The following is a 144179-nucleotide window of genomic DNA, read 5'->3' as shown; positions in this document are numbered from 1 at the left end:
TAAATGTATGAGGTATTATGGGTGAATTTGATACCTTTTTTGTGAGCCTTTTGTGAATTTTGATGGAATTATTCATGTGGTTACATTTTGATTTAGGGGCAACTCTGGGTTACCCTATTTTGTTTATTCTAACCTGTCTTGTGTTTCCATGGCATTGTTTTCTCTTGATTTCATCCTGCTGCTCTAACCCTTTGTCGAGTTTTGTGAGGGCTCACATGGCTTTCGCAGAGACACTCGCGTGGTTTCCCACTTTATTTGTGGGATACCCCCTGGAGTTTTATTCTGATTATTCGTGTTGACTGATTTCCTTTGACGGTCCAGCTGGAGACATTTCAGGGTTTCTTGCCCCTTTAACTGCTATAGCTTCAGATCTTTATCCGTGTGGTAATTTTTTCCCTTTCTCATACTTTATCGCTTTCTTAGTTGGAAGACCTCGATAGGAGGCAATGTTTGAGCCCCTGGGTGGCATTTTACTTTGAGATACATGTTTTGTGTTTTGTATTCATATCCCCACATGTAGCGCGGTTCCTTCGTCAAGGACTGCCTGTTTGCCCTCGAGCATCCCAAACCCTAAAACCCAAAGCAACACGTTTACTCCTTCTACTACAGGCGAGTAAGTCTCCGAAGGTCGAGCATCCGGTATATTGCGTAGTGACGTCGTTCGTCCAAAACCCAATCCATAACCCCGTAGTTAGCCGAACTACGGCTTGCTCTGATTCTCATTCCAGATGAGATACGTAGGCATAAGACGCGATGTCTTAGCGAGCACACATCCCCTTAACCCATAGGTCAGCCGAGCTACGAAGACTCTGATTCTCATATTCAGATGAGATACGTATGCAGTGGATGCGACATCCGCGCGAGTCATTTCTCTTAACCTTTTTAGTAAATAAACACATTAGGTAAACCCGCACCCTTTAGAAAAAAAACTACAAAAGTGGATCCCGTAGAGTACTATGGATGCGTAGGGGTGCTAATACCTTCCCTTCGCATAACCAACTCCCGAACCCAAGATTTGGTTGCGAGACCCCGTCTTGTCCTTTCCTTTTTTCAGGTTTACTTCGAGCGTTTTCTTTCCCTCCTTTGGGATGAATAACGCACGGTGGCGACTCTCCTGTCATTCTCTTTCGCCGGTTGTTTTTTTCGCGCACTGTATTTTTCAGGTTGCGACAGCTGGCGACTCTGCTGGGGAACCTAAGAAGTTGACCTCTTGCTGGTCCATCTTCCCTAAGCGAGTCCCTCCTAGCTTTTGTAGTTTGTTTGTGTATTGGGTGTTCATGCTTTTGTACAGTTATTTATTTACCTGGTTTACCTTATTACATTGTGTACATATCATTGTTGTATCTGTTGGTTGGCTATGGCTGCTTGGTGATCTTTGTGAGATGAGTTCTATACCCGAACTCGAGTGCACTTAAGATAGGAGAATGGCATAGTCCTGTCAACTTGTGTGGAGTATTCCTTAGCGAGTTGACTTGCAAGCCCATTCACTTGGTGGAGGTCATGTTGAGATCAATAATGTCACATAAGTAAGTTGTGGTTAGACATTACTTGTTCCAATATAGACCTAAGAAGCTAAGGACCTTAGTTTACCTAACCCATCTTGGCCTATTCGTAGGACGTAGTGCGAAAGTCGTTCAAGTGTAAGATTTGATACGATTGTTACGCGATACTACACTCATAAGAGTCTCTCTTGAGAATATTGTTGGAATACGAGTAGTCATTCCTCTAATAATATCCGAAAGATGGGATTATGACTATGGGAACCTTTTGTAGAACATGTTTGGCAGGTTTAAACCTTAGTACACTCCTTTTGGGTGGTTCTTAACCTAAACTCCATGCTCGTGACTTGCGACAAACCCTTGATTCATGGTTGATCCGATCAGGTATCCTTAATATCAATGAAACTCGGGTGTTGATAAGGTGTAAACCATAATCCGCCGAAATGGGTGGTTGATATTAAGGATAACATGATCCATCCCATGACCTTTGTTTGGTGTGCTCTTGATTTCTCTCCAGACAGTGCAACCTGACAGATGTTCAAGCAGATACAGCAATCCTGATTGACATGCCACTACATTGCATTCACATCATCACATCATTTGCATTCATATCATTTAACACATGTTTATCCTTTTCAAGGAGGTTTAAATCTTCTTCTTGATTCTAGTCGGGGTTTTCTTCTTACACTGTTTATCAAATGTGAGACTGGAATCAAGGGGGTAGAATACTTTTGGAATTGATAAACATGTCATTGCATTTGCATATTCATTAGCATGTCTTGCATAACACGTACTGCCGCAGGGGTGACCATTCCAGCTGCAGCACCACTACAACAACAACAATCACAACGTCAACCAGCTCAGTATCAACAGCAGCAACAACCGGGTAACAAACCCGCTTATCAACAGAGGCAAAGGATGATGGACCGGCGTTTCGACACCCTTCCAATGTCGTACGCCCAGTTGCTTTCTAGTCTTCAACAACTACAACTTGTGCAATTGCGCACTCTGGCTCCTCCTGTTGGTAGACTTCCGGTGGGTTACGACGCCAACGCTAGGTGTAGCTTCCACTCTGGGGCACCTGGCCATGACATTGAGAACTGCAAAGCTTTTAAGCACGTAGTTCAGAACCTCATAGATTCAAAGGCCATCGACCTTGCACCAGCTCCGAATGTCGTCAACAATCCCATGCCCCAGCATGGTGGTGCGAACGTTAATTTGGTAGAGGGAGAAGCCAAGTCCATTAAGGATGTGTTGAAGCTGAAGACTCCATTGTCGGATGTTAAAGGATGCTTGCTGAAGGCCGACGTTTTCCCCGGTTGTGGGAAGGGTTGTTTGGATTGTGCCACTCAGAGTGGAGGTTGTTTGAAACTACATCAGGGTATTCAGGCCTTGCTCGACAAAGGTATCCTCCAGGTTGAGGGTCTGTCTGTCCAAGAGTCTGCGGAAGGGGTTGAGGAAGAAGGGTTTGAAGATGCTACTGATGAATTCGCAGATGTTGTTCCTACGGTTTCTGTAATCCATAATGATGTAATTGAACTTGATTCCGATGTTTCGGATGCTTGCATTTCAATGAATGAAATTTCTGAGTACGACTGTGATATTGCTACTATCACCATTTTCTACCCAACTAATCAGATCAGTGCGCCAGAAGCGCAACCCGTGCCACCAGTGCGACGATCTACTATGACCATCACAACCCCTGGTCCTTTACCTTTCACCAGTGAAAGGGCCATTCCGTGGCATTATGGGGGAAGCGTGTATACGCACGATCATAGGGTGGAACGGCCACTGAAAGTAGAAGAGGGTCAGAAGCCTGAACTTGAAGGTCCCGCAGTGGATAATGTCGGAGGAATCGGGCGATTCACTAGGAGTTGTAGACTGTTCTCACCACCGGTTACCCAAGCTGATAATGCTGATGCTGTGCTGAAAGCCAAGGGCAAACAAGCCGTGAATGAGGGTACCTCTGCACCCCAGGGAGGTTCTGAGCCCACTTTTGCAAAGGATGTGGACGAGCTTCTGAGAATCATAAAGAAAAGCGATTACAAGGTAGTCGATCAGTTGATTCAGACTCCGTCCAAGATATCCATTCTCTCGCTCCTATTGTGTTCGGAGGCACACAGGGAGGCACTTCTGAAGGTTCTTAATGCTGCTTATGTACCTCAAGAGATCTCGGTAAACCAACTAGAAGGGATCTTTGCCAATGTGCATACAAGCAACGGGTTAGGTTTTACTGATTCTGACTTAACACCAGCCGGACGCAATCATAACAAGGCTCTGCACATCTCGATGGAATGCAGAGACACCGTGCTATCGCATGTTCTGGTGGATACAGGCTCCTCTCTCAATGTGCTACCCAAGAGAGCCCTGTCGAAGTTAGAAGTAGAGGGTTTGGTCTTGAAACCTTCAGATCTTATTGTGAGAGCCTTCGATGGTTCTAAGAGATCGGTGTTTGGAGAGGTAGAATTGCCAATTCTGATTGGATCACAAACCTTCAACACTGTCTTCTACGTGATGGATATCAGTCCTTCCTACAGTTGCCTGCTGGGTCGTCCTTGGATCCATAATGCTGGGGCAGTCTCTTCAACTCTACACCAGAAGATTAAGTTTCCGGTCAACGGACGAATTATCACCGTCTGTGGTGAGGAAGACATCCTGGTCAGTAACCTGTCTACGTTCAAGTATGTAGAAGTAGAAGGTGAAATTCATGAGACTCTGTGTCAGGCTTTTGAATCAGTTCAAATCAAGGATGCAGCTCTGGTGGAAGAGGTTAAAGCGGGTGCCGCTATCTCATCCTTTAAGCAGGCACGGGCCGTGGTGGATTCAGGTGTTGCTCCCGGTTGGGGGCGTCTGTTGGAATTACCAGTGAAAGAAGATAAGTTCGGGATTGGGTATCAGCCAGTTTTGACTTCTACAACGCTTCAGGGGCCGATCACTTTCTCCAGTGCTGGCATCATTCAGTATGGTCAAGTCTCTGCAGTCAACGAAGAAGATGGGGATAGTGATTGTGACATTGACAACTGGGTGCGTCCGAGGATCCCGGGTGAAGTCATCAACAATTGGTCTTCTGAAGAGATTATCCAAGTCACTCTTCTTGAAGAGTAATTTTCTTTGTTTATTCATGCATGTCCAAGTCTTACGTTCCGCCCAGGGCGTAATGACTCATTGTAGGGCCCATCTATGTGACGCTTGCATTTTTTATCATAAATAAAGGACGTCTTTTTGCATTCAAATATTTCGTTCCCTGTCTTTCTATTTTTGCAGTTTTTCAAAATAAATAAAAAATAAAAAAATGGCAATGTTTCGTTTAGTTTTCACTTCTTGTTCACACTCATAAGCACATACCATCACTCATGCAGATGCACAACACCGGATCCTATTGATAACGGTTCTGCTATGGCTCGTTTTGACTTTGAAAATCCAATCTTTCAAGCTGAAGAAGAGGGTGATGAAGACTGTGAACTCCCTGAAGAACTTACCAGGTTATTAAAACAAGAGGAAAGGGTTATTCAACCGCATCAAGAGTCTGTTGAAGTGATTAATCTCGGCACCGAAGACGCCAAGAGAGAAATCAAAATAGGGGCTGCTTTGGAAGATAATGTGAAGAAAGGGCTGATTGAATTGCTGCAAGAATACGTTGACATCTTCGCCTGGTCTTATCAGAACATGCCTGGGCTGGACACAGACATCGTGGTACACCGCTTGCCTCTCAAAGAAGGTTGTCCTCCGGTCAAGCAGAAGCTCAGAAGAACAAGACCAGAGATGGCTGTCAAGATAAAGGAAGAAGTGCAAAAGCAGTTGGATGCAGGGTTTCTAGCAGTTACCAATTATCCGCCATGGGTTGCGAACATCGTCCCAGTACCTAAGAAGGACGGAAAGGTACGGATGTGTGTCGACTATCGGGATCTGAACAGAGCTAGCCCTAAAGATGATTTCCCATTACCTCACATCGACGTTTTAGTGGATAATACAGCTCAGTTCTCGGTATTCTCCTTCATGGATGGCTTTTCTGGCTATAACCAAATCAAGATGGCACCAGAGGACATGGAAAAGACAACTTTCATAACCCCATGGGGCACCTTCTGCTACAAGGTGATGCCGTTTGGTCTGAAAAATGCCGGAGCAACATATCAGCGAGCAATGGTGACTCTGTTCCATGATATGATTCATCATGAAATCGAGGTTTATGTGGACGATATGATTGCCAAATCTCAGACAGAAGAAGAACATTTGGTGAATCTGCAGAAATTGTTTGAACGTTTGAGGAAATTCAAACTGAGACTTAATCCGAACAAGTGCACTTTCGGGGTGAGATCGGGAAAATTGTTGGGTTTTATTGTTAGCGGAAAAGGGATTGAGGTGGATCCTGACAAAGTGAAAGCAATACAGGAAATGCCTGAGCCAAGAACAGAGAAGCAAGTCCGTAGTTTCTTAGGGAGGTTGAACTACATTGCAAGGTTCATCTCTCACCTAACAGCCACGTGTGAGCCAATTTTCAAATTGCTGAGGAAAGATCAGGCTATCAGGTGGAATGAAGATTGTCAAAGGGCTTTCGAGAAGATAAAAGAGTATCTACAGAAACCTCCAATCCTTATACCTCCAGTTCCTGGGAGACCTCTGATAATGTACCTGTCAGTGTCCGAGAACTCGATGGGGTGTGTATTGGGTCAGCATGACGAGTCTGGTCGAAAAGAGCATGCCATATACTACCTTAGCAAAAAGTTTACCGACTGTGAAATCAAATATTCGCAGCTTGAGAAAACTTGCTGTGCTTTGGCCTGGGCTGCTCGCCGACTGAGACAGTATATGTTGAACCATACTACCTTGTTGATTTCTAAGATGGATCCAGTGAAATACATATTCGAGAAGCCAGCTCTCACCGGAAGGTTCGCTCGTTGGCAAATGATTTTAACAGAGTATGATATTCAGTACACGTCAGAGAAGGCCATCAAAGAGAGTATTTTGTCAGACTACCTTGCCGAGCAACCGATTGATGATTATGAGCCAATGAAGTTTGAATTCCCTGATGAAGACATCATGTTCCTCAAGATAAAAGACTGTGAAGAGCCAGTTGTTGAGGAGGGACCTGATCCAAACGAAAAGTGGACTTTGTTGTTTGATGGGGCTGTCAATGCTAGAGGAAGTGGAATTGGCGCTGTCATTACTACTTCGAAGGGTGCCCACATGCCTTTCACCGCTCGTTTGACTTTTGAGTGCACAAATAACGAAGCTGAGTACGAGGCCTGTATCTTGGGTATTGAGCAAGCCATTGATCTGAGAATCAAGACTCTGGACATCTTCGGAGATTCAGCTCTGGTGATCAATCAAGTGAATGGTGATTGGAATACTCTCCAGCCCACTCTGGTCCCCTACAGAGATTACACGAGAAGACTTTTGACTTTCTTCACAACGGTAAAATTGTATCATATACCTCGTGATGAGAACCAGATGGCAGACGCACTTGCTACTCTATCCTCCATGATCAAGGTAATTCGTTGGAACCATGCTCCCAGGATCGATGTGATGCGCCTTGACAGGGCCGCGCATGTGTTTGCTGCTGAACTGGTAGTCGATGACAAGCCCTGGTATCACGATATCAAGTGCTTTCTGAAGAATCAAGAGTACCCTGCAGGGGCATCCAACAATGACAGAAAGACTTTGAGAAGATTGGCAGGCAGTTTCTTCTTGAACAAAGACGATGTGTTGTATAAGAGGAACTTCGACATGGTTTTGCTCAGATGTGTGGACAGACACGAGGCGGACATATTAATACAGGAAGTTCATGAAGGTTCCTTCGGTACTCATGCCGGCGGACATGCAATGGCTAAGAAATTGTTGAGAGCGGGTTATTATTGGATGACCATGGAATCAGATTGTTTCAAGTATGCTCGGAAGTGCCATAAATGCCAGATTTATGCTGATAAGGTGCATGTACCGCCGAATCCTCTGAATGTGATGTCTTCGCCGTGGCCGTTTGCCATGTGGGGCATTGACATGATTGGAAAGATTGAGCCGACTGCTTCCAATGGGCATCGCTTCATCCTTGTTGCCATCGACTATTTCACCAAGTGGGTTGAGGCAGCGTCGTTCGCGAATGTCACCAGACATGTGGTTGCCCGTTTTATCAAGAAAGAAATCATTTGTCGCTATGGGATTCCCGAAAGAATCATTACTGATAATGGTTCTAATCTCAACAACAAAATGATGAAGGAGTTGTGTCAGAACTTCAACATTCAGCATCACAACTCTTCCCCTTACCGCCCTAAGATGAACGGCGCTGTTGAGGCGGCAAATAAGAACATAAAGAAGATTGTGCAGAAGATGGTCGTCACGTACAGAGATTGGCATGAGATGCTACCCTTCGCCTTGCATGGGTACCGTACTTCAGTACGTACATCGACCGGGGCAACCCCTTACTCCCTGGTGTATGGTATGGAAGCAGTCCTACCTGTTGAAGTGGAGATTCCTTCTCTAAGAGTCCTGTTGGATGTCAAGTTAGATGAAGCTGAATGGATTCGGACAAGGTTCAATGAGTTGAGTCTTATCGAAGAGAAGCGAATGGCAGCCATTTGTCATGGGCAGTTGTATCAGAGTCGGATGAAGAGAGCTTTTGATCAGAAGGTGCGTCCTCGTTGTTTCCAAGTCGGAGATTTAGTGTTGAAAAGGATCCTTCCTCCTCAGACAGATCACAGGGGCAAGTGGACTCCTAACTATGATGGACCGTATATTGTCACCAAGGTTTTTGATGGTGGGGCCTTAATGCTTGCAACTATGGATGGTGAAAACTTCACTTCCCCTGTGAACTCAGACGCAGTTAAAAAATACTTCGCGTAAAATAGACCCGCTGGACAGTAAAAAAGAGTAGTCCAGGCAAAAATGGGCGTCCCGGCGAACCAAGAAAATGAAAAGGTTCGGGCAAAAATTAGGGACAAAAATAAAAAAAGGATTGTACACCCGGTAAGTTGAAAACCTGAAAAGGCAACTTAGGCAAAAATGGGTATCCCTGTGGATTGAAAACCCGAAAAGGGCGATCCAGGCAGAAGTTAGGGATTAAGCGAATGACTGCGTTCTGAGTAGTTCTGAATCTCATCTCGTGCCAATGACTGGAAATTTTTGAAGGATAGGAAACAGTCCAATCACTCTTTCAGAAAGATGATCATCTGGAGGATCTTGAAGACGGGCAAGTCATAGCAGAATTGGAACCCAATAGAAATCCATTTCACATTGCCATTAGATTAATTTCTGTTTTTATCTATTGTGCGATTACCTCTTTCCAGGGATTGCTTCTTAGTGTAAATGCCTATTCAGAGGCCATTCAATCAATAAAATCATGTTATTCAATATATCTCTGTTTTCATTTTCATTTTACTGTTTTGTTTGCAAAAATGACGTCCGAATTTTTGATAAACATTGCATCATGACACATAAGGGCTTTACAGGTACATGCTTAATAAACATTTAAAATTGCTGTAAATTTTAAGTGCTTTGGATCGTCTATTCAGAACAGATACCCTCGGGGCATTCCATTAAAATCCCCTGCGGACGATCGTGAATATCTTCCCCAGTGAAGTCGCCAACAGACGAATCTGGTGTCTTATCCCTGCAGAGCTGATCAGAGTGTTGGATTCTTCAATCCCCAGCAGGTTCTCACCACTGTACTTCCCCAAGCGTTTGTTTCAGGACATACACTCCCCAGTAGAGTTGACAGTGCCAGACTATATATCCCCAGCGGAGTTGACAGTGCCAGACTGTATCTTCCCAGCAGAAGTGGCTGCTCCTTAGAGTTCGATGCCAGATCGATAATCCCAATGCCAGATCCATGGTTTCTTTCCTTGAAGCAGAACCTCGGTACCGTATCAGTGTTTGCTCCCCCTGCTGAGTCATCTCTCGCAAATCATGGTTGCCAGAACCATTGTAGCTTTCCTCAGCAGCAGTCTTCCAATGCCATTCTTTCCCCGATCAGAGTCTCGGTATGGACAGAACACCGCATGGCTAGTCATCTCCCCACAGAGTTCTTTGCACTGTGCATCTCCAATAGCCTTGCCAGGTGTAGCACCTCAAATTTGCACCCTACCTTTTGTACATTCATTTCATATTAGGTCATTAACATAACATGGTCCATTGCATAGCATTGCATAGCCATTTGCCCAAGTGCAAGCCATTCAGAAGAATTAGGTCAAACTGGTCAGGAGATCAGTCAATCAAGCAAGCAAGTACAAATTCCATTGAGACAAGGCCCTAGGTTTGGTTCAACATGTTCACATGACTTAGGGGTCCTTTTGAAGTGTTTTGGTCAAGGTTTGAATGCTCAGAAGTCATCAGTCATGGCCCAGTTCACCAGAAACCCTAAAAAGTCAACTATTGGTCAACTGTGCATTTAATCAGTGATTGGATGGTGGGAATTGGTTTGAGAGGTCTCATTCATGTCCATATAAGCCTCATTTAACATGTCAAACATCATCATGGAAGAATTTGAAGCCAGACAAGAAATTTCCAAAAATAGAAAGTTGACCTGTAATTGGAATTTGCCAAAAATGGAAAGTCTTGATCCTCAAACTTACATCATGATACAAGCTTCAAATGAATTTTTGCCCAACATGAAAGTTGAAGATCTTGTTCTCCCATTTCCAAAAAGTCCAAGAACACTCAATTCCCATGTATGGTTGGCAAGTTATGATCAAATCATTCTCACAAATTTTTGAACTTCAAAGTGGCATATCTTCCAAACCATTTGGCCAAATTGGGTGGGGTTTTTTGCTACAAGTCACATTTGATGCCCTCTTTCCAAATATGTCATCACCATTTACCAAAAACTCACCAATCAAAATGGAACTTTTTGAAGTAGCATGAATTATTTAAGTGAGGTAGAAAAATGAACTTTTGAAATAATCATTTCCAATGTTTTTTACCACTTGGAATGGTTCAGAAATGATGTTTAGAGTTTGTCCAAAGCCCAAATTCGAGCATATTCATACACCCTATGTAAATTGGCATGGTTTTAGCAAAATGGTCCAAGCATGTCATTATGCAAATTATGTTTAACATTTCCATTAACCAACTAATACAAACACTAAACAGCAAATATATACTTCATTCTCACTCTGAAAAGCCCTAGCCACTATTAAAAAACAGATCAAAAAGTCTCATATTCTCTCAAACCCTCATTTTGCATTTTTGAACTTCTCTTGAAAAAACTCCAAAGAACACGAGCTGGTCTTGGTTGCTTCATCATTCACCACCATTTTTGAGTTCATGGCAAGCATTGTATCCCACCTGTAAAGCCATCTTCCACTACTGCTCTAAAGAAGCTTCATCCATGGCAGCCTCGAGTTGGAGCTGAATCGAGCAAGCCTGAGCCAAAGTTCTTCGACCATTCATCAATACCAGCCTTGTTGAACATCTGTTTCGAGTGCACATAGCCCAACAACATCAGAATCACAACTGTTCTTCAAATTTGGTACCTTTAGTTGCTTTTAGTTCCTTGTGAACTTTGCTTTGCTTTGCTTGAATAGCAATTTGCATTGAGGTATAATTTCTCATCTTCATGTAGTCTGGAAGACCTGGCCTGTTACTTGGCCAGGCAACTGTCTGAAGTCCTCCTTAAGAGGCAATGTTTGTGACTGTTTAAAATTGTCCTTGTACATATTCAAAGACCTCCTAAGGGAAGAGGCAATTGGCAGAACCCAAGGGATATGCAATCTATCCCCTGCTATTCTGTGTGTCATCTGCTTTGCTCACACCACTGTGTTGATGCATTGCAGATACAAACCCAAGATCTTGTACAATTGTACAGTTGAGTCAGTATCAAATGTGTAAAAGGGTTCCCCCTTTCTGAACCCACACATTCTTGTCTTAAGCTCTCCCAGGCCAGGGATAAGAGCTGTGAAGTCTCATCTTCACTCACCTTTCATCAGCTTCACCCTAACTCTCAATGTTAGGGTTAAGAGCTAACACTACCCAGTTACAGTGGTTCGTTTGTTGAGGTTGATATGACCCCTCGACTAAAACCTAACCTTGATTGAGCCCATTGCTTGCATATAGTGTGTGCTACTTGTGTTTGTGTGTTTGTTTGACTTGCTTCCTGTGCAAGTTAGGTTTAGTTTGACTTGCTTCCTGTGCAAGTCAGGTGTGGCTTGCTTCCTGTGCAAGTCATGATTAGGATAGGCTTGCTTCCTGTGCAAGTTAGCTAGGAACCTTAACTTAGGGATGAATTTGCATGATAACATCTAGGCTTGAGTCGTAGTCTCCCTAGTTGTGTCTCCCTCTGTTATCTGGTTAGGCTAGTCCTTTATCCCTGCGTAGGGGAACTACGTCGCCCTGATCCTCATACCAGATGAGGTACGTAGGCAGGAGATGAGCAGATCTCTCCGGGCGCCCTTTTTGTTTTGTTTGTGTGAGTTGTTTATCCTTTTCTGGTTGGAGTCCGCATAAGTCCAGCGATTGGCAGTTGGTTTCCTGTGTGTGTTTGTTGGTTCGGATGCTGATGTAAGCCCAGTGATTGGCATTCAGGCTCCATGTTTGCCTTTGCCTGTGTTTGTCTGTGTGCGTGTTAGTCGAGCTACGAATGCTCTGATTCTCCTTCGTCCCAGGAGATACGTATGCATAGGATGCGATATCCTAGCGAGCATGTGTCGTTTCCCGGGTCCAAACTACTTCGACTCTGATGTCTATGCCTGATAGACTAAGTAGGCTCAGGATGCGATATCCTGCCGAGTCAGTCTTGTCTGTTTTCTTGTGTCTCTTTCAGCCAGTGTGTGTGTGTGTGAGCAGTGTTTTTAGCAACCATTTTCCTTCCTATTGTGCGTGGATCCCGTCGAGTACGACGGATGCGTAGGGGTGCTAATACCTTCCCTTCGCATAACCGACTCCCGATCCCATTCTCTTTGGTCGCGAGACCACGTCTTTTCCAGGTTTACTCTGAGCGTTTCCTTTCCCTCTTTTGGGATAAATAATGCACGGTGGCGGCTCTGTTATTTTCGTTTCCTGCCGGTTTTTCGCGTAATGCGACAGCTGGCGACTCTGCTGGGGACATAGAGAAGTTGACCTCTTGCTGGTCCATCTTCCCTGAGCGAGTCTCTCCTAGCGCTCTCTAGGTTGGGGTTTTGGTTGCTTTGTGCTGTTATTTATTGCATTCATTGTATATATGTGCATTTATTGTTTGCATTTATCGTGTGCATTAATGTTTGCATTCATATTCATCTACTGTGTTGGCTGTGTTTCTCTGTTGGGGTGGGAGTCACTTGAGGTAAAAGGCCCAATACCCAGGCCATGAGTGAAATCTAGGATAATTAGGAATAGAGTGATTCATGGGAAGCGGGTGGTATTGCGCCACTTAGCGGAACATTGATATCACGAGCAGTTCAGACCCTGGTGGGATATTATCGGTGCATGCATCGGGTGTGCACAGGATGATATTTTGCGAAAGGTTATTTATGCTGCGTTTCTCTCGACCTTACCCTGGCCTAGACGACACCCGTGAGTGGGTAGGGAATGATCATTTTAACAGGTACTGATGGTGACCGGTCGGTGACTAGATGGTGACTCAGTTCTCCAGATATGGGTTCAGATGCCAGTTGATCAGATTGACTTTGGGTTTCAGATGTTTGTGATCAGAATTCAAGCCAAAGCTCCGATCCGGTGTTCTAAGATGCACAGCCTGCCAGTCTTGGCTCCATCATTTGCATCATAGCATGTTTAGTTTCCAAAAAATAATAATGCATGAAAAAAGTTAACTCCCATACGCATATCCTTTTCAGGATCATTCATGATAAAATAGCATCCGCATCATACGCATATCATGCACATGTGATCCTTGCATTACAGACATGTTTTGGGGACAAGACTTCTCATTCTGGTTCCTGTGTCAGGCAGGATAGCTGATCAAAGACCACACCGGTATTCTACCAGACTTAATCAACAAAGAAGCATGGATCAAGTTCAGACCGAGTTGGCTGAGATGAGGGCGAACATGGCCCAGTTCATAACGATGATGCAAGGGGTTGCTCAAGGTCAGGAAGAGCTCCGAGCCTTGGTTCAGAGACAAGAGACTGTACTTCAGACTTCCAACCGTGCTTCGCCTGTTGCTGCACCCGCTCATGAGACTATCAATGTTGCTGCTCCCACTAACGACTACGCCGTCGGGGAAGAGTTAAGAGGAATAAGAATCAATGGATAGCCTCTTGCTGCAGAGGTCAATGTCAGAGCTACCCGGGCTCCGATTCGTCATCCAGCTCCGTTTGTCGACCAACAAGAGGACATGTTCACGTTGCTGAGTGAGGATGATGAAGTGGTCAGAATTGAGGATAAGGATCGTAAGGTTGATGCCCTGGCTGAGAAGATCCGTGCGATGGAATGCCAGAACTCCCTCGGATTTGATGTTACAAATATGGGGCTGGTAGAGGGTTTGAGAATCCCGTACAAGTTCAAGGCACCCTCATTCGAAAAGTACAACGGTACCTCTTGTCCTCGCACCCATGTGCAAGCTTACTTCAGGAAAATCTCTGCTTATACTGATGACGAAAAGATGTGGATGTACTTTTTCCAAGATAGTCTATCTGGGGCGTCTTTGGACTGGTACATGGATATGAAGCAAGAATCAGTCAGAAGCTGGAAAGATCTGGGTGAAGCCTTTCTGAGGCAGTACAAGCACAACATGGACATGGCGCCAAGCCGAACCCAATTGCAGAACTTGTGTCAAAAATCCAAGGAAAGCTTCAAAGAGTATGCCCAGAGATGGCGTGAGCTAGCCGCTAGAGTGCAACCTCCTATGCTGGAGAGAGAGCTAACGGACATGTTCATTGGAACCCTGCAGGGTGTTTTCATGGACCGAATGGGGAGTTGCCCATTTGGAAGCTTTTCAGATGTCGTTGTCTATGGGGAGAGAACTGAGAGCCTTATCAAAGTAGGAAAGATTCAAGATCCTGGCTCTTCAAACTCTTCAAGTTCTAAGAAGCCATTCTCTGAGGCACCCAGAAGAGGAGAGAGTGAAACAAATGCTGTGCACCGTCGAAGGAATGCGAACAGAGGACCATATCGTCAGGTCGCTGCTGTGACTATCCCAGCAACTCAAACTCCACAGCGACAAAGAAGACCAACTCAGCAGTATCAACATCAGCAACATCGTCCACAACAGCAGGCTTACCAACCTCCCAATGATAATCAAGCCAATACGGGTAATGAGAGGAAGAGGATCATTTTTGACCCGATCCCTATATCGTACTCAGAGTTGTATCCCTCTTTGATAGAGCGGAACTTGATTACTCCTAGAGACCCGCCGGCTATACCCGACAACCCTCGGTGGTGGTATAGGCCTGAGCAGCATTGTGTGTATCATTCAGGAGCTCCTGGTCATGATGTGGATAGTTGCTTTCAGTTGAAGATGAAGGTTCAAGACCTCGTGAGGTCAGGTATTTTGAACTTTGAAGACTTGGGTCCCCGTGATAATCAAGCTTGAAGATAACAAGTCCTGGGCTGGCGCCGACTTTTTCTTCAGAAGGGTTGTTCAGAAAACAGAAGCTGCTGATGCAAGAGATACTGACAGTTGTCATCCCCGGTGGGATCTATCACAATTGGGTCACTGTGGGCTTTCCTACAGTTGTTCATAAGTCAGAGTAATAATCACTTTGTTTAAAAACCCTTCTCCCATGCCAAAAGGAGAAGTGATCACATTGTTGGCAATATTTTGTGCAATGATATTTTCATTCAAATAAATTCATGTTAAACATTTGTTTTTCCATTTGTTTTCCCTTTTCGCTTTTTGCATGAAACTGGTGATCACAAAAAACCCTAAAAACAAGAATAAAAGCAATCTTTTCATCTGCATAACGATTGTCTTGTTTGATTTTCAAAGTGCTTTTTATACTCAAAATCATTATGCAGGTTGTTTTTAAACCCATTGAACATAGTGATCAGACGTCATCTCCCAATTTTGAATTCCCTGTATTCGAAGCGGAAGAAGATGATGTTGAAGGAATTCCTGACAAGATTTCCCGACTTCTTGAGCAAGAAAAGAAGATCACTCAGCTGCATCTCGAGAATCAGCAGAACAGCCAACTGGGGCATTATCAAAAAAAAAAAGAGAAGGAAAAAAAAGAAAAAAGAAAAGAAGAAAAAGAGGGTGCAAAATCAAAAGAAATCAAAAGAAAGAAAAAGAAAGAAAAAAAAAACAAAAGAGAAATAGCACCCTCAAAGTCCCAAGTTGACTGATGCTGAATCCGGCTGAAAGAAGGAAGAGATCAACTGCCATGTGTCATGGTCAGTTATATCAGCAGAGAGTGAAAAAGCATTCGACAAGAAGGTCAAGCCTCGTGTGTTCCGAGAAGGTGACCTTGTGCTCAAGAAGGTCTTGTCTTTCGTGCTCGATTCCAGGGGCAAGTGAAGCCCCAAGCTATGGATGTCCATATGTTGTCAAGAGAGCCTTTTCAGGCAATGTTTGACACTTACAACAATGGATGGAGAAGTTCACTCGTCCTGTGAATTCCGATGCAGTCAAGAAATACTTCGCCTAAAACCAAAAAAAAAAAAAAACAAAAAACAGAATAGCTCGCTAAGTCGAACACCCCAAAGGGTGACTTAGGCAAAAAGGAGCGTCTCGGTGGATCGAAAACCCGAAAGGGCGATCCAGGCAAAAGTTAGAGACATTGAAAAAAGAGTCTGCATCCCGTTAGATTGAGCACCTCACACTAGGGCAATCTAGGCAAAAATTAGGGATTTGGCAAGTAACTGCATCTTGACAAGACTGTGCTCTATATCTGTCATCCGTCAGGGATTCTCGATTCGTCGTCGACCGAAGCTCCGAATACATCGAAAATTCGGAATGGTAGAGGAAAGGTCATTATGTTCAATGTAGCCCTCTCCAATATATATCACCGATTTCAAACTTGTACAGATCTATGGAGTCTTGCCCTTTGCAGACTACCATTCCATCACATCAATTTGAGCTTTTATCCAGTTATTTGCACTCTTCTTTGTTCCAACTCAACAAATGTTTTGCATGTTTTAATTGATAAAGTATCATTGTTTTCAAAATAAACAAATTTTTCAAAAAAATTGTTCTTAAACAAAGTGAACGTTCACAATGATGGAAGGATACTTAGGAGATCCGCAGTGCTCTTCCGAGGGTGGTATGATTACCAACAGGTAAGACATTTGTTCGTATCTCGAGCATAACTTTATCTTTCTCCTATCGAACCTCTTTTGGTTTCTCCTCAGCAAGGTTGCTCAGTGCAGTGTTGGTTGAAGTTACCCGGCAGTACAACATTCTTTCTCCAAGTCCCTGTTAGCCCTATTGTGGGGCATCTCCAGTATAGGTTTGTTTGAGCCCTACCGTGGGGCATTCCCAGCAAGGTTGCTTTTGAAATACTTTTGTGGGGCAGTTCCCCAAGTAGAGTGTTTACTGAAGACGTTAGCTTTCCTCTCTCCAGCAGAGCAGTCTTCTCCTCTCCCTGCAGGATGGTGTTGTTCCCTGATATCCCGGTTTCCAGCAGATAGCGTTTGCTCTCTGGTGTTTTTGGCCTTCCCTATGGAAGAAGAGTAGTACCGGGTGGTTGATCCCTGGACCTGTGTTTACATGTCTGTTTGTCAGCATTCATCATACATTCATCATGCATAATGCATACATGCATAATCATAGCATTCGGATACTCATGATGCAGCTGTTGCCGTGTATTTGTTGATGGTTGTCTCCTGCTATTTGTTGATACAGATCTCTCCAGTAGGTCCTCCCTAGCAGATATGGGTGTGTCTGATCTCTCCATGTAGAGCCAACCCCTTAAGCAGAAAGTGTCTATCCTTTCCTGCCATTTTCCCACTGAGATACATCCTCGTGGATGACGGTTGTTTCCGTTCCCTCCCCACACATAACGGGATGGGTGTTCCCTATTGAGTTCTTTCCTCATTAGGATGAGTCTTGATTCAGTTTGCCTTTTTGGATCAATCCTAAACTGGCTTCCTTGTAACTGTCTCTTGTGCCTCCCTGGGGCATAAATGAATAGTGACTCACTAACCGGCACTCATTCATCTTATCCTCAGCAGATTGTGTTGGCCTCTGCCTACAAACCAGCAGTTGTAAGTCCTATCTTGGTGGTTTTCTACCTACTAGCTGGTAGTTGTAAAATCCCACTTTCATCCCCTTGTTAGAGTTAACCCTTTGTGCTCATCCTATTGATGACTGGTTACTTTTCTGTGGTTTTCTGCCTACAAACCGGTAGATGTAATCCCCTCTTTGCAGTTATCAGTATCCGGTTTGCGGTATTGATATTCTTTCCCCTCTGGATACTTGCCCTAATCAAGCAGTATTGTCCCCAGTGGGTCTTCCCCTTCCTTTTGGGTATTTGCTCAGAGTTAGCAACTTTATCCTCTTTTGATTGGTCATCTTTTGCATACCTAGTCCTGGTACCCTGATGCCTTTCTTTTCGGTCGTTTATCCATTTAACAACCTGCAACCCGGTTATGGATAATCTTCCTTGCGAGTATGTTATCTACGTTTTGACGGCTATAGATAATATATCTCATGCGCTCTTGGGTCGAAGTCGTCCTCCCCAGTTGAGTAAGATTCGTATTCCTTTGTTCGGAATCGAATGTCCATCCTTTAACAAGTTTGCCTTTGCTCTCTTCAGGATGATGTCGGTTGATTTATCCATTTAACAACCTCCAACCCGGTTATGGATAATCTTCCTTGCGAGTGTATTATCTATGTTTTGACGGCTATAGATAATATGTATCATGCACTCTCTGGTCAGTCTTTTGATTGTTTTCTCCAGCAGAGTAAGATTCGTTATTCCTCGTGGAGTCGGATGTCCATCCTTTAACAAGTTTGCCTTTGCTCTCTTCAGGATGTTGTCGGTCGCTTATCCATTTAACAACCTGCAACCCGGTTATGGATAATCTTCCATGCGAGTGTATTATCTACGTTTTGACGGCTATAGATGATATGTCTCATGCGCTCTTGGGTCGAAGTCGTCCTCCCCAGCTGAGTAAGATTCGTATTCCCTATGGAATCGAATGTCCATCCTTTAACAAGTTTGCCTTTGCTCTCTTCAGGATGATGTCGGTTGATTTATCCATTTAACAACCTCCAACCCGGTTATGGATAATCTTCCTTGCGAGTGTATTATCTACGTTTTGACGGCTATAGATAATATGTCTCATGCACTCTCTGGTCAGTCTTTTGATTGTTTTCTCCAGCAGAGTAAGATTCGTTATTCCTCGTGGAATCGGATGTCCATCCTTTAACAAGTTTGCCTTTGCTCTCTTCAGGATGTTGTCGGTCGCTTATCCATTTAACAACCTGCAACCCGGTTATGGATAATCTTCCATGCGAGTGTATTATCTACGTTTTGACGGCTATAGATGATATGTCTCATGCGCTCTTGGGTCGAAGTCGTCCTCCCCAGCTGAGTAAGATTCGTATTCCCTATGGAATCGAATGTCCATCCTTTAACAAGTTTGCCTTTGCTCTCTTCAGGATGATGTCGGTTGATTTATCCATTTAACAACCTCCAACCCGGTTATGGATAATCTTCCTTGCGAGTGTATTATCTACGTTTTGACGGCTATAGATAATATGTCTCATGCACTCTCTGGTCAGTCTTTTGATTGTTTTCTCCAGCAGAGTAAGATTCGTTATTCCTCGTGGAATCGGATGTCCATCCTTTAACAAGTTTGCCTTTGCTCTCTTCAGGATGTTGTCGGTCGCTTATCCATTTAACAACCTGCAACCCGGTTATGGATAATCTTCCATGCGAGTGTATTATCTACGTTTTGACGGCTATAGATGATATGTCTCATGCGCTCTTGGGTCGAAGTCGTCCTCCCCAACTGAGTAAGATTCGTATTCCCTATGGAATCGAATGTCCATCCTCTAACAAGACTGCTTTGCTAGCCCTCTTCAGGATGTTGAGTGTTTTGGAACACAAACCAATTCACGCTTTGGCCAGTCACCCATTTCATACCTACAACCCGATATCCTTGGTGTTCAGACCGAGGCGGTATTCAGACCGAAGTGGCATTCAGGCCAATTTTCCGGTATTCAGACCGAAGAAGTTTCCGACGATCAGGTCGATGTACTTATGGCACTCAGGACAATTTTCCGGTGTTCAGACCGAAGTGGCGTTCAGGCCAATTTCCGATTTTTCAGATCGAAGAAGTTTCCGACGATCAGGTCGATGTACTTATGGCACTCATGCCAATTTTCCGGTGTTCAGACCGAAGTGGCGTTCAGGCCAATTTCCGATTTTCAGATCGACATCAAATCTCTCATATACCGATGCTCAGTATTCAGACTGACGAGCGGCGCTCAGGCCAGGGTTATCCCTGTGTTACCATTTATTTTGGTATCCAGGTCGACGTTTCTGTTTCGGTATTTAGGCCGATTTCTTTCCAGACGGATTTTTCTTTCAAGACTGTTTCTTTGCCGATCCTGACAGGCGTTGTTAATTATTTTTCCGGCAGAGTGCAAATTTCTACGGTTCTTAGTATTCAATCCCTGTTTACCCTGAAAGTCTGACAGCCGTTGCTCTCATCCATTCGGGTTCCCAGCTGATTGAATAGGGGCAGCTGTAGCACCTCAAATTTGCACCCTACCTTTTGTACATTCATTTCATATTAGGTCATTAACATAACATGGTCCATTGCATAGCCATTTGCCCAAATGCAAGCCATTCAGAAGAATTGGGTCAAACTGGTCAGGAGATCAGTCAGTCAAGCAAGCAAGTACAAATTCCATTGAGACAAGGCCCTAGGTTTGGTTCAACATGTTCACATGACTTAGGGGTCCTTTTGAAGTGTTTTGGTCAAGGTTTGAATGCTCAGAAGTCATCAGTCATGGCCCAGTTCACCAGAAACCCTAAAAAGTCAACTATTGGTCAACTGTGCATTTAATCAGTGATTGGATGGTGGGAATTGGTTTGAGAGGTCTCATTCATGTCCATATAAGCCTCATTTAACATGTCAAACATCATCATGGAAGAATTTGAAGCCAGACAAGAAATTTCCAAAAATAGAAAGTTGACCTGTAATTGGAATTTGCCAAAAATGGAAAGTCTTGATCCTCAAACTTACATCATGATACAAGCTTCAAATGAATTTTTTCCCAACATGAAAGTTGAAGATCTTGTTCTCCCATTTCCAAAAAGTCCAAGAACACTCAATTCCCATGTATGGTTGGCAAGTTATGATCAAATCATTCTCACAAATTTTTGAACTTCAAAGTGGCATATCTTCCAAACCATTTGGCCAAATTGGGTGGGGTTTTTTGCTACAAGTCACATTTGATGCCCTCTTTCCAAATATGTCATCACCATTTACCAAAAACTCACCAATCAAAATGGAACTTTTTGAAGTAGCATGAATTATTTAAGTGAGGTAGAAAAATGAACTTTTGAAATAATCATTTCCAATGTTTTTTACCACTTGGAATGGTTCAGAAATGATGTTTAGAGTTTGTCCAAAGCCCAAATTCGAGCATATTCATACACCCTATGTAAATTGGCATGGTTTTAGCAAAATGGTCCAAGCATGTCATTATGCAAATTATGTTTAACATTTCCATTAACCAACTAATACAAACACTAAACAGCAAATATATACTTCATTCTCACTCTGAAAAGCCCTAGCCACTATTAAAAAACAGATCAAAAAGTCTCATATTCTCTCAAACCCTCATTTTGCATTTTTGAACTTCTCTTGAAAAAACTCCAAAGAACACGAGCTGGTCTTGGTTGCTTCATCATTCACCACCATTTTTGAGTTCATGGCAAGCATTGTATCCCACCTGTAAAGCCATCTTCCACTACTGCTCTAAAGAAGCTTCATCCATGGCAGCCTCGAGTTGGAGCTGAATCGAGCAAGCCTGAGCCAAAGTTCTTCGACCATTCATCAATACCAGCCTTGTTGAACATCTGTTTCGAGTGCACATAGCCCAACAACATCAGAATCACAACTGTTCTTCAAATTTGGTACCTTTAGTTGCTTTTAGTTCCTTGTGAACTTTGCTTTGCTTTGCTTGAATAGCAATTTGCATTGAGGTATAATTTCTCATCTTCATGTAGTCTGGAAGACCTGGCCTGTTACTTGGCCAGGCAACTGTCTGAAGTCCTCCTTAAGAGGCAATGTTTGTGACTGTTTAAAATTGTCCTTGTACATATTCAAAGACCTCCTAAGGGAAGAGGCAATTGGCAGAACCCAAGGGATATGCAATCTATCCCCTGCTATTCTGTGTGTCATCTGCTTTGCTCACACCACTGTGTTGATGCATTGCAGATACAAACCCAAGATCTTGTACAATTGTATAGTTGAGTCAGTATCAAATGTGTAAAAGGGTTCCCCCTTTCTGAACCCACACATTCTTGTCTTAAGCTCTCCCAGGCCAGGGATAAGAGCTGTGAAGTCTCATCTTCACTCACCTTTCATCAGCTTCACCCTAACTCTCAATGTTAGGGTTAAGAGCTAACACTACCCAGTTACAGTGGTTCGTTTGTTGAGGTTGATATGACCCCTCGACTAAAACCTAACCTTGATTGAGCCCATTGCTTGCATATAGTGTGTGCTACTTGTGTTTGTGTGTTTGTTTGACTTGCTTCCTGTGCAAGTTAGGTTTAGTTTGACTTGCTTCCTGTGCAAGTCAGGTGTGGCTTGCTTCCTGTGCAAGTCATGATTAGGATAGGCTTGCTTCCTGTGCAAGTTAGCTAGGAACCTTAACTTAGGGATGAATTTGCATGATAACATCTAGGCTTGAGTCGTAGTCTCCCTAGTTGTGTCTCCCTCTGTTATCTGGTTAGGCTAGTCCTTTATCCCTGCGTAGGGGAACTACGTCGCCCTGATCCTCATACCAGATGAGGTACGTAGGCAGGAGATGAGCAGATCTCTCCGGGCGCCCTTTTTGTTTTGTTTGTGTGAGTTGTTTATCCTTTTCTGGTTGGAGTCCGCATAAGTCCAGCGATTGGCAGTTGGTTTCCTGTGTGTGTTTGTTGGTTCGGATGCTGATGTAAGCCCAGTGATTGGCATTCAGGCTCCATGTTTGCCTTTGCCTGTGTTTGTCTGTGTGCGTGTTAGCCGAGCTACGAATGCTCTGATTCTCCTTCGTCCCAGGAGATACGTATGCATAGGATGCGATATCCTAGCGAGCATGTGTCGTTTCCCGGGTCCGAACTACTTCGACTCTGATGTCTATGCCTGATAGACTAAGTAGGCTCAGGATGCGATATCCTGCCGAGTCAGTCTTGTCTGTTTTCTTGTGTCTCTTTCAGCCAGTGTGTGTGTGTGTGTGAGCAGTGTTTTTAGCAACCATTTTCCTTCCTATTGTGCGTGGATCCCGTCGAGTACGACGGATGCGTAGGGGTGCTAATACCTTCCCTTCGCATAACCGACTCCCGATCCCATTCTCTTTGGTCGCGAGACCACGTCTTTTCCAGGTTTACTCTGAGCGTTTCCTTTCCCTCTTTTGGGATAAATAATGCACGGTGGCGGCTCTGTTGTTTTCGTTTCCCGCCGGTTTTTCGCGTAATGCGACACCAGGGTCCAGAAGATGGTGATCATTTCCCCAGTAGATTCCCTTGGCTCAGCTTGGCATTCTACCCAGCATTTCGCATCCCTGCATGTAGAATCATATTGCATCCTTCCAAATCGCGTAGCATTTCCATTTTCATGGAGCATTACGCCATTGAAAAATTCAAACATACGCATGTAAGCATAAAACATTCTCGGTATCCCAAGTGATAAGCTAGAAGTTGTTTCCAGTACTCAGACTGAAGATTGTTCATGACTTACCTTTGTTATCCCCAGCAAGTGTCATTGGCCCATGCGCCGCCTCTATTATCATTCCCTATTTCTGCCAATGCTGACAGGCATGAAGTTTTCCGGTATCCAGACCGAAGTGGCATTCAGGCCAGTTTTCCGGTATCTAGACCGAAGTGGCATTCAGGCTAGTTTTCCGGTATCCAGACCGAAGTGGCATTCAGGCCAGTTTTCCGGTGTCCAGACCGAAGTGGCATTCAGGCCAATTTTCCGATGTTCAGATCGAAGAAGTTTCCGACGTTCAGGTCGATGCAACTTGTGGCATTCAGGCCAGTTTTCCGGTATCCAGACCGAAGTGGCATTCAGGCCAGTTTTCCGGTATCCAGACCGAAGTGGCATTCAGGCCAGTTTTCCGGTATCCAGACCGAAGTGGCATTCAGGCCAGTGTTTCGATGTTCAGATCGAAGAAGTTTCCGACGGTCAGGTCGATGCGACTTGTGGCGTTCAGGCCAGTTTTCCGACATATCGAAGTGGCATTCAGGCCAGTTTTCCGGTATCCAGACCGAAGTGGCATTCAGGCCAATTTTCCGATATTCAGATCGAAGTGGCATTCAGGCCAAGTCTTTCCGATGTTCAGATCGAAGAAGTTTTCGACGTTCAGGTCGATGCGACTTGTGGCATTCAGGCCAAGTTTCCGATGTTCAGATCGAAATCCTTTCCAGTATTCAGACTGATGAGCGGCATTCAGGCCATGGTTATTTCTGTGTTACCATTTATTTTGGTATCCAGTTTAACATTCTTTTTCGATATTCAGACTGACTCTCACCGTACCAGACGGATTCTTCTTTCAAGACCACCTCTTTGCCGATTCTGACAGACATTGTTACTTCACTTCACTTCAGTGCAAATTTTTGGGCTTTTATTGTATTCAATCCCTTGATACCTCGAAAGCACGAAAGCAACTTCCATCTTCTTTCCGGGTCTCCAGTTGATTGAATAGGGGCAGCTGTAATACCCCAAAATTTACCCTTCATTTTTCCTAAAAAAAAAAAAAAACGAAAAAAAAAAACGAAAAGAAAACGAAAAAAAAAAATATTTAATTAATTAATTAATTAATTAATTAAATAAATAAATAAAATAAATAAATAAAATATAACAAATTATTTTGGACTTGGGTCTCCCTCATTTGAGCCCATTACCCACGAAAATCAGTCTATAAATACTGAAGTTTCAGTAGAGGAAAAGACACTTGGAGTTACACTGGGAGATTCACTTGAGAAAAAGGGAGAGAAGCAAAATACTCTGAGGTTTCCTTGGAACAAAACCCCGAGGAAAAAGATAGTGAGAGAAGAACTAACAGAGTTCAGAGCAGCCTCCAAACCCTGAAGGGAAATCAACTTGTAAACCTCACGGGTGCAACTCAATTTCAATCAAGCTCTCCAATCAGGTTTGCCCTATATCCATCATCTTTATGCCTTTAATTTGAATGCTCTAAATGTATGAGGTATTATGGGTGAATTTGATACCTTTTTTGTGAGCCTTTTGTGAATTTTGATGGAATTATTCATGTGGTTACATTTTGATTTAGGGGCAACTCTGGGTTACCCTATTTTGTTTATTCTAACCTGTCTTGTGTTTCCATGACATTGTTTTCTCTTGATTTCATCCTGCTGCTCTAACCCTTTGTCGAGTTTTGTGAGGGCTCACATGGCTTTCACAGAGACACTCGCGTGGTTTCCCACTTTATTTGTGGGATACCCCCTGGAGTTTTATTCTGATTATTCGTGTTGACTGATTTCCTTTGACGGTCCAGCTGGAGACATTTCAGGGTTTCTTGCCCCTTTAACTGCTATAGCTTCGGATCTTTATCCGTGTGGTAATTTTTTCCCTTTCTCATACTTTATCGCTTTCTTAGTTGGAAGACCTCGATAGGAGGCAATGTTTGAGCCCCTGGGTGGCATTTTACTTTGAGATACATGTTTTGTGTTTTGTATTCATATCCCCACATGTAGCGCGGTTCCTTCGTCAAGGACTGCCTGTTTGCCCTCGAGCATCCCAAACCCTAAAACCCAAAGCAACACGTTTACTCCTTCTACTACAGGCGAGTAAGTCTCCGAAGGTCGAGCATCCGGTAGATTGCGTAGTGACGTCGTTCGTCCAAAACCCAATCCATAACCCCGTAGTTAGCCGAACTACGGCTTGCTCTGATTCTCATTCCAGATGAGATACGTAGGCATAAGACGCGATGTCTTAGCGAGCACACATCCCCTTAACCCATAGGTCAGCCGAGCTACGAAGACTCTGATTCTCATATTCAGATGAGATACGTATGCAGTGGATGCGACATCCGCGCGAGTCATTTCTCTTAACCTTTTTAGTAAATAAACACATTAGGTAAACCCGCACCCTTTAGACAAAAAACTACAAAAGTGGATCCCGTAGAGTACTATGGATGCGTAGGGGTGCTAATACCTTCCCTTCGCATAACCGACTCCCGAACCCAAGATTTGGTTGCGAGACCCCGTCTTGTCCTTTCCTTTTTTCAGGTTTACTTCGAGCGTTTCCTTTCCCTCCTTTGGGATGAATAACGCACGGTGGCGACTCTCCTGTCATTCTCTTTCGCCGGTTGTTTTTTTCGCGCACTGTATTTTTCAGGTTGCGACAGTCACTACTTGCAAGAGCCTCCTATTTTGATTCCACCTGTCCCGGGAAAGCCATTAATCATGTATATGACTGTGCTTGAAGGATCAATGGGATGCGTGCTGGGGCAACACGACGAAACTGGTCGGAAAGAACATGTTATTTACTATCTGAGTAAAAAGTTTACCGATTGTGAAAGTCGATATTCGCTTTCGGAGAAAACTTGTTGCGCGCTAGCATGGGCCGCTCGTCGTTTGAGGCAGTACATGATTTGCCATACTACTTTGTTGATCTCGAAGATGGATCTAATAAAGTATATCTTTGAGAAACCTGCCTTGACTGGAAGATTTGCCCGTTGGCAGATGCTTTTGTCAGAGTACGACATCCAGTACGTAACCCAGAAGGCAATCAAGGGAAGTGTGTTAGCAGAGTATCTTGCTCACCAACCAGTTGAAGACTATCAGCCATTGAAGTTTGATTTCCCCGATGAGGATATAATGGTGGTACAGGATTGTGAGATCCCAGGCCCAGATGAAGGACCAGAACCAGGATCTCGATGGAAGCTCGCGTTCGATGGTTCCTCCAATTACAGTGGTCATGGTGTGGGAGCTGTTTTGATGAATCCAAATGGTGGCTTTACCCCATTCACAGCAAGGTTGTGCTTTCATTGTACGAATAATGTCGCTGAATATGAAGCTTGTATCCTTGGTCTTGAAGCTGTAATTGATCTCCGAATCAAGATCCTTGAGGTGTATGGAGATTCAGCCTTAGTGATCTATCAAGTCAAAGGAGAATGGGAAACTCGCGATGCGAAGCTGATCCCGTATCGCGCTCATGTTGTGAAGATGATAGAATACTTCGACGATATCACTTTCCATCACATCCCAAGAGTAGAAAATCAAGTGGCTGACGCTTTGGCAACATTAGCGTCAATGTACCAAGTCAGATTCCATAATGAAGCTCCACTTATTCGAATCGAGCGAAGAGATGAGCCTGCCTACTGTCAGCTGATTGAAGAAGAAACTGATGGTAAACCATGGTTTCATGACATCAAGCGATATCTTCTAAGTCAAGAGTATCCAGAAGACGCTACGTTGTTGGATAAGAAAACTCTGAGGAGGTTATCATCCAAATTCTTTTTGAGCAATGATGTGCTTTACAAGAGAAACCATGACATGGTTCTGCTCAGATGCGTGGATAGACACGAAGCAGACATGTTAATCAAGGAGATTCATGAAGGATCCTTTGGGACCCATGCCAATGGACATGCCATGGCCAAAAAGATTTTGAGAGCTGGCTATTACTGGTTGACCATGGAGTCTGATTGTTTCAGCTATGCAAGGAAATGTCATAAATGCCAAATTTATGCTGATAAGGTGCATGTACCGCCAACACTACTGAATGTTTTGACATCACCTTGGCCTTTCTCAATGTGGGGCATCGACATGATTGGTGCTATAGAACCTAATGCTTCCAATGGTCACCGCTTCATCCTGGTTGCCATCGATTACTTTACTAAATGGGTAGAGGCTGCTTCCTACACCCATGTGACGAGACATGTGGTTGCTCGCTTTATCAAGAAGGAGATTATCTGCCGCTATGGAATCCCAAGCAAGATCATCACCGACAACGGTTCAAACTTGAACAATAAGATAATGACAGAATTATGTGAGAGTTTCAAGATTGACCACCATAATTCTTCTCCATACCGTCCAAAGATGAACGGTGCTGTTGAAGCTGCCAATAAAAATATCAAGAAGATCTTGAAAAAGATGGTGAAAACTTATAAGGATTGGCACGAGATGCTACCCTTTGCTTTGCATGGATACCGGACCTCAGTCCTCACTTCAACAGGGGCAACCCCATTCTCCTTAGTATATGGGATGGACGCAGTCCTCCCAATCGAAGTAGAGATACCTTCAACGAGAATATTGATGGAAGCCAAGCTGGACGAAGCTGAATGGATCCAGAACAATTATGATCAACTTAGTCTCATTGATGAGAAGCGTATGACTGCTCTGTGCCAAGGACAATTGTACCAGCAACGAATCAAGAAAGCTTTTGACAAAAAAGTCCGTCCTCGAGAGTTCAAGGAAGGAGATCTCGTGCTCAAGAAGATCTTGCCAGTACACAAAGATTCACGTGGGAAGTGGACTCCCAACTATGAAGGCCCATACGTTGTAAAGAGAGCCTACTCTGGAGGTGCTCTATTTCTCACAACTATGGACGGCGAAGAGCTCAGTCACCCTGTGAACTCTGATGCAGTCAAAAGATATTATGCCTGACAAATCCCGGTGGACTGAAAACCCGAAAGGGCGGTCTAGGCAAAAGTTAGGGATAAAAAAAAAGATGATAGCTCGCTAAGTTGAAAACCTGAAAGGGCGACTTAGGCAAAAAGGAGCGTCCCGGTGGATTGAAAACCCGAAAGGGCGATCCGGGCAAAAATTAGGGACAAAAGGCATAGACTGCATCGGTTCGTCACTGATCAACACAGAAGAGCTAAAAATGGAAGATCAATCTAGTTACTCCCTTCAGAAGCGAGGTCTCGTGGAGTCATTGTTATTAGGGATAGTAGTAGTCATTGTGATTCAATGTAAACCTTTCCCTATTGACATTTTCAAATTTGTAACATTCCATGGAGCTACGCCATTTGCGTGCTACCATTCTTGAATAAATACAAATTTGCCTATCAAATTCTATCACGTGCTACTTTTCTCTGGTTCTCTTTGTTATGCAAAATGTCATTTATTTGTTAATAATGAATTTTGAACTAAAAAAAGAATTTTTCAACATATTGAGAAACATAATTTTGCTTTGACATGTGGAAATATTAAAAGGAAATCTTTCGTCTTTCCCCGCAAGTTTCAAGTTGCAAGACTCCCCTTGGATGATCAATATCTATCTCTAGAGAGCACAAATTTATCATTCTCTAGAAGGATTATTGGGCCAGTTGTAACTGTTCAACTTGATAGATCCTCTTTTGATGCATTTACTCACTCCTTCGGTTGAGTTATTGGTGTTGAGGATTCAGTACCTCCATAAAGATTTCCCTAACTTCCAGTCTGTATATTGTCAGCATTTGCATTTCATGATCATTCATACATCATGCATATAAGCAAAATCCCAAATCATGCATAGCCCGAAGTGCTTCGCGCTCATTTGCATAATCTCAGGTCTCGTTGTTGATTGTATCCCTTGACCTTTGAGACCAGTTGTTACTGGCATCGTCTGTTAAGTCTGGTTGTCACCAGTGTCTTTGACCAAATCCAGTTGTAATTGGTGTCCCTTAAGGTCTGGTTGTAACCAACTTTTATTTTAAACCCAATTGTCGTTGGCATCACTGTCAGTCTGTTTGTAAATACATTTGTGATTAATATCTGAAGTTTGGTTGTCGCCAACATCATTTCAAGTCCAGTTGTTGCTGGCAAACTCCGTTGTAGTCCGGTAATTGTTTTTTTTACTTTCATCAAGTCCAATTGTTGTTGGCAAAATTCGTTAAAGAATCTGGTTGTAATCCATTGCTTACGGTCAATGTCCAATTGTTGTTGGCACATACAGAGAGTTTGAATACCTTGTCTTTCCTGATGGTTCCGTGAAAGTCATGTATGACTCACCATCTTGAGGAGTTCCCAAAAGCTTGGAGGTTTTTTGTGTTTGATTTCTCTGTAAAGAATCATCGTAGCCTTTTTGCGTGGATGATCTACTTATAAGAAGACTCCCGCTTATCTTTGTTTTGCATAAATTCCCTGTTAGGAATCTCCAAAATCTGTGATTGGATGAATTTCTTGTGAGAAATCTCCAGAACCATCAGATGTATTCCGAAGTGTCAGGTCATGTATGAACCTATAGTTGAAACTTGCTTTGTATGTTTTCCAATATTCTCAGGTCATGTATGAACCTATTGGTAAAACTCCCTTTGATTTTTTCCCAAGTGATGTCAGGTCATGTATGAACCTGTTGATATACTTTTTTTGAGTTTTTCTGAGTTTGTTAGGTCATGTCTGAACCTGCCGTCAGAAAATTCTTTGAATGTTCCAGCATTGTCAGGTCATGTATGAATCTGTTGCTGAACTTCTTTCCAATGTTGTCAAGTCATGTATGAACTTGTTGTGGAAATTTTCTCAAAAGGTTCAAGTTTGTCATCAGGTCATGTATGAACCTGTTGATATACCCTTTTGATTTTTCTGATGTTGTTAGGTCATGTCTGAACCTGCTGTCAGAACTTCTTGATATTCTCTAGCATTGTCAGGTCATGTATGAACCCATTGCTGTTGAGCCTTTATTCCAGTATTGCCAGGTCATGTATGAACCTGTGGCTGAACCTTTTATTCCAGAGTCGGCAAGTCATGTATGAACTTGTTGTGGAAATTTTCTCAAAGTATTCAAGTTTGTCATCAGGTCATGTATGAACCTGTTGATATACTCTTTTTGAATTTTTCTGAGTTTCTTAGGTCATGTCTGAACCTATTGTCAGAAATTCTTGATATTCCCCAACATTGTCAGGTCATGTATGAACCCGCTGCTGTTGAGTTTTTATTCCAGTATTACCAGGTCATGTATGAACCTGTTTTGAAGAATCTTTCTATATGTTTATTTCAGTGTTGTCAGGTCATGTATGAACTTGTTGATACACTCTTTTTGAATTTTTTCTGTTTGTTGTCAAGTCATGTTTGAACTTGCTGTCAGAACCGTTCTTGGTATTCCCCAACATTGTCAGGTCATGTATGAACCTGCTGTTGAGCTTTTATTCCAGTATTACCAGGTCATGTATGAACCTGTTTTGAAGAATCTTTCTCTATGTTTGCTTCAGTGTTATCAGGTCATGTATGAACTTGTTGTAGAAATTTTTCTTATTCGGGTTTAGTAGGTCATGTGTGAACTTACTGTCGAAATCTCTTGTATTCTAAGTGTCGTTCATCGAATTTCACTTTGAGTACTCCCCAGTGTGTGTCTGATTCTCCAGCAGGACTGTTTCCCCAGCAAGTTATTTCTTACCATTTGTCTGTCTTCCTGTGGACCATCAGCATTCCCCACAGCTTGGTCTGTCTAGTAGCATCTCCTGTCAAGGGTCCACCATATCCCTAGCAGGGAAGAAAATTAAAAAAAAGAAGAGAATCCTGCATTCATGCATATCATATCATATCACATCATGTCATAGGGATTCAGGATCAAAATCCGGGTCTTCTTAGTATTTAACCATCTCCCACTATGATCATATGAAGAGTGTCCTGCTTCATATTCTCTAGTTGAAGATACTTAAATAGGGGCAACTGTCATACCCCGATTTTGGTCCTGAATTTTTTCCATTTTTTTTATTTTTTATTTGGCACTTGGCCTAAAGTTCATTTGCATACGTTCATGACCAAAGGCAACCGTACGTTCCCAAATCCATATTTTGTGATAAACATTGGTTATTATTTAGCTTTTTGATCATGGTGCTTTGTGATTACAAAATGGATTTTAGTTATTTGATTTTAATTTTCAATTTTAATTTAATTTCAAAATAAATCTAATTCCAAATTTCAAGTTAATCTTAATTGTGTTTTACTAATGATTCAAACTCTAATTGATTTTAATTTCCAAATAAATGTTAGAGTTGATATCAAAGTAATTTTAACAAATTATAGATTAATTTGATTTTAATCGGTTTTATTTGGATTTTTTGATTTTAAATTGCCATTTTGATTAGTCTCAGATTATTTCTAAAATCCATATCCATTTTTTATAACCAAACATGATCCATTTTCCATCCATAGTTCATCTCAAATCAAAATAGCACATACACACATTTCATAACATTTAGCTTTCAAGCATTTTTTCATACATACATTTTCATTTAACATTTAAGTATAACAATGCATCACATCCATATCCTACAACTAACTCCTACGTTACAACCAATTCCCAAAATTCATCCAAAAATTACAACCAAGGTATAACCATAATTCACCTCAAATCCCAATTCCAATCCCATAAGAGTTCCCAAATAACCCACCACCCAAATCACAACAATAGCAACGTGCATCAAAATCAAATCAAAGAAACCAACAAAATTTCCTTCCTATACAGTGAACTCCCATCCGCCAAACCCCATGTTGGCATGTAGTCTTTGCGCCTGCCACCCCATGGCATTCTCCGCCACCTCCAACAATGCCGCAATCTTTCCGTTCCGGTTGGAATTTCACACCAAGCTCACTCCTTGAACCAATCTTCAACAGTCCAGAATTCTGGAAGAACCAGTAACAAGTTCAACCACTTTTCAGCCGCCGTCACCCAGGATGAAGTACTTGCAGTTACGGTATCACCTGAAACCAATAACGAAGGACAAGTTTAAATTTCAAAACTCACAACAAAAAAAAAAGCAAGTTGGCTTAAGCTGAAACCTGGTTCAAAGTCTATCAATGAACCTACAAAGAAATTTTCTGGATTTGACCGAGAACTATTGGAGAGTATGCATAATGACTTGGACCGTATGTAGCTGCCTAATACTATCCGGTGGCGTATCCAAGCTGCAATGCCGATGCTTTTTCCCTCGAAGCGGTCCTCTTTCTCCTGCCAAGCCCCACCTGTTCCAACCTTTGCTCTTGTTTCTCTTCAAGCCTGCAGCAATACAGTTCCTTGGCATTAGCTTAAGTAGTTCAGCTACCTCTCTTAGAAACCCGGTCCTATCCAGGGTTGCAGGTAATGCACCTGCAAAGTTAAAACAACAGGAAAGTGAAACAGAAATTGATCTTTGGACGCTTTTAGAAGACGGCGCTGGAACTTGCCCTTCTGCAAGTAATACTGCTAGCATAGGAGGCGGTGACCATGCTAATCTTCGAGTTGCGAGCTGGCTTAAAGGAGCTGTAAGGGTGAGAAGGATAGACCTTACGTATGTCGGGGCTGTAGATGATGGCAGCTGATTAACAGTATTTTTATTTTTTATTTTTTATTGGTTTTGGACCGGAACGTGCAAACCCTCGAGCAGGTGCGTTTTTTGATGGATGAAAAATGCTATTTTGTGCTCGCCCTTGCTGTATCAAAGGGAAGCTGAGAGGCACTGTTTTGAAAGATGGGTGAAGGGATGAGAGTTCTTTATTGAGAAGACAACATGCAATTTAAAATCATCTGGTTACAACTTGTAGCATAATCATAATCATTCAGTTTTCAATCAAGTGTCGGTCATGATGCTATTACGTTTTTCGACGGGTTGATGAATTTCCAAAGCTACTCCTCCTGTATAGACAAATAGCTCGACACAATTCAGCAGTCGCGAGTAACAGCCTTCATGCTGATTCTTTCCATGTACGCATAACCTGCCAAAACCTTTTCCAATTCATAAAAATCATTGCAAAAAATAAAGATATAGACGCTTTTATGACTACTGATTTCAAGCTCATTAACTATAATCCTCACCAAAAGATTGAGTTGAAGATGGCGGTTTAAATTAAGAGACCTTAGTCTCCATTTTAGATTGTTTCTACCGTCTGAAATAAGGCAACAACAATCTTGTCGGCTAGAAGCAGGTCTAAGCATGGGTGTTTTGGTTGGTGTAACTTTAATCCAACTGTTGGCAAGCATTCGCTATTGTCGTTCTCTCCGCCAAAGTTACCGCTTCCATCACAGAATCATACCTGCAATCAAATCAACGCATGCTTTAGGGTGTGATTTGAGGATTGTTATGTTAATCAACAAGGAAGGTTTAGAATTTCACCTTATCACAACATTCAACAGTAAAGCTCACATCCTGCAGCAACGAATCCAAGCAAAGCCAAGGCCACGTGAAAAGAACCGTGTTTGAGCTCCTCATGTTTTCATTTTTTTTACTGCAGTAACAAAACACAAAGCAATTGGCAAGTCAGTTGAAATTTCAGAAAAATCCCAATTTAGCATTAAGACAAAATTCAAAGAGAAAGCAGAAGTTCATATTACCGTTTCCGGATTGTAGCATCAAATAGGATAAACTCGTTTTTGAGCACAAAAAGCACTTCTGGAAATTTTCTCCATTGAACCTTTGGGTACCAAATCAAAACCCTAATCTGCAGAGGATAAATAGGGAGAAAGAGAATCAGTGAGGGAGGCAATTGGGAGGCGGAGAAAAAAGGTCAAAAACGAAACCCTAATAGAGAGGCGGACGAAATTGGAGAAACAAAAACCCGAACCCCACAATCAAAACAAACCTGGATTAGAGAGGCGAAAGAGTGAGGTTTAGGCTTCATCGTCACCGTCGTCACCACCGAAGGTGAGCCCTTTTTTGTTTTAGCCATGGATTCTTGCATGTTTCAGAGAGATTGGGTGAGATGTGAGCGATTGGGAACGGAATGGTGTGCGCTTGAGAAGGAGAGACGTGAGACCTGAGAGGCGTGTGAGTAAGATTGAGGCGAGCGTTTGAGAGGGAGAGGACGAGATTACGTGAGTGAAGACGATGAAGGACTTCTGGGTTTTGGTTTCCTGTTTTTCCCACTTTCTTTCCTTTTTATTTATTTAAAAAAAAAACAACAAACTTTTAAATCATTTAGAAAATTTAGTACGTTTAGTATTCCCTTATTTTTAATAGTGTATATTAAGTTTTGTTTTTTCCCAATTCATTAACTCTAGAACCCAACAGCCAGGCGGCTGGGTTTAATTTTCTGCTTTTTTTCTTGGTAGTCCAACAGACTGTTTTTTATCTTAGTTTTTATTTTTTAATTCTAATTTTTAATCTATCTTGGTTTATATATCTAAATTAGTATTAAGATAACAACTAATCATAAATGGCCTAGTGGAAAGAGGTTAGTTTCATAGTCTTTAGTGGAGTGGGTTCGATACCCATATGAAGCACTTTATTTCTTTTAGCATTCATTTTGTTCTTTATGTTTATGCTTTATTATACTCATAGTTTCATTATTGATTAATAGCACAAATTTGATTTTTTTTAATTTCATCATTCATTCAAAGCCGTTTTAAACTATTGAAAATCACACTTTTCTTGATTCAATATTGAGCCCATTTCCATACCCTTGTAAGTCAGTTGCTTTTAAGCATCGCCATCAACCTCACATAGCTTACTCTTGGGCTTTCTTACAATGAGCCGGTTCTCTTGCACTTACACTCATACTTTGCATTATTTGTTGTTTGGGTCCGATTTAATTATTTCATGATTTTGAATCCCCATTTGACAAAATGTACCCCACTCCCCCGATGTGTAATAATTTTGTACTATTTTATTTCTTTATTTGTTTGACTGTTTAGTTAGATACTAATACAAGAATAAAATCAACCATTTTCCAAAAAATACAAAAATATGACTCGATCCAACGTCGAGTATTTTCTCAATAAACAAATCAATTCATTTCTCCCCATTCTATTCCATTTCTTTCAAAAAACTTCATCAAATGCTTGATTCAACGTCAAGCCATTTTTCATAATAAAAACTCAAAAATATTAATTCATATTCAAGACCTTTTCAATAAGGATGGAAATGGAACGTGGTGTATACCGCGCACTCCTGAGACTAGGATTCGAGATGTATATCTCGCCAATCCTAGCCCTCGCCATCATCCAAATTTATCCACTTTGTTTTCTTTCAAACACTCATTCAAATTGCTTTTAAACGTCCATCAATACTTGATCTAGTGTCAAGTCTTTTTTTCACAACAAAATTCAAAATACCTAATTCTTATTTAACACTTTCTCAATAAAGTTGGAAATGGAACATGGTGTATACCATGCACTCCTGAGGTTAAGATTCGAGACGTATGCCTCGTCAATCTTAACTCTCGCCATCGTCTAAAACTGTCAATGCGGTTTCTTCAAACCCTTTCTCAATCAAATTCCAAAACACTTAATTCCTATCTTAACCTCTTTCAATAAAGATGGAAATGGAACATGGTGTATACCGTGCACTCCTGAGGCTAGGATTCGAGATGTATATCTCGCTCATCCAAGTTCTCGCCATCACTTAAAACACATCAAACCAATCAATTTCTTTTTCTCGCCGCCGTGCGATTGACTCTTAAACCTTTTCACAAACGAAAGGTACTTTGTTTCAAAACAATGCAAGACAATGTTTTTCCACCTGTTTTAGGTAGTCCAACAATGTTTTCATCGATTTGACACAAAGTAGCTTTCGCTAAAATCGACCAACAAACAAACATTTTTCTACCCAGAACTACGTAAGCCTTGATTTCTCTTTTGAGATACGTAGGAGCAGGATTTTTAAATCTTGTCAGGCCCACTAATAAAAAACTTAGGTTTAGTCCTTCGTCAAAAATCCAAAAACATTCTCTTCTCATCCTTTCTTTCTTTCCCACCTAATAATTCGAAAAGCCTAACATTTCAACTAACATTAACGCGCACAACTGACCTAATGGTTCCCGTTGAGTACAACGGACGTGAGGGGTGCTAATACCTTCCCCTTGCGTAATCGACTCCCGAACCCTGATTTGGTTGCGACGATCATAATCATTGCGTTTTGTTTCTTGGGTTTTATTGATATTTCCCCTTTCCTTTTTAGGAATAAATAAAGTTCGGTGGTGACTCTGTTCAGTCCATCATTACGAGCGTGCGATCGCGCTTCGCTTTGAAGTCGTATCCCCATTTTTCAAGGTGCGACACCTTTTAGCTAGAAGTTCTGGTACATAAGTTGGATAACTTCGTTATTTAGTCCATTGCAAATTGCGGGGGATCGGATCGTAGTCCGCCCTACCAAGTTCAGCACCAGAAACCGCTGAACCAACTCACAATGGATCGTTCATACAATGTTTTTGTAGGGTCCGCAACCTTTGGATTAAATGATCGGGTAAGGATCACCTAACTTAATTAGTGCATTACCTGATTTTTAATATATTGTTTTTGGGAATCATTCACTTATATTCATCGGCTCTCCACGTAGTTTGCTATTAAGATGGTGCCGACTTCTCGTATAAACTACTCGGGGTTACTATAAAACTAAAAGTTCAAGGAATTGGTATAATAGGTACTTAGCCCGATCTAACATGTTGAGGTTTTTAGAGTGTTGGGGCGGTAATAATTTTTGTCTTAATTTTACTCAAGTTTGATAAAATAAGCAACCTTTATACTTATTGAGTGTGTTGAATTTTTGTTATGGCTCGAGAAAATTGAGGGGAGTAGATAATAAAAATTTTCATACTAGGGACTCGACTTGAAATAAATATATTATTATTATTATTTATTTTTTATATAAAAGGGAAATAACAATGAAAGGGAAATAACATACTTGAAAGAGGAATGTTGAAAGTTCCCCCCCCCCCCCCCCCCCCCACACTTAAATGAAACATTGTCCCCAATGTTTCAAAGAAAACAAAAGAAAAGGAAAAGAAAGGGGAACCCAAGTCATCAAACTTGTTAAGCAAGTCAGTGAACCGCTGGTCGGTTATTGCATTCCTCGCTTCCTGTTGTTGTTGCATCTGGCGCATCAGTTGCATCACTTCGTTATTCTGCGCCTGCATGGCATCAAGCCGTTGGGCTTGATGTTCAATAGCATCCATGATGTCATCATTAGTTGCTGGCCTTCTTCGTCGACGACGTCGGGAGGATGGACCAGTTGCATTATCGGAAGGGTTAAGCGAGGCTGACTGTTGTTCAGGACCTTGATCACCTTGCTCTATTTCCTCAAACTCGTCCTGGAGCGGGTTTGCTTGTGTAGGGTCGGTAGCTTCGGGAGCATTCAGATCGTAGATGAATCGGTCGGGGTTGGTGACATCTGTGAGGGCAATGTTGGGCAAAACAACGCTTGGGACTTCTTGGTTATTCACCATAAGATAATACCTTCCGCCTACCCTATTTTTGATTAAGCGGCTGGAGCGACAATAGCTTATATCCATAAATAGGGGTGGCAGAGATTGCAAATTTTAAAGTCGGTCCCCTAGATTCAGACCAAGTGCTATGGTGGTTATTAATCCTCCAATCACAAAAGGTTGCCGGCCTCTAGCACATAGGGTGCGGATATGGTGAAATAAGAAAGAGGCGGCGTTTACCTTTGTATCCATTTCAAAGACGCAGTAGAGGAAGAATAATTCCTTCGCGTTGACTTTGCTGTTGTTGGGTCGACCAAAAATGGTGTTTTGCAGAATGCGGATAAAATACCGGATAGTAGGGTTATGTATGTGCGAAGCAAGTAGTGCATCCCAGTTATTGGTTTCCTCACCGGATATTTTTCTAAAGAGGTCGAAGGCGTTTATGTGCCACTGTGAGTTCGGAGGGATTCTTGGGTGGACTTGGCCTCCTACAGGAAAGTGTAGCATGGCACTCAACTGGTCCTGGGATAGTGAGTACTCGGTGTTGAACATGCGGAAAGTTGCGGTACCGGTTAAGTACTCGTCTTCACCGATTGGAGTGGTGTATGAATAAGAACTTAAAAATTCTAAGGTGAGTGATGGGTAGGTAGGGTGATTTTGTGTGCAAAGAAAGGTTAAATCAGAAAGCCTAAGTAGCCATTGCACACCTTGAAGTAATCCTAATTCTTGTAAACAATTTAAATCAGGATACCTGGTAGAGACGACACCTCGTTGTTGGAACCGATCGAACTGCTCTCGTTGATAGTTATCATCTTCAGATCGGAAGATGATATTTCCGAATTGTTGGTTCTCTGCCATAGTGATAGGTAGGTTGAAAGAAGGAAAGGGGATGAAAATGTATTTGTATAGAGTGGTTTGTTGGAATGATGTGGTGTAGGAAGAAAGGTGTTGTAGGTATTTATAGGGAAAGTTTTGGAATTGGGAAGGTGAGTGGGTGAGAGAAAAATAAATGTGGATGAATGTGAGTGGGATGGAGTAAAGGTGAGTTAAATGGAAAAATGAAAAGATGGGGAGCAACGGTCATGTCCCCAACGGTCACCAACGTTCACCTATTCTGAAGCTGTCACGCTCGTGACAGAAGGTGTTACGGGCGTCATGTGCATTTGCGTGACGACCGTGATGGCTTGTGTGACGCTCGTCACACCAGTTATCTTGCAACGGTCACTGGTGCTCGTGACTGCTGACGTGGGTGCTTCATAAATTATTTTTATTAATAATATTTTTTTTTGTTTTGTTTATTATATTTGCTATTGTTATATTTTTGAATTGCCATGTATGCTATTCTACTACACACCATAGTGTATATATATATTTTGCTCTAATAGGCTATGTAAGTAATAGCATATAGTGAATATCATTACTGGTAATTGTAGATATTGCATAAATCGAAATAAAATAAACCAATAATGCCAATAGCTTCAATAAATATAATGTAACATTTGAAGACAAAAGAAAACATGGAAAAGCAAATACTAAGATTAAAAGCAATGTTAAACGAAACTAATAAATTGCCTAAAACTAAAACTAATTAACTAAAAACTTCTAGCCACTTGTAGGATCTCTGGCCGGAGGAGCAAAGGAATTGACACGGTTTAGCAACTCGTGGAATTGATTTGTCATACTACTCATGTATCCCAGAAATTCATGTCTCATATTAGTTAACTCTTCTCTAATGGCATCTTGTTCTGACATCAAGGCTTGAATGGCGGTGTTATAATCAGTTCCGGACATATGATGTCTATGATCAGGTATTGCCGATTCTGCGGGCGGGATAGGATGAGGTGGAGAGGCAACATCATGGTAACCAGTTGGTGTCTGTGGATCAGACTCAACATAAGGAATCTGGTCGTCACAAATCTCATAGTCTTGGATGGATTTAACAGATCTAACAGGAGAAGGTATTCCATTCAGGTTGTAGAGCCAATTATTTCGGTTATGGACACTAGTCATCGGACTAGGCATGATGAATAGGTAAAAAGCTTGGTTATTAATTATTAGTTCAAACTCTTCAGGTCCAAGGTTTCCTATAAACATAGTGTTGAAGAGGAAAGGTATATTCATAGGCTCAATGCCACAAAAAGGGTTCAAGTCAAGCATGGGTTGGCGCAATCCAATAGAATTAGCAATCATAGTTATCAATCCTCCTATTAGGATCGGTGCACGGTCATCTTGAATAAGGCGGTCAAAACTCGCCAACATATAAGTGGCACCATTCACTGGACGGTTCTGGGAAGCACAAAATATTATGAAGAGTTCATCACGTGATACTGTGGTAATGTTTGATTTCTTCCCAAAAAGAGTGTGTGCTAGGATCTTGTGGAAATAACGAAAAGCCGAGTTATGTATGTTTCGAGAGAGAAACTCATGTTCCTCGGGGTCTTCATTACCCGTCAAACTTCCCCAAAAATGCTCAAGCTCTCTATATTCAAAAAGGTCTTCTTGGCTCATGGTGAATGTATCAAAAGAAGTAGGGAACCCTAAAAGGTTAGTAAATTCTTGAATGTTATACTGATACTCCATGTTGAACATCCTGAACTGAATGAAACCTCGGCTTATTCCTTTTCCATGGTTTGGTAGATACATCAGGGAGCTAAGGAATTCTAGAGTTAGCCTCCGGTAAGTGACAAATTGTCTTCGAATAGGAGTGGTTTCCCACCCTATTTGACTCAGCAGATACAAGACACTCTCTCTTAGTTCAAGGGCAGTCATTGCCCAATCATCAGCATAAAAACTTGGGTGCATCTCTCTCTCTGCTAGTTCTTCAAATTTTTGTCTCTGAGCTCTCCCTCTGAATTTGATACCCATACGATCAATATGTCCCATCAGGTTAATGTTAACTAAAGAAAAGAAAAACAAGAATTTAGTCAGGATTTGGCCAGATGCCGAAAGAAGAAAAGAAGAAAAGTTTTATAAAATAAAATAAATGAAGAATGGATACTGAATAAAATAAAAAAGAATAATCAAAGAAAAAATAAATAAAAGAAAAATAGAAAATAAAATAGAAAGTTTTGGGTTGTCTCCCACGAAGCGCTTTGTTTAATGTCGCAAGGTCGACATAAAAGTATTAAATGTTAATCTATAAATTTTTGAGACAATACGTCTAAGTGCATGACTTGCGAGTCTTCATTGTTTTCATCATAGTGATAATGTTTCAGACGCTGCCCGTTTACGATAAATGCTTCAATAGATTTTCCTTTAATTTCCACAGCCCCACTAGGAAAGCCATTAGTGACTTGGAAAGGGCCTGACCATCTAGAGCGTAGTTTTCCTGGGAATAACTTAAGTCTAGAGTTGAACAAAAGGACTACATCGCCTTGTTTGAAAGTTTTTCTTGATATACGTTTATCATGCCATTTTTTCATTCTTTCCTTGTAAATTCTGGCATTTTCGTATGCGTCTTGTCTAAGTTCCTCTAATTCGTTTATATCAAGAATTCGCTTTTCACCGGCGGCCTTATAGTTTAAATTTAAATTTTTAATAGCCCAATAGGCCTTATGTTCTAACTCTACCGGGAGGTGGCAAGATTTACCATAAATAAGCCTAAATGGGGTTGTTCCTATGGGAGTTTTGTAAGCGGTTCGATATGCCCATAAAGCTTCGGGTAATTTTGATGACCAGTCTTTCCTTGATGTAGCGACTGTTTTTTCCAATATCTGTTTAATTTCTCTGTTAGATACTTCCACTTGTCCACTAGTTTAAGGATGGTAAGGTGTTGCTACTCGATGTTTTACGCCATACTTAAACAATAATTTTTCGAGTATCTTAGATATGAAATGTGATCCACCATCACTGACGACTATTCTTGGGACACCAAATCTTGGAAAGATTATATTCTTAAAGAGTCTAGTTACTACTCGTGTGTCGTTTGTTGGAGAAGCTATAGCCTCAATCCATTTTGATACGTAGTCAACCGCTACGAGTACGTACTTGTTACCGAAAGAAGGTGGAAAAGGTCCCATGAAATCTATTCCCCACACTTCAAAAATTTCTACTTCCAAAATTCCCTTTTGTGGCATCTCGTCACGTCTAGATATGTTTCCTGTGCGTTGACACCTATCACATTTCTTGACAGCAGCATGCACATCCTTCCATATGTTTGGCCAATAAAGACTGGCTTGTAGGATTTTAGAGCAGGTCTTGGATGTACTTGCGTGTCCACCATAAGGAGCGGAATGACAATGTTGGATTATACTTTCTACCTCTTCTTCAGGTATACACCGACGGAAAATACCATCGGGGCCTCTTTTGAAAAGTAAAGGGTCGTCCCAGTAATAATGTTTTATGTCATGGAAGAATCATTTCTTTTGTTGGTAGGATAAATCAAGTGGAACCACTCCGGCGACTAAATAATTGACAAAATCAGCGTACCATGGTGTAACGCATACAGCCAAGGTGGTCTCTACCTGTTCATCAACTCTAGTTTCTTCCAAATTAGCTATAAGTTTATCGTACGAGAAATCATCATTGATCGATGTTCTTTCCGGTTCCAGGTTTTCAAGTCTAGAGAGGTGATCTGCTACTACGTTTTCAGTTCCTTTTTTATCTTTGATTTCTAAATCAAATTCTTGTAACAACAAGATCCACCTTAGGAGTCTAGGTTTAGTGTCCTTTTTTGTTAAGAGGTACCTAATGGCAGCGTGGTCAGTGTAAACGATTATTTTAGCTCCGACCAAGTAAGAACGAAATTTATCTAGTGCAAATACTACTGCTAAAAGTTCTTTCTCGGTCGTGGCGTAATTCATTTGTGCTTCATCTAGAGTTCTACTCGCATAATATATGACGTGAAGTTTGTTATCCTTTCGTTGTCCTAAAACAGCGCCTACGGCGTAGTCACTTGCGTCACACATTATTTCGAATGGTTCATTCCAATCCGGAGTCTGCATTATGGGTGCGGAGATCAATGCTTGTTTAAGTGTTTGAAATGCTTCTAAACATTTATTGTCGAAGATGAATTCAACATCTTTCATTAATAATTCGGTTAAAGATTTAGTTATTTTAGAGAAATCTTTAATGAATCGTCGGTAGAAACCGACATGTCCTAAGAAGCTTCGTACTTCTCTCACAGTTTTCGGAGGTTGAAGGTTTTCGATTACTTCTATTTTGGCTTTGTCTACTTCAATTCCTCTATTTGATATGATGTGTCATAAAACAATCCCTTCTTCTACCATAAAGTGACATTTTTCCCAATTAAGTACTAGGTTTACTTTTACACATCGTTCTAGAACTCTTTCTAGGTTTTCAAGACATTCTTCGAAACTTTGCCCGCATACGGAAAAGTCATCCATAAAGACTTCCATGATGTTTTCGAGAAAATCGGCGAATATGGCGATCATGCACCTTTGGAAGGTTGCAGGAGCATTGCATAAGCCAAACGACATTCGTCGATAAGCAAAGGTACCAAAAGGACATGTGAACGTTGTCTTTTCTTGGTCATCAGGATGAATTGGTATTTGAAAGAAGCCTGGGTAACCGTCTAGATAGAAGAAATGAGAATGCTTGGCTAGTCGTTCTAACATCTGGTCTATGAATGGTAAAGGAAAATGATCTTTTCGGGTTGCTTTGTTTAGCTTCCTATAGTCAATGCACATTCTCCATCCCGATTCGATTCGTTTGGTTATAGTTTCTCCTTTTTCATTTTCGATCACGGTTATACCCCCTTTCTTTGGTACTACGTGTACAGGGCTAACCCATTTGCTATCGGATATAGGATATATAATACCTGCCTCTAATAACTTCGTTACTTCCTTCTTCACTACCTCACTCAGGATCGGGTTTAGTCTCCTCTGATGTTCCCTAGAAGTTTTACAGTCTTCTTCTAGCATGATGCGGTGCATACAAATAGAAGGACTTATCCCTTTAAGATCGGTGATGTTGTATCCTAGTGCGGTTGGATATTTTCTTAAGATATGTAGGAGTTTTTCGGTTTCGAGTTTTTCTAGGTCTGCATTGACTATCACTGGTCGTTCAAGTTCTGAGTCTAGGAATTCATATCTCAGATTTTTGGGAAGTGTTTTTAGGTCGAGGGTTGGTTTCTTAAGGCATTGCGTAGGATCCGATGTTATTGCTAAACATTGGTTCAGTCTGTCTTCTACACGACAGTCAGACAATTCGTCATTTTCTAATTTTGTTTCTTTTATGCATTCATCGATGATATCCATGAAGTAACATGTGTCTTCTATTGCAGGTGCTTTCAAAAATTTGGAAAGAATGAACTCAATTTTCTCTTCTCCTACTTCGAAAGTGAGTCGTCCTCGTTTTACGTCTATGATGGCACCGGCGGTTGCTAAGAATGGTCTTCCCAATATAATGGGGGTAACTTCATCTTCTCTTATGTCCATAATTATAAAATCGGTTGGGATGTAGAATTGACCTATGCGCACGGGAACGTTTTCAAGAATTCCTACGGGATATCTAACGGAACGATCTGCTAATTGCACAGACATTTTAGTTGGTCTTAATTCTCCCATTTCAAGTCTCTTGCATATGGACAAGGGCATAACACTGATACCGGCTCCTAAATCGCATAGAGCTTTGTCTATGACAAATTTTCCGATGTGACAGGGTATAGAGAAACTACCAGGATCTTTAAGTTTAGGAGGCATATTTTGGATTATCGGGCTACACTCAGCAGTGAGTGTAACGGTTTCGCTATCTTCAAGTTTCCTTTTATTAGAAAGAATTTCTTTTAAGAACTTAGCATATGAGGGCATATGTGTAATAGCTTCTGTAAAAGGAATGGTGACGTTTAATTGTTTCAGTAGGTCAACAAATTTTTTAAATTGGCCCGCGTCTTTGGTTTTAATTTGCCTTTGAGGATAAGGGATAGGTGGTTTGTAAGGCGGTGGAGGTACATAAGGTTCTTTCTTTTCTATGGTTTCCTTGTTATACTCTTCCTTTTCCTTAGGTTTACCTTCTTCCTCAGTTGACTTTTTAGAGTTTTGGTTCTCAATCCTTGGGTCAGACGGTCCTTCTACCTCTGTTCCACTTCTTAATATAATTGCATGAGCGTGGCTTTTCGGGTTAGGTTGGGGATGTCCAGGAAATGTACCAGTTGGGGCAGCAGTAGGCGCTTGTTGTTGAGCTACTTATGAGATTTGTGTTTCCAGCATTTTGTTATGGGTAGCCAGGGCATCTACTTTACTTGCTAGTTGTTTAATATGTTCGTTAGTGTGTACATTCTGGTTTAAGAACTCTTTATTGGTTTGCTGTTGAGAAGCTATGAAGTTATCCATCATGATTTCCAAGTTGGATTTCCTAGGAACGTTATTGTTAGGTGTAGATGGGGTCGGCTTTTGATATCCAGGAGGTATAGCTGGGGCTTGACTGGGAGCTTGACCTGGTGCGTATAAAGCATTATTACTCTTATATGAAAAATTAGGATGGTTTTTCCAGTTCGAGTTATAGGTATGCGAGTAGGGATTTCCTTGAGCATAGTTCACTTGCTCTGCTTGGATTCCTGTTAGGAGTTGACAATCTGTAGGAGTGTGACCTTGAATTCCACATACTTTGCAATTTTGAGTTACGGCAACCACGGTGGCTGGAGGTGATACATTTAAACTTTCAATTTTTTGGGCAAGAGCATCCACTTTTGCATTAACATGATCAAGGCTACTTATCTCGTACATGCCTCCTTTTGTTTGAGGTTTTTCTACCATTGTTCGGTCGCTTCCCCGCTGATAATGATTTTGGGCCATGCTCTCGATAAGTTGATAAGCGTCAGCGTAGGGTTTATCCATAAGCGCACCACCTGCGACGGCGTCTATTGTTAACCTTGTGTTGTATAAGAGACCATTATAGAAGGTATGAATTACTAACCAGTCCTCTAAACCATGGTGTGGACAAAGTCTCATCACGTCTTTGTATCTTTCCCAAGCTTCGAAAAGAGACTCGTTATCTTTCTGTTTAAATCCATTTATCTGGGCTCTTAACATAGCTGTTTTGCTTGGAGGAAAATATCGGGCAAGAAAGACTTTCTTCAACTCATTCCATGTGGTGACTGAGTTGGAAGGAAGAGACTGAAGCCATCTTCTAGCTTTATCTCTTAACGAGAAAGGAAAGAGACGAATTTTTGAATTCTTTAATACTTGATGCTAAGTACCCAATGTTCCATGTTCAGAGCATGGTTATTAATTCCTTGAAGACTCATATGGATCTAATTCTTAATCATCAGCATGAAAGTTTTCGGACTCAGATAGTAGACCATTTCATCATAAACTGGTCACTTACATTCTGATCTTTGAAACTTCACAAGAGCTTCTGATGTTTGAACTTAACCATTATGACCTTTGAACTTAACCTTGCAAAATAGTTAACAAACTATTCTTTGAAGTAGTTGTTAGTAGAAAACGTTAAATAATGTTTGGGTTCTTATTAAGGAATATAGGTATGTCAAAATTAATTACGATTCTTACCCTTAGATATGTTTCTCCACCATTGTCATCAATCAAAAAGACATAGACAAAAGAAATAAGATAAAAATAAATGGAAAGAAACAAACATGATTTTCATTAAACATGCCAAAAGGCAAAAATGATACAATCAAACAAAAAAACACTTAAAGCAAAATAAAAAATTATAAAAATGCTAAGGGTTCTCAGGAGGAGGAGGAGGAGGAAGTTTGGATAGTATCAACTAAAACATTAGAGTGGAGCAGAGCATTATCAGCCTTAGGTTCCCGAACAACTTCTTTAATCTCCGGAGTAGGAAGACATAGTGGAACAATTCTTAACTTCTAGAGTTCCATTAAGGGAACAAACCTAGAACATAAGTTTATTTCAGATAAGTCATACCCAAAGTCCTTTATCTTGGATATTTTGGAGTTAATCCACCTTCTGTAGGCTTCCTAAGCAGAATCACTTTCAGCCGGATTAGCTGAAAAACGACTAGTAGTCATAGCTTCATGCAGACGGCTTCTTGAATCTAACTCAAACTTCTTCATAATCTTACCAATATTGGGACTAGGTTTAGGTGATTTTGGGATTCTGACAAAAAGATCTATTATGGGGAAAATGATCATAGGTGTTTCTGGATCAAATACTTCTGGTTCAGATTCAACATTGAACATGCCTTCAGGAGTATCCTCAGAGATTTGGTTTCCAGAATCTCTTGAGGGAGATGCTCTGGGGGTTGTTATTGATCGCGACTTTATGAGTCTATTGGGGTATTAACTGCAAGTGCACAGTCTAATCGCGTAGTTTTAAAAGATATCGATCCCACAGGGACTTAATGAATCGATATACCGTTTTTCTAAGGTTACTTCGTAAAGCTAATACGGATGATACTTTGTTGATTTAGGGGAAAAGTAAAACTAAAATCGGATCTAGATTAAATATCAAATACGCGGATATCGGTATGTAGTTCGTCGTAATTAGGGAATCAAATCTTTGTTGGTTTCTTAGTTTTAAAATAAGTCTTTTCAGTAGACACTATTGATTAAAAATCTTTTCTCAAACTCTCGCTCTGTTGAATCAGACTATGACTTTATATTAACGTACGCTCTCACTATTTAGTTAAGTCTAAAATCACTTTTTGAAAACAATAGAATCTATAGAAACTCTTTTTATTAAAATACTAACCATTTAAACACCCTCGTCTCAAACTCTCGCTCTGTTGACTTAGATTATATGATTAAACTTAAATGCTTAACTCTCGTCCTCACATTTAACCTTTAAAAATACTTTTTGAAAATGATTAGAATTTAATTAACTCTAAAAATTTCTTTCGCCCTGATTTAAAGTTAATGTCCAATTTACACTGTCCAGTTAAAAGCTCAAACCGTCGTTCTATTGATTTTAACTTCTTTATGTTTTTTTACTCTCGTACAAAAACTTTGGTATTAACTCTGTAAATTGAGACCATAAAAAGAGTGACTATATTTTTTTAAATAAATTTAAACCAACTTAGTTTTGATTCCTTTATTCCGCTTACTTTACATACCGATATCTAAGTTTATTTAGCCGGACATGCTAAACAAGCCTAAACAATAATTATGCTTAAATACAGCCATATCAGACAAACAGTATAGATAAACAGCAGTACAGAGCATATATAAATTAAAACAATAAATTAATGAACCTGAAAAATTAATAGAAATCTTGGTTGTTCCCTAGCTTCGATGCTTGAACACTCCACCACAAACCGGTTGGATTTGTTCTTCACAATCTTCGTTCGGACAGGAAAATAAAGGCGAAGGAATAAAATACTATGACCTAACGTAAGGTTAGATCCAGTAAAAACTACACAATAGTTTCTGGTGTAGAAACTAGTGTGAAAGAAAATAAATTCAATGCTTTGGAAATTAACTAGAAAAGAAAATAAAATAAAAATGCTAAGAAAGTAGAATGCTGTAAAATATATTGCTGTAAAAGCTTGCACGGCGGAAAAAAGGAGAGACCGACAGGGCACCACTTAAGATCTATTTATATTCATCCATCCTGTAACTGTTTCCCAAAAGTTCCTTCAGTAGGTTTCCTAGTGTGTCAACGAGTCAAGCGAAGAAAAAGGGAGAACGTGCTTCTGTTACGCGCGTCAAAGCAGAAAAATAGGAGTGAGGGTGTGATGTTCGTCACACCATGTGTTACGCTCGTAACACTGAGCAGAGGGGCGTGACGCTCGTCACGCCTTGTGTGGCGGTCGTCACAGCATCACAGCGCTTCTCCTTTGTAGTTGTGGGCTGGGCTTTAGTGGAATGCTTCTTTTTGCACCCCCTTTTCTTTCTTTTTCACATATGCTTCAAATAGTGTTACCTGAAAAAAATAGAAGGAAAATACCAAGTAATATCGAATAATATAAAATAAATCGGATCAAATAATAATATAATTTAATTAAATCAAGTCCAAAAATGTGATATTATTTCATGTTATCAGTTATCTTTGGATTTTCAAATTGGGGAGCTAAAACTGATGGAGGTGGAATGGGTGAAAAAAGTAACTATTAAGGAGGTGGTGTTGGTGGTACCTGTTGTTGTTGTAACTGAGTTTCAGAAACTTTAGGAGTTTCTATAATAGGTTATAAGATATGAGTTTTTGTGGGAGGTGGAAGTAAAATAGGTTCAGAGATTGTTTGGGAAGAAATTGTTTGAGAGATAGATGAAATTGGTTGAGAAGTGGAAGGTGGTGGAATTGGTAAAATCCTTTCAGAAATAGTAGAATAAAAAATAACAAGATTACTAGCTTCAGGAAACTTACCATAATTAGTAGTGTCAGAAGCTTTAGAATATTATTGGACAATATCAGACGTGTCCCTTAGAAGCATTGCTTTCTGGCGCTCACTGAGAGGCACCTCATCTTCATCCAGAAGGGTAACAACCTTCTTATTTTTATTCTAAGGTATTGAATATCCTTCTTATCTATAATCTTCCTTCCTCTTCCCATGCATATCTGGAAAAGTTTTTGGCAGGTTGAAAGGTTCAACTAGTGGATCAATTCCATCCTTAAGACAACTTTTGAGGTAATACTCTAAAACTTTCGGCGGATCAATCTTGGTAAAGATTGGAAAATTGTCATCTGGAATCCTCATTCCACAGATATCATCCTTTGAGGGAATGAAATATGGCCTTACTACCTTAGAGATGAGACCCATGCTCTTGATATTCTTCCCTCAGAAGATATTTCCAGCATTCTTTACTAACTCATCAGTTAAACCACTGATCAGAAGATCATCCACAAGACCGTTCTCAACCAGAATATTAGAAATTAGCCTTCCATTTGGAATGAACCTACTTTTTCTTTTCTTTAAAGAACTACCAGTTCTGAATTCTTTGATTGAATCCCTTCGAAATTTGAACAAAATAGAAGGGAGTGCCAACTTGAGACCCTTTTCCAGAAAGAATAACATAAACTTCTAACGAGTGTTGACATAGTCAGAACTATCGGTGTTAGGTCTATGGTGAATGCAACCCAGAATGATCTTGAACCAAACTCTTAGGTTGTTTGTAAAGTCTTTGGCACTATGACCTCTATCATCATCAAGATTAGTTCCAGCCTTGAATATGACATAAGCTATTCTTGCTTCTCTCTTAGAATTGATTTTGGCACTATGGATTCTTTTTCCTCTTCCACAGTGCAAAATTAAATCAGCAATGGAATTCTCAGTGATTACGATATTCCTGTTCATAACATAGGAAGTTATCGTTTCCTTTTCCGTAGTAGCATGCACCCAAAACTGCTTCACAAGCATTGGATAAACATGACCAGTTAACATTTCAAAGAAACCCTTACATCCTTGGAATTCCAACGTTTCAGAGAAATCGAAGCCATTATCCTTCAGATTTTTGAAGTCCACGATAGTCTCATAAAGTACCATTAACTCATCAATTGGAGTATTAAGAGTTAACTCAGGAATCCCTTCCATAACAGGATGATTTTCATCAGCCATGGAGCGACTGGGAGACTGTTGTTATTGAATTTGTTGTTGAGGGGCAACCATTGTTGAAGTTGAAGGAGAGGATGAACAGTTGCAGAGAGGTATTTTAGGTTTGAAAGAAGAAAGTGTGGGAATAATGTGAACGTAGTGTGAAAATGTGAGTGAAATGGGTTTATATAGAGAATTTTCTTAATGATGACAAGGTAAAGATTATGCAGTCATGAGGGGAAGCGTAAGAGATTTTAACCTAATTCCAAGAATTGTGAAAACCAATGTATCACGCTATTATCATGCATGCTCAGAAAGCGGGAAACTGTCACCACTTAGAACAACATGATATCAAACTATATGACAACCATTTAATGCAATGACTTTCCAGAATCAAGAAAATAAATTGATAAGATTGCTTCTGATAAGAACTTTACTGATTCATGAAACTTCCTTACTTCAGAAAGCTCATGTCTCAGAGTCAACAAATAAATTCTCATAATCTAATCTAGAGTTCTGAAGACTTAAACACTCTGAAATTCATCTTTTCATTCTGAACATAAATCCATAAATAAGTTTTTCAGAATGAAAACGAATTTATCTTTAGCAAGGGGTTTTGTAACGATATCAAGCCATTGATGGTCTGTATCAACAAATTTTAGGTAAAATATACCCTTCTGAACATAGTCACGTAAAAAATGATGTTTAATTTCAATATACTTAGCCTTAGAATGCAAGATAGGATTCTTAGATAAATAGATAGTATAAGTAGTATCACAAAGAATAGGAATAATACTCTCGAATATCTGATAATCTTCCAGCTGACTCTTCATCTAGAGTGTCTGAGTGTTGCATTCAGAAGTTGTGATATGCTTAGCTTCAGCTGTTGAGAGTGCAACTATTGACTGCATCTTGCTGGACTATGAGATCAGATTGTCTCTCATAAATTGACAACTTCCAGAAGTACTTTTCCTTTCTATTATGTCTCCAGCATAGTCAGTATCACAATAACCTACTAATTTATATTCACTTGATTTTCTATAAAACAAACCAAGGTTAGTAGTACCTTTCAGATACCTAAAGATTCTCTTAACAACATTTAAGTGAGTCTCCCTAAGATCTGATTGGAAGCGAACACATAAGAAAACACTGAATACAATATCAGGTATAAAAGCGGTTAGATAAAGGAGAGAGCCCATCATACCTCTGAATAACTTTTGATTTACCTAACTGCTTACCTCTTCTTTCTCTAGAATACATATATGATGCATTGGAGTCTTTGCTTGCTTGCATTTTGACAAGTTAAACTTATTCAAAAGTTCCCTTGTATATTTTCTCTGATGAATGTATGTTCCTTCTGAACGTTAATCAATCTAGACTCCCAAAAAGAAATTGATTTCTCCCATCAGACTCATTTCAAATTATGCTTGCATTGACTTAGCAAAATCCCTACACAACGAAGCATTAACAAGACCAAAAATAATATCATAAACATAAATGTGCACAACTAGAATATCATTCTTAAAGGTTTTGCAAAAGAGAGTTGTGTCCACTTTCGCGTCGGTAAAATTATTTTCCAAAAGGAAGTTACTTGGTTTATCATACCAAGCTCTGGGAGCTTGTTTCAGACCATATAACGACTTTTTCAGTTTAAAAACAAAGTCAGGATTTCGAGAGCTTTCAAAACTAGGAGGTTGGCACACATATACTTCTTCAGAAATATATCCATTTAAGAATGCACTCTTAACACCCATCTGATAAAGGATGATGTTATGATTGACTGCAAATGAAATTAAAAGACGAATAGACTTTAACCTGGCAACTAGAGCAAAGGTTTTTGTATAGTCCATACCTTCTTGCTAACTATAACCTTGTGTTACTAGTCGAGCCTTGTTTCTGACAACTTCTCCCTTCTCATTGAGCTTATCTCTGAAGACCTATATGGTTCCAATAACATGGAAGCTTTTTGGTTTCTGAACAAGATCTCATACGTCATTCCTGGTGAAATGATTCAGTTCTTATTGCATAGCCAGAATCCATTCATTATCCAAAAGATCTTCATCAATAGATGTGGGCTCTACCAGAGATACCAAACACAGAAGAGTCTCTTCAGAAGGTTTAAATGAATATCTAGCTCTGACTTGAGCGTATTTATCTCCTATAATCAATTCTTCAGAATGAGAAGTTCTTGGTCTACTCTTCTTCTGATGAGTTAGACCAACGACAACTTCTGGTTGAGTCGCTTCTGAGTCATTTGCTTCAGTTTCCTTAGTTTTTCCTTCTGAGTCTTTTTCTCCAGAATCATTATCCTTGGATTCTGAAAGATTGATCTTCAAATCTGCAAATTTCTCAACTAGCTTTGACTTTTCAGGGTCAAGCTTATCATTTAATCTAACATGAATTTGTTCTTCAACAATTTGTGTTTCAGTGTTAAAGATTTTGTAGTCTTTATAGCATTCAGAATATCCTAACAATAAATACTTTTGTGCTTTAGAATCAAACTTTCCAAGATTCTCTTTAGTGTTCAACATAAAACACTCACAACCAAAAGGGTGAAAGTAAGAAATCTTGGGCTTTCTGTTCTTCCATAATTCATAGGGAGTGTTACCCAAAATAGGTCTAATGGAGATCCTATTCTAAATATAATAAGTTGTGTTAACTGCTTCTGCCCATAAATGTTTAGCCATGTTAATTTCTTAGATCATGGTGCGAGTCATTTCTTACAAAGTCCTATTCTTCCTTTCTACAACCCCATTTTGCTATGGAGTTCTAGGACAGGAGAAATTATGGGAAATTCCATTTGCATCAAAAATATTTTCAAAATGTTTATTTTCAAATTCGCCACCTGTTACCACGAAAAATCTCTAAGGCATGCTGATAGCGTAATTAATGAAGGAGTCTTGTGAATGTGGGGGTTGTACCCCATCAAAGGATGAAGAGACGTTGGAAGCAAGCAAGAGTAGGAAAAACACAAATCAAAGGATTAAGCCGACAGGGGAAGTTGGCCTCGTCGACGAGCCATTCTGTCGACCAACATAAGGTTTGGGACTTAAAGAATTATAGTCAAATGTGCAGAAGACAGCATCGCCCTAACGTCTGGGCGGGAGAAATTTGAAATTAAAAATAAACAACAGTTTCAAAAGGAATAAGAGTGCCATAATGTGGAGCAGTTAGCAAGACATGGGTGCAGCGGTTGTGCAGATCGTGTGACATAACATTTGCTAGTTTTTAGGAGTTTAGCTTATGAGTAGTTCCTATAGTTTAGTATAAATAGAGTGTCCCACAAGGGGCTCAGGGTGTTCACTTTGTACTAAAAATCACTTGTAAGAAAACTCCTCATTCCCAGCGCGAGGAAGCAAGAGTTTTTTTGAGAGTGCTATTTACGTGAATCACCACATTTATTTCAATGCAACTTCCTTACTTTTCAATTTTTCCCGTTGAACATTTTATCTTAATTTCATTTACTTTTGAGTTATCCTTTTACGTTGTCGTTTACGCTGTCGTCATTGATTCTATTACGATAATAGAGTTTACGAAAAGCGTGTTCGTCGTATACCTCTTTTGAATGTTATAGCGCTGTCAGTCACGAGTCACCTATAGGCGATAACATTATCTAAACCGTTCGTGTGGAAAAAACCCCATGCTTGTTCGACGCTATGTCAGGAGTCGTTCCTTACAAAGTCATTCTGTCAAGTTGGACAAGCCTCACTTGCACTAGCACATGTCCTAGGATCAACTGGTCGATCCTGCAAGTAACCCTTTGTTTTAAAGCCTAGGGAGGACCAGCGGTTGTTTACCAATTTCCACAGTAAACAAAATGGCACGCCCAGTGGGACGGTGCTAGAGCAGTTGCGAAATTGCATGAAACTTAGAAGTGGCAAACTATATAGTAAGCCACAAAATAGTGTGAAAATGTCAGAAACTAACACAGATGAAGTTCCACGAGGAACTTTATCCACTACGGAAACAGTAGTCTCACAGGTTGCCACTTTGCCACCGATGACAAGCGCAACCTTAACCACGTCTACTACGGGTGTGGTTGGAACATCAATTCCTCAGCCTCCACCGGGGGGTTCAAGATCAATGATAACGACGTTTAGACCATATGTGCATCGCTTTGGAACCACATATCCGCTTTATGGAATGTCGTATTCCTTAATGCTAGGATACCAGTCGACATCCAGTGCATCACTGTTTTCAGATACAAATCCTCCCTTGCAAGGATCAACGCGAGGGGGCAACATGAGGAACACTACTCAGAACAGGACCATGCCGTTGTCGAACACTTCAGTAGCGGTGTTGAGACAACAAATGGACGACAGTAACCATGAATTGGTTAACATGTTGACCAACCAGATGGGCACAGTCTTTAATCCACTAATACAAGAATCTGTTGAAACAAATAGGCAAGTGGTGAACCAATTGACACGCTTGTGCAATTTTCTGGGGGCACCGACTCGACAGATGACGCCAATGATTTGACCGACTGTTCTTGTGCAGATAGAGATAGGGGCAGCAGAGGAGGAGACAGTCCACGAAGGACAAATCATTAGACCCCTTCAGAATCAAGGCGTCGAATCAGGAGTCGCGGGACGTAACCAGATGGTAATGGTTAACCGACACCAAGATACTGATCAAATTGTCGACCAACATCGACAAGAAGACCTGGTAGTGGAAAATAATTTGACAACTATTGTCGAAAGGATTATGGATAGAAATGGGATGGGTGCTACATTACAAAGGCCATTGTACGCCTCCCCGTTAGCTGAATTTATTCTCCAAGTCGAGGCGCCCAGGGGGATGAAAGTGCCTAAGTACACTAAATTTGGGGGAGAGTCATAATGAATGTTTGAGAGTAAAAAACTTCCCCTCCTCTCTGACCAAGACTTCTTTTACATGGTTTACTTCGTTGGCCCCAAGTTCAATCGATTCGTGGGCCAAACTAGAAAAGAAATTCCATGAACAGTTTTACGAAGGACACTCCAAAATTAGTTTGGCAGAACTGTCTAGTATCAAGAGAAGGTTTGCTGAGAGTATCGATGATTGTCTGAATCGTTTTAGGTCCTTAAAGGCTAGGTGCTCTACGCAAGTGCCAGAACATGAACTAGTTCAAATGGCCGCAGGAGGTTTAGATTATTCCATTAGGAAAAAGATAGATCCAACTTTTGTGAAAAGTATGTCACAACTGGCTGATAGAGTTCGACATCTAGAACGGCTAAGGTTAGAAAAAGTTAGGCACAATAAGTCTAAGAAAGAAAAAGTAGCGTTTGTCGAATACGACGCGAAAGATCCAATACGCGAGGCTGATTATGCTTCATCGACCGAATTAGAAATCGACGTGGCGGAACTAAAACCAGGGTCCGCCTATGAATGTCGATCATTGCTGCCTGCGCAAGGAAAAAATCCTATCGAAAACAATCCAAAATTCCCTTCGAAAACTTATACTTTCGACGTGTCAAAATGTGAGGAAATTTTTGACTTATTGGTCAAAGATTGGCAAATGATGGTGCCTCCTGGTACTAAAATACCACCGTTGGAACAAAGACAGAAAATAGGGTTTTGTAAATATCATAACTATCTTGGTCATAATACCTCTAATTGTTACCTTTTCAGGGATTTGGTTTAGAAAGTGATTCAAGAAGGCAGGCTGAAATTTGCTGGCCGCAGAATGAAGATCGACGCTGATCCGCTTCACCAAGAAGAAGCCATGTTCGTGGAGCCAGTCGAGATCAACATGGTCAAGATCACCGAATACGATGAGGCCAACATGCTGGAGCAAACTGGGGAAAGCCCAGATGTCGATATAACTGAAGTTTACCCAAGGGCTGATGAAGACTTGGTGGATTTTCTGTATCGCTGCAAGAACAAGGGTTCACAAGTGTGCATGTGCCCAAGGTGCAGTGCTGTCGCCGACAAAATAGCAGCGGAGAATTTCTAGAAGCTGCAGCTAGGTAAAAGCAAAAGGAATGTGCCAACTAGGGGTTACCAGAATGAAAGAGGCTCAAAAAAGGCTGTCATACGGTGAACTGGACTTTTTTGTGGTTTTAATCGCAATGTCGCGGTTAGCAAGAGTCGCCACCGACTTTTCTTTTATCCAATAAGGAAAGGTGGAAAAGAACAGGAAAAACCTTAATTTAGATTTTGGGTTCGGGAGGTACATTATACAAAGGGAAGGTGTTAGCACCCTTTGTATCCATGGTTATCCATGGGCTCTTAATTGCTCGATCACTTATATTATTTTTGTCTAAAAAAAAGTGTTTGTGAATTGTTTAGAAAAATTGTTTTGAAAAGAGAATTTAACTTTGTAATGATTCTTGTATGAATGTATACAAAGTGATTATCTCGTTTAGTTTTGAAAATTGTTTAGAAAAATATAACTCGGTAATGATTCTAGTATGAATGTATACCAAGTGGTGATTTTCTGAAGGTATTTTGAAAGGTGTGAGGTGTGAAAAAATGTTTTAGGTTGTGAGCCAGCAATTAAGAGTTATACCGACCCAAGGTCTTTACGGGCATTTCCTATCCTTATGAGGGTAAAACTGTCCTTATTATTGAGAAATAAGTAGTTTTATCCTTTGGATGTAAAAGGGTCATCGTAGGGTCATCGATTGGTCATTGAAGGCAACAGTTATGAGGATACCTTAGCATTCGAAGGGACTATCATCATTTAACCGTAGGCAACATCGGAGGGTCATCGAGGGACAAAGTTGTATATTCGAAGGCAACATCCGAGGGACTATAATTTATTTTATGATGATTTAACCGAAGGGTCTTTGCTAAGGGTATCCCCACGTTCGCGGGACATGACCGTAATATCGTAATCGTAAGGCAACAAAGAGAGGTCCAAGATCACTTATTCAAAGGCAAAGTTTTACAATTAATTATATAATTAGGATGAAACTCCACATTAAAATTATTAAAAATAATATATTAAAAAATTAATACATTAGAAATTAATACATTAAAAAATTAATTTAGGGTGAAACTCCACAAGGGTATCCCACAAATAAAGTGGAATACCTAGCCAATAACCTTTTCCTGGGATATGTGAACCTTTACGAAACTCAAAAAAAAGAAACATGTCAGAACACCAAATCAGGGTGCAATCGAAGATTACACCGGAGAAATATCACAACAATAAATAGGATAGGATGAATAATGCATGGCTATGATAAAAACATAAAAAAAAAACAGAATAGGCCACGGATTTTGAATTTGAAAACAGCCCCACGTTAGGAACTTTGAATTTTATGGCATTTTATCACAGGAATAACATGATCAAACATTCAGGGTATTCAGGCATATTTAGATTCCCATACGAAAGCAAATTATATATCAACATTTAATCATGATACATTATATATGTAGATATGGCCAATTGAAAGTATAAACAATAGAGATACGCAAACCTGTTTGCCAATTCAAGGTTGAAGGGATTGACCACTTGTAGTATCGGAATAAGTTAGGCAGCGGGAATTGGACGGCGATGGCTTCGGTGCAGATGGGCTGCCTTCAGGGTTTCTTTACTCTAAATTCTCCGGGTAGGCAGGGTTCCTATGCCAAAGTTTATATCCGTCCTTCTCTGTTCTCTCTCTTTCTTTTTCCTCAAGGTTTTGTTCCAAGGAAACCTCAGAGTGTTTTGCTTCTCTTCCTTCTTTCTCCAGTGAATCTCCCAGTGTAAACTCCAAGTCTCCAACTCCCCCCTACTGAAACTTCAGTATTTATAGACTAATTTCGTGGATAATGGGCTTGGAATGAGGGAGACCCAAGTCCAAAATAATTTGTTATATTTTATTTATTTATTTATTTTAATTATTTAATTAATTAATTAATTAATTAATTAATTAATTAAAAAAAAAATTCTCTTTTTTTTTTTTTTTTCGTTTTTTTTTCTTTTTTTTTTATTTTTTTTTATTTTTTTTTATTTTTTTTTTAGGAAAAATGATGGGTAATTTTTGGGGTATGACAGCTGCCCCTGTTCAATATTCTTGAACCGAGAGAGTTAGGATGGCGTGTATGCCATTCGTGGTCTGGAGGTGGAAGATTATTGAACACTAGAATGCCCCAAAAATTTGCACTTGAGAATCGACAGTTGGTCTTGATGGAGATGGGCTTAAAGATGCCATCCGGGAGGTTTGATGACGAAAGCTTCAGATCGCGCCGTATATTAGGCCAATTTGAAGACATGGGTGCCACACTGGGTCGTACGTTAGACCGTATAATGAGTCATCCATTAGGCTGCCGACTTCGCTGGGGAGTCGGAGTGTGTCATATGCTGTTGGGGATAAAGGATCAGAATGGACCATACGCTAGATCGTATCTGAGTTGCAGAATGAGTCGTACGTTAGGCTGAATCTGATGACGAAAGGGGTAGTCGTACGTTAGACTACACTTCAGAAATGTATCGTATGTTAGGTAGCATCTGTGGGGATGGACATCCGAACGGGTCGTACGTTAGACCGTCGCAGAATGAGTCGTCTGTTAGGCCGTATCTGATGATGAAAGCGGTAGTCGTACGCCAGACTACACTTCAGAAATGTACCGTACGTTAGGTAGCATCTGAGGGTTGTAAGATCCAAACGGGTCGTACGTTAGACCGCGTTGGGGTTGTTGAAGTTCAGAATGGATCGTACGTTAGATCGTATCCGAGTTGTAGAATGAGCCGTCCGTTAGGCTGCATCTGATGATGAAAGCGGTAGTCGTACGCCAGACTACACTTCAGAAATGTACCGTACGTTAGGTAGCATCTGAGGGTTGTAAGATCCAAACGGGTCGTACGTTAGACCGCGTTGGGGTTGTTGAAGTTCAGAATGGATCGTACGTTAGATCGTATCCGAGTTGTAGAATGAGCCGTCCGTTAGGCTGCATCTGAAAAAGAAAGTAGTCGTACGCTAGACTACACCCCTGAATGTACCGTACGCTAGGCAGCATCTGAGGATTTGAAGGTCCAAATGGGTCGTACGTTAGACCGCATTGGAGTTGCTGAAGAAGTCATATGTTGGGCTGAATCAGAATGAACCGTACGTTAGGCTGTATCTGATAACCTGTATATGTTGTACTTGCAATAAATGTCTGGGATGGGCTTAGAGATGCCATCGTTAGGAGGATATCGAAGTGTTGTCAGAATGAATGTTCCCATGAACTGTATTTGAAATATGTATCTGAATCTTGAATGTGATTGATAAAGGTGTCTGTCTGAATGAACCTTCTACTTTGACTATATCAGGAGGATAATTAACCTGCAAAGAAAAGTTAGCTTCATGCTATGTCATGATGTATGAGATGTTTCGTGTTATGCTAAAATAAATGCGAATGTTGTATGCATGCGTATGCTGTGAAATGATGTAATGAATGAGTTATGCGTATGAGAAGTTCTGCTTGGGGACTCTACTGGGGAAAATAAATCCCCATCTACTGATTGGAGATATTTGTAACGATGACCCTTTCTCGGCAGGGGGTTCTTGATTCCGTCTGATGGTGGAAATATTCAACAGAGCCTGGCTGGGGATGGATGAGATGATCAATCTGTCTGGTGACGCCGACCTCTGTTGGGGAGTAACTGGCTGTGCCTGGGGATACTGCCATTTTCTGAGGAAAAAAAAAACAGGCTTGCTGGGGAAGAGAATTGGTAGCGGATTCATTGGAAGCATGATTAGACCTTTTCCTTGATCCTGAAGTCGGGTAGTAATTGCTATTGCTATTCTATGCATGTATTTTTGGTAAACATCAGTCATATTCAAATGCACATATTAATTCAAATTAAATCAATGGACATTTACGCAACCAAAACAGAAAAGTAAAAACAAAAGCATCTTTTTTTTGAAAGAGGGTTGTATTGATTTTGAAAGGAGGCCTATAAACAGGCAATTTGTGTACAAGGAGACAGAAATCCTAGTAAGAGGAAATTGTCGAAAACAAAGAGAAAGCTATGTGGAAGAAGTCCTATTGATTTTAAGCCTACTACTGTCATTATGTCTTCGAGCATCTCATCCCTTGCTGTCGGATAGAAGTGATTGGCTTGGTCAGTCCCTCGAACTTGGATGAAAGTTGACTGAGAACGGGACATAGTCATACGCTTTAATCCCTAATTTTTGCCTGGACCGCCTTTTCAGGTTTTCAGTCCACCAGGATACCCTTTTTTGCCCAAGCCGCCTTTTCAGGTTTTCGACTTGCCGGGTGTACATTTTTTTTTATATATCCCTAATTTTTGCCCGAACCCTTTTGGTTCGCCGGGATGCCCTTACTTTTGCCTAGATACGTCGATCTAGCGGGTCTCTTTTATGCGTAGTATTTTTTAACTATGTCCGCGTTCACGGGATGTGGGAAGTCTTCACCATCCATAGTAGCGAGTATCATGGCTTCACCAGAGAATACCTTCTTAACCACAAATGGCCCTTCGTATGTGGGAGTCCATTTGCCTCTGGGATCACCTTGTGGTAGAATGATACGCTTGATCACCAAGTCGCCAAGTTGGTACACCTGTCTCTTAACTCTTTTGTTAAATGCCTGGGTCATGCATTTCTGATATATCTGCCCATGACAAACAGCCGCAAGTCTCTTCTCATCAATCAGATTTATCTGATCGAGTCGAGTCTGAATCCATTCATCTTCATCTAAGCCCGCCTCTTTCATGATTCTTAGAGAGGGAATCTGAACTTCCACTAGTAAGATGGCTTCCATTCCATAGACTAAAGAGAACGGAGTTGCCCCTGTCGTAGTGCGCACTGAAGTGCGATAACCGTAAAGAGTAAAGGGTAACATCTCATGCCAGTCTTTGTATGTTACTGTCATTTCTTGCATGACCTTCTTGATATTGTTAGCAGTCCCCACGGCGCCGTTCATCTTTGGCCGGTACGGAGAAGAGTTATGATGTTTTATTTTGAACTGCGTGCAGAGTTCAGTAATCATCTTGTTGTTCAAATTAGTACCATTGTCAGTGATAACTCTTTCAGGAGACAGCAGGTTTCTCAAATAGGTATTTGATAGAATCCATCTTAGAAGTCAATAAGGTGGTATGATTCAACATATACTGTCTTAGTCGGCGAGCAGCCCAGGCCAAAGCACAGCAAGCTTTCTCGGGCTGTGAGTATCTTGTTTCACAATCGGTACCTTTTGCTAAGGCAGTATATGGCATGCTCTTTTCGACCAGACTCGTCATGTTGCCCCAACACACCTCATTGAATTTTCTAACACGGTCAAATACGTAATTAAAGGTCTTCCTTCAACTGGTGGCATCGGAACTGGAGGTTCTTGGCGATATTTCCTGATTTTGTCATAAGCTTCTTGGCATTCATCATTCCATACCATCTCTTGATTTTGTCTCAGTAATTTGAAGATGGGTTTGCAGGTAGCAGTCAAGTGTGGAATGAATCGGGCAATGTAATTCGAGTGCCCCAAGAAACCCCAGATTTACAATTTCAATTGATTCCTCATGCGGCTGTATAGTCTTTTCTTCTTGCAGTAGTCGGGCAAGTTCTCCAGGGACTTCACAATCTTCCTCGCTTCCATCCTCGGCTTGGTAGATCGGATTTTCAAAGTCATAATGAACAGTAGCAGAGTCATTACCAACAGGATCCAGAGTGGATATGGATCGGCAAATTGTTACGTGAGTGTGTGCAAGAAACATAGCTTGTTTGAAAAATGACAGGAAAGATAAAGAGCGCAATATTTGAATGCAAAAAGTCCATTGATCTATTGAATATGAATATGCTTATGAAAATGACAAACCCCTAACAAATTAGCCATTGTGCCTCGGGCATAGACACAATGCTTTAAGAAGTTTGATTGTAAAAGAAAATTAAAATTTGCAATTCTAGAATAAATAATAACAATTACTCCTGACTAAAGGAAATCGGGATAATGTCTTCAGTCTTCCAATTGTTGAGTCCGTCACCAATTGTTGGGAAAATCCAGCTATCCAAGTCGCAATCACTATCAGCATCTTCCATAGCATTAATCTGATTTTTGACTATCTTTCCAGAGTTAAACCCCAGGCCAGCTTTATCAGACTTGTACGGTACATTGATCAGTTGACCCCAACCAGCACGATCACCATTTTCAATCGCGGCTTGAGCATCTTTCAGAGAGATCATGACAGGGGGAGCACGAACAACCTTGGGCACAAGGGGAGTTGGCTTAAGGACAGGACTGGGTGGAGGAACCACTTCAAATGACTGAGAAGGAGTCTCAAAGAATTCACCATCCATCTCGACGTATTTGAAGGCTTGCACACTACTGACAATATACTCTTCTTCTCCACATACAGTGACAACCATGCCTGCTATTGGATACTTCAGCTTTTGATGAAGCGACGAAGCTACCGCACCTGCCCCATGGATCCAAGGGCGCCCCAACAAGCAGGAGTAGGCGGGACGAATGTCCATCACGTGAAAGGTAGTGTTGAAGACTTGAGGTCCTATCTTGATAGGGAGAACCACTTCACCATAGACAACACTCTTCGCACCATCGTAAGCACGCACCACAACATCACTAGGTTTCAGTTCAATGCCTTTGTAGTCAAATTTATCGAGTACAGCTTTCGGGAGCACATTCAAGGAAGAGCCGTTGTCGATCAACACGTGAGCCAGGGTGATCCCCTCACACTCGATGGAGATATGCAGAGCTTTATTGTGATTCTTTCCTGCTGGCGTCAGGTCAGCATCGGAAAAGCCTAGGCCATTGTCAACAGTCAAATTAGCAACATAATGTTCGAATTGATCGACGGATGTTTCTTGAGGCACATGAGCGGTCTTCAAGAATTTCATCAATGCATTGGCATGGGATTCAGAGGATAATAACAAGGACAACATTGAGATTTTAGACGGAGTATGCCCCAATTGTTCCACTACATCAAAATCGCTCTTACGGATGATTTTCAGCATCTCTTCCATTTCCTGTTTGGCAACATCTTCAGAAGTAACTTCGACCGATGTCTCTGACTGAGGAGGATTGACTGGTCTTTTTCCTCGAATTTCGGGAGCGGGAGGTGAGATTTCTGGGGAGTAGATCCTTCCACTTCGAGTAACTTTACTAGTCCCCACAATATCATTAGGATTAGCAGAACTACCAACCTGCTTTATGCCATGGATGTAAACGTCGCCTCCATAGTTCCACGGAATAGCTTTGCTGGAGGAATATGGCACGGGGCCAGGTGCGGTAATAATCAGGGGAGCCACTTTGGGCTCAGCGGTAATCTTCACAGGCACTCTAGTAGCGGTAATTTTCACGGGAGCTTTGGACCTAGCAATCACAGATACCTCTTCAATAGAGTTGTCCACCTTAGGAACCCTTTCAAATAGAATTGTACGATCATCCATCAGCCGTTGAATGCCGTTCTTCAACTTCAAACAATCATTGGGTCGGAGTACACAGAGATCGCAATCTTCAGCACAACCTGGAAATAAACCAGCTTGCAATAAATTCTTTTTAACGATCAGGAGAGGAGATGCTAAATCAGCAACGTCAGTAACGTGAGAATTGTCGTCCACAACATTAACATTCTGGTCATGATTAGGCATATGTGCTGTGATGACATTGGGGGTCGCCGGAGGATCAAATTCAATTTCTCCAGCGTCGATCATATCCTGAATCTTGTTCTTCAACAACCAGCAATCATTCGTATCATGCCCGGGGCTATCGGAGTGATAGGCACACCTGGCGTTGGGATTATAACGAGGAGAAGTAGTGTTGGGATTTGCAGGAGGGCCTCTGAGGGTAATCAAATTGGCCTTTAACATACTCTGCAGTGCTTGGGTTAAAGTCATATTGATCTTGGTAAACTGTCTTCTCGACCTGTCTTGTCTGTGTTGGAAGTTCTGAGATGGCGGTGCGGCAATTGTAACTGCCCCAACAGTATGGTCACGATTCTTCTTGTTATGCTTCCTCTCACTGTACACAGCATTTGATTCACTCTTTCCCTGATAGGACTTTTTGGTGCTTGCAGAAGTAGCTGCCTGTATCTTTCCACTTCGAATGCCGCTTTCAACCCGTTCACCTGTCAAGATAAGTTCAGTGAAACCTGACGAGGAACTTCCCAGTAGATGGCTGTAGAATGGGCCAGTCAGTGTACCCATGAACATGTCCACTAACTCTCGATCAGTCATAGGGGGTTTGATTCTGCCAGCCAAATCTCTCCACTTTTGAGCATATTCTTTGAAACTTTCTTTAGAGCCCATAGTCATATTTTGTAGCTGTAGCCGAGTAGGCGCTAACTCAGAATTATACTGGTAGTGCTTGTAGAAAGCTGTTGCTAAATCAGTCCATGTGCGGATGTTAGAGCTCTCAAGCTGATAATACCACTCTAACTGTGTGCCAGACAGACTCTCTTGGAAGAAATGGATCCACAGTTTCTTATCAGTAGTGTGCGGCTGAATCTTTCTCACATAAGCCCTTAGATGCATCTGAGGACAAGAGGCACCATCATACTTAGTGAAAATGGGAACCTTGAATTTGCGGGGAATGACCACATTAGAGACCAGACCCAAGTTTTCGAAATCCAGACCGGGCACTTTCTGCCCCTCCATAGCTAGCATACGTTCTTCCAGCAACTTGTACTTATCATCCTTCGGAGAGTACTGTTCATGTTCATAATCTTCATCGTCGTCCTCAGAATTGACGAGATTAGGATTCTCATCTTCCGAATCATTCTCGGTCTCTTCTTCTGAATCCTTCGGAATTCTAATCTTGACTCCTGTAACCTGTCCCTTAAGCCTTCTCCCCGGGTTGATGTAACCCACAGGTTTCTGGTCCTTCTTCTTCTCCATCAAAAGAGCTTTCAGTTCTTCCTGCCCCTTAGATAAGCTCAGCATCATTTCCTGGAATTGAGCATTCTGGGCCTGGAGATCTTTGACAGTTTATTCGAGAGCCATTGTTCAATCTGTTTGAATCTGCTGGAATCTGTTTGATAGGAAAATCGTGAGAACACTGATCCTTTAGAATACCTGTTATGCGATGCAATGCAATGTATGAAATGTTTTCAAGGACTTTCGGGATTTAACTTTGCATAAACTAACAAAAAGAGCTTTTTTTTTTTTTTTCTCTTTTGTTTTTGCTTTTGTTTTTGTTTTTTTTTAGCAGAGTTAAATCCCTAAATCCTTGAAATGGTTAGTACAATGCCATGATGTTATGATGTTATGTTGTTATGATGTCATGTTGTTAGATAAATAACAAGCACAAGCAAGTCACACAACAATCATTCCTAGGTTTTAAGGCTTGCGTGAGTTCCATAGGTAAATACCCTCCCCACTGAAGTTTGGTTGGTTCAACCTGTCTTAGAATAGTAACCGGGTTCTAGAAGGATCTCAAATCATTGACCTTTCCTTAAGTCCACTTCAGTGCAACACCAAGTGGTTGACCGAAGCTTCCCTAAAGTCCAATCTCAAAGAGTGTAGTATCGAGTCTCAACCAACTCCAGTCGGAACCGAAGCCAGTTATCTCACTACTTTCTAATGGCCAGGATGAGTCAATTAGGGTTCTAAAGGTCTGGTTAATGCTTTTATGACACCACGCGAATGCCAAATATTTCCTCAACTAACATGAGGAACATCAGGACATCCAAAGTGCCACATTAACCGTAGCCATCATTTTGACCATTCCAGTATACGCCGGACAGTCGCGATGATCTCTTGCTACTTACCTAAGGTACACTAGATCCGGGTGTAGGATCTTTCACTCAAGCATAACATACCCAAGCAATCCCTTAAAAATAAATCAGACAAATTGAATAAGTGATCTTGTTTTTAAGGTAACCTCTCTTTTTAAGGTCCCCAGCAGAGTCGCCAGTTCTGTCATACGGTGAACTGGACTTTTTTGTGGTTTTAATCGCAATGTCGCGGTTAGCAAGAGTCGCCACCGACTTTTCTTTTATCCAATAAGGAAAGGTGGAAAAGAACAGGAAAAACCTTAATTTAGATTTTGGGTTCGGGAGGTACATTATACAAAGGGAAGGTGTTAGCACCCTTTGTATCCATGGTTATCCATGGGCTCTTAATTGCTCGATCACTTATATTATTTTTGTCTAAAAAAAAGTGTTTGTGAATTGTTTAGAAAAATTGTTTTGAAAAGAGAATTTAACTTTGTAATGATTCTTGTATGAATGTATACAAAGTGATTATCTCGTTTAGTTTTGAAAATTGTTTAGAAAAATATAACTCGGTAATGATTCTAGTATGAATGTATACCAAGTGGTGATTTTCTGAAGGTATTTTGAAAGGTGTGAGGTGTGAAAAAATGTTTTAGGTTGTGAGCCAGCAATTAAGAGTTATACCGACCCAAGGTCTTTACGGGCATTTCCTATCCTTATGAGGGTAAAACTGTCCTTATTATTGAGAAATAAGTAGTTTTATCCTTTGGATGTAAAATGGTCATCGTAGGGTCATCGATTGGTCATTGAAGGCAACAGTTATGAGGATACCTTAGCATTCGAAGGGACTATCATCATTTAACCGTAGGCAACATCGGAGGGTCATCGAGGGACAAAGTTGTATATTCGAAGGCAACATCCGAGGGACTATAATTTATTTTATGATGATTTAACCGAAGGGTCTTTGCTAAGGGTATCCCCACGTTCGCGGGACATGACCGTAATATCGTAATCGTAAGGCAACAAAGAGAGGTCCAAGATCACTTATTCAAAGGCAAAGTTTTACAATTAATTATATAATTAGGATGAAACTCCACATTAAAATTATTAAAAATAATATATTAAAAAATTAATACATTAGAAATTAATACATTAAAAAATTAATTTAGGGTGAAACTCCACAAGGGTATCCCACAAATAAAGTGGAATACCTAGCCAATAACCTTTTCCTGGGATATGTGAACCTTTACGAAACTCAAAAAAAAGAAACATGTCAGAACACCAAATCAGGGTGCAATCGAAGATTACACCGGAGAAATATCACAACAATAAATAGGATAGGATGAATAATGCATGGCTATGATAAAAACATAAAAAAAAAACAGAATAGGCCACGGATTTTGAATTTGAAAACAGCCCCACGTTAGGAACTTTGAATTTTATGGCATTTTATCACAGGAATAACATGATCAAACATTCAGGGTATTCAGGCATATTTAGATTCCCATACGAAAGCAAATTATATATCAACATTTAATCATGATACATTATATATGTAGATATGGCCAATTGAAAGTATAAACAATAGAGATACGCAAACCTGTTTGCCAATTCAAGGTTGAAGGGATTGACCACTTGTAGTATCGGAATAAGTTAGGCAGCGGGAATTGGACGGCGATGGCTTCGGTGCAGATGGGCTGCCTTCAGGGTTTCTTTACTCTAAATTCTCCGGGTAGGCAGGGTTCCTATGCCAAAGTTTCTATCCGTCCTTCTCTGTTCTCTCTCTTTCTTTTTCCTCAAGGTTTTGTTCCAAGGAAACCTCAGAGTGTTTTGCTTCTCTTCCTTCTTTCTCCAGTGAATCTCCCAGTGTAAACTCCAAGTCTCCAACTCCCCCTACTGAAACTTCAGTATTTATAGACTAATTTCGTGGGTAATGGGCTTGGAATGAGGGAGACCCAAGTCCAAAATAATTTGTTATATTTTATTTATTTATTTATTTTAATTATTTAATTAATTAATTAATTAATTAATTAATTAATTAAAAAAAAAATTCTCTTTTTTTTTCTTTTTTTTTTTCGTTTTTTTTTTTTTTTTTTTTTTTCTTAGGAAAAATGATGGGTAATTTTTGGGGTATGACAAAGGCTATGGGAAATAACCAAACAAGGCCTAAAAGCTTTGTGTCGTCGGCAAATGCTCCTACAGGTACTTGGATCAAGCCTCAAGAAAAACAAGACACCCCACAAGGTGTTGCTGCTGCTAGAGGAGGTCTAGCAATTAACTACAGGCGTGAATTTAAGTCTGAAAAGAGGACTCATATCTCTGAAAACTATTTGGGAAAGAACCCCATGTCGAGGACTCAATGGAGACGTTTTCAGAGGCGTAAACAGGCCGAAAGAGAAGCTGCAAGAGGCATGACCAGCGAGGCGAATTCTGGGAAGAAAATTGTTGTGAAAGTCGACACAACGGCGAAGGAACGGATAAGAGAGTACGTCCGTCGACCAACTGAAAAATGTTCTGATGAAGTGACTGATGATTTCAATTCAGAATCTGAAGCAAGTCTCGATATCTTGGTCAACGTGGTGTCAATCCTACCACAAGAATACAAGTGTGTGACTGAAGTCGAAGGGTCGGTGGACAATGCTGACGCTGAAGAAATGGCTTTGCACCAACCAAGATGCTATTTTGTGCTGAACGATGGCTCTGCTGAAAGCCAAGAGGCAGTGTTCGAAAGACCAACGATGAACATAAAAAACCATTTGAAACCACTAATGATAAGGGCAAAAATGGAAGGCGTAACTGTCAACAAAGTTTTGGTCGATTGTGGTGCCACGGTCAACATCATGCCACACCATATTCTGAGGAAGATTGGCAAATATGATACGGACATCAGGTCTAATAACGTGGTCTTGTCGGACTATGGAGGAAAGACGAAAAGCACCATGGGAGTGATTATGGTGAATATCACAGTGGGTTCAGTAACCAGGCCGACACTATTCATGGTGATAGACGCTAAGCCAAGTTACAAATTGCTATTTGGTAGGGAGTGGCTACATGGCGTCGGAGTTGTACCATCTTTAACACACCAAAGGCTGGTGATTTAGAGAGAGGATGGGGTGGCCGAAAATATCGAAGTCGACCAAGGATACTTTATGGTCGACGTGAATAATGTTGGCAAGAAGGAGTTTGAAAGAAAACTGGCCAACATCTCTCCTTGCTTCCCATCTGAGGATGTATATGCTAATCTAAGTGAAGCTTTCGTTTCTCTAACTCTACATGAGACTCACGGCTTCATTTGGGATGTGGAACGCCTAGATGATCCACCCTATACAGGTATCCGGCCGACAGGCTGGGGGGACGTCACTGATGATGTCTGAATTAGAAGCTCTAAGAAAGATTTCGGCATACGTTGCCGAGAACAAAATAAAATCGGCTCTAGAAGCTGAAGAAAACGTGGTTGCTGAAGCCTGTGCGTTACATAAAGAAGAACGTATGGATATTGGGCCAGAACCCCCAGATAAGCCAACTGTGGCAAAAAGGGACATTGACATGCAGCGTTTGGACTGCATTTATGACAATGAACCCTTAGGGTTTGAAAAAGACCCAAAGGCACCAGAGAAGATCCGACCAAAAGACCCCTTGGAAGAAGTCGACCTTGGCGAAAATGGCGAGAAAAGGCTAACATATATAAGCGCCAACATCGACAAAGATCTAAAGTCTGAGGTAATATCCATACTTAAAGAATTTAGGGACTGTTTTGCTTGGGATTATAACGAAATGCCTGGTTTAAGTAGAGATTTGGTCGAGTTAAAGCTGCCAATAAAAGCTGGAAGAAAGCCAGTGAAGCAGACGCCTAGGCGTTTCGCCCCAGAAATCATGGCAAAGATAAAAGAAGAAGTAGAAAGACTTCTGAAAAGCAAGTTTATTCAAACTGCAAGGTACGTCGAATGGTTGGTCAATATTGTGCCAGTCATAAAGAAAAATGGGTCTTTAAGAGTATGCATTGATTTTAGAGATCTAAATGCTGCCACCCCAAAAGATGAATATGCCATGCCCGTGGCTGAAATGTTGGTCGATTTGGCCATTGGTTTTGAATATTTAAGTATGTTAGATGGTTATGCTGGATATAACGAAATTTTTATTGCGGAAGAAGACGTGCCGAAGACGGCATTTCGATGTCCAGGAGCCTTAGGGACATATGAGTGGGTTGTCATGCCATTCGGTTTGAAAAATGCCGGAGCAACATACCAGAGGGTAATGAACTCAATGTTCCATGATTTCATTGAAGATTTCATGCAAGTCTACATTGATGACATTGTAATAAAATCCAATGGTCAACATACTCACATCGAACATCTTCGAAAAGCCTTTCTGAGGATGAGGAAACGTGGATTAAAAATGAATCCATTAAAGTGCGCTTTTTGTGTGCAGGCAGGCGATTTCCTTGGTTTTGTGGTGCATAAAAATGGTATTGAAGTAAACCAAAGCAAAACAAAAGCCATTATGGACGTGAAGCCTCCGTCGACCAAAAAGGAGCTGCAATCTTTTTTGGGAAAAATAAATTTTCTTAGAAGATTTATATCAAATCTAAGTGGCAAAACAAAAGCGTTATCCCCACTACTTCGACTGAAGAACGAGGATTTCAAGTGGTAGGATGAACACCAAGAGGCTTTCGACAAAATCAAAGAGTATTTGACTAGGCCTCCAGTATTGGCCCTTCATGTTAGGCATAGGCCAATGAGACTGTATATTGCAGCCTCATAATCAACTATAGGAAGTATGTTAGTCCAAGAGGATGAAAAATGTGTCGAAAGACCAGTGTATTACCTTAGTCGAATGCTTAATGATCCTAAAACTAGGTATAGTGATATAGAAAAACTATGTCTATGCCTGTATTTTTCCTGTATGAAACTAAAGCAATATATCAAGCCTGTTGATGTGTACGTATCTTCCCACTTTGATATTATCAAACACATGTTATCTAAACCAATTTTGCATAGTCGAATTGGGAAATGGGCTTTAGCGTTAACAGAATACTCCCTGATATACGTACCTTTGAAAGCAATGAAAGGGCAGGTAGTAGCGGATTTTCTTGTCGACCATTCAATGGTCGAAATGGCGCAGAATTACGTAGATTTAGCACCATGGAGGCTATACTTCAACGGGTCAAGACATAAGCATGGATCCGGGATAGGAGGAGTCATAATTTCTCCAGATGGAATTCCAGCAGAGTTCAAATACAGAATCGAAGGAGTATGCACCAATAATGAAGCAGAATATGAGTCATTGATTACCGGAGTTGAACTATTGCTAGAATTGGGGGCAAGGAATGTCGAAATTATGGGAGACTCGGAGTTAGTGATTAAACAAGCATCAAAGGAGTACAAGTGTGTTAAAGAAAATTTAATCATGTATTTTGTGGTCACTATCATATTACTCAAGAGGTTTGAGCAAGTCAATCTCCAACACATTCCAGGACAAGAAAACTAAAGAGAAAATGATTTGGCGCAGGAGGCCTCAGGGTATAAAACGTCGAGAGACCAGGATGAAGAGGTCCAAGTAAGAGAGAAAGTACGAGCAACAGTGTTGTCACTGTCAGATCTGGCGATCGTGAAGTTGGGAGCAGTGGATAAAAATCATTTTGAAATTCTGGCTGTCGACGGCGAGGGGGGTAGTGATTGGCATAAACCGCTAGTCGATTACTTACGTAATCCCGTGGGGTCGACAGATCGAAAGATAAAGTATAGGGCCATTAGCTACGTCTTGGTAAATGATGAATTATTCAAAAAGACAGTCGAAGGAGTTTTATTAAAATGCCTGGGAGAAAGTGAGGCATACGTGGCTGTGTCAAGCATACATAGCGGGGCGTGTGGGGCACATCAAGCAGGTTTGAAGATGAAATGGATCTTGATGCGCTCAGGAGTTTATTGGCCTTCAATGCTGAAAGATTGCATTGAATTTGCTAAGGGATGTCAAGAATGTCAATTGCATGGGGGCATACAGCATGTGCCTGCAAGCGAGCTGCATACAATTGTGAGGCCCTGGCCATTTCGAGGATGGGCGCTGGATGTTATAGGAGAAATAAAGCCAGCCTCATCGAAAAAACAAAGGTATGTGTTAGTCGGTATCGACTATTTCACAAAATGGGTCGAAGTCGTAACATTAACAAATGTGGACCAAGAAGCTGTGATAGACTTTGTCTAGAGTTACATCATCTGCAGATTTGGCATCCCAGAAACTATCACAACCGACCAGGGGTCAGTTTTTACTGGTCGAAAAGTGCAAGAATTTACGAAGGAGATGGGAATCAAATTGCTGACCTCTACCCCCTATTACGCACATGCGAATGGCCAAGTCGAAGCTGCTAATAAGGTGATCATCAACCTTATAAAGAAACACGTAGGAAAGAAGCCAAGAAATTGGCATAAGACGTTGGACCAAGCTTTGTGGGCATGTCGAACGTCACCAAAAGAAGCAATTGGGACAACCCTATTTCGACTGGCTTATGGGCATGACGCAGTATTGCCAGTAGAAATTCAGGTCCAGGCGGTCAGAACCCAAAGGCAGTATGAAATACCTTCTGAAGATTACTGGAGTATGATGACAGATGAATTAGTCAACGTAGATGAAGAAAGAATGTTGGCTTTAGACTCTCTACAAAGACAGTAAGAGAAAGTCGCTCGAGCCTACAATAAAAAGGTGAAAGGGAAAGTGTTTGTTGTCGATGATCTGGTTTGGAGAGTGATCCTGCCTATGGACAGAAATGATAGAGTTTTGGGTAAATGGTCCCCTAACTAGGAAGGATCGTTTAAGGTTTTGCAGGCTTTTTCCAACAACGCCTATGAGGTCGAAGAATTGACACCAGATAGGCGAATCCTAAGAGTAAATGGAAAATACTTGAAAAAATATAGGCCTCTCCTTCAAGAGGTCAAAATTTTGGCAGACTGAATAACTGTCGAAAGAATAAGGTTGGAGATAACTATGTTAGAAACCAGCTGCGAAGGCACAGAAAATAAATATACAGTGCTAAAGGTAAGAAAGATAACATTACTGTGGCAAGAAGCCATTGTTTAAACATTACAAAAAACTGATACAATCAATAGAAACGATCAAAGTTGGCCGAACTTGGCTTGGAAAGACTTAAGCTCAAAATTGTAATGCAAGGACGCAGGCTCCAAGGTGTCGGGGTGGGCTTTGAGCTCCTCAAGTTTCCCTTCGACGGCCAAAAGCTCTTCAGCAACCGCTAAGGCATCACTGGTGGTTTGCTCCACAGTGGCCTCGACAGGTTTCAGCACTTCGTCGACAAAACGTGATTCCTCTTGGGTAATTGACTCCAACTCACTGTCCAGAGTAGCAATCTGACGCCGAAGAGCATCAATTTGTTGACGTATTTCAGTGGCCCGCGTTTGTTTGGAGGTTAATTCTTTCTTCCGCTCCTCCATAGCCCCCAACATATTGGTGACCTCTACATGGGCATGTGTCACCAACTCCCATTTCTCCTTCACGGAGGCCTCAGTAGCAGCAATCTGGCGTTCAGTATCCCGAACGCTGTCGATATGGTGCAGCATGGGAACCAGAAAGTGTTCGAGAGCCGCCATTGCATTTTTGACATAATCAGAGAGCTGGAGACCCTTTAGTTAGGCAAGCACGCTCAGGATCTCTGGACCGACAGTAGGCTCATGCATTAGCACGAAAGGAAGGTCAGAATTCAAGGCGTGAACGCGAATTTTGTCCATGAGAGCCTTAGTCTTCGTCGCCTCAGGCCCCATTTTTCCAGAAAGGAGTTGCTCAGAGTCTGAAGAAGCATCACGCGATTTCACCAGATTGCGGAGCCTGGCAATTGCTTCTAAAGCAGAAGGCTTGAACGCCAGCCCCGGGAAAGTCGAAGGAGAGGCAGCCGACGGAGGAGTAACCTGAGGAGAAGGAGAAACAGTCGACAAAGGAGTAGTCTGAGAGGATTATTGTTTGTTGATGTCGACACCTACTGGCCCCCGTGGATCCTGCAAGGAAGCTGAAGAGAGACTCGAGTCAGAACTAGTCGAACTGGAGTCCGGATGCGTCGCATGACTAGTGACTGAGTCAGAGTCACTGTCACTAATCTGGAGAAGAAATTCAATGGACTCACCAGCGGTGTCGACAGATTGAAATGGGCGAGCTGGAGAAGAAACCGGCGATGCGGGAGTGTAGTCAGCAACAGGTTGAGTCAGCTCAGTAGAAGCATCAACTTGCAGAAAGAAAATGTGTGAGAGAAGCACAACAAAAATCCAAAGGAGTAAATAAGAAAATGGGTAAATACCTGTGGCGACGCAGGAGAGACTGCATCCTGATTTGCTTCCCCCAAGGATGCAGCAGGAGAGATGTCAGTCGACGGTGAAGCTCGCACGGCTGGAGCAGGGACCGTATCAAGGATGGAAGTGTCGACCACAAGGGTGTCGGAATCTTCAACAGGAGCCTCTGAAGGAGGCATTGTATGGTGCCTCTTCTTTTTGTTTTCGCCACTCTTGGAAGGAGAGTCATGTTTCTTACTCTTATGGCCATGGTGGCTTTTGGATTTGTGTTGGGAGGCGTGCTGGAGACACGAAGAGAGGTTATAAGATAGTCTAGCCAAAAGAGCGGACAAGCCGACAAGAAATACCTCAGAGCCTGCGGGAGCAGAGCGTTTGTGTTTTTTGGATTTTTTGGAGGCAGAAGAGACAGGAGGTTCTGTCGGACGTGCTTGACCCTGCACATAAGTGAGATATTAGAAACCACGTAGTATTTATTCTGGGAAGTCACAAGTCACTAGGAATGTTTCAGATAGGGGCATACAGAAGAACTGGGTTTCCTCAAGACCTGAGCAATGGGGCGCCCATCGTCGTCAGAAGATTCCTCAGGAGCAGCCTGCAAGAAGGAAAAATGTCATACCCCAAAATTTGTCTGTTAATTTTTATGATAAATTGATTCATGCATGGCATTCATTTCACATTTGTATTCATTCATTAGCATACATTCTCATATAAATTATTAATTTTAATTTATTTATTATGCGATACAGATATAAAAAATAATAATAATTTTGGTTATCTGTATGATATAAATAAATTTTATATATATAAATAAAATAGTTTTAATTTAATGATAAATAAAAATAGATTTGAATTTTAATTGTATAATTAAAATTTTAAATTAATTTTATTTGTTAAAGCTCATTAAATTATAATAACTATTTTTTTATAATTTAGTGACTCATGTTCCATTTCTTCATTATTTATAAATAGTATTTATTTAATAATTCACGTTTTTTACTTAATAAAATTTATTTATAAGAGTAACATTTTTTTAAGCCCATAAATTATAAAATAATTTTGGTTGATATAAGTAAGAATAATTTTGATTTTTTTTTAAATGATGAAAGTAAAAATAGAAATAGGTTTAAATTTTAATTCAATTATGTAACTAAAATTTAAATTAATTTTTATTTAAATTATTCATTATTTATAATAATATTTGTATTTAATAAATATTTAGCAAGGTTAAACCCTAACTCTCCTAAAGTATAGGAAGGGATCCAAATATTTAGCAAGGTTAAACCCTAACTCTCCTAAAGTATAGGAAGGGATCCAAATATTTAGTAAGGTTAAACCCTAATCCACACCATTATAAATACTTCATATGGCTGCAGCGAGGAAGAGGAAGAGGGGAAAAAGAGGAGAGATACAGCAGAAGAAGATACACAAGGCAAGGCAGAAGCAAGAAGATTCACGGGCAGGGAAAAGAGAAGCAACCATAAAGCACTCATAGCCTGAATAAGAACAACACACATACAGTGAGCAACCTAGAAGAATCAAATCCCCAGTAAGTGTTCATTATGGAATTTGCATCCAGCATGATTACCTTGCAATACTCCTTAATTCATGCATGAATAATATTGGTTTATATATATATATATATATATATATATATATATATATATATATATATATATATATATATATATATATATATATATATATATGTATATATATATATATATATATATATATATATATTGAGATGATGTATTCATGGTTTGGTGGATGTTGATATTGCTTTATTCAAGTATGCATCTGTTCTTGATATGTCATAGCATGTTGGAGAAATTCTGTTTGCATGATTAAAGAATTATATCTGCCATTTAATTATTATTATATGAGTGTTGTTTCTAGCATGATTATGTTTATTTCACATGCTGTTATTACATAATAATGATGATGATGATGATATAATGGTGATAATATAAATCCTTGGTTGTCTTTAACATGTATGTGTAAGGTTTATTTTATCATTATCACTTGCAGTAAAGAGAACTAATACATGAGTAAAATAATATAAGCTTCTTGATTTGTGCATGACTATTTTTATTATTGCATGATGATTACATATGATCTTATTTTATGTGTGTGGTTTGATATAAGATGAAGTTACAGGTTTGTTGTATTCACATGAAAGAAACAGCATGAGAAAAAATAAAGTAGCTTGCCGTAAGAGAGAAAACTGTAACATGCATGGTGGTGTTGTGTCAAAATGGAAAAATCCATGTAGAATTAATATATATTTTAATGAAGGTGAATAAATAATGAATGAACTAACATGGCTCGTTGGTAGTTTCTTTCTCAATGCAACGTAGAGGTCATGGGTTTGGTCCCCCAGGACCTATTTTTTAGCTTTTCAGTGTTTTTACTATGTTTACTCCCTTTCCACTATAATTAATTCACCACTATTTTTCTATTATTAAAATAAAACCCATTAATTAATTTTCTAATTAATATATTATATTAGTTATTTAAATTAGGATATAATTTAATCTAGTTTATTCTCGTTAATTAAGATTTAGATATTTTATAAAACCCATTAATTAATTTTCTAATTAATATATTATATTAGTTATTTAAACTAGGATATAATTTAATCTAGTTTATTCTCGTTAATTAAGATTTAGATATTTTATATCCCCTTTTAAATTATGTACCCCCCATCCCGAAGCCATGTAATAGCGTAGTCTTGTTTTCCGCACTTTAATTTTTCCATACTGTGAATATAACTGTCTAGATGTATGTTAATAGGATTGCATGAAAAGATAAATAATCGAACTTAGATAAATTAATTCAAGATAATATATCATTTCCACACTTGCACCTCTAGGGTAACCCTCTCTTTGTTGCCTTACGATGTCCCGCGAATGTGGGGATACCCTTAGCAAAGACCCTTTCGATTAAATCATCATCATCCCTAAACAGATAAGTCATAGTCCCTTCGATCAAAAGGTCAATGTCCCTACAAGATAAATCATAGTCCCTCGAACGTTGCCTTCGAACATATGACCTTGTCCCTCGAACGTTGCCTTCGAATATATGACTTTGTCCCTCGATGACCCCTCGTTGTAGCCTACGATTAAATGATGATCGTCTCTTCGAATGCTAAGATATCCTTACAAATGTTGCCTTCAATGACCAATCGACGACCCCACGACGTCCCTTTACATCCAAAGGATAAGACTACTTACTTCTCAATAGTAAGGATAGTTTTACCCTCCTAAGGATAGGAAATACCTATAAAGACCTTGGTTAGGTATAACTCTTAAATGCTTGCTCACAGCTTAAAATACTTTTCACACCTCATACTTTTCAAAACATCTTTTAGAAAATCACCACTTGGTATACATTCGCACCAGAATCATCGCCGAGTTATATTTTTCTAAACATCTTTCAAAATGAAACGAGATAAACACTTTGTATACATTCGTACAAGAATCATTACAAAGTTAAACTCTCCTTTCAAAATATTTTCTAAACACACAACATTTCTCAAACACTTTCTCAAACAAGGAAAACATAAGTGAGTTAAGCAATTAAGAGCCCATGGATAACCATGGATACAAAGGGTGCTAACTGTCGCATTACGCGAAAAACCGGCGGGAAACAAAAACAACAGAGCCGCCACCGTGCGTTATTTATCCCAAAAGAGGGAAAGGAAACGCTCGAAGTAAACCTGGAAAGGACATGGTCTCGCGACCAGAGAGAGATGGGATCGGGAGTCGGTTATGCGAAGGGAAGGTATTAGCACCCCTACGCATCCGTCGTACTCGACGGGATCCACGCACAAAAGGAAGGATAAAGGTTGCTAAACGCTGCTCAAACATCAAACACTGGCTGAAAGAGACACAGAAAACAAAAGAAACTAACTCGGCAGGATATCGCATCCTGGGCCTACGTAGTCTGTCAGGCACAGACATCAGAGTCGACGTAGTTCGGGACAGGGGAAAACGTGCTCGCTAGGATGTCGCATCCTATGCATACGTATCTTCTCTGACTGGAGAAGAATCAGAGCACTCGTAGCTCGGCTAACGCACGCCAAACAAAACCCACACAGGAAACCGACTGCCAATCGCTGGACTTATGTCAGACTCCAACACGCCAATAGGAAACCGACTGCCAATCGCTGGACTTACGTCAGACTCCAACAAAGAAACTGGAAACCGAATGCCAATCGCTGGACTTACATCAGACTCCAACCAGAAAAGGATAAACAACTCACACAAACAAAACAAAAGAGCGCCCGGAGAGATCAGCTCATCTCTTGCCTACGTACCTCATCTGGTATGAGGATCAGGGCGACGTAGTTCCCCTTAACAGGGAAAGAACTCTAGCCTAACCAGAGACAAAGGGAGACACAAACTACTAGGGAGACTACGACTCGAGCCTAGAAGTTGTCATGCATACGATCCCTATGTTAAGGTTTCTATCTAACTTGCACAGGGAGCAAGCTAAACCTAAGCAGCACAAGCAAAGCAAACAATCACATAGATAGCACACACTATACACAAACAAAGTGGGCTCACACAAGGTTAGGCTGTGAAACACAAGCCAACTGGAATCGGTTGATGTTAGCTCTTAACCCTAACATTGAGAGTTAGGGTGAAGCAGATGAAATGGGAAGTGAGGGGTGTGCCTCACAGCTCTTATCCCTGGCCTGGGAGAGCTTGACTCAAATAGAAGGTGTGGGAGTTCAGAAAGCAGGAACTCTTCTATCCACATGAGACTGACTCAACAATGATCTTGGGTTAATATCCACAATGCATCAACATGTAATGTGAGCAAAGGGATGACACACTGAATAGCAGGAGATGGATTGCACATCTCTTTTATCTGCCAATTGCCTCATAGAGGTCTTTTCCTGCTTGGCACAAAGATAAACAAACACAAGCATTGCCTCTTAAGGAGGACTTCAGACAGGTGCCTGCCCAAGTAACAGGACAGGTCTTCCAGACTACATGAAGTCAGTGAGTTATACCTCTAATGGTTAAGCAACCAAGCAAAGCAAAAGCAAGTTCACAATGAACTTAAGCAACTAATGTACCTGAAAACAATCCAACTCAATCAGTATACAACTCAAAAAGTCAAACAGACAGTTAATAGTCCACAGTCAACAGACATAGTCAAACAATCAATGCTACAATGTGCAAGGCACAAGCTCAACTCAAATGAGCTAAAAGCCACCTACAAAACAAGTCAAGATTAGTCAACATCAACCAAATAATCCAACTCAAGCAATGTGAATCAATTCTCTCATGGCCATATGCTCCTTATCCTGAAAACAAATCTCAAACATAAGCACAAACCACTAGGACAAGGCCTAGGGTCAAAGGGGGAGAAATAATTCAAAACAGAACATGAAAATTGTCATGAATCAAACTTCAATCAATTAATAACATCATCCAAAAGGTCTCATATCAACAGCATCAACCAAATTCATTTCACAAATCAAATAACGCAAAGCATGCAAGTTGGAAGCACATTGAAGCAACAGAATGAACAAATCCACATTAATTCAAAAATGATTCAATAAATCTCCAGAAAAATCATGGCTAAACAGAACACATCACATGATCAACATACCAAAAATCAAGGCATTTGGACAAGTTTAAGCATGGCAATCAAATTCCATAAGGCAAGGCAAGCACAAACAAGCTCAATTGAGACACAAAATGCTACATCAACTTAGCACAAGCCTAAAACAGAATTCAAACATGATAAAGACCTCCAATCAAATCCACAACAAACTTCAATATGTCTAGAATCAATGTGCAAAATTTCACATTCATATGATAAAGCATAAGCATTTCACAAAGCATGAAAGTTCATGACTATTCAAAAGTGCACAAATGATCATCCAGCAAGAAAAATCCCAAACAAATCAGAAATGATTCCAAAATTTACACAAAAATTCATGAGCAATCCTAACATCCAGAAGAAACAACATGCAAAAAATAACATCAATTGGCATTTATTTGGCATGGCAAAGAAAATCATCAAATTGAGCAAGCAAAGGTGTGACACACATTGTCACACCTACATTAACCAGATCAGATCTCAACAACCATAAATGAGAAAAATGCAAACTCAACACCAAAATGTCCAGCAGGATGTCTAGTTTAAGCATACCAAATTTCAAGAGTATTGGATTAAAACTCATCATTTCACAAAGCAAATGGCAAGCAAGGTCCAAAAAGCACATGCATACACAAACCCTAAGCCAAAATATTTTTCAACCGTGCACAATTTCTGGAAAAATAGTCATAAAATACTAGACATGATAAGGAGAATAATGCAAAAAGTCTCATGTTATTTAGATCATTATTTATTCAGTTATGATTTTTGGAAGTGAAGAAAAAAAATAAAAAACATGAAAGCAAGGTATGAACATGGATGGAGAAAAGATGAAAATAATGCAAAGCAATTTTGGAAATGCACCGGATGGGAATCGAATTGAGCACACATTCAAAATGAGCGCGCCTTACTTAAACTACGTGGCAAAGTGAATCAATTGTGACCAACCAAACTGCCATGCCAGGGCCACGTGGACCAACACATGTTCATTAACATCCAAAACACATGCAGCACGCGCTATGAAGATCAAAACACAAATCTGGACATGAAACCCTAACAAGTTCATACGCGTTCTTCATGATTTTTCCAGGTCAAGAACAAAAATGCCAGAAATGCAAAACGATTATATCATCATGTTCATCCTTCCAAGTACATCAACAATCCACATCCAATTTAACCTAATTCTCCCTAACATGAATGGATCGAGGCAAACAAATTTCACGTGTCAAACTTAAAATCGTCATAACTAATTCATTTCTGCATGGATTTCATGGATTTAAAGCTCAGTGTAACCACCAATGAAAGATCTACAACAAGCATCTATCAATTTCATGAATTAAAGCATTCGAAATCTAACCTTGTTGAAGCTACAGAACTGGAATCGCTCAATTCAGGTCCTGGAAAGCAGAAACAGATGATCTCCAATGCTTAGATGGATGAATGGATGAAGAACAATAGCTTAATCTTGCTCGATCTGACCAGAAACTCCAACTGCCATTAATGGATGTAAGCTTCAACAGTCCTCAAATCTGCATGAAATCCTTCGAATCCTGCTTCAATCCAGCTCAATTATGTTTGTGGATGATGATTCAATCAAGGAAATAGCAATGTGTATGAAGAAAATTGAAGAAAAAGTTTGAGAGCACAATGTGTGAAAATTTCTGATCTGGAAATTATGAAGTGTTGATCCAATTTTCTATTATGATTATGCTTATATATGAGCTGCTAATGAAGTTTGTTAATCATGCTTAAGCTAATGCAAGTGGAATTAGTGAAAACCAAGTGTTTATGAAAATTGGCCAAAGCACCCTTATGCATGAATGCCAATGCTACAGTGCACGAAATCTGAGTTAATCCACTTGAAATGCTGTGTTGAAGCTAAATCCAATGCTAGAACATGAAAACAATGCCTAATTTTTGAATTTGGAATTTCCCTCCAAAATTCAAATGAAAAGTCAAATATTTTTGTGATCAAAATGCATGGCTTATGATGCATGAATTGGATAGTGCATGTCAAGAGATGAATGTACAAAAAAGAACCACTCCATTTGGCCTTATGGTTTAAAAGTTATGCATGCTTGAAGTTCAAATTCACTTGGCAATGATTGATCCATATCTTTTCAACCATACATGCGAAATTCATGTTCTTGGACTTTTTGGAAATGGGAGAACAATATCTTCAACTTTCATGTTGGACAAAATTTCATTTGAAGCTTGCTTGATGATGTAATATTGAGGAGAAAACCTTTCCATTTTTGGCAATTTCAAATTACAGGTCACTTACTATTTTTGGAAACTTTTCATCTGACCTCAAATTCTTCATTGTTGATGTTTGAAATGTCAAATGAGACTTGTATGGACATGAATGAGGCCTCTCTAACCATCTCCCACCTTCAAATCCATGGTTGAATTGACAGTTGACTTTGGTTGACTTTCTAGGGTTTCAGATGAATTGCATCTTGACTGTTGAGCTTTGATCATCCAACCTTTGGCCAAACCACTTCAAAATGATCCCTAGGTCATATGAACTCAATGAACCAACCCTAGGGCTTTGCTTTCATAGGAAATGCACTTGCTTGCTTGCACAACTGAGTCTCCTAACCAGTCTTGACTGATGAACTGATGACTTGGTAGACTATGCAATGAACAATGTAAATGTTAATGACCTAAAATGAAAATGTATGTACAAAATGGGAGGTGCAAATTTGAGGTGCTACACTAACACCTTCCCTTTGTATAATGTACCTCCCGAACTCAAAATCTAATCAAGGTCTTTCTTGTTCTTTTCCGCCTTTCCTTATTGGATAAAAGAAAAGTCGGTGGCGACTCTTGCTATATGCAACATTGCTTTTCAAAGCAAAAACACAAAGTCATTTCACCGTATCACAGAAAGGATGACTAAGAATAAAAGTAAAGGTCAAAGGAAATAGTAATTCAGCCAGAGTCGAACCTGAGCCTTTTGTGTCGAAGGAGTAGGTTGGTCAGCAGATGCAGGACCTGCAGGATTTAGAAAGAGCGCTGCAAATAAATAAAAGAAACGCAAGTGAGTGAAGAAATCAAGTTATAAGGGAGTGTTAAAATTTCCAGAAAAGTGTTACCAAGTTGCGTGGTTTCAAACACGCTAACATATTGAGGATCAATATGAAGCGGCCTTGAGTATTCAGGCAGATAATACTTCGTTGGGACCACTGTGTCGGCTTTTCTCTTTTTAGAGGCGTTCTGTATGTACGAAATGGGACAATAGAACCACACCGAAACCAAATGACCAAAGGCCAAAGCCAATGGGCTAGATGGCAGACGAGGGAATTTGAGTTTTCCGAAGTGAAGGGCGTAAAGATATTTGTTTTTCACGTAACCAGGGATTTTGAGTTTCGAAAGTTGGTCGGTTACTTTCGCTTTTAGTTCGACTGCAGCCTCCCAGATGGTCCCACGAAGATTATCTGGTCGATACACAACTTGGAAATAATTCTGGAAAGCACGAATTTGTTTGACATGAAGAGCCTTACATTTGGTCGACTTCGCCTGCAAACAAACAAAAGCCTCAGTTAATTCAGATAGTTTGGCATTAGGATCGCCAACATAAAGGTTAAAATATGACTGCCACCAATCATGGAATTCTTTGGTACAGTAGTAGGCTGGTCGAAAAGGAAGAGAAGGAAGACGTGGTCGGTTTTTCCAAATACTTTCGCTTTTAGCATTCACATTAGGAGATGGTGCAAAGTTGATTGCCTTTGAATCCACCAGGTCTTGGACTACATGCTTAAAAGCTTTGCAGTCTTCTACAGTATGCCCAGGAGCACCCGAATGGAATTCACACTTGGCATTTTCATCGAAACTAGCTGGCCTCTGATCAGGTCTCAAAGGTGCCAGAGTTCTCAATTGTACCAACCCCAGATCCTTCAGCTTCTTCAATAGGAAAGAATAGGTCACAGGCGGCCTATCAAACTGTCTATCATTCATTCTTCCCCGGACCTGGTATCCAGCCCTCTGAGGCCTCTGCTGAAATGGTTGTCTTTGTTGTTGTGGTTGTTGTTGTTGCTATTGTGCAGGCTGATTATCAGCAGGAATAATTACCGCAGCAGTGTGCTGGAAGTAACGATCCCTACTCTGTCCTCTCTGAGTGTATACCGCACTTGTATCACCCTCCTTCTTCCTTTGGCCATTTCCAAAGGGCTTCTTCGATCCTGATGACGAAGCATTACCACCCTGAATCTTCCCCAACTTCAGCCAACTCTCTATCCTTTCACCGGCCACAACAATGTCTGCGAAGTTAGTAACTGGACAACCCACCATTCTCTCAGCGAATTCCCCCTGAAAGGTACCCATGAACAAATCAGACATCTCCCGGTCAACCAATGGAGGTTGCACTCTGGCAGCCAACTCCCTCCACCTTTGAGCATATTCTTTAAACCCCTTGCTTGGCTTCTGAGACATACCCTGCAGCTGGGTACGACTAGGAGCCATATCAGCGTTGAATTGGTACTGTTTAAAGAATGCGTCACCAAGATCTTGCCAACTCTTGATATCAGAAGACTTTAGCTTGGTGTACCATTCCAAGGATCCTCCAGACAGACTGTCCTGGAAGAAGTACATCCACAGCTTCTGATCCATAGTGTATGCAGAGATCTTGCGGACGAAGGCTTGAAGATGAGTTTCCGGGCAGGAACTCCCATTATATTTATCAAACGCAGGCGCTTTGAACTTCTGTGGGATCACAATCCCCTCGACCAGTCCCATGTTTGACATATTTACGACCCCGGGAGTGGCATAGCTTTCGAGTGCTCTGATTTTCTCTGCCAACAACTGAATCTCTTTGTTGGATGGCTGGACACCATATTGCCCAAACGGCTCATTATGCATAGAGAACTGATCAGCTTCTCTATCTTCCTCTCTGTCATCATCAACTCCAAAGAAGGGAGGGAACATGCTATCCTTCATATTATTGCCCATCTAAACAGGTTGACCACCAGTGGCAGCACCAAACCCACCAGCATTGTTCACTACACCCACAATTGTTCTTTTTCCTCCATCTCTGGAACCACCCAGCCCCTGGTTGGAGACACCATCCAGGTTAACACCGCTGTTAGCAGCTGAAGCCCGCTCGAGCTTCTCAACTTTGTCAGCCAGTGCTTTCTGACCAACTGCAAAACCTTGCATGATGTTGATCAGTTCGTTCATTTTCTCTTTCAACTCGAGAACATCTGAATTAGGGAGATCCATCAGTCTTGGAGTGTTGCGTCTGGTAAAATATCTGTGAGGGCGTGTTGAGTGCAAAGGTACAACTCTACGAGCACGAGCAATGATTCCTGAAACAATCAAGCACGTTAGAACTGATACCTGCAAAATAAAAAACAAGTTATTATGATTATGCATGAATACAGTGTTTATCCACATGAGGAACACTTTGTCTCTTGATCCTGGCTTCATCGAGACAAATAATAATCCAGCAACAACATTCTGATATTCATCATTTGACTTCCTCATACAGATCTGAGCATATATGATTTAGCAAAATACCCCCCAACCATGTGTGTGCTGTGTGAGTGCATATGGTAAAGCAAATAAAGCTTGAAGATTGATCACTGAGTAAAAACAACCATCACATATCAAAAACACACAATAAGTGCCATAGTCATACATCAAGTCTGAGACAAATCAAATACAATCCTCCAGAATCAGAAAGAAATACAAGCAAGTGAATTCCGTCAACAAGCCTGACGGTAATCCACACAAATGAGAAAGGTCTATCCTGACGAAGGTCCCACCGAAGGCCCTATATCATCAACCATCTTCGCAAACTCTGCGGCGAACCTGAGCTCGGTGTTCTCCTGCTGCAATCTCCCCACCTCCTTCTGATGAATCTTCATCTGCCTGAAGTAATGATCTCTCTCAGCCTGATAATGATCTCTCTCAGCGATATAATGATCTCTCTCAGCAATGATCTTTACCTTCTCTGTTTCCTTAATCTTCAGCTTTGCCTCCCATTCGGTGATGAGGACTCTGACTCTGGCATCTCTCTGATCTCTCACAATGATTTGCCTCCTCTTCTCATCTTCAATGACCTTTGCAGCTCTGGCTAGCTTCTCCTTAGTGATGTCGTACTCCTTTGTCGACGACGCTAGGGCTTGGCTGATCTTCCCATAATAGGCAGTATCCATCTCAAAGCGCTTTGCTTCCATGGCATGTCGCTTATCCTGATCTTCCATCCTTACTCTGATCTCCTGATTAACCATCTGAATCTGAGCAACACTCATCTCCAATTCGGTTTTCTCTGCAAGCAACTGATCTCTGGTCCTCTTCATCTCGAGGAATTCTTCCATACTGACAGAAGAACGCGGACCCTCAATCAAAGGACATCCAGGATCGCCTCCCGGAAATGGTAGATGTGTGAGCTCTATCCTCTTCTGAAGCCAATCATCAAATAGAGGAAAATACCGGCTATTAACCTTTCCATAAGGAACTTTTCCCTTTCTCTGAATATCCCGCCATTCATCCAACACTTGCCTCAACTTGGCCTGATTGCCCTCAATCGGGAAGTAGAAAGACTCCTGAATCTCTCGACCGAGAGGAGGACCCTCCACAGCAAACCCCATTTGTCTCCTAAGAAGCACCGGGTTGTAATTGATGCAACCCTGAACTCCTATAAGAGGTACATTGGGAAGACTCCCACAACTGCATATGAAATCTAGTCCGGCCATACCGTTATGAGTCCAAGTTATGTCCTTGGCTCGCAAACCCATCAATCTGAATGACCACTTGACAGTAGGATCAAGAAAAGCAAAGGCACCCTTGGAAGGCAAATACCCCATAAACCACTTATACAGCAGCTGAGCACAACATCTGATCAGTCCCCCACGCCGCTTCTCGTTCCGATTATGGACCGAGTAGTATACATCTCCAATCAGAGTAGGAATAGGGTTCCTCTGTATGAACAATTTGATGGCATTATGGTCCACAAAGCTCTTCTGATTAGGAAACAGGATGATCCCATAAATGCTTACAGCAATCAAGGCACAGACGGTCTTCCAATTACCCACAGCAGCATGTTCCTTGGCTTTAACTTCCAAGAAACTCAAATGAAAACCGGGTAATTTTCCTTTCTCCTTCAAACCCTCCTTGATCATCTCCGGGCTCAAATAAAGAGCACGAGAAATTTCACGGATGTCAGGCTCTCTCCTAATGGCACAAAAAGGAATCTGATCCCGGATCTGAATACCCAGGATGCTAGCATAATCCTCCATCAGAGGTCCCAACAAATAATTTGGGAAGACGAAACATCTCAAACCCGGATCATAGAACTGAAGAAGAGTATGGATGGTGCTCTTATCTCTGTCAGTGAGTCTGAAAACCATCTTTAGAATACCCCAATAGGTCTCACGAAACATCCCCACATGGTCGGGTGTAATCAAGGTTATCATATCTCTCAGCATACTGATCTCTGGGTCAAAGAAGCTGTAGACAACGTCATCTTTCAAGCCGGTCCTCATGTCTGGAACAAAGAAGTCTCTCAACCAGGATCTCGATCAAGAATGTCCCCTGCATATGGATAAACATGTGTTAGATGCAGATAAATGCAAAATGTGAATGATGCTGATGAATGAATGCAATGCATAGTGCCATCCTCCAAGTCATCTGAACATCTGTTGCACTGAAGCCTGATCTCTGAACTGATCACAACCATCTGAAGGAATATGTAACCACAAATCCAACTCAGGGGGTTCCGAAATAAACGGAACTGAAAGGTACATCACCATCATCATCAGACAATCTCTGAGCAGACAACCACAAAAATCTCTGAATCGGCCCGGGGAATCCTGAAATAAACGGATCCCCACTGATAAATAACACGGACAGCACTCCGGCGTCTCAGAAATAAATGCCCATAAATCCGACTTATAAATAGGACTCTGATCAACGGAACCAATAGTCACCATCAAAGTCACCATCTGAACATGCATCTGTAAGAATCACCCTCCCCTCACAGGTAAATTCTAATCAGGTCATCCTAAGGCGGATAATAGTCTCGACAATCGGGCAAAGATACTCAATGGGTTTGCCCTTTCGAGTGTGCCACTGTAGCTCTCTTAAGATCGTCTAAACCAAAGATCCGGGAATGATCGGTCACCGAAGTCAATAGCTCAGATGAAGTAACTCAACCAAAGTGGATACTCCACAAAGGAAGAGCTCCCTCAAAAGAACCTCGTCCGGCTTGTGGTATGTCAAGTCGCCAAGATCATGTTGACCTAACATGAGAGGCAACCTGAGACCACGCTAATCCTAGGTGTATACTCGGGCCTGGGTTTTAGCCCCACTCAGAACACCCACCCCAACAGAAGAACCACCTGTACAGAGGATAGCAACATGATAGTATGATGCATGCAAACATTTATGCAAATATATACACACCAGAATAATAAATGCAATAAATACAACAACACAAGCAACCTAAACTATCCTAGAACGCTAGGAGAGACTCGCTTAGGGAAGATGGACCAGCAATAGGTCAACTTCTATAATCCCCAGCGGAGTTGCCAGCTGTCGCATCCGCGAAAAACAACCGGCGGGCTAAAACAAAACAACACAGAGCCGCCACCGTGCGTTATTTATCCCAAAAGAGGGAAAGGAAACGCTCGAAGTAAACCTGGAAAAGACATGGTCTCGCGACCAAAGAGAATAGGATCGGGAGTCGGTTATGCGAAGGGAAGGTATTAGCACCCCTATGCATCCGTCGTACTCGACGGGATCCACGCTCAGAAAGATAGAATAAGGTTGCTAAAACTACTCACAAACACGCACACACACTGGAAACAACGCAGGTGGGATAAGAGGGGAAAGGGCTCGCTAGGATATCGCATCCTATGCCTACGTATCTCGTCTGGAACGAGAATCAGAGCTACCGTAGTTCGGCTCAAGCACGCCAAACAAAACACACGCAAAAAGGCAAACATGGAACCCGAACGCCAATCGCTGGACTTACATCAGCTTCCGAACCAAACAAACCCACACTGGAAACCAGATGCCACTTGATGGACTTATACCGGACTCCAAGCACACAACAAGAGGATACGGAATGCCAATCGCTGGGCTTACATCCATCTCCTAACACACAAGAAGGACAACACACAACAAGCTACTAAGGAGTGTGGAACTCGAGCCTAGCAACTGTCAAGCAAACACACACAAAAAGGAAAAGGGTGCCCAGAGAGATCTCGTACGACCTCCTGCCTACGTACCTCATCTGGTATGAGGATCAGGGCAACGTAGTTCCCCTGAACAGGGGAGAAACTTTCTCCTAACCAGAGACTGGGAAATGACCAACTAGAAGGGAGACTGACTCGAGCCTAATAGTTATCATGTATTCCACAATGGTCCTAGGTTGAGTTTTCTATCTACTTGCACAGCAGCAAGCTAATCCTAAACAGGCAAAGCAAAGCATACAAGCATAATCAAAACCAAGCAAACATACACAATTATCACACACTATATACAGACAAAGTGGGCTCACACAAAGGGTTAGGCTGCAAAAGCAAGCCAACTGTATCAGGTGATGTTAGCTCTTAACCCTAACATTGAGAGTTAGGGTGAAGCAGATGAAATAGGAAGTGAGGGGTGTGCCTCACAGCTCTTATCCCTGGCCTGGGAGAGCTTTAGACAAAGGAAGTGTGGGTTCAGAAAGTGGGAACCCTTCTACACTTATGACTGACTCAACATGGATCTTGGGTTAATATCCACAATGCATCAACACCAGTTGTGTGAGCAAAGGGATGACTCAACTGAATAGTAGGAGATGGATTGCACATCTCTTGTATCTGCCAATTGCCTTACTCAAAGGTCTTTTCCTGCTTGGGGACAAAGATAAACAATCACAAGCATTGCCTCTTAAGGAGGACTTCAGACAGGTGCCTGACCAAATAACAGGCCAAGTCTTCCAGACTACATGAAGTTAGTGATGCTATACCTCAACTGGTTAAGCAACCAAGCAACAGCAAAAGCAAGTTCACAATGAACTATAGCAACTAATGTACGTGAAATCAATCTAACATAATCAGTACACAGCTCAAACAGTCAAACAGATAAGCTAATGGTCAACAGTCAACTGTACATAAACAGACAAACAAACAAAGCAATGCACAAAGGTGAAATCCACAAGGCCTAAGTACAAGTCTCAAAGCCTACAAAACAAGCTCAAGGTTAGTCATAAACAAGCAATGGACCAACTCCAATTGAGTACACATCATCAAGTATAAGCAATTGTGCTCTTTGACCTGAAACAAAGCTCAAACATTAAGCACTAACCACTAGGACATGGCCTAGGGTCAAAATGGGAGCAATAAACCAAAACAGAACATGAAAATTGGCAAAAATCAAGTTCAATCAAATAAGAAACAAATCCAATTGGTCTCATGTTCATATCATACACCAATTTCATTTCACAAGGCATATAAGGCAAAGCATGCAATTTCAAAGCTCATAGGACCAAACAGAAAGATCCAATTCAAACCAACTCAAGAATAATTCAATAAACCCCAAGAAAAATCAAGGTTAAACAGAATTCATCTAAAGATCATCACACCAAATTTCAAGTCAATTGGATAAGTGGAAACATGTCAAATAAATCCATAAGTCAAAGCATGTTCAAACAAGCTCATACAAGGCACAAAATCATGCATCAACTTCAAGCAAGCACAAAACAGAATTGGCACATGATAAATGAATCAAACCAAATCCATGGCAAACTTCAAGGTATCTAGAATCACTCCACAAAATTTCAAGTTCATCCAATAAACATCAAGAATTTCACAAAACACCTAAAATCAAGACTCACAAAAGATCCACAATTAACCAATGAGAAGAGAAAATCTCAAAAAAATCAAAGATGCATCCAAAAATTCCACAAACATTCACAAGTGAACCTAACATCCAGATGTATCATCATGCAAAAATTCTCATCAATTCAAGTTCATATGGCATGGTAATGAAAATCCACAAGTTGGACAAGAAATGGTGTGACACACATTGTCACACCTAGATTGATCAGCTCATATCTCACAAACCAGAAATGATAAAATCACAAACTCAAAGCCAAAATGTCACTTAAGATCTCTAGTTTGCACATGTAAAATTTCAAGAATTTTGGATTAAGCATCATCATTTCACAACCAAAATAGCAAGCAAGGTGCAAGCAAACACATGTATGAACAAACCCTAGGCCATTCAAAAAATCACACGTGCACAAATTCTGGAAAAATCATCATAAAATAGTAGACATGATAAGGATCATTGTGCAAAAAGTTCCAGTCAATTTGGATCATTATTCCATGAGATATGATTTTTGGAATGAAAGGAAAAAATAAAAAAATGATGGAAAGGCATGTGATCATGAGAAGCATGTGTGAAGAAAAAATGCCAAGCCAACTATGAAAATGCTCTCGCTCAGTATCGAACTGAGAAGAGATTTAAATCCAAGCGCGCGCCTAATGAAACTCACCGTTTCATTAAAGGAGGTGGCGCGCTGCTATTGGTTGCGTGGTCCAGAAACACAAAAAACATACAAAAACAGGCCAGGCATGGATCAAACGAGTTCTGGAGAAGAAATCCCTAGTGTTCATCATATGTTCATCCACATTCATACGTCAAGAACAATTTTTCACCAAAATCAACAAACCTTATATCATTGGAATCCTCTCTCAATGAACATTAACAATCTCAAATCGATTTAACCTAATCCCTCCTAAATTGAAAGATTCGAAGAGAAACATATTCATGCATCAAACTTCTAATCCATGTAACTTCCTCAATTCTTGATGGATTTCAATGATTCAAATTGCAGCATGGCCTACTCTCAAAGATCTACCAAAAGCATTCATCAATTTCATGAATTATGCAAGTCAAAAACTGACCTTCTTTGAAGTGCAGAAATGATTTTGATGTTTTCTGGCCTTGCAATGCTGAAACAGAAGCTCTTTAATGCTTGTATGAGTGAATGAAGCAAGGCTTTGATGTTAATTGTGAAGGATCTAGCTGAAAACTCGAATTGCCATTGAAGAAGCTTGATGCAACAGTTCTTGAAACAGCTCCACAGTTCATGAATTTAGCTTCCAAAGCCTTCAATTATGATGGAGAATCAAGGATCGAGCAAGAACAATGCAAGTTTTGTGGAAAATTTTGCAGAAAAATGGAGAGAAAAAGTTGAGAGAATTTGTGATTTTCAGATCTAGATCTCAATTCTGTTATGATTAGCAATGAAACAGTTATGATTTAGCTTTTATATGTGATGCTAATGATGTTGGTAATTACAATTAGCCAAAATGCACATGATTAGTGAAAATGCAAGTTTAGTGCACATTAGTAAATTGGCCAATTCACCCTTCACATGTAATTCAATGTAACAGTGCCAATTTCTGCCTTGGATCACTTGGAAATGTGGTTTAGAAGCAAATGCAAGTGGAATTGAATGAATACCATGCTTATTTTTCAAATTCACCTTTTTCCCTCCAAATTCAAATTAAGTTCAAGTGAAAAATGCACTTTTTTCGTGATGAGTCTTAATGAAATGTGATGCATGATTTGGATAGAGGACATCAAGAGAAAATTGCTCCAAAAAGAACCACATGACTTGGCCATTTGGTTCAAAAGTTATCCAAGTTTGAAATTCAACTTCTCTTGACCAAGATTGATCCATAACTTGCCAACCACACATGAGAAATTCATGTTCTTGGACTTTTTGGAAATGGGAGAACAAGATCTACAACTCTCATGTTGGACAAAATTTCATTTGAATCATTTTTGGACATGTAATTTTGAGGAGAAAACCTTTCCATTTTTGGCAATTTTGAATTACAAGTCACTTTCTATTTTTGGAAAGTTTTCATCTGACTTTATTTTCTTCATTGTTGATGTTTGAAATGTCAAATGAAACTTGTTTGGACATGAATGAAGTGTCTCTAACCCTCTCCCACCTCCAAATCCATCAGTTGACTGGTGGTTGACTTTGGTTGACTGATAGATGAATTGGCTATGCATAGATGATCTTGAGCCTCAAACTCCTGATGAAATGGCTCAAACATGAAACCCTAGATTCCATAAGCTCAACATAATCATAGAATGATTCCCATCTCCATGAAGACCTCATCTCCTTTGACAAGCCCTGATTGGCACAATTCAGATGATTAGGGTTGACCAGAGGTCAAAACCCTAATCCCAAGGTATCTGATCAAGCATAATGAATCTCTTGGTGATGACAAAAACCATGATGATGGTGATGTACCATTTCCCATAAGATAATGATCAATCTCCTTGAGGAACCAAGAAACCCTAATTTGAAGCACAAACCCTCAGATGGCTAGTGATCAATCCAATGGGACCCTCAGCTTGAATCTTTTAACCTCTTTATCTTCTGATCAAGACCTAGGAGGATGACTTGCTCAATGTAGCCACATGACATGCAAATATGCAATGCCTAATGACCTAAAAATGAAATGCAATATGTTAAGCTAGTCCCAAGAGAGGAGGGAAAATTTTGAGGTGTTACAGTTGCCCCTATTCAATCCACTGTGAACCTGTCGATATGAACATCCTCGGCTTTCAGATGATCGGGATGAAGAGTGATTGAATACCAAGAACAGACAAACAATTTGCACTCTGATGGGAAAACAATTAACAATGCCTGTCAGAATCGGCAAAGAAGCAATCTTAAAAGAAGAATTCGTCTGGTACGGAGAAAATCGGCCTGAATACCGAAACAGGAATACATCTGGATAAACAGTAGCACAGAGATAACCATGGCCTGAACGCCTCTCGTCAGTCTGCATATTGAACATCGGGATATGAGAGTGTTGATATCGGTCTGAACACCGGGAGATTGGCCTGAACACCACCTTGGTCTGAACACCTCTTCGGTCTGGATACCACTTCGGTCTGGATACCACTTCGGTCTGGATACCACTTCGATCTGGATACCGCTTCGGTCTGGATACCACTTCGGTCTAGATACCACTTCGATCTGGATACCGCTTCGGTCTGGATACCGGGAAACTGGCCTGACTGCCGCAAGCTGCATCGATCTAATCATTGGGAGCTTCTTCGATCTGGAAATTGGAAACTGGTCTGAATACCCACCTCGGTCTGGATACCGCTTCGGTCTGGATACCGCTTTGGTCTGGATACCGGGAAACTGGCCTGACTGCCGCAAGCTGCATCGATCTGAACTTTGGAAGCTTCTTCGATCTGAAAATCGGAACTGGCCTGAATGCCGTGTCGGTCTGAATACCCGCCTCGGTCTGGACACCGGAAGATTGGCCTGGATGCCACAAGTACTTCAACATGATTTGTTGGAAACTTCTTCGATCTGGAAATCGGAAACTGGCCTGAGCGCCAAAAGTTCTTCATCCTGATTGTTGAGAACTTCTTCGATCTGAACATCGGAAACTGGCCGGAATGCCACCTCGGTCTGGACACCGGAAACTGGTCTGAATACCCATCAACTGGCCCGAACGCCACCTCGGTCTGGATACCGGAAAACTTTTCATGCCTATCAGCATCGGCAAAGATAACAAAACAGTGATGAGTGAGTCGACACGCATGCCAACGACCCATACTGGGGATAACAAACCACGAACCGGCTATTCTCTATTCAACCCTAGCCAACGAACTTTTCGTGTTTAGCTGGGGATTATCTCTTTCTTGTTTTTCTTTTTGAACCCCAAAAATTCTTGTATTATTATTTCCATCTCTGCTTGACAGAAACTCTTCCTCCAATATCGCACTACTGGGGAATACCTTTGGTTCAAAATCATGATGCTAAACTCCTCGGAGTAACACCTTCACCTTCGGGAAAAACCACCTCTCAAACGGTAACCACGGTCTGAGACTAGCTTATGCTTGCAATAATGATGCATGATATTTTTTCAGCGTAATGCTCCATAATCGGGGAAGTGCTACGCGATTTATTATGCAATATGTTATGCCTATCTACATGATGAATGTATAAAAAAGGCATCCCCCTCAAGGGACTCTTCTAGGGAGCTCGAAGCACTCTGCTGAGGAACTCGCCCACTCCGATTCCACCCTGCCGAGGAATAGCTCTGCCGCTGAGAAATAAGCCACCCCTGCTGAGGATAACCTCCTTTGCACTTGATCCGCTTGGGGCATCACTGGGGAAAGACCCACCAACGCACTCTGTGGGGAAACAACGGTTTTTGACCTGCTGGGGTATATAACAATCCCAACTCTGCTTGAGGAACAACCACCCACAGATACCTCCGCTGGGGAAATAGCAACCTTCAGGCCTGGCTGCTGAGGAAACATCGATCTCAAACCTGCTGGGGATAACCATCCTGACCCTGCTAGGGAAGTCACAGACCTTGGATCCGCTGGGGAATTAGTCCCTACTCTGCTCGGGGAGATGAGGAAACTCTGATACTGAACACCCGTCGACTCGTCGACCCCTGATATTCACCTTCCAAATCCATTATCAGCTTTCCAATTTTGAGAACTCCCAGACTCATCTGGACTTTTCTGATTCATCACCTTGTATTCCCAACCGCTCCGTACTCGACGGAGAACAACCTCCTGGGATTTATACAGACTTTTCAATCTTCAGACTTTGAAGAGTCTTCTTGATTAATTTCCAGGATCGTCGTACGACCCTCGCCGTCCTTTCACCATTCTTTTATTCATTCGTCCCTGTTTGGACTCCATGGGGATTCTTATTCAAAGCTTCCACCTCACAACCTGCAAGTGAGTGAAAATATCTAACAGTACCTGCAAAAGAGATCGTTAGATAAAAACGTGCCCCAGGCTTGTCAAGATTTCAACACTTGGGTCACTCAACCTTCCAAATAAGATTTCAAGATTTCAATCTTATAAACATGCATTGGAAGGGACCTGTATGTCTTAAAATGCAAAGATTCTTTATCACAATAATTGGATGTTTTCGTAATCAAAGCGGTAATGAAAACCAAAACAAAATTATTTGACTGAATCTGCATTTTATTGATTGAAAAAGTGTGGCTCAAAACCGAGCAATACAAAGGAAGCAATTCCTGAAAAGAGGTAATTGCGCACAAAAGGAAAAATATATCCTAATGGCAATGCGAAACCGTGATCTCATCGAGTTCCAACTCGGTTACACCCCATATGTCCTCAGACTCTCCGTGCTTTCTGCCTTCTGAACAAGGCGCTTCCGACTGATCCCTACCGGGTATTATCCATGTCATATCCAAAGTACAAACGATCATGCCAGACGCAGTTGTTCGTTTCAATCCCTCTTTTGCCTGGACCGCCCTTTCGGGTTTTCAGTCCACCGGGATACCCTTTTTTGCCCAAGTCGCCTCTTCAGGTTTTCGACTTGCCGGGTGTACATTTTTCTTTTTATCCCTAATTTTTGCCCGAACCTTTCTTTCTGTTTTTGGTTCGCCGGGATACCCATTTTTGCCTGGACCTTTCTTATTCTTTCCGTCCAGCGGGTCTCTTTATACGAAGTATTTTTTAACTGCGTCTGCATTCACGGGGGATGGAAAATCCTCGCCATCCATGGTCGTCAACAACAAGGCTCCGCCGGAGAAAACCTTCTTGACCACGAATGGACCTTCATAATTGGGTGTCCATTTGCCCCTACGATCGTTTTGAGGAGGAAGGATCCTTTTCAGCACCATATCACCGACGTGATATACCCGAGGTCGTACCTTTCTATCAAAAGCACGCTTCATCCGTTGCTGATATAACTGCCCATGACAAATGGCTGCCAGCCTCTTTTCCTCAATCAGGCTCAACTCTTCGTACCGGGTCCTTACCCATTCCGCCTCTTGCAACTTCACGTCCATCAGGACTCTCAAAGAGGGAATCTGGACCTCCACCGGTAACACTGCTTCCATTCCATATACCAGAGAGAAAGGCGTTGCCCCAGTAGACGTACGCACCGAAGTTCGATACCCATGTAATGCAAATGGCAACATCTCATGCCAGTCTTTGTAGGTCACAACCATTTTCTGCACAATCTTCTTTATACTCTTATTGGCTGCCTCAACCGCCCCATTCATCTTCGGACGATAGGGAGAAGAATTGTGATGCTCAATCTTGAATTCTCGGCACAGCTCTGCCATCATCTTATTGTTCAAATTAGAACCATTATCAGTAATGATTCTCTCGGGAACCCCATATCTGCAAATGATGTCTCTCTTGAGAAGTCGGGCAACGACCTGCTTTTTCACATTCGTATAAGAGGCTGCTTCCACCCACTTGGTGAAGTAATCAATAGCCACCAATATGAACCGATGCCCATTCGAAGCCGTAGGTTCAATCTTCCCAATCATATCAATGCCCCACATAGCAAACGACCACGGAGACGACATCAAACTCAACGGGTTAGGAGGCACGTGCACCTTATCCGTATAAATCTGGCATTTATGACACTTCCGCACAAAATTGAAACATTGGGCCTCCATTGTCATCCAATAATAACCTGCCCTCAGCAGCTTCTTCACCATTGCATTCCCACTGGCATGGGTACCGAACGATCCTTCGTGAACCTCTTTCATCAATTGGCTTGCTTCTTTGTCATCAACACATCTGAGCAAGACCCAATCGAAATTCCGCTTATACAAAACCCCATCCTTATTCAAGTAGAACACCATGGCCAACCTCCGCAGAGTCTTTCGGTCCTTCTTAGATGCTCCCTCAGGATACTCTTGAGTATCTAGATAGCGCTTGATATCGAAATACCACGGCTTCTCATCATCAGGCGCTGTGTCAACAGCAAACACATAAGCCGGTCTATCCAGACGTCCCACCTCAACACTGGGGAACTGATTCCACCACTGCACCTTAATCAAGGCAGCCAGAGTAGCCAAAGCATCTGCCAAAGGATTCTCCTCTCTGGGCACATGATGCATCTTCACCTTGGTGAAAAACGTCAACAATCTCCTCGTATAATCCCGGTATGGAACTAAATGAGATTGATGCGTATACCATTTTCCGTTAACCTGATTCACAACCAGAGCTGAATCTCCATATATAACAAGGTTCTTGATCCTCAAATCAATCGCCTCTTCAATCCCCAAGATACAAGCTTCGTATTCAGCCACGTTGTTGGTGCACTCAAATGTTAGCCGGGCAGCAAAAGGAATATGGGATCCTTTCGGCGTAACCAAAACAGCACCAACACCGCTACCATTCACGTTAACGGCCCCATCAAACATCAGAATCCATTCGGATTCAGGGTCAGGCCCCTCCTCCGGGATCGGTTCCTCACAATCTTTCGATTTGAGAAACATGACGTCCTCATCAGGGAATTCAAACTTCATCGGTTGATAATCCTCAATAGGTTGTTGGGCGAGGTAATCAGACAATACACTCCCCCTTGATTGCTTTCTGAGAGGTATACTGAATATCATATTCAGTTAAAATCATTTGCCACCTCGCAACCCGTCCGGTCAATGCTGGCTTCTCAAAAATATACTTGATTAGATCCATCTTGGAAATCAATAAAGTGGTATGAACCAGCATATACTGCCTCAATCGGCGAGCAGCCCAGACCAAAGCACAACAAGTTTTCTCGAGCAGTGAATATCTTGTTTCACAATCGGTAAACTTTTTGCTAAGGTAGTATATGGCATGCTCTTTTCGACCAGACTCGTCATGCTGCCCCAATACGCACCCCATAGACCCCTCGAGGACTGTCAGGTACAGAATTAACGGTCGTCCCTCCACAGGAGGCATCAGAATCGGAGGCTCCTGCAAATACTCTTTTATCTTTTCAAATGCCGCTTGGCAATCATTATTCCACCTGACCGTTTGATCTTTTCTCAACAGCTTGAATATAGGTTCGCACGTGGCTGTTAGATGAGATATGAACCGTGAAATGTAGTTCAATCTACCTAAGAAACCACGAACCTCCTTCTCTGTCCTCGGTTCAGGCATTTCTCTTATTGCTTTTACTTTAGCAGGATCAACCTCGATTCCTTTTTCACTTACAATGAACCCCAGCAATTTACCGGACCGCACTCCGAAAGTGAACTTGTTCGGATTCAACCTCAGTCTGAATTGTCTCAGCCGGTCAAACAACTTGGCCAGATCTACCAAATGCCCCTCTTCTGTTTGGGACTTTGCTATCATGTCATCAACATAGCATTCAATTTCATGATGAATCATATCATGAAACAAAGTCACCATGGCCCTCTGGTAAGTAGCACCGGCGTTCTTGAGACCAAATGGCATCACTTTGTAACAAAAAGTGCCCCACGGTGTGATGAACGTTGTTTTCTCCATATCATCTGGCGACATTTTGATTTGATTATAGCCAGAAAAGCCATCCATGAAGGAAAACACCGAGAATTGAGCCGTATTATCTACCAACACATCAATGTGAGGTAATGGGAAATCATCCTTCGGACTAGCTCTGTTCAGATCCCGGTAGTCCACACACATTCTCACCTTCCCATCTTTCTTCGGTACTGGCACGATATTCGCGACCCAAGGCGGATAATTAGTGACAACAAGGAAACCAACATCCCACTGCTTCTGCACTTCCTCTTTAATCTTCATGGCCATCTCAGGCCGAGTTCTGCGCAACTTCTGCTTCACCGGAGGACAATCTGCTCTTAACGGTAGCTTGTGTACAACAATATCGGTATCCAACCCTGGCATATCCTGATAAGACCAGGCAAAGATGTCGACATACTCTTTCAACAATGCTACCATTCTGCTCTTGACACTCGCCTCCAAAGCAGCCCCAATTTTCACCTCTCTCTTGACCTCGTCGGTACCCAGATTCACAATTTCAACCTGCTCTTCATGCGGCTGAATCACCTTCTCCCCTTGTTTCAACAACCTGGCTAATTCCCCTGGCAGTTCACAATCTTCTTCGCCTTCCTCTTTGACATGATAGATTGGATTGTCGAAGTCATACGAGGGTGTAACAGGATTGTTATCAACGAGATCCGGCGAATGATCGCATCTGCATGAATGTGGATTCATGCATTGCTTTAGAACCGGAGCGAGACAAATTGAAAAAGAAAAATGAAAACATTGCCATTTTTATTTGTTTTTAAATTGCAAAAATAAATGAAAAACAAGGAACACCGCTTTTAACTGAAAAACATCTGTTTATTAATGATGCAAAAAATTTGCAAAATGAAAACATGAGGTGGCCCTTACAATGAACCATTACGTGTCGGGCAACACGCAAGGTTTTCATGCAAATAAAATCAAAAACAAGAAATTATTACTCTTCGAGTAGAGTGACCCTGATGATCTTTTCAGCCTTCCAGTTCTGGACTCCCATCCCTGGTGCGCACGGCTTTATCCACCGATCCAATTCACAGTCGCTATCAGCTTCATCACCCACCATACAGACGTGATCTGGATCCAGCATTCCAGCACTGGTGAATGTGACGGAAGGACGACGTCCCCTGCCTTGTTCTGACGAGCCTCGGCCCGGCTGATAACCCACTCCAAAGCGGTCTTTCTTAGCGGAGATGTCCATCATCTTCCCCCAACCAGGAGCCTCTCCATTCTTCACCACCTCAGCGGCCTGCTTATATGAAGAAATGGACGGCTTCTCCTCTTCTTTTGCAAAAAGAGCATTCTCCACCTTGACAGTTTCGGATGCTTGACTCGGGGACTCCCATATTTCACCGTCCATTTCCACGTACTTGAACGATGAAAGGTGGCTGACAAAGATGTCTTCTTCTCCACACACGGTGACAACCTGTCCTTCCCAAATATACTTCAGCTTTTGGTGCAAAGTCGAAGTCACTGCCCCAGCAGCATGGATCCATGGGCGACCCAACAGGCAACTGTATGCTGGCTGAATGTCCATGACGTAGAAAACAGACTTAAACACCTCAGGGCCAATCTTCACCGGGAGCTCAACCTCTCCGAACACTGCCCGCTTTGAACCGTCGAAGGCCCTCACTATCAGATCAGTAGGCGTCAGGATCAACCCTTCACAGTTCAGCTTTGCCAAGGCTTTCTTTGGCAACACATTTAATGAGGAGCCGGTATCAACCAGCACATGCGAAAGCACGGCTCCTTTACATTCCATCGCAATGTGCAAAGCCTGGTTATGATTTCTTCCATCTACAGTCAAATCCATGTCGGTGAAACCCAACCCATGGCTGGCATGAACATTAGACACCACCGTCTCCAACTGGTTGATTGTTATCTCTTGAGGAACATAGGCTTTCTTCAGGATCTTCATCAAAGCCTCTCTATGCCCCTCAGAGCTCAGCAACAACGACAGAATCGATATTTTGGAGGGAGTTTGTTGCAGATGGTCAACAAGCTTGTACTCTGACTTCTTGATGATTCTTAAGAATTCTTCTGCTTCATCATCAAGTTCTCTTTCCGACCCACCAGGTGCCGGTGTCACCACGGGAGTACCATCATTCACCACTGCTTGTTTTCCTTTTTCCCTGGCTAAAGCCTCGGCCTTTTCTTTTTTCTCTTTTTCTCCTTCTCCTCCCCTCAACGCATCAGGAGCAAACAGTCTTCCACTGCGAGTGAAACCACTGGGACCGGCATTATCCACCTTTGAAACGGTGGTTTCACCTGCAGCTTGATCCTCTACCTTTTCTCCATTACAGTAAACTTCCCCACCATAATGCCACGGCACGGCATCATCTTTGTCATAGGGAATTGGTCCAGGTACCGTGATAGTAACTGGAGCCGCCTTAGCCAGAGTTGACAAATCAACCGGGTCGAAGTAAATCGTTATGGTGGAGACCTCATCTTTTCCCAAACCAGCCTTCTCAACCCAGATACTTCCTTCGTCCATCAGCCCTTGGACAGCCTCTCTCAAGAGTATACACCCCTCAGGGGTAACAATGCACTCAGCACAACCATCATCACAGCCCGGATAGACCCCATTCAACAACAACTGCCGTTTGACCTCAGCCAAAGGAGTCTTCAATTGATCAACACTTGACAGCTCGATCTTGTTCTCCCCAGAGATAGCATTCACCCCCCTTTGACCATGCGCGGGCATGGGATTAGCATTCACATTAGGAGATGGTGCAAAGTTGATTGCCTTTGAATCCACCAGGTCTTGGACTACATGCTTAAAAGCTTTGCAGTCTTCTACAGTATGCCCAGGAGCACCCGAATGGAATTCACACTTGGCATTTTCATCGAAACTAGCTGGCCTCTGATCAGATCTCAAAGGTGCCAGAGTTCTCAATTGTACCAACCCCAGATCCTTCAGCTTCTTCAATAGGAAAGAATAGGTCACAGGCGGCCTATCAAACTGTCTATCATTCATTCTTCCCCGGACCTGGTATCCAGCCCTCTGAGGCCTCTGCTGAAATGGTTGTCTTTGTTGTTGTGGTTGTTGTTGTTGCTATTGTGCAGGCTGATTATCAGCAGGAATAGTTACCGCAGCAGTGTGCTGGAAGTAACGATCCCTACTCTGTCCTCTCTGAGTGTATACCGCACTTGTATCACCCTCCTTCTTCCTTTGGCCATTTCCAAAGGGCTTCTTCGATCCTGATGACGAAGCATTACCACCCTGAATCTTCCCCAACTTCAGCCAACTCTCTATCCTTTCACCGGCCACAACAATGTCTGCGAAGTTAGTAACTGGACAACCCACCATTCTCTCAGCGAATTCCCCCTGAAAGGTACCCATGAACAAATCAGACATCTCCCGGTCAACTAATGGAGGTTGCACTCTGGCAGCCAACTCCCTCCACCTTTGAGCATATTCTTTAAACCCCTTTCTTGGCTTCTGAGACATACCCTGCAGCTGGGTACGACTAGGAGCCATATCAGCGTTGAATTGGTACTGTTTAAAGAATGCGTCACCAAGATCTTGCCAACTCTTGATATCAGAAGACTTTAGCTTGGTGTACCATTCCAAGGATCCTCCAGACAGACTGTCCTGGAAGAAGTACATCCACAGCTTCTGATCCATAGTGTATGCAGAGATCTTGCGGACGAAGGCTTGAAGATGAGTTTCCGGGCAGGAACTCCCATTATATTTATCAAACGCAGGCGCTTTGAACTTCTGTGGGATCACAATCCCCTCGACCAGTCCCATGTTTGACATATTTACGACCCCGGGAGTGGCATAGCTTTCGAGTGCTCTGATTTTCTCTGCCAGCAACTGAATCTCTTTGTTGGATGGCTGGACACCATATTGCCCAAACGGCTCATTATGCATAGAGAACTGATCAGCTTCTCTATCTTCCTCTCTGTCATCATCAACTCCAAAGAAGGGAGGGAACATGCTATCCTTCATATTATTGCCCATCTAAACAGGTTGACCACCAGTGGCAGCACCAAACCCACCAGCATTGTTCACTACACCCACAATTGTTCTTTTTCCTCCATCTCTGGAACCACCCAGCCCCTGGTTGAAGACACCATCCAGGTTAACACCGCTGTTAGCAGCTGAAGCCCGCTCGAGCTTCTCAACTTTGTCAGCCAGTGCTTTCTGACCAACTGCAAAACCTTGCATGATGTTGATCAGTTCGTTCATTTTCTCTTTCAACTCGAGAACATCTGAATTAGGGAGATCCATCAGTCTTGGAGTGTTGCGTCTGGTAAAATATCTGTGAGGGCGTGTTGAGTGCAAAGGTACAACTCTACGAGCACGAGCAATGATTCCTGAAACAATCAAGCACGTTAGAACTGATACCTGCAAAATAAAAAACAAGTTATTATGATTATGCATGAATGCAGTGTTTATCCACATGAGGAACACTTTGTCTCTTGATCCTGGCTTCATCGAGACAAATAATAATCCAGCAGCAACATTCTGATATTCATCATTTGACTTCCTCATACAGATCTGAGCATATATGATTTAGCAAAATACCCCCCAACCATGTGTGTGATGTGTGAGTGCATATGGTAAAGCAAATAAAGCTTGAAGATTGATCACTGAGTAAAAACAACCATCACATATCAAAAACACACAATAAGTGCCATAGTCATACATCAAGTCTGAGACAAATCAAATACAATCCTCCAGAATCAGAAAGAAATACAAGCAAGTGAATTCCGTCAACAAGCCTGACGATAATCCACACAAATGAGAAAGGTCTATCCTGACGAAGGTCCCACCGAAGGCCCTATATCATCAACCATCTTCGCAAACTCTGCGGCGAACCTGAGCTCGGTGTTCTCCTGCTGCAATCTCCCCACCTCCTTCTGATGAATCTTCATCTGCCTGAAGTAATGATCTCTCTCAGCCTGATAATGATCTCTCTCAGCGATATAATGATCTCTCTCAGCAATGATCTTTACCTTCTCTGTTTCCTTAATCTTCAGCTTTGCCTCCCATTCGGCGATGAGGACTCTGACTCTGGCATCTCTCTGATCTCTCACAATGATTTGCCTCCTCTTCTCATCTTCAATGACCTTTGCAGCTCTGGCTAGCTTCTCCTTAGTGATGTCGTGCTCCTTTGTCGACGACGCTAGGGCTTGGCTGATCTTCCCATAATAGGCAGTATCCATCTCAAAGCGCTTTGCTTCCATGGCATGTCGCTTATCCTGATCTTCCATCCTTACTCTGATCTCCTGATTAACCATCTGAATTTGAGCAACACTCATCTCCAATTCGGTTTTCTCTGCAAGCAACTGATCTCTGGTCCTCTTCATCTCGAGGAATTCTTCCATACTGACAGAAGAACGCGGACCCTCAATCAAAGGACATCCAGGATCGCCTCCCGGAAATGGTAGATGTGTGAGCTCTATCCTCTTCTGAAGCCAATCATCAAATAGAGGAAAATACCGGCTATTAACCTTTCCATAAGGAACTTTTCCCTTTCTCTGAATATCCCGCCATTCATCTAACACTTGCCTCAACTTGGCCTGATTGCCCTCAATCGGGAAGTAGAAAGACTCCTGAATCTCTCGACCGAGAGGAGGACCCTCCACAGCAAACCCCATTTGTCTCCTAAGAAGCACCGGGTTGTAATTGATGCAACCCTGAACTCCTATAAGAGGTACATTGGGAAGACTCCCACAACTGCATATGAAATCTAGTCCGGCCATACCGTTATGAGTCCAAGTTATGTCCTTGGCTCGCAAACCCATCAATCTGAATGACCACTTGACAGTAGGATCAAGAAAAGCAAAGGCACCCTTGGAAGGCAAATACCCCATAAACCACTTATACAGCAGCTGAGCACAACATCTGATCAGTCCCCCACGCCGCTTCTCGTTCCGATTATGGACCGAGTAGTATACATCTCCAATCAGAGTAGGAATAGGGTTCCTCTGTATGAACAATCTGATGGCATTATGGTCCACAAAGCTCTTCTGATTAGGAAACAGGATGATCCCATAAATGCTTACAGCAATCAAGGCACATACGGTCTTCCAATTACCCACAGCAGCATGTTCCTTGACTTTAACTTCCAAGAAACTCAAATGAAAACCGGGTAATTTTCCTTTCTCCTTCAAACCCTCCTTGATCATCTCCGGGCTCAAATAAAGAGCACGAGAAATTTCACGGATGTCAGGCTCTCTCCTAATGGCACAGAAAGGAATCTGATCCCGGATCTGAATACCCAGGATGCTAGCATAATCCTCCATCAGAGGTCCCAACAAATAATTTGGGAAGACGAAACATCTCAAACCCGGATCATAGAACTGAAGAAGAGTATGGATGGTGCTCTTATCTCTGTCAGTGAGTCTGAAAACCATCTTTAGAATACCCCAATAGGTCTCACGAAACATCCCCACATGGTCGGGTGTAATCAAGGTTATCATATCTCTCAGCATACTGATCTCTGGGTCAAAGAAGCTGTAGACAACGTCATCTTTCAAGCCGGTCCTCATGTCTGGAACAAAGAAGTCTCTCAACCAGGATCTCGATCAAGAATGTCCCCTGCATATGGATAAACATGTGTTAGATGCAGATAAATGCAAAATGTGAATGATGCTGATGAATGAATGCAATGCATAGTGCCATCCTCCAAGTCATCTGAACATCTGTTGCACTGAAGCCTGATCTCTGAACTGATCACAACCATCTGAAGGAATATGTAACCACAAATCCAACTCAGGGGGTTCCGAAATAAACAGAACTGAAAGGTACATCACCATCATCATCAGACAATCTCTGAGCAGACAACCACAAAAATCTCTGAATCGGCCCGGGGAATCCTGAAATAAACGGATCCCCACTGATAAATAACACGGACAGCACTCCGGCGTCTCAGAAATAAATGCGCATAAATCCGACTTATAAATAGGACTCTGATCAACGGAACCAATAGTCGCCATCAAAGTCACCATCTGAACATGCATCTGTAAGAATCACCCTCCCCTCACAGGTAAATTCTAATCAGGTCATCCTAAGGCGGATAATAGTCTCGACAATCGGGCAAAGATACTCAATGGGTTTGCCCTTTCGAGTGTGCCACTGTAGCTCTCTTAAGATCGTCTAAACCAAAGATCCGGGAATGATCGGTCACCGAAGTCAATAGCTCAGATGAAGTAACTCAACCAAAGTGGATACTCCACAAAGGAAGAGCTCCCTCAAAAGAACCTCGTCCGGCTTGTGGTATGTCAAGTCGCCAAGATCATGTTGACCTAACATGAGAGGCAACCTGAGACCACGCTAATCCTAGGTGTATACTCGGGCCTGGGTTTTAGCCCCACTCAGAACACCCACCCCAACAGAAGAACCACCTGTACAGAGGATAGCAACATGATAGTATGATGCATGCAAACATTTATGCAAATATATACACACCAGAATAATAAATGCAATAAATACAACAACACAAGCAACCTAAACTATCCTAGAACGCTAGGAGAGACTCGCTTAGGGAAGATGGACCAGCAATAGGTCAACTTCTATAATCCCCAGCGGAGTTGCCAGTTGTCGCATTCGCGAAAAACAACCGGCGGGCTAAAACAAAACAACACAGAGCCGCCACCGTGCGTTATTTATCCCAAAAGAGGGAAAGGAAACGCTCGAAGTAAACCTGGAAAAGACATGGTCTCGCGACCAAAGAGAATAGGATCGGGAGTCGGTTATGCGAAGGGAAGGTATTAGCACCCCTATGCATCCGTCGTACTCGACGGGATCCACGCTCAGAAAGATAGAATAAGGTTGCTAAAACTACTCACAAACACGCACACACACTGGAAACAACGCAGGTGGGATAAGAGGGGAAAGGGCTCGCTAGGATATCGCATCCTATGCCTACGTATCTCGTCTGGAACGAGAATCAGAGCTACCGTAGTTCGGCTCAAGCACGCCAAACAAAACACACGCAAAAAGGCAAACATGGAACCCGAACGCCAATCGCTGGACTTACATCAGCTTCCGAACCAAACAAACCCACACTGGAAACCAGATGCCACTTGATGGACTTATACCGGACTCCAAGCACACAACAAGAGGATACGGAATGCCAATCGCTGGGCTTACATCCATCTCCTAACACACAAGAAGGACAACACACAACAAGCTACTAAGGAGTGTGGAACTCGAGCCTAGCAACTGTCAAGCAAACACACACAAAAAGGAAAAGGGTGCCCAGAGAGATCTCGTACGACCTCCTGCCTACGTACCTCATCTGGTATGAGGATCAGGGCAACGTAGTTCCCCTGAACAGGGGAGAAACTTTCTCCTAACCAGAGACTGGGAAATGACCAACTAGAAGGGAGACTGACTCGAGCCTAATAGTTATCATGTATTCCACAATGGTCCTAGGTTGAGTTTTCTATCTACTTGCACAGCAGCAAGCTAATCCTAAACAGGCAAAGCAAAGCATACAAGCATAATCAAAACCAAGCAAACATACACAATTATCACACACTATATACAGACAAAGTGGGCTCACACAAAGGGTTAGGCTGCAAAAGCAAGCCAACTGTATCAGGTGATGTTAGCTCTTAACCCTAACATTGAGAGTTAGGGTGAAGCAGATGAAATAGGAAGTGAGGGGTGTGCCTCACAGCTCTTATCCCTGGCCTGGGAGAGCTTTAGACAAAGGAAGTGTGGGTTCAGAAAGTGGGAACCCTTCTACACTTATGACTGACTCAACATGGATCTTGGGTTAATATCCACAATGCATCAACACCAGTTGTGTGAGCAAAGGGATGACTCAACTGAATAGTAGGAGATGGATTGCACATCTCTTGTATCTGCCAATTGCCTTACTCAAAGGTCTTTTCCTGCTTGGGGACAAAGATAAACAATCACAAGCATTGCCTCTTAAGGAGGACTTCAGACAGGTGCCTGACCAAATAACAGGCCAAGTCTTCCAGACTACATGAAGTTAGTGATGCTATACCTCAACTGGTTAAGCAACCAAGCAACAGCAAAAGCAAGTTCACAATGAACTATAGCAACTAATGTACGTGAAATCAATCTAACATAATCAGTACACAGCTCAAACAGTCAAACAGATAAGCTAATGGTCAACAGTCAACTGTACATAAACAGACAAACAAACAAAGCAATGCACAAAGGTGAAATCCACAAGGCCTAAGTACAAGTCTCAAAGCCTACAAAACAAGCTCAAGGTTAGTCATAAACAAGAAATGGACCAACTCCAATTGAGTACACATCATCAAGTATAAGCAATTGTGCTCTTTGACCTGAAACAAAGCTCAAACATTAAGCACTAACCACTAGGACATGGCCTAGGGTCAAAATGGGAGCAATAAACCAAAACAGAACATGAAAATTGGCAAAAATCAAGTTCAATCAAATAAGAAACAAATCCAATTGGTCTCATGTTCATATCATGCACCAATTTCATTTCACAAGGCATATAAGGCAAAGCATGCAATTTCAAAGCTCATAGGACCAAACAGAAAGATCCAATTCAAACCAACTCAAGAATAATTCAATAAACCCCAAGAAAAATCAAGGTTAAACAGCATTCATCTAAAGATCATCACACCAAATTTCAAGTCAATTGGATAAGTGGAAACATGTCAATTAAATCCATAAGTCAAAGCATGTTCAAACAAGCTCATACAAGGCACAAAATCATGCATCAACTTCAAGCAAGCACAAAACAGAATTGGCACATGATAAATGAATCAAACCAAATCCATGGCAAACTTCAAGGTATCTAGAATCACTCCACAAAATTTCAAGTTCATCCAATAAACATCAAGGATTTCACAAAACACCTAAAATCAAGACTCACAAAAGATCCACAATTAACCAATGAAAAGAGAAAATCTCAAAAAAATCAAAGATGCATCCAAAAATCCACAAACATTCACAAGTGAACCTAACATCCAGATGTATCATCATGCAAAAATTCTCATCAATTCAAGTTCATATGGCATGGTAATGAAAATCCACAAGTTGGACAAGAAATGGTGTGACACACATTGTCACACCTAGATTGATCAGCTCATATCTCACAAACCAGAAATGATAAAATCACAAACTCAAAGCCAAAATGTCACTTAAGATCTCTAGTTTGCACATGTAAAATTTCAAGAATTTTGGATTAAGCATCATCATTTCACAACCAAAATAGCAAGCAAGGTGCAAGCAAACACATGTATGAACAAACCCTAGGCCATTCAAAAAATCACACGTGCACAAATTCTGGAAAAATCATCATAAAATAGTAGACATGATAAGGATCATTGTGCAAAAAATTCCAGTCAATTTGGATCATTATTCCATGAGATATGATTTTTGGAATGAAAGGAAAAAATAAAAAAATGATGGAAAGGCATGTGATCATGAGAAGTATGTGTGAAGAAAAAATGCCAAGCCAACTATGAAAATGCTCTCGCTCAGTATCGAACTGAGGAGAGATTTAAATCCAAGCGCGCGCCTAATGAAACTCACCGTTTCATTAAAGGAGGTGGCGCGCTGCTATTGGTTGCGTGGTCCAGAAACACAAAAAACATACAAAAACAGGCCAGGCATGGATCAAACGAGTTCTGGAGAAGAAATCCCTAGTGTTCATCATATGTTCATCCACATTCATACGTCAAGAACAATTTTTCACCAAAATCAACAAACCTTATATCATTGGAATCCTCTCTCAATGAACATTAACAATCTCAAATCGATTTAACCTAATCCCTCCTAAATTGAAAGATTCGAAGAGAAACATATTCATGCATCAAACTTCTAATCCATGTAACTTCCTCAATTCTTGATGGATTTCAATGATTCAAATTGCAGCATGGCCTACTCTCAAAGATCTACCAAAAGCATTCATCAATTTCATGAATTATGCAAGTCGAAAACTGACCTTCTTTGAAGTGCAGAAATGATTTTGATGTTTTCTGGCCTTGCAATGCTGAAACAGAAGCTCTTTAATGCTTGTATGAGTGAATGAAGCAAGGCTTTGATGTTAATTGTGAAGGATCTAGCTGAAAACTCGAATTGCCATTGAAGAAGCTTGATGCAACAGTTCTTGAAACAGCTCCACAGTTCATGAATTTAGCTTCCAAAGCCTTCAATTATGATGGAGAATCAAGGATCGAGCAAGAACAATGCAAGTTTTGTGGAAAATTTTGCAGAAAAATGGAGAGAAAAAGTTGAGAGAATTTGTGATTTTCAGATCTAGATCTCAATTCTGTTATGATTAGCAATGAAACAGTTATGATTTAGCTTTTATATGTGATGCTAATGATGTTGGTAATTACAATTAGCCAAAATGCACATGATTAGTGAAAATGCAAGTTTAGTGCACATTAGTAAATTGGCCAATTCACCCTTCACATGTAATTCAATGTAACAGTGCCAATTTCTGCCTTGGATCACTTGGAAATGTGGTTTAGAAGCAAATGCAAGTGGAATTGAATGAATACCATGCTTATTTTTCAAATTCACCTTTTTCCCTCCAAATTCAAATTAAGTTCAAGTGAAAAATGCACTTTTTTCGTGATGAGTCTTAATGAAATGTGATGCATGATTTGGATAGAGGACATCAAGAGAAAATTGCTCCAAAAAGAACCACATGACTTGGCCATTTGGTTCAAAAGTTATCCAAGTTTGAAATTCAACTTCTCTTGACCAAGATTGATCCATAACTTGCCAACCACACATGAGAAATTCATGTTCTTGGACTTTTTGGAAATGGGAGAACAAGATCTACAACTCTCATGTTGGACAAAATTTCATTTGAATCATTTTTGGACATGTAATTTTGAGGAGAAAACCTTTCCATTTTTGGCAATTTTGAATTACAAGTCACTTTCTATTTTTGGAAAGTTTTCATCTGACTTTATTTTCTTCATTGTTGATGTTTGAAATGTCAAATGAAACTTGTTTGGACATGAATGAAGTGTCTCTAACCCTCTCCCACCTCCAAATCCATCAGTTGACTGGTGGTTGACTTTGGTTGACTGATAGATGAATTGGCTATGCATAGATGATCTTGAGCCTCAAACTCCTGATGAAATGGCTCAAACATGAAACCCTAGATTCCATAAGCTCAACATAATCATAGAATGATCCCCATCTCCATGAAGACCTCATCTCCTTTGACAAGCCCTGATTGGCACAATTCAGATGATTAGGGTTGACCAGAGGTCAAAACCCTAATCCCAAGGTATCTGATCAAGCATAATGAATCTCTTGGTGATGACAAAAACCATGATGATGGTGATGTACCATTTCCCATAAGATAATGATCAATCTCCTTGAGGAACCAAGAAACCCTAATTTGAAGCACAAACCCTCAGATGGCTAGTGATCAATCCAATGGGACCCTCAACTTGAATCTTTTAACCTCTTTATCTTCTGATCAAGACCTAGGAGGATGACTTGCTCAATGTAGCCACATGACATGCAAATATGCAATGCCTAATGACCTAAAAATGAAATGCAATATGTTAAGCTAGTCCCAAGAGAGGAGGGCAAATTTTGAGGTGTTACAATGTCTAGCTAAACTTATAAGGTTAGAATGTAAGGATCATAATTGAACCGATAATCCGTACAATTGTTCGTAGAAACACTTAAGGGCTATTTTAACTTTCAAATTAAGTTTTCCCGCACTTCAATTCCGTTGGGTAAGATCGAAAGCCGTCCAACGTCTCTTTAAACTTAATTGTTTTTAACTATTTCAAAAACAGCGAAAGCGCTTTGTTTAGTTCATTAGGAGGTCTTAACATTAAAAGGAAAAGAGATTTTAAAACTATTTTCGGACGCGTTTATAAGTTTAGAGTCTGGTTCGTAAGAACCTCTTTTGGTTAAGAAATCCAGGTTATAATACTTTTCAACTTAGTCAAGATACTATATTTCTTAAAAATAGGTTTACTACTCTAACGCAATGCGCGCCTTTTTATAAGTGACAATAAGAGGGTTTGATTAGGGAGTACAACTCGGTTCTGAATACGCGAAAGCGACAGTTCCTGTTAAATTAGTTCTTTTCAAAGTAGGAAACACTGCCCATAAGTAGCTCTACTAGCAAGTACTTGGATTATCATTTAATTACGTGAATTACATTCGACCCTGTCTTTATTAATTAATCTTTATTCAACACTTTACTTTTCATTGCACACTACAAAAACACCTATTTTGATTGCCTTTGATAAACACCATAACAACAGATAACGATAGCTTGACACTTGGTCTTTGTGGATTCGACAATCTTTTATATTACTCTGACGCGTTCGTATACTTGCGAAAAGCACGCATCAATATTCTTTAACTAACCCCCATGACCAATTAGCTGGATAGATAAACTACCTATTTTATATTCTTTAGGAAAGTCTTGCCTCCACAAAAAGGTTATGGATCCTAGACAACAGATGTTCAAGATATATTATGGGAGACACTTAGATGTTTATCAAGTTCGACCATAAAGAAAACGACCACGTAACTTATGGAGACAACAAAAAAGGTAAAACACTGTTGATTCCTTAGGATTGGCATTAATTTTAGAAAACAAATAATGTAATCATCTCTGTTGTTTTAATATGTTGGGTTGAAGAAATTCAACATCTAGACCAACATGTCATGTACGATGTCACGACATCAGGTCTGTGACATCGCACGTGTGTAGAAAACTGAATTAATTAATTCAGTATATATTCTGGGATCAGCAAGGATATCTGGTGAATATCCTAACTCCCATGTGGAGGTCTTGAAGACTCAATCAGAAGATATATAGGCTCAAAACATGGAGATATATATGGAGAGATTCTAGGATTGAAGACCTTGTTTGTAGCAGAATTTTTCTGCTGAAGTTGTAACAGCAAAGAACAAGTCTGCTGCGATTTCTGAAGGCCCAAATCCAGTTGGGTGATTAGGTTATAAATAGCTGATTGTAACCTAGTTTTTGTAAGCCTCCTAGAATGAATTTTTAGGGGTGTGTGTAAGGTAAACCTCCCAATCTGTGGGAAGGTTACCATGTGTATCTCAGTGGTAAATCCTGAGAGTTTTGTAACTCAAAGCCTGTAGGCAAGAGTGATTTTGTTCTTGAATGAAGCTGTGAAGCAAGTTCAAGGTGGGTTAACATTACATTGTAGTTGTAGTGATAGGAATGGAAACTGGAGGTTTCTATCTAGGAGTTCCTAGGTATAGATTGCATTGGGTAGGGATTAAGTGATGAGTTGTAAACGGGTGAGTTTAACTCTGAATTGATACTACTAATAGTGGATCTTCTTCCTGGCTTGGTAGCCCCCAGATGTAGGTCATGTTGGACTGAACTGGGTTAACAATTTCCTGTGTTTGTTTTCCTTCTGCATGTGTTTATTACTGTCATAACTCAGCAGGTATTCCAGTCAGCTTATCAAGATGATAACTGACCTGGCATATAGCCTTCTGTTCGAATGTCAATCAGAAAGTTGTAACATTCATCAGGGACAGTACATACTGAATGATAAGTAGGTTAACTTTAGTTCAGTATTTAATTAAGTCTGTTCTTTTCAAGGATAACAGACCTAGCTGAAGGATCATAGTGGAACTGTCAAACTGGATGTTTTGACAGTTGATACTGAAGGCTGATACTGAAGTAGAGACTAGTTGGTCTTTTACAGTATTGCAAACTTGGCACAGCACGTTTCCAGAACATATCATACTCAGCATATGTTCTGGATGTCGAACTGAATGTTGTGACATACATTCCCAACAGCAGGTGCTAAAGTGTAGGATGATTGGTTTTTCTGGTTCAGTAATTTTCTCAGGGATTCAATAGCTTAGAGAAAAGCCAGGAAACCAACTACTAACCTACAATTAATGAACCTAACAAATAGCCAAATTGTTAGCAATCTAATAAGTGGAAATTAGATTAACATGTTCAACCTTTAATTCAGGAAATACAAGTAAAAGATACACACACTGGAACAATGTAACAAATGATGTCCACAAACAACAGTAAGACATCATGCTGATAACTATGGAAGAAAACAACAGAAGTGAGTGCTAGGTTTGATTTCTGTTGAGTCTTTCTTCCTGAAGCACAGAACCAGGGGTTCATACATTCTAGGGTGACATAGAATGAGATGTCGTGACATCTGTGAACCTGTGCATATTAGTACAGTGGTTAATAACTATCTTGCTGTATTAGTTACAATGTTAGATCAGATGTCATGACGTGGTGGATAACATCTGAATTCTGACTACACCAGAATTTCAATTGGTATCAGAGCAGGCATCCTGTTCTGCTTCTGGATGAGATCCATGGGTGATACTTTCTGGTATCTTGCAAGGAGTTATGTTAGTACTGATGTTGGAACCTGTGAAAGGTTCTGTAATCTCCCTGAATGGTCCCTTGAAGTAGGTGGATGGACTGTTCATGACAGGAATGGTGTGTACCTGTCTCTGGAGGGTGGTAATTGGCCTGTGTGTGGGACAGTTGTGCCAGTATTGAATCACATTCAAACTTGGTATGGTCTTGGAGGCTGATCTGGTGAAGTGTGTGTTCATAGGTTGAGTTGTATTATGATTTCCGCTGCATAATACCTGGCAAAGCTCAAACTCTGATGTTGTTTCCCCTTATGTGGATGAAAGGCTGCTGTATTCAAGATTTCATCATAACCTCTGAAGATGTCAAAGCTACTTGAGTCCCCTCAAGTCCACTCATCATGATGTTCTCACGTCAGGATGGTAAGAATCACCTGATCACTGATTCTTTTACACTCTTGGGTAGTGTATATGAATACCTTGAAGACTTTCAAGGAGGGTTTGTTCCAAGGAGGTGGAACTAATGTTCTATGCGATGTTAGAACATGTTGTTCAACAAGTATGCAGCTACTGGTTGAAGAGCATATGTTTTTAGGTGTCAAACAAAGGGATACTTGTTTGGAACCTTTTCCTGACCTGGAAGAGGAGACATCTGTGTGTGCTTAGTTGACAAGGGTAGGGTCAACTGTGTGTATGCTCAAGAAGGTCACTTGTAGAAGTCTGATCTCTAGAAGTGGAGCTGGTTGAGATGTGACATTGTGCAATTTCCTGCTGGTTGTCTTACCCCTGTAGATTGATCTGGGTGGAATAGTTGTTCCCTGAAGTACTATGTTGTTTTGGAAGACAAGTCCCCTGAATGTTAGAAGTCAATATTGGGGTAACCTGATTGCTATATCATTTAAGAGGATTGGAACCATGAATCTTGTTATTCAAACACCACGTTCAGAAGTGGTAGTTCTTACAAGGAGTGAGAATATGAAGATTCAGAGGTTGGTTGAGGTAGTATGCTCTGGCAATGCATATCTACTATTGACTGGTGTTGTTTTTCACTAGTACTTATGGTCAGCTGAAGTCTGATTGGTGTGATTGGAGTATGCATAGGTATAACTCATAGAGTTAGGTGCCACTGGTAGGGATGGTGTATGTCATGTTGAGACATGTCTGTACAATGCATGGATATGGGTGTGAAGTTTCCATGATTGTTAATTTGAGGGGGAGTTTTGGTTAACCTCCTCACATTTGGTCAGCCTAGGGTCTGGTTGGCTGTTGACCTGTGTCACATGGGTTCTGGTGGTTGTGTGACACATTTGCAAGGAAGAATTCATCTCTCTCATTCCTAAGGGTGAATTTAATCTGGGAAGACTTTCAAAATTGTCGAGGTGCTTGCAAGCAGAAGATGTTGACACAAAAAGAGTACTTTCAAAGTATTCTTATGGTGGAAGTATCTGAAAGGATAATTGGGAAAGGATTTAAGATCAATGTCTACTTGTGCCAAGGACAAGTGTTTAATTGATTATCCTTGGAGCTCAAGATAACTGATGTTCTTAAAGATGTTGGAACATCACTTCTTCAAGACCCTGTGCAGAATCACAGGAAGGATAGTACATTGGCTTATGATCTATCTCTTTGGTGGCAGCAAAAGCATATGATCTCTGAAAAGGTTTCCTGGCAAGAAACATGTTCAGCCTTGGTATGTACAAGAAGAAGAAGACATCATAGTCTTGATGGTGGTTACTTGGATCAGTTTATTTCTGATCTAGGTAAGGAAGTGCATTAGCTTATGCACACTGTGGAGTCAAGAACAAGTGGCAGCAGTCTTGACATCATGGAAACAACCTTGCTTTAGGAAGAGGAATCCTTGGCATAGCTGAAGGGATAGTTTCTAACTGTTCCTTCTGAAGACTCATACATCAAAATGTCTGATGTCTTTGGAGAAGAAGCAGGGATTCATCAAGGTGTGAGCTTGGATGACTTAACTGCAAACCTGCAGGATGGAGGTTGTTTATTCAAACTTGGTTCCACAATCAAGTCTATGAGAAAATTGAACTCTTGTTCTGTGAAGGGAGGAAGTTCTTTCAAGTGGCAGAAGAAGGAGCTGAATTCAACAGCTAGATGTCAAAACACAATGTTGTGACATTTGGTTCAACATCAGATTCTTAGTTGGTGAAGTGGCACATTAACTTAAGATAGAAGGGTCTACAGAGTTGTAGATTGGGTACTTCAAAAGGATCGTTCTCATTGCAGTTCTTAAGAGTTGCTGGTTGGAGAAGATGTTACATGATCATGTCTAAGAGACCCTAAGCCTGGGTTAACATGTAACTTGAAGTTCAAATCTCACTTGGAAGGTCAGAATATCTTTGGGAGAAGTCTGATAAACTTGGGGAGGTCAAAAAGCAGCATTTGACCTTTCCATATGAGGATTCATGAAAGAGGTAATCAACCAGTGGCAATTGGCTTACCTCAGAAGTGAGTTCGAAGAATCAAGATAATCAACATATGGCAACTGATTATTCTTGAGGAAAGTCTGAGACAAATTACTCTTGAGTAGAAAAGTAGTAAGTTGAAGACTAAAGGAGGTGCTTTCTATTCATCCCTTGGAGCTTGTGGTAGGAGTTCTGAGCTATCTATGGAAGATTATCTCGTGTAATGGGATGAAAATGTATATGTCCCAATGAATGTCTGGGTTCTTCTTGATCAACCCAATGACTCAGTGATATCTGAAGACTATCAGATGGTGTGCCTTGTCCTATTGTGAAGGATGTCCCAGCTGATGTTAGAACATCCAGTGGAGTGGTCTTCTGTTCTGGTTAGAAGAGAGATTGACACAGAGTGTGAATGTGTTCAGCTAAGAGGGTTGAACAGAGGGTGTGCTCTTGAAGACATGAAGATGCGTCTTGTGTTTTCCATTCATCAAGTGGTCTGGATTCTCTATGAATCAGGAAGTATGTGAAGGTCCAACCTTGGGATGTTGGGTATGCCCATGTGTGATCTCCAATCTTCAAGAGGAGAGTGGGGTGTACATGACAGGGGGAGTTCTGGTCTTGAAGCTGCAAGTAATCATCAAGCTTGTGGCCTATGTGTACTCAGATAACCAGGTATGGCACCTTGTCAGTCATCAGGATGCTGTGTCAAGGCTGAGTGAGCTGAAGAATGTCTGACCGAATGTCATGACATTGCCCTGGACAATGCTGTTAATCCCTTCTAAAACTTAAAGTCAGTAGGAATTATGAAGGTGATGTGTCAAATTCTGGTAAATCAGAATAAGCCAGATGGCTACAGCTGTGTGGTACAGGGGGAGTAACCATCTGCTGAAGTGTGGGAATTTGACTGTATCAGTGCCAAATGTCAAGTCTCTACTGGAGGTATGACAGGAACCTTGGAAAATGTTGAATACTAGCAGAATGCAGGAAAAAGCCGCGTGAAATGTTAAGACATCGCGTGCAACGTGTCTGACTGCATATATGGAATAGTCTCCATGCACTGGAACGGCTGTTTTGGAAAAGAAACAGTCAAGAGCTATAAAAGGTATTCAAAGATAATCTGAGATTTTGTTGGTGATTCTCTGACTGTTTCTCAGCAAAAACAAATGCATCTTGACCAAGCATTTATTTCTACCGGAAATTCCTAGGCACGGACTGGACTATTTAAAGGATGCAATAGCCCTCTTCCTCTCACAAGAAAAACACTCCATTCTCAGAATCATGGGGTATGTTAAGGTTTGGGCAAGCTGCGCCTGGATCTGGTTTTGTGAAGGGTGCCTTTACAAATGTTTAGCTAAAAAGGGGGAGAGATATATAGTCCTGGGGTTGAGAATGTACCAGAAGCAAGCCAACTGTGGATGTGGCAGCAAACAGAAGTTGGCATCAGGCACAAAATCCACCAACTGGGTTTACCACTTGTGTCTTGTGATCTGAGTTAAGAAGACAGTTGTGCCTTGTGATCTGAGTTACATTGTCTATGTACTCAGCATTACATATTCTTCTGGAAGCTCTCCGGTTGAGGGGAAGGGTTCTGGTACAACTAAGTCGTGTCCCTCTTCTTCCCCATGTACACCAACTTTGGTGTTTGTGGTGGTGGAGCCAATGACGGAGATGAAGAGCATTCCCAGATTGGGATGTTTTGTCCAGTGTACTGTTTATTTGTTTTAGCTAAAATTTGCCAAAGGGGGAGATTGTTGATTCCTTAGGATTGGCATTAATTTTAGAAAACAAATAATGTAATCATCTCTGTTGTTTTAATATGTTGGGTTGAAGAAATTCAACATCTAGACCAACATGTCATGTACGATGTCACGACATCAGGTCTGTGACATCGCACGTGTGTAGAAAACTGAATTAATTAATTCAGTATATATTCTGGGATCAGCAAGGATATCTGGTGAATATCCTAACTCCCATGTGGAGGTCTTGAAGACTCAATCAGAAGATATATAGGCTCAAAACATGGAGATATATATGGAGAGATTCTAGGATTGAAGACCTTGTTTGTAGCAGAATTTTTCTGCTGAAGTTGTAACAGCAAAGAACAAGTCTGCTGCGATTTCTGAAGGCCCAAATCCAGTTGGGTGATTAGGTTATAAATAGCTGATTGTAACCTAGTTTTTGTAAGCCTCCTAGAATGAATTTTTAGGGGTGTGTGTAAGGTAAACCTCCCAATCTGTGGGAAGGTTACCATGTGTATCTCAGTGGTAAATCCTGAGAGTTTTGTAACTCAAAGCCTGTAGGCAAGAGTGATTTTGTTCTTGAATGAAGCTGTGAAGCAAGTTCAAGGTGGGTTAACATTACATTGTAGTTGTAGTGATAGGAATGGAAACTGGAGGTTTCTATCTAGGAGTTCCTAGGTATAGATTGCATTGGGTAGGGATTAAGTGATGAGTTGTAAACGGGTGAGTTTAACTCTGAATTGATACTACTAATAGTGGATCTTCTTCCTGGCTTGGTAGCCCCCAGATGTAGGTCATGTTGGACTGAACTGGGTTAACAATTTCCTGTGTTTGTTTTCCTTCTGCATGTGTTTATTACTGTCATAACTCAGCAGGTATTCCAGTCAGCTTATCAAGATGATAACTGACCTGGCATATAGCCTTCTGTTCGAATGTCAATCAGAAAGTTGTAACATTCATCAGGGACAGTACATACTGAATGATAAGTAGGTTAACTTTAGTTCAGTATTTAATTAAGTCTGTTCTTTTCAAGGATAACAGACCTAGCTGAAGGATCATAGTGGAACTGTCAAACTGGATGTTTTGACAGTTGATACTGAAGGCTGATACTGAAGTAGAGACTAGTTGGTCTTTTACAGTATTGCAAACTTGGCACAGCACGTTTCCAGAACATATCATACTCAGCATATGTTCTGGATGTCGAACTGAATGTTGTGACATACATTCCCAACAGCAGGTGCTAAAGTGTAGGATGATTGGTTTTTCTGGTTCAGTAATTTTCTCAGGGATTCAATAGCTTAGAGAAAAGCCAGGAAACCAACTACTAACCTACAATTAATGAACCTAACAAATAGCCAAATTGTTAGCAATCTAATAAGTGGAAATTAGATTAACATGTTCAACCTTTAATTCAGGAAATACAAGTAAAAGATACACACACTGGAACAATGTAACAGATGATGTCCACAAACAACAGTAAGACATCATGTTGATAACTATGGAAGAAAACAACAGAAGTGGGTGCTAGGTTTGATTTCTGTTGAGTCTTTCTTCCTGAAGCACAGAACCAGGGGTTCATACATTCTAGGGTGACATAGAATGAGATGTCGTGACATCTGTGAACCTGTGCATATTAGTACAGTGGTTAATAACTATCTTGCTGTATTAGTTACAATGTTAGATCAGATGTCATGACGTGGTGGATAACATCTGAATTCTGACTACACCAGAATTTCAAACACTATGAGAAGGTGTTGTGGGGAATCCCTCCACAATTACCATAGAAGGTGCTTTACTAATTAATGGGCTTAAACACAATTTACATAACATTATTCAATTATGGGAAAAGGGTATTCTATTTTATCTGATACCTTGAGTTACTTAATTGAACATAAGGTAAGTAAAAGTCTTGTGATTAAGGGTTTTAGAGTTGATAACATCTATTTTCTCAACTTGGATGACGTGTCAATGTATGGTACTAAATGTTTAATAACTAAGAATGAAGATTATTGGCTTTGGCATAGATGTTTAGGACATGTACATTTTGACTTGATAAATAAGATATCATCCAAAAATATAGTTGTTGGTCTACCAAAAATAAAGTTTCCTAAAGATAAACTTTATAATGTGATGATACTTTCTCATTTCGTAATTTTACGAGCAAAAATTGATGAAATTGGAAGAATAATGAGCAAAATTGAAGAAACCTGGGACTTAGAGAAAAATTGAAGAAAAAGGAAGAAAATAATACATTTTTGCCTATGAATTCCATGCGGCCGCGATGCTAACATTGTTGGCACGGTGATGTCACATTGTGATCTTGATATTGATGAGAGTCTGTTATTGCATAAATTTAGTGAAAGATAAGCTAAAATGAAGAAGAAATACCAAAGAATGAGGAAAAAAATAGCTAAGTGTGAATATTGTGGACTTAGTGAAAATTTGGGTGAAAAGGGAGCAAAAGAGTGCAATTTTCAGAAAAAATCACATGCACCATCGTGCACGTGATATGGACATAAAAGTTACATCGCAAGATACAAGTCATCACGCGTGCGATGGTATTTGTTTATGGGTTTTTTCTGACGCATCTGATCCATTCTAAGCTCTTTTTAAGGGAAATTTTTGCACTTTGATAAGGGTTACGAATTTTGGAGAACAAAGCACGATTTAGAGAGTATCAAAAGAGATTTTTAGGGAATTTGAAGCCATTGGAGACCATTACTTCAAGGGAATTCATATGATATTTTCATCTATCAATTGTGGTATTGTAATCTGAATTATGAGTAGCTAAGCTCCTTTATGTTAGGTTATGTTATGATGAACTTATTTCAATATTGTTGGGCAATATGTTGATTTGACTTTGAATGAGCCTTTTGGTCTATAATTCCATTCAATTGCTTATTGTTCTTAATGCTTTTTATGTGAGATACTCTTTTGAATTGATTTTGGGCACATATGGAATACTGACCCATAGCATATGTGTTGGACCTAGGGCAATTGTTGTACTTATGCTGGTTGAATAGGAATATGAGACCCTAAATAGTAGCATAAGGAATTAACATTATATGCATCGCCTAATGTTGCTTACGCTAGTGGACTAGAAATAGGAATCTCTGAGTACTGATTAGTAAGTTATTTCGCGAGGGATCAGTTATAACAACTTTGTTAATTTGTCGTGGGGTTATAGTGATAAGATCATTCATACAATATATCAAACATCAACAATAGATAAATAGGGGATTCTAAACACAACCTGACAACATTCGTAATTTTGTTTAAACTCTTATTTACTTTTCACGTTGAAACTCGAAACCCCCTATTTTTTTACTAGTTTTTATACAGTGCACACATTTTATCTTGTTAGAAGGAAGTCCTTGTGGATTCGATTTTTTTATTACCATGATACTATCGGTACACTTGCTAAGAAGTCATCAAGTTTTTAGCGTTGTTATCAGGGACTGTGATAATTCAACTAGGTGACGTTTGTGTAACATGTTATATTCCTTTTGATTTTACAATATTTATTTAAATTATTTTTATTGCTTTCTATTTTTGAGAAATACTATTGTAGGGTTGGATTGTTACATCTCTCTTGTATTCATACATTTGCAAAGTAAGATATATTACACTATCTCAATTCAAGTTTGAATCGAGGGCAAACATACTCATAGAGAGGTCGATTGGGGAATTTCCTAAACAAATCCTTGCATGCGCCTTCTTTCTCTATCTCTCTTTTATTTCCGATTTGCAAATTGTCGATTTCATCGATCGTTCAAACAAATTGTTTGGATAATAATTTTTTATTACATTTTGAAATTGGTGTTGTTGAGTTGATCACAATTTCTTAGGTTGTGATTGGTTTTTAATATCAACAATACCACATAAAATTCCAAACAATAGTGATTGCACACTAAGTGTTCGACAAATTGCTTTAATTGATTTTTTGCGTGAATTATCATTGGAAGTAGACTTTCCCTATTGTTTTGCATTCAACTAGTTGTGATTAGTTGTGTTTGATCGACTTGTGAATCATTATCATAATGTTGTCACTACTATACATATCCGAGCTTTTTGATAGCGGGTTCGGTTAGACGATTTTGATATATTTTAACTTGCTTCCGCGCTATACTTTTTTCAAAACTAATTTGTGTCAAAGTTTTTAACTCGGGATCTATTCACCCCCTTTAATCTAAGTCTATCATCTAACAATATCAAGTTATGTGGATCAATTTGTATGATCAAAGTTGTGTTGATCGAGTTGCGCCAATCAAGTTGTGGTGATGAATATACTTGGATATCAAGTTATATGTATCTATCTGTGGAGTCAACAAAGATCTTTGATCAAGAGATTTGTCTGATGATAGAGGTTACCATAAAGAGTTATCTCAAGTCTCGTCATAGGAAGATCCAAGGTTCCAATTAAATTCTAAAGTCAAAGATAGTGTGGCAAGGAACCAAAAGCTTCAGAGTTGTGAAAGAGAGGAAGTGTTAAAGTATGATGTGTCTGTGTGGAGTAACCAGTGTCTGTAAAGGTATAAGACTTACTCTCGACTTTACTAAGGTAAATCACACACACTCTAAAACCTTTAAAAATACCCCATTCTTTATGATAATCACCTAAAAATGTTTTAAAAGCCTAGACAATTGATTAAGGAACTATCTGATCAATTAGAAGCATATTTTACAAAAGGATGATCGATTATACCTAAAGGATAATTAGTTATTTCACTTTGTAACGCCTTAAATTGATTGGAAATGGTTAGAAATCCAAACCTTATATTTTGGGGTGCAATAATCGATTATGTATTTGGGATAATCGGTTATGAGAATTGAAAATATCAAGGATTATTTCCATATTTTAGCCACTTTTTTCCTATAAGTAGATTGCTCATTTCTTATTTCTAACACACCAAAAAATGTATTTTAGATAATCTTCTCTCTCTCTCTCTCTCTCTCTCTCTCTCTCTCTCTCTCTCTCTTATTTTCTCACATTTTTATTTTTACTTTTAAGAGTGAAATCTTTATATCTGTGAGGTAGTCTGGTCTAGTATAAGGATTATTTGTATTTTCTCATTGAGAGAATTTTTCTGGTTGTGAGTTAAACAAGTGAAAAGATATTGTTTGGTTGTTAATATAAACTAAGTGAAACCTCTATTTGGTTAGGGAGGTCTATGTTATTAAAACCTTTAGTATGTTCATGAGCTTAGCCAACTATTGGAAGCTCTCACTAAATCAATAAGCTTAGTCTGCTATGAAAAAGCTCTCAGTTGGTTGTGGAGTTCTTTGTACTTAAAACTCTAAGTTAACCATTTAAAAACTCTAATCCTTATATAAGGAGTTTCATGGGCATAACTTGTCAAAATCTCTCATCATAGTGAAAATCTCAAGAAGAAATTATTGGGGAGAGAAGTAGATCACTTCATTAGATCAAACCTCAATTCTGGTTCTTTTATCTCATTCCTTAACTCTTTATGTTCATGCTGTTTATTTCCTCTACAATTCAGTTTTCTTATTTTCACTATTTTTACTCGGTTTGTTTTACAAAAGCTTTTTAAACTTTGTTTTTCTAAAATATTTTATTTTAAAAATGAATTTTCAATTCCACACAATTAAACCTCCCTATTTTGTTTGGAGCATCATGTCCAGCAATATCAACTCAATCCAGAGGATGTACTCGATTTAGTAAGTCAGATGTTCAAAATTAAAGTTGATCAGTTAGTAAAAGACATCAAGAAATACGATATTTATGGCAAAGTGAAAGCATGTAAGTTTTCACATAATTTCATTCCCCATTAAAAATATTTATATAATTATTAATTAAATGTATTTTTAAGTAAATTTTAATATTACTTAAAGTTATGTACTTCAAATTTGCAGTGATATATACTATTGAGTTTCAGAAGCGCAGACCTCCACGTGCTCACGTATTGGTTTTCCTCCAAACTAATTATATGCGTGTCAGTCCTAATGATATTGACAAAATAATATATGTTGATATTCCAGATAAAGATAAAGATCCTTATTTGTTTAAAGTTGTATTTTCACTCATGGTTCATGGTCCATGCGACCCTCAAAATAAAAAATCTATGTGCATGCAAAATGGCAAGTGTACAAAACATTTTCCAAAAAAATGTGTTGATTCTACCATTATTGATGTAGATGTATGTATATCTTGTATATAGAAGGAGAGACAATGACTTTTTTATTTGAAAAGAGTACTCATTTTTATATTAGAGATTTGTGGTTCCTTATATTAAACATTTGTTATTGAAGTATAATTCTCATATAAATATGGAGTGGTGCAATCAGTCATGATTTATAAAATATTATTTTAAATATGTCAATAAAGGACATGATCGTATTATTATTGTCTTTTATAGTGGTGGAAATGATATAAATAAGTCTGATTGTTTTGATGAAATAAATATGTACTATGAATGTAGATATTTGTCACCATGTGAAGCTATTTGGAGGATTTTTTTAATATTAATTATAGAGAACCATTAGTAGAAAGAATTGGTTTTCATTTAGAGAATGAGAAAATGTGATATATGATGATTATGATGATATTGAGGAAGTTATGACTACAAAAATTGTTTGCTATACGAAGTTTTAGGCATGGATGGATGCTAACACAAAATTTCCTAATGCAAAAACTTTAACATACAGTCAATTTCCTACCAAATTTATATGCAAAACTCAAGATCATAAATGGGCTCCACACAAATAAGGTTTTGCAACTGTAAGACTTCATTTTATGCCACTTGGATCTGTTGAGATGTTTTATTTAAGGACTTTGTTGAATCATGTGAAGGGTCTTACATCTCTCGATAAAATAAAAATAGTTAATAATGATACAAAGAAGACTTTTAAGGAGGCATGATATACATTGGGATTTCTAGATGATGATAAAGAATACATAAATGCAACTGTAGAGGCAAGCCCATGGTGTATAGGTGACTATTTATGCATATTGTTTGCAACTTTATTAGTGCCAAAGCAAATATCTCTGACAGAGTTTTTTTGGGATAACACTTGAGAGTATTTGTGTGACGATATTTTACATAATAAAAGATGCCTTTTGTGGGTTAAATGTAATTTACATATTGTCGCATCGCGAAAAACAACCGGCGGGAAAAGACACAGAGTCGCCACCGTGCATTATTTATCCCAAAGGAGGGAAAGGAAATGCTCGAAGTAAACCTGAAAAAGGGGAAGGAATGGTCTTACGACCAGAGATTGCAAGGTACGGGAGTCGGTTACGCAAGGGGAAGGTATTAGCACCCCTCACGTCCGCCGTACTCGACGGGATCCACGCTCAAAAGAATAGGAAAAGGTTGCTGAATAACTGCTCAAAGAATGCACACACACTAGATTAATAAACAGGTGAAAGAAGACGGAGGAAGGGGACTCGGCAAGATGTCGCATCCTGGGCCTACGTAGTTTGTCAGAAACAAACATCAGAGTCAACGTAGTTCGGGGAAATGGGAAATGGGCTCGCTAGGATATCGCATCCTATGCCTACGTATCTCATCTGGAATGAGAATCAGAGCTACCGTAGTTCGGCTAACGCACGTCGAAACAAAACACAACACCAAGACGCTGAGACGTCAAAAGAAACTCAAAAACGCAAATAGAAAACGGAATGTCAATCGCTGGCCTTACATCCAACTCCACAAAAGAAACAGGAAACAGATAGCCAATCAATGGTCTTACATCTGACTCCGAACATACCCACGAAACAGGAAACCGAAGGCCAATATCTGGACTTACATCAGACTCCAAACAAACAAACACAAACGGGAAACCGAATGCCAATCGCTGGGCTTACATCAGACTCCAAACAAACAAGCAATCGCTAACCAGCGAACACCAAAGGTAGAAAGCAAATTGACAAACTAAAAGGGAGTCTGGAACTCGAGCCTAGAAGTTGTCAAGCAAAACACCAAGCAGACGCTGAGACGTCAAAAGAAACAAAAAAGTTGAACACACAGACTAAAAGGGAGTCGGGAACTCGAACCTAATAGCTGTCAAGCAAAACACACGCAAAAAAGAAAAAGGGTGCCCGAAGAGATCTCGCACGATCTCTTGCCTACGTACCTCATCTGGTATGAGGATCAGGGCGACGTAGTTCCCCTTAACAGGGGAGAAACTTTCTCCTAACCAGAGACCAAGGGAAAAACGGACTAAAAGGGAGACTGACTCGAGCCTAATAGTCATCATGCAAATAATAACCCTAGGTTGAGGTCTCTAACAAGAGTTTGACTCACACAGGCAGTGAGTCAACTCAAGTCTATCTCTACGTACGTTCAAATTCCTCGAAAGTTGATCATACAACTCCTACAGAAAGGAGATGAGAAGCAAAAGCAGATAAACATCAAAAGCAATCATCACACACTATATGCAAACAAGCGGCTCATACAAGGCTGGGCTTTAGTTAAGGGGTCATATCAACCTCGACAAACAAGCCAACACTGGAAAGGGTGTCTGAGGCTCTTAACCACTGACATTGACCGTCAGGGTGAGCAGATGAAAGGTAATGAGGGTTGGACCTCATAGCTCTTAACCCGGGCCTGGGTGAGCTTGAATCAATGAAAACGTGGGGGTCCAGAATGAGGGACCCTACTCCACTTGACTGACACTGTACAAGATCTGGGGGACGTGTCCAAGAGCATCAGCATGTAGTGCGAGCATAATGGACGACTCAAACGATTAGCAGGGGATTGATTTTTAATCCCTTCTATCTGCCAATTGCCTCTTCACTTAGGAGGACTTGAGTACATGGCACAAAAGTAAACAATCACAGACATTGCCTCTTAAGGAGGACTTCAGCCAAATGCCTGCCAAACAGAAACGACAGGGCTTCCAGACTACATGGAGTTAGAGGATGATTACCTAGGTGGTATGCCAACCACAAGCAAAGCAACTCAAGCAATGAGCTAAAGCAACTAAAGTACCTGTAAGAAAGTCAAACAAGTCAATATTCACATTCAGACAAACCCAACAAACAGTCAACAGTGTTACAACCAATATGCACGCAAGACAAGTCAATAACTCAAGTGAGTTCATCACCAAGGGACCTACAACACAACCAAGGTTAGTATACAAAGTAAATTTTCATCTCAAGTCATGAGATTGCATCAACCACTAGAGCTAACAGCTTGAACCTGAAATACAAAGCTCAAAAGATGAGTACAGACCACTAGTCCAAGACTAGGGTCAAAGGCAAAGCAAAAAGCCAAAACAGCAACCAATATTCAACATGAAGCACATTTAAACAAGTAAGAACATGTCCTAAAAAGGACCAAACTCAAATCCTAAGGAAAATCCATCTAATGGTCATGTTAAGACAAAGGCAATTACAAAGCACACAATTGGACATCAAGAATCAAAATTCCATATTAAAACAGAAATGAATCAAATAACCATGGAAATTTTTATGTGCTCACAACATGTTAAACAAAAGCATCATGCAAAAAATTGGAATCAGAAAAGCTAAATTGACATGTATAAGAAAATGAACAAGATCAACATCAAATTGTGTGACACACATTGTCACACCATACATTCATGTGTCCCAAACAGAGATGAAAAATGCTAAAAATTCACAACCAAGCCTAAAAAATCAAGCAACATGTTAGGAATCAGCATACCAAATTTCAAAGCAATTGGCCAATGTATGAGCATTTCATATCAATTTGAATCCAACATGTCATATTTGCATATATGTTCAAATAAGCAAACACATTCAAAATTCCAGAAATGATAAAATCAAGAAATCACAACCACAAAATAATAGACATCTCAATGAACATTTGAAAAAAATTGGAAGTGATTTGGATTCATTTTCTATTTGTTATGATTTTTCAAAGTTGGATAAAAATAATGGAATAATGTTGAAAATAATTGGAAAATATTAATTGAAATGAGAAATGAAAAACGCCATGGCTGGGAATCGAACCATGCTCACAAGGTGAATAGGAGTGCTGGCAAAATAAATCAAAACAAAATGTCTACGCCTGGAATCGAAGGGAGGTCCAGAGCGCTTCCCAAAACGACGCTGTTTAAGGCACAAGCCCTAGGCGCATAACAGGAGGTGGTTCTACTGTTCATCAGCGGTGGTTTACACCGTCTCCTTCGTTGAGACGGTGGTGCTACAGTGCATCATCCAATTTTTTTTGCAGAATTTAATAAAAATTATATCATTGGAAAGGTCTTGATGAGTAGATCACAAATATCATAAAAGTTAAGCCTAGTTTATCACACACTTCATGAATCGAACGAAAACATCTTCATGTTCAAAACTTAAAATCAACATAACTCACTCAATTTTCATCCAAATTCAATTCTATAACCATCAGAATTCTCAGCATGATGAGATCTACAAGATCCTATGCACAAATTAGCAAAAGAAAAGGTTCGAAAATCCACCAACCTGTTGTGCAGTGACCAAAATACTCGTCCTCAAGCTTCCAAAAGCTCCAATTCTTCTCCTCCAGCCTTGATATGAAGCTCTATGTAGGAATTGGCACTTGAATTGATATGGATCTTGTTGAATTTCAAACCTCCATTGAAGTGTTGATGTGCTTGAACAGCTCCAAACCTTGCTCAATTTCCACGAAAAATGTATGGATCTTGCTCAAAACTCCATGATGATGATGGATCTATGAAGAAATTATGTGTTTGTGTGGAGAAAATTTGAATTCCAATGAGAGAGAATTTTGGAGGGAAAGCAAATTCTAGATCTAGAAAATGTGTAAAATGAAAATTCTGTTATGATTTAGCATTTATACTCTGTCCTAATGACATTGTAATCACAATTAGACATGCACTAATCATAATTAAGGACATTTGGAGTGTTTTACAAAATATGAAAAATGAAGGTGCATGGCTTAGTTTGGACGTGAACAGTAGCATGCAAGCATCCAAATCCACTTAAAATCATCTAATAAACACAATGGGATTGGAATTAGGCTTGTAGCTTGCACCAAATTTGAATTCCCCAATTTCCCTCCAAAATGCACTTGAATAAACACATGATTATGTGAACCTCTTTCATGCAATGTAATGATAGATTTGGAAAGCATTGGTCAAGACAAGAATTTTGCAAAAAGAGTAGCTTCATTTGGAGTTTTGAGTCAAAAGTTATGCCATGTTGAAGTTCCATGCACACTTTGCAATCATTTGATCATAATTCTTCAACCATTCATCAGATGCTCATGATCTTGGACTTTTTGGAAATGGTAGAAAAAGATCTTTAACTTTCATGTTGGACAAAATTTCATTTGAAGCTTCTTTGATGTTGGAAAGTCAAGTTGAAGATGGTCCAAAAACTTGCCATTTTTGGAAACTTTCAATTACATGTCACTTTCCATTTTGGGAAACTTTTGATTTGACTTCAAATTCTTCAAGGTAGATGTTTGACATGATGAATAAACCTCTTTGGTACATCAATGAAGTGTTGAAACTTATTTCTCCACCTCAAAGCCCTTAGCTCCTGCACAGTTGACTGTATAGGTCCTCAGATGACCTGAAAATGCACTGAGGACTTTGAACCTCTACCACCTGAGGAGATGGCTCATAAATGAACCCCTAGCTCCAATAAGCTCTTCCATATAACCATGTGATCTTCATCGTCAATAGAATACCTCTTCTCCTTGAAAATCCCTAGTTGAAAGAATGGCACTGATTAGGGTTGACCAGAGGTCAAAACCCTAATCCAGAGGAATCTGAGCATGAACAATGAACCCCTTGATAATGTCATAACCATGATGATGGTAACATACCCTTGCAAACAAGATAATGCCCAACCTCCTTGAAGAACCAAGAGAACCCTAATTGAAGAACAAACCCTCAGATGGTTGGTGATCAATTCAATAAGACCCTCAGGCTTGAACCATACAACTTCTCCATCTCTGACAAGACCTTAGAGGATGACTTGTTTATTTTCACATGATATGCAACATGCAAATTCCTAATGTCCTAAAACATGAAATGCAATATGCTAAACTAGTCCCAAGAAGAGGAGGGAAAATTTTGAGGTGTTACAGCTGCCCCTATTCAATCCACTGTGAACCTGTCGATATGAACAGCCTCGGCTTTCAGATGATCAGGGTGAAGAGTGATTGAATACCAAGAACAGACGAACAATTTGCGCTCCGCTGGGGATTATTATCTTTTTTGCTTTTCTTGAACCCCAAAATTTTCTGATTTTTTTTCTTCTTCTTTTTTCTTTTTTTTCTCTTTCCGCGCGGATAATCCCTGATCGCCGCATTTGAACCTCGACAACTTCATGTCACTCTTGCTGCCAAACAATGAACCTCGTTCTCCATTTTCCCATGCTAATTCCGTTGGCAATGCCGGAAATAACACCAACCACCACTCTGATGGCGACATATCAGAGGGTACACGACCAGACATTTACCAATGACTGGGAAGAAACTCGACGTTTACTGACATCGAACAATGATGTTTACTGACACCAAAGAAAAGATACTCGACCGGACATTTACCAATGACTGGGAAGGAACTCGGCGTTTACTGACATCGAACAATGATGTTTACTGACACCAAAGAAAAGATACTCGACCAGACATTTACCAATGACTGGGAAGGAACTCGACGTTTACTGACATCGAACAATGATGTTTACTGACACCAAAGAAAGGATACTCGACCAGACATTTACCAATGACTGGGAAGGAACTAGACGTTTACTGACATCGAACAATGATGTTTACTGACACCAAAGAAAAGATACTCGACCAGACATTTACCAATGACTGGGAAGGAACTCGACGTTTACTGACATCGAACAATGATGTTTACTGACACCAAAGAAAGGATACTCGACCAGACATTTACCAATGACTGGGAAGGAAATCAACGTTTACTGACATCGAACAATGATGTTTACTGACACCAAAGAAAAGAGACATTACGGGGATCGACACGACACTTACCGGTATCGTAGGGATGACATCTACATATGTCAAAACAATGCAGACGCTTGCCGGAGACTAACTGGGGAATGTTGTTGATCCAAAATCACGATGCTGAACTCCTCAGAGTAACACCTTCCAACTTCCATCTCGCACGACAGAAATTCTTCCTTCAATATCGCACTACTGGGGAATACCATTGACCCAACGTCACGATGCTAAGCTCCTAAGAGTAACATCTTCACCATCCGGCGAAACCAACTCTCAAACGGTAACCACGACTTGAGTCTAACTTATCCAACGTCATGATACTAAACTCCTCGGAGTAACATCTTCACCATCCGGTGAAACCAACTCTCAAACGGTAACCACGGCTTGAGGCTAGCTGATGCTTGCAATGCTGAGGCTGATCTTCCAACCAAATAAACCGATTCTCAAATGGTAACCACGGCTTGAGACTAGCTTATGCTTGCAATGCTTATGCATGAGTTTTTTTTCAGCGTAATGCTCCATAACCATGGAAATGCTACGCAATAAATTATGCAATATGCTATGATCTTCTAAATGATGAATGCATAAAAGGTATCCCCCTCAAGGGACTCTACTGGGAAGCTCGAGGCACTCTGCTGAGGAGCTTGATACCACTCCAATCTCCACCCTGTTGGGGGAAACATTGTCGCTGGGGAAATAACAACCTCCACCCTACTAGGGAAACAACCTCAGGCCCAGTTGTCGAAGAAACACCGACCTCGAACCTGCTGGGGAGAACAACAACCTTCAGGCCTGACTGCCTAAAAAACATCGATCTCGAATCTGCTGGGGAGATACGACATATCTGATACGGAACACCTGTCGACTCGTCGAACACTGGCATTCACTATCTAACCACAGTGTCAGCTTTCCACTTTTGAGAACTCCCAGACTCGTCTGGACTTTTCTGATTCATCACCTTGTATTCTTGACTTCTCCGTACTTTACGGAGATCGAACCCCTCAAATTGGTATCAACTTTCCAATTCCTCAGACTTTGAAGAGTCTTCTTGATTAATCCTCCAGGATCGTCGCACGTTCTTCTGTCGTCTTTTCACCGTTCCTCCATTCCTCGTCCCTGATTGGACTCCACGGGGATCTTTTGTCAAAAAGCTTCACATCACAACCTGCAAGTGAGTGAAAATATCTAACAGCACCTGCAAAAGAGATCGTTAGATAAAAACGTGCCCCAGGCGCCAAAATTTCAACACCTGGGTCACTCAACCTTCCGAATAAGACTTCAGGCTCTCAATCTTATAAACATGCATTGGAAGGGACCCGTATGTTTTAAAATGCAAATATTCTTTATCAAAATAAACCGGATGTTTTTGCAATCAAAGCGGTAATGAAAACAAAAACAAAATTATTTGACTGAATATGCATTTTATTGATTGAAAAAGGTGGCTCAAAACTGAGCAATACACAGGAAGCAATCCCTGAAAAGAGGTAATTGCGCACAAAAGGAAAAATCTATCCTAATGGCAATGTGAACCCGTGATCTCATCGAGTTCCAACTCGGTTACACCCCATATGTCTTCAAGACTCTCCGTGCTTTCTGCCTTCTGAACAAGACGCTTCCGACTGATCTCTGCCGGGGATTATCCATGTGTCTTAACCAAAACACAAACGATCATGCTGGACGCAGTTGTTCGTTTCAATCCCTCTTTTGCCTAGACCGCCCTTTCGGGTTTTCAGTCCACCGGGATACCCTTTTTTGCCCAAGCCGCCCTTGTGGGGTTTTCGACTTGCCGGGTGTACAGTTTTTTCTTTTTATCCCTAACTTTTGCCCGAACCTTTTCATCATTTTTTCTCGTTCTCCGGGATGCCCATTTTTGCCTGGACTATTTTATTCTTTCAGTCCAGCGGGTCTCTTATACAAAGTATTTTTTAACTGCGTCCGCATTCACAGGGGATGGAAAATCCTCGCCATCCATGGTCGTCAACAACAAGGCTCCGCCAGAGAAAACCTTCTTGACCACGAATGGACCTTTATAATTGGGTGTCCACTTGCCCCTACGATCGTTTTGAGGAGGAAGGATCCTTTTCAACACCATATCTCCCACATGATATACCCGAGGTCGCACCTTTCGGTCAAAAGCACGCTTCATTCGCTGCTGGTACAACTGCCCATGACAAATGGCCGCCAGCCTCTTTTCCTCAATTAGGCTTAACTCTTCATCCCGAGTCCTTACCCCTTCCGTCTCTTTCAATTTCGCGTCCATCAGGACTCTCAATGACGGAATCTGGACCTCGACTGGTAGCACAACTTCCATCTTATACACCAGCGAGAAAGGCGTTTCCCCAGTAGACGCACCGAGGTTCTATACCCAGGATACAAGCTTCGCACTCATCCATATTGTTGGTGCATTCAACTGTTAGCCGGGTAACAAGAGGAATGTGGGATCTCTTCGGCGTGACCACAACAACACCGACTTATTCACATTCTCATTTACGGCCCCATCAGACATCAAAATCCGTTCGGATGCAGGGTCAGGCCCCTCCTCCGGGATTGGTTCCTCACAATCTTTCGATTTGAGAACCATGATGTCCTCATCAGGGAATTCAAACATCATCGGCTGATAATCATCTACGGGTTGCCGGGCGAGGTAATCAGACAGTACACCCCCCTTGATGGCCTTCTGAGACGTGTACTGAATATCGTATTCAATCAAAATCATTTGCCCTCTCGCAACCCGTCCGGTCAATGTTGGCTTCTCAAAGATGCACTTTATCGGATCCACCTTGGAAATCCACAAAGTGGTATGAACCAGCATATACTGTCTCAGTCGGCGAGCAGCCTATGCCAAAGTACAGCAAGTTCTCTCGAGCAGTGAATATATTGTTTCACAGTCGGTAAACTTTTTGCTAAGGTAAATTGCACGCTCTTTTCGACCAGACTCGTCATGCTGGGCCAATACACACCTCATAGAAACCTCGAAGACTGTCAAGTACAGAATTTAATGGTCGTCCCTCCGCAGGGGGCATCAGAATCGGAGGCTCCTGCAACTATTCTTTTATTTTTTCCGAATGCCACTTGGCAATCATTATTTCACCTGACCGTTTGATCTTTTCTTAACAACTTGAATATGGGTTCACTCGTGGCCGTTAGGTGAGATATGAACCATGAAATGTAGTTCAATCTACCTAAGAAACCACGAACCTCCTTTTATGTTCTCGGTTCAGGCATTTCTTGTATTGCCTTTTTTTTAGTGGGATCAACCTCGATTCCTCCTTTTTTTTCCGCAATAAACCTCAGCAATTTACCGGACCGCACTCCAAACGTGCACTTACTCGGATCCAACCTCAGTTTGAATTGTCTCAACCGATCAAACTTGGCCAAGTCTATCAAATGCCCCTCTTCTGTTTGGGACTTTGCTATCATGTCATCAACATAGCATTCGATTTCATGATGAATCATATCATGAAACAAAGTCACCATAGCTCTCTGATGCGTGGCACCGGCGTTCTTGAGACCGAATGGCGTCACCTCCGCTCTTGACACTCGCCTCCAAGGCGGCCCCAACCTTTACTTCCTTTCAGACCTCCTCGGTACACAGGCTAACAAGCTCATCTCGTTCCTCATGCGGTCGAATCACCTTCTCCTCTGGTTTTAACACTCTGGTTAATTCCTCCGGCCGTTCACAATCTTCTTCGCCTTCTTCTTCGGCATGATAGATCGGATTGTCGAATTCATATGAGGTGTAACATAATCGTTATCAATGAGATCCGGAGAATACAAAAGTCGGAACGAAGCCAATCAAAAGGAAAGAAAAATGAAAATAAACATTGCCATTTTTATTGTTATTTTTAAACTGCAAAAATAAATGAAAAACAGGGAACACCGCTTTTAATGTGAAAAACATCCATTTATTACTGATGCAAAATGTTGCAAAATGAAACACATGAGGTGGCCCTTACAATCAACCATTACGTTTCGGGCAAAACGTATGGCTTTCATGCAAACAGTATTGAAAAACAGAAATATTACTCTTCACGTAGAGTGACAGTGATGATCTTTTCGGCCTTCCAGTTCTGGACTTCCATCCCTGGTATGCACGGTTTTATCCAACCATCGAGCTCGCAGTCACTGTCAATCTCTTCACCCACCGCACAGACGTGACCTGAATCTTCAACAATTACACCCACCATCACCCGACCATGCGCCGGCATGGGGTTAGCATTAACATTCGAAGATGGTGCAAAATTGATGGCCTTGGAGTCTACCAAGTCTTGGACAACATGCTTAAAAGCTCTACAACCCTCAATGTTATGCCCTGGTGTACCAGAATGGAATTCACACTTGGCGTTCTCATCATAGTTAGGAGGCCTCTGATCTGGTCTTACCAGAGCCATCGTCCTCAGCTGAACCAACCCAAGATCCATCAACTTCTTAAACAGAAAAGCATATGTCACAGGTGGCTTATCAAAATGACGATCAATCCCCTTTCCTCTCACTTGGTACCCAGCTCTCTGTGCTCTCTGTTGAGGTGGATGATGTTGTTGTTGTACCGATTGATTACCAGCAGGAATGGTTACCGCAGCAGTGTGCTGGTAGTAACGATCCCTACCGCGTCCCCTTTGGGCATACACAGCACTCGATTCACCCTCATTCTTGCGCTGACCGTTTCCAAATGGCTTCTTTACTCCAGATGACGGAGCATTTCCCTGTATTTTCCCCATTCTCAACCAGCTTTGAATTCTCTCACCAGCCACTACTATGTCTGCAAAGCCAGTGACGGGACAACCCACCATCCTTTCAGCAAAAATCCCCTGCAGGGTACCCATGAACAGATCAGACATCTCCCAATCCACCAACGGAGGTTGAACTCTGGCAGCCAACTCCCTCCACCTTTGTGCATATTCTTTAAACCCTTCGTTTGGCTTCTGAGACATACCCTGCAGCTGGGTACGACTAGGAGCCATGTCAGCATTGAATTGATATTGTTTAAAGAAAGCATCTCCCAAATCCTGCCAACTCTTGATATCCGATGATCTCAACTTGGTATACCATTCCAGAGACCCGCCAGACAAGCTGTCCTGGAAGAAGTACATCCATAGCTTTTGATCCATTGTATAGGCAGATATTTTCCGGACAAAGGCCTCGAGATGAGTTTCCGGGCAATAACTCCCATTATATTTGTCAAACGTGGGCACTTTAAACTTTTGCTGGATCACAATCCCCTCAACTAGCCCCCATGTTTGTCATGTTGACAGCACCAGGAGTAGCATGGCTTTCCAGAGCCTTGATCTTCTCTGCCAGCACCTGAATCTCCTTGTTTGGCGGCGGAACACCGTACTAACCAAATTGCTCATTTAGCACAGAGAACCGGTCTTCTTCTTTATCCTCCATGGCCCCTAAGAAAGGAGGAAACTGATTATCCTTCAGATTATTGCCCATAGGACCTGGCACACCGCCTGCAGCGAAACCAAAACCTCCCCCATTGTTGATCATTACACCAGCAGTAGTCTTCCTTCCGGGGTCACCACCGTCCCTAGAACCACCAAGACCGTTGTTGGAAACACCCTCTTGATTATTACCGCTGTTGGCAGCCGAAGCCCACTCAAGCTTCTCCACTGTCGCATCACGCGAAAAACCGGCGGGAAAACAAGAACAACAGAGCCGCCACCGTGCGTTATTTATCCCAAAAGAGGGAAAGGAAACGCTCAGAGTAAACCTGGGAAAGGAAAGGTCTCGCGACCAAAGAGAATGGGATCGGGAGTCGGTTATGCGAAGGGAAGGTATTAGCACCCCTACGCATCCGTCGTACTCGACGGGATCCACGCACAATAGAAAGGAAAATGGTTGCTAAACACTGCTCAAACACACACACACTGGTTGAAAGAGACACAAGAAAACAAAAGAGACTGACTCGGCAGGACATCGCATCCTGGGCCTACTTAGTCTATCAGGCATAGACATCAGAGTCAAAGTAGTTCGGACTGGGGAAACGGCACATGCTCGCTAGGATGTCGCATCCTATGCATACGTATCTCCTTGGACGAAGGAGAATCAGAGCATTCGTAGCTCGGCTGACACGCACACAAACAGACACAGGCAAAGGCAAACGTGGAGCCCGAATGCCAATCACTGGACTTACATCAGCATCCAAACCAAAACACACACAAGAAGGCAAACATGGAGCCCGAATGCCAATCACTGGACTTACATCAGCATCCGAACCAAACAAACCCACGATGGAACCCGAATGCCACTCGATGGACTTACATCAGCTTCCAAGCACACAACAAGACAAAACAAAGACACAGGCGCCCGGAGAGATCAGCTCATCTCCTGCCTACGTACCTCATCTGGTATGAGGATCAGGGCGACGTAGTTCCCCTACGAAGGGATAAAGGACTAGCCTAACCAGATAACAGAGGGAGACACAACTAGGGAGACTACGACTCGAGCCTAGATGTTATCATGCAAATCATCCCTAAGTTAAGGTTTCTAGCTAACTTGCACAGGAAGCAAGCCTATCCTAATCATGACTTGCACAGGAAGCAAGCCACACTAACCTAACTTGCACAGGCAGCAAGCCAAACTAAACCTATCTTGCACAGGAAGCAAGCTAAAGCAAACACACAAGCACAAGTAACACACACTATATGCAAGCAATGGGCTCAAACAAGGTTAGGTTTTAGTTGAGGGGTCATATCAACCTCAACAAACAAACCACTGGAACTGGATAGTGTTAGCTCTTAACCTTGCCATTGAGGGGCTAAGGTGAAGCAGATGAAAGGTGAGTGAATATGTGACTTCACAGCTCTTATCCCTGGCCTGGGAGAGCTTAAGACAAGAATGTGTGGGTTCAGAAGGTGGGAACCCTCCTACACATTTGAAACTGACTTAACTGTACAATTGTACAAGATCTTGGGTTTGTATCTGCAATGCATCAACACAGTGGTGTGAGCAAAGCAGATGACACACAGAATGGCAGGGGATAGATTGCATATCCCTTGGGTTCTGCCAATTGCCTCTTCACTTAGGAGGTCTTTGACTCTATACAAGGACAAATGTAAACAGTCACAAACATTGCCTCTTAAGGAGGACTTCAGACAGTTGCCTGGCCAAGTAACAGGCCAGGTCTTCCAGACTACATGAAGTAAAGAAGTTATACCTCAATGCAAATTGCTTATCAAGCAAAGCAAAGCAAAGTTCACAAGGAACTAAAAGCAACTAAAGTACCTGAAATCAGTCAAGCACAGTTAGTATACCAGACACAAAGTTAAAACAAAACAGCATAAGTCAACAGACAACATAGTCAGTTAAAGTGCAATGCACAAGGCTCAAAGCATGTGAGCTAAGAAACCTACAAAAACAAACAAGTTAGCCATGATATTCAATCAAGCTCAATCAATTTGTATTGATCTCTTTGGGTATTTGTTGCTTAACCTGAAACAACAAACTTAAACATGAGCAACATGACCACTAGGACAAGCCTAGGGTCAAAAAGAGATAAGAAAGTCAAAACAGCAAGTGGCAAGTGTCCAAAATCAATTTCAAACAATCAAGAAATAAACTCAATTGTTTCCACACTCATATCATTCATCATCATCATTTCATGAACAAAACAGGTCAAAGCATGGCATATGGAAGCTCATAGAAGTCAACAGCAAGACTTAGCTCAAAAGCAATCATAGACATTTCAATAAATAATCAAATAAATCATGATCAAACATAATCCATAGCATGGTAAGCACACCAAATTTCAGCTCAATTGGATCATGGTAAGTAGGTCAATGAAAATCAGAAAGGCAAGGCAATTTTAAGCATGCTCAAAGAAGTCAACCAAACATACATCAACTTGAAAAAATCATAAATCAGAGATGGCATATGATAAATGAATGGGACTAAAACCATGCCAAAGCTTAAGATGTCTAGTAATCACATATCAAATTTCATGTCCATCTAATAAAGTATGAGCATTTCACAAAACAAATGGGAACAAGTGTCACAAAAAGTCAACATATGACTAAACAGGGGAGAAAATCTCAAACAATTAGGAAATGCCACAAATAATTCCAAGAAAATTCACATGTAAACTAGACATCCAAGAGTACGTTCACGAAAAAATTCAAACCAATTTGAGTTCAAGAAGCATGGCAATGAAAATCATGAAGTTGGACATCAATGGTGTGACACAAATTGTCACACCCTAATTCAAAAAATCATAACTCACAAACCAGCAATGATAAATTCACAAACTCTACACCAAAATCACCATGAGTGTGTCTAGTTTAAGCACAAAAAATTTGGGAGCCATTGGATAAAGTATCACCATTTCACAAATGTTTTGGCAAAGTGTACAAAATATGAGCACATGTCACAAACCCTAATACCAATTAAAATCCACTCATCAAAAAAATCTGGAAAAAATATGATAAAAAAACTAGAGATGGAGATGAACATTCCACAAAAAACCCCATGAATTTTGGATTAAAATTGGATGCGCAATGATTTTTGTAAGATTGATATACAAAATGAAATGATTATTGAAGAAATAAAATGAATTAATGATTAAATAAACACGCAGTGGCATTGTGGTAAATATTTGGAAATTTAAGTGAAACGGTGCGTGCTGTTATCCTGCGTGTCACACGCTGATTGGTTTCATGGCCCAGAAGTGTGGAGGAACATGCAATGCAAGGGCGAAACGTGTTCTGGGCAGGGAACTAGGGCTCGTACGCTACAGTGAGCTTCATCTTCATCAATCAAATTCGAAAAAAATTATTTTCCAGAAATTCGAAATGAAGGCATCATCATGACCAGCAAACCACACACATCAACATTCCAAAAGCCATTTTCTATGAATCAAGCCCAGCATCATGAATCGAGCAAAAACATATTGGAGCAACAAACTTTAAATCATCATAACTTTCATAATAGCCAACCGTTTTCAATGATTCAAGTTTCAAAATGACCAGCACAACACACTCTATCATAAGCATAGCATAGCTTTGTAAATAGAGAAACTCGAAAACTTACTTGATCTTGAAGAAAATGATGAAACAGGTGTTGTTTGGATGTATTGGCTCAAAACAGATGCTCCACTAGCTTCCACAAGGTGAATAGTGAAGAAAGTTTAGCTCAGCAACCCTTGAAACGACCTCAGACCAAATCTGCCATTAATGAGTTCTTGGATGAAACAGCCGTGTGATGTGCTTACAGTTGGGATTTACCACTTGCAACAGCTTCCAAATGGTTAATACATGATGAGACCAACAAGAATAGCTCGAGTTCTTTTGAGGTTTTGGTCAGAAAATGCAAAGATGAGAAAATGGTATTTGAGAGAAAATGAGATGTTCTGTTTTGGAATGATGGAGGCTGCTGCTTCTAGGGTTTCTTTCAGCAGAAAAATGCGATATATATGATGCTTAGTGGAGCTAAGTTGGGATTAAGTGAGTGGTAATTGGAATTGCTAATTTTGAGTGTTTTTGCTAATTTGGTGATTTCCACTCAAATGGTGCATGTGCATGGCTGTAGCTCGAATTTGGGCCTAGACAAATCCAAAACATCATTTCTGAACATATTTGATTGGTAGAATTGGTTGGAAGTGGTTAATTTTGAAACTCATTTTTCAACCTCACTTGAAATTAATTCATGCAAGTCCAAAAATGCCATTTTGATTGGTGAAGTTTTGGTGAATTATGATGACATATTTGGAAAGAGGGCATCAAATGTGACTTGTAGCAAAAAACCCCACCCAATTTGGCCAAATGGTTTGAGAGATATGGCCTTTTGAAGTTCAAAAATTTCTGAAAATGATTTGATCATAACTTGCCAACCATACATGGGAATTGAGAGTTCTTGGACTTTTTGGAAATGGGAGAACAAGATCTTCAACTTTCATGTTGGGCAAAAATTCATTTGAAGCTTGTATCATGATGTAAGTTTAGGCTTAAGAAGTTTCCATTTTTGGCAGTTAAAATTACAGGTCCAGTTTCTATTTTTGGAAATTTCTGATTTGGCTCCAAATTCTTCAATGATGATGTTTGCCATGATATATGAGGCCTATTTGGACATGAATAAGCTCTCTCAAACCAAATCCCACCATCAAAACCATAAAATCAGACACAGTTGACCAAGTTTGACTTTTTAGGGTTTCTGGCAAACTGTGCATTGACTGATGACTTCTGAACATCCAATCCTTGACCAAAATACTTCAAAAGGACCCCTAGGTCATGTGAACACGTTGGACAAACCCTAGGGCCTTGGATCAATGAGAATTGCACTTGCTTGCTTGATTGACTGATCTCCTGACCAGTTTGACCTAATTCTTCTGACTGGCTTGCACTTGAGGCAAAGGGACAATGCAATGTTATGCAGTGGACCATGTTATGTTATGACCTAATATGAGAATGTATGTACAAGAAGTAGGTGCAAATTTGAGGTGCTACAGCTGCCCCTATTCAATCAGCTGGGAACCCGAACGGATGATAGCGACGGCTGTCAGACTTTCAGGGTAAACAGGGATTGAATACCAAAGAACCGTAGAAATTTGCACTCTGCCGGATATGATACAAGAAGAACCACGTCATTTACCGATGACGCCTGCAATTGACAACTTCAGAAAAGCGAAACCATTTACCGATGGTTAGAAAACTGGTAACTTGATATTTACCGATATCAACTTCAGCAAGACCATTTACCGATGGCTGCTGCAAAGAAACTTGACATTTACCTATATCAACTTCAACTCGACCATTTACCGAGGGCTACTGCAACTGGGAATCCGATATTTACCGATATCGAAGAAAACGGGGCCATTTACCGATGGCGGATAAAACTGGGCATTCAATATTTACCGATATCGAAGCATACAGGGCCATTTACCGATGGCGTCTCCACTTTGGGAGGAACAAAATCTTTGTGGTGTAATCAGACAAGACGTTTACCGACGACTTCTGGGGATCTTGATTTTATCAACAAGGAAACAAAGCATGACCAGACATTTACCGATGACTGGGATGAGACTCGACGTTTACCGACATCGAAAGATGATGTTTACCGACATCCAAAAACGACCAGACATTTACCGATGACTGGGGAACACTTCACTAAGGGAAAAAACAAATATTTGCAACTGGAAACCAGATAGGACATTTACCGATGACTCTACTAGGGATCTCTAGCTGGGGATTATCAGACATTTACCGATGACTGCAAAAAAGACTCGATGTTTACCGACATCAAAAAAATGACCAGACATTTACCGATGACTGGGGAGAAAACCCGATGTTTACAGACACCGAAACAATGGTGTTTACCGACACCAAAAATGATGACCAGACATTTACCGATGACTGGGGAGAATACCCGATGTTTACAGACACCGAAACAATGGTGTTTACCGACACCAAAAATGATGACCAGACATTTACCGATGACTGGGGAGAATACCCGATGTTTACAGACACCGAAACAATGGTGTTTACCGACACCAAACAAAGAAACACACGTGGGTGCTGGCATGACACTTACCGGTATCACAAGAACGTCATCTTAGATATGTCAAGGCAAGGTTGACCACTTGCTGGGGGTCTCACTGGGGAGAAACAAACTTTCTGTCACCAACGGGTGAGGTAATAAACTTCTGTGGGGATATCAATCCTGAATGCTGTCAAGAGCAACTGTAGCAGACTTGCTGTGCTGATGTTGAATGAAATGATCCGCCTCTGCCGGGGATACGGTCTGGTGAGGTTAACACATGAATGCATATGTTTGAATTTTTCTATGGCGTAATGCTCCATATTGAATGGGAATGCTACGCAGTTTGAGGATGCAATGATCACTACATGCAAGATGCAAAAATGATGAAAAACTCCGGCTGGGGAGCCAAAAATGATCGGGTACTCCAACTTTGCGGGGAGACTCTGCGGGGAGAGCAACGACTTCTCACTCATGTTGGAGAATAGCACTGCTGCTGGGGGGAAGGTAAACTCCGCTGGGGATATCCTTCAGTCCACGGATAGGATAAATGTTGGAGATAAATTTCAATGAACCTGCCTCACTTGGGGAGGAAATCGGCAAATACAGGCCTGCTGGGGATAGGCAATCCTTAGATCTGTTGGGGAATAGAAGGCACTATCCACATACGTCTCCGCAGGGGAACATAGCTCTGATAGCTTCCAAACTTGCTTGGGGAAAATATCTGCTGGGGAAACGTCCTCACAGACGCCAACCCGAAAAACAGCACAACAAAATGCCCTAGGGGATACATGGACAAGATACGCTCAAGTGTCCTCAACATTCAAAATGATTTTCAAATGTTTTGTCACTTTTGCACGTTATTGTGTAGCCTTCATGTTCTTATATGCAATGCTTATCAAAAATTCGGACATTTTTGCAAACAAAACAGTAAAAAATAAAAGCAAAAGAGCCATTTATCTGAATAACGACTTTTATTGATTGAAAATGTGCCTGAAAAGGCAAATACATTGGGAAGCAATTCCTAGAAAGAGGTAATTGCGCGTAAAAGGAGAAATCTATCCTAATGGCAATGTGAACACGGCATCCACTATTTCCCAATTCTGTTATAACTCACAGATCCAGTTTTCCTCCCAACTCCCTGCTTTCTGAGAAGAATGACTGGACGGATCACATCTTTCGAGATGGCAGACGACAAAGCTCGATGAAGTACAGACAACTCAGACTGTAGTCTTCGCTTTAATCCCTCTTTTGGCTGGATCGCCCTTTCGGGTTTTCAATCCACCGGGATACCCATTTTTGCCTAAGCCGCCCTTGCGGGTTTTCGACTTACCGGGTGTACAAATTCTTTTCATTTTATCCCTAATTTTTGCCCGAACCTTTCCTTTCTGTTTTTTGGTTCGCCGGGATGCCCATTTTTGCCTGGACTCTTTTTTCTTTTTGTCCAGCGGGTCAATTTATGCGAAGTATTTTTTGACTACATCTGAGTTAACAGGAGACGGAAAGTCTTCACCATCCATAGTTGTAAGCATCAAGGCTCCACCGGAGAATACCTTT

At 41.0% G+C, this 144179-nt stretch overlaps 1 non-coding gene across 1 annotated transcript; it reads left to right on the top strand.

The window, feature by feature from the left end:
• The first annotated feature begins 45472 nt into the window (after window positions 1–45472).
• Window positions 45473–45579, top strand: LOC127109033 (small nucleolar RNA R71). Its single transcript, XR_007796520.1, has one exon. It is a non-coding gene; the product is annotated as a small nucleolar RNA R71 (small nucleolar RNA).
• Window positions 45580–144179: the final 98600 nt, after the last annotated feature.

This window comes from Lathyrus oleraceus, chromosome 7 (assembly GCF_024323335.1).
Source record: "Lathyrus oleraceus cultivar Zhongwan6 chromosome 7, CAAS_Psat_ZW6_1.0, whole genome shotgun sequence".
Lineage (NCBI taxonomy): Eukaryota > Viridiplantae > Streptophyta > Magnoliopsida > Fabales > Fabaceae > Lathyrus > Lathyrus oleraceus.
The sequence above is the reverse complement of the archived record's forward strand: the minus strand, read 5'-3'. Positions and strand labels throughout refer to the sequence as shown.